The sequence below is a fragment of the Psittacula echo genome (genome assembly GCF_963264785.1).
Source record: "Psittacula echo genome assembly, chromosome: 28".
Taxonomy (NCBI): domain Eukaryota; kingdom Metazoa; phylum Chordata; class Aves; order Psittaciformes; family Psittacidae; genus Psittacula; species Psittacula echo.
Window position 1 is genome coordinate 1,771,632 of NC_137763.1, and position 123,139 is coordinate 1,894,770.

Consider the following 123,139-nt stretch of genomic DNA (forward strand, 5'->3'; position numbering starts at 1 on the left):
CCGGCCTGGGCAAGGGACAAGGGACAAGGGGGGGGTGGATGCGGAGGGGGGGGTCATTGCTGGGGGGGGGACACTTTGGGGTGTCCCTGATCTTGCCCCCCCCCCTTCTCCCCCCAGGTCGGACCGGGACAGCTCGAGGACAGTGAGGTCAGTGCTGCCCCCCCATGACCTTTGACCTCTGCTTGACCCCCCCCTTGACCTCCCTCCTTCACCTCCCCCCCCCCGGCCGCCTGGGTCCGCTCACGGGGGGGGGGGAGATATCATTGCGTGCATCGTGATTGGGCGGCTCTGTCCCGATCCTGTCGCGACAGAGCCCAAAGCACGATGATGCTGGGGCATTGCTATGGGGCTGAGTTATCACAATAGGACCCCGGCGTGTCCTGCTAGGGCCGGGGCTGATGTGTCGCAACAGGGCTGGGCTGTCGTGACAGGACCCATTGCAACGCGGTTGATCTGTCGCGATAAAGCCAATGTATCGCGTTGTGGTGTGTCGCGATAGGGCTGACGTCACAACAGAGCTTTGCGACGCGTTGAGTTGGGGGGGGGCGCGGGCACATCGCGACAAGCCCCATCCTGTCGCGCCGGGGCCCTGCTGTGTCGCGACAGCGCCGCGCGTTGCCGGGGCGGCCGTTGCCAGGCGACGGCGCGGGCGGGTGACAGCGATGACAGTGCCGGGGAGGCGTCGCCATGGCAACGGCGGCCAACCCCCGGCGCCGTGCGAGTGAGTGACCTCCCCCCCCCCCGCCCCGGGATCGGGGTCCGGGTGTGTCACGTGGGGGGTGCACGAGGGTGTCACGTGGTGCCGGGTGTGCGATGTCGGGCGCCAGCGTGGGACCCAATGTGACACCGTCCGTGGGTGCGACAACACGTTACATGCGTGTGTGCAACACCCTGCACGTGTGTGTGCAACACCCTGCACGTGTGTGTGCAACACCCTGCACGTGTGTGTGCAACACCCTGCACGTGTGTGTGCAACATCCTTCATGTGTGTGTGCAACACCCTGCACGTGTGTGTGCAACACCCTGCACGTGTGTGTGCAACACCCTACACGTGTGTGTGCAACATCCTTCATGTGTGTGTGCAACACCCTACATGTGTGTGTGCAACACCCTACGTGTGTGTGCAACACCCTGCACGTGTGTGTGCAAACCCTGCACGTGTGTGTGCAACACCCTACATGTGTGTGTGCAACACCCTACGTGTGTGTGCAACACCCTGCACGTGTGTGTGCAACATCCTTCATGTGTGTGTGCAACACCCTGCACGTGTGTGTGCAACACCCTGCACGTGTGTGTGCAACACCCTACATGTGTGTGAAACACCCTACATGCGTGTGTGCAACACCCTACACACGTGTGCATCCCCTCCACGCATGGTCCAGGCCGTGCACATGTGGACCCCGCGCATTCCCCACGTGCAGAGCCCGTTTTGTGCCCCCCCCCCCCCCCCCCCATCCCATTGTGTCCGGCCGGGGGCAGGAATTATTCAGGAATTCCGGTCGGTGGCTTCCAAATCCCGGCGGATCCGGATGGGATGGGGACAGGAAAGGGGGGGGGGGGGGATGAGATGTGATGAGTTTCCCAGGCCTCAGAGCCCTACAGACCAGCATCACCCCCCCCTTTGGACCCATCACAACGTGAGTGTGGGGCACCGGGATACCCCCCCCCCGACCATCTCCTATGGGATCCCCTTGGATCCCGATGCCCCCCCCCTTTCCACTTGTGTGTTCCCCCCCCGTGTCCCTGTGTCCATCCCGTCCCCCCCCCAGCTCTTGACTCGTGTTTTCTCTCCTCTTTCTTCTCCCTGTCCGTGTGTCCGTCCCCATCCCTCCCCATCCATCCCCATCCATCCCTATCCATCCCCATCCCTCCCCATCCATCCCCATCCATCCCCATCCCTCCCCATCCCTTCACCCCCCCATAGGCAGGGATAGGTGCCTGTCCCCCCCCCCGCCCATCGTGCCCCCCCCTTGTCCATCCATCCCCCCCCCATCCCTCTGTCCGTGTCGTCCCCCCCCCTCCAGGTACCACCCGGCTCCTCTTGGCTCCAACCTCCCCCCGCCCGCAGGTAAGAGCCCCCCCTATAGGAGCCCTATGGAACATCTCCCCCCCCCCAGGTCCCTGTGGGCAGTATTGGTGCTATATGGCCTGTATAGAGCTCCATAGGGCAATGTCAATGCTATATGGGCTGTATAGAGCCACACAGGGCAGTATTGGTGCTGTAAGGGCTCTATAGGCATAGGTAGTGGAGGGGTTGTATGGTGCTGTATGGTATATGGGTATTGTAGGGCCTGTATAGGGACTGGATGGGTGCTCTGGGTGCTGTATGGCCCCTATATATATGGACTGGATGGGTGCTTTGTGTGCTGCATGGCTGTTATATATAGGGGTCACATGCATCAAAGTGATGTATAGGAGCTCCTTGTTGCTGCCCAGGGACCTATAGAGACCATACGGATCCCTAGGGATCTATAGGGACTGTTTGCATCCTTATAGACACATAGGGGCTGTATGGATCCCTAGGGCTGTATGAGGGCTGTTTGCATCCTTACAGACACATAGGGTCTGCATGGATCCCTAGGGCTCTATAGGCGCTGCTTGCATCCTTATAGACACACAGGGACCCTATGGATCCCCAGGGCCCTATAGGCGCCATATGGGTCCTCCCCCGTCCGCTGTCGGGGGGGAGGTGATGGGCTGTTTGGGGGCGGTTGCCATGGCGACGCCTCCATCATGGCGCCTCCTCGCGCTATTTTGAGGACCAAGCGGTGACGTTGGGGGGGGGGGGGGGGGGGCGGGGCTCGCGCGGGGACCCAGGCGGCCGGGACCCCCCCTCCCCCCCCCTCCATCTCCCCCCATTCCCATCCCCCTCCCTCCCCACCTCCGGGTATCCCAATCGCATCCCCCCCCCTTCATCCCCCACCGCATCTCCATGGCAACCGACATCCCGCGGGGGGGGGGGGGGATGCTCCGCGCAGGCGCCTGGGGCCAGGAGAACCCATTTTCCCCTCCCTCCTCCATTGGGAACACCCCACTGGGGGGGACACCCCCCCCACACAGTGTCACCTCAGCCCCCCAAGTGTGTGCATGTGGGGAGCAGACCCCCCCATTGCAGGGGAACGGGGGGGGGACACACGACCCAGACATCCCCCCCCCACCATATCAATGGGGCAGCCTCCCCTCCATCAGGCATCCAGGCCCCCCCCTCTCATTTTGGGGACACCCCCCCCGTTTCCATCTCAAATGGACTCCCCCAAACCCCCCCTTCATGGGGTGAGGACCCCGCAAGCCGCTTTGGGGGGGTTAAGGGGGGGTCGCTCCTCCGACTCCTCCCCCCCCCTTTCCCCCCCTTCTTCCTCCATCGGCCGATCGGGCCCTTGGTGCTGCTGCGGAGGAGCCGGACCCCCCCCCCCAGCCCAAACCCCAGCCCCGCCGGACCCCCCCTTTGTGGGGGTGTCCCCGTGTCTGTGCCCCCCCCCATTTTGGGGGTGCCCCCCCCCCCCCCGATGTGGTGCCTGCAGTGCACGGCCGACCGGCGGCGGGGGCCGCTTCGGCAGCAGCTGCTGCATGGGTGAGTGGGGACCCCCCCATAATGCTCTTAACCCACCCCTGCATCATTTAACCCCCCCCCCCGGCCCTTGAACATCCCCTGCACCCCCCCTTGTTTTGGGGGACCCCCCCCATCCCTATGGACACTGCCCCCCCCCCCAGTTTCCACCCCCTCTGTTCCCAGGCGCCTGGGCCCCAGTGAGGGGGGGGGGCAGAGGTTGGGGTGCCCTGGTGATGGGGGGGTGCCTGTGTCCATGTGTTCCCATGTACTTGTGTCCCTGTGTTTGTGTGTCCCTGTGTCCCATGTCCAGGTATCCACGTGTCCCATGTCTGGGGTGTTCCTGCCCCCATTCCCCTGTATCCCCATGTCCATGTGTCCCAATGTCCATGTATCCCCATGTCCATGTGTCCCCATATCCATGCATCCCCATTCCCCTGTATCCCCATGTCCATGTATCCCTATGTCCATGCATCCCCATGTCCATGTGTCTCAATGTCCATGTATCCCCATGTCCATGTGTCCCAATGTCCATGTATCCCCATGTCCATGTGTCCCCATATCCATGCATCCCCATTCCCCTGTATCCCCATGTCCATGTATCCCTATGTCCATGCATCCCCATGTCCATGTGTCCCCATGTCCATGTGTCCCCATTCCCCTGTATCCCCATGTCCATGCATTCCCATTTCCCTGTATCCCCATGTCCATGTGTTCCCATGTCCATGTATCCCTATGTCCATGCATCCCCATTCTCCTGGGTCCCCATGTCTGGGTCCCCAGGTCTGCCACGTCCAAGTGTTCCCATGTTGGCCATGTCCATGTGTCCCATTTCCATGTGCTCATGGCCCTTTATCCCCATATCCCCATGTCCCCATCCCCATGTCCCGTTGTCCCCATGGTCTGAGCTTGGAGGGGATCCAAAGGGTCCTGGGGGAACCTTGAGGCCGTTTGCGGGTGTCACAGGGGTGTCAATGGGGGTGTCAATGAGGGTGTCAATGGGTTGTCAATGGGGTGTCAATGGGTTGTCAATGGAGTGTCAATGAGGGTGTCAATGGGGTGTCAATGGGTTGTCAATGGAGTGTCAATGAGGGTGTCAATGGGGTGTCAATTGAGTGTCAATGAGGGTGTCAATGAGGGTGTCAATGGGTTGTCAATGGAGTGTCAATGAGGGTGTCAATGAGGGTGTCAATGGGTTGTCAATGGGTTTCACTGGAGTGTCTCAGTTTATCAAGAGTCTCAGAGGGTGTCAATGAGTGTCTCAGGGCTGTCAGTGGGGTGTCAGTGGTTGTTGATGGGTGTCAGTGGGTGTTAGTGGGGATGTCAATGGTTGTCCATGGGTGTCAGTGGGTGTTCATGGCTGCCAATGGTTGTCAATGGGTGTCCATGGCTGTCAATGGGTGTCAGTGGGTGCCATGGCTGTCAATGGGTGTCAATGGGTGCCCATGGGCGTCAATGGATGTCAATGAGTGTCAGTGGTTGTCAACGGTTGTCATTGGGTGTCAATCAGTGTCCATGGGTGTCCATGGCTGTCAATGAGTGTCAATGGGAGCCAATGGATATCACTGGGTGCCCATGGGTGTCAATGGGTGTCAACGGGAGCCAATGGGTGTCAGTGGGTGCCCATGGCTGTCAATGGGTGCCCATGGCTGTCAATTGGTGTCACTAGGTGCCCATGGCTGTCAATGGGTGCCAACGGGTGTCAGTGGGTTCCCATGGCTGTCAAGGGGTGTCAGTGGGTGCCCATGGCTGTCAAGGGGTGCCCATGGCTGTCAGTGGGTGCCCGTGGCTGTCAATGGGTGCCCATGGCTGTCAGTGGGTGCCCATGGCTGTGAGTGGTTGCCCATGGCTGTCAGTGGGTGCCCGTGGCTGTCAATGGGTGCCCATGGCTGTGAGTGGGTGCCCGTGGCTGTCAGTGGGTGCCAATGGCTGTCAATGGGTGCCCATGGCTGTCAGTGGGTGCCCGTGGCTGTCAGTGGGTGCCCATGGCTGTGAGTGGGTGCCCGTGGCTGTCAATGGGTGCCCATGGCTGTCAGTGGGTGCCCGTGGCTGTCAATGGGTGCCCATGGCTGTCAGTGGGTGCCCGTGGCTGTCAATGGGTGCCCATGGCTGTGAGTGGGTGCCCGTGGCTGTCAATGGGTGCCAATGGCTGTCAGTGGGTGCCCACGGCTGTCAGTGGGTGCCCATGGCTGTCAGTGGGTGCCCACGGCTGTCAATGGGTGCCAATGGGTGCCCCTGTGTCCCTGCAGCGTGGACGGCGACGCTCCGGGCAGCGAAGGGGGGGGGCCGGTCCCCGACAGCCCCGGGCGCCCCCCCCCGTACCGGGGCCTCTCCCAAGCGGCTCCCCCAGGCACAGGGGGGTCCGGGGGGGGGCCCGGGGGGGGCTCCCCGGGGCTGGGCTGGGCCCGGCTCCCCCCGCAGCCGGCGAGCGTGGCCCTGCGCAAGCAGCAGGAGGAGGAGGAGAGCAAGAGGCCCAAGGCCCTGAGCGACAGCTACGAGCTCTCCACCGACCTGCAGGACAAGAAGGTACCGGGGGGGGGACATGGGGGGGTACCGGGCATGCGGTGGGACCCGGCCGTACCTGATGGTCCTCGGGTGTGTGGGGTGGTCACCAGCGCCAGGTGGGGTGGTCTCCATCCCTCTGTGATGGTCCCCAGCCCCTGTGATGGTCCCCAGCCCTATGCAATGGTCCCCAGCCCCTGTGATGGTCCCCAGCCCTGTATGGTGGCCTCACCAGATCCTTCTCCTGTCCTACTCTCTCCCTGTCTCCATGTGCCTGTTCATGTCCCCATCCCCATCCATGTCCCCATGTCCCCATCCCTGTCCTGATCTTCATCTCCCCATCCATGCCTCCACGTCCCCATGTCTGCATCCCTATCCCCATCTCCATCTCCATCTCATCCTCATCTCCATCTCCCCATGTCCCCATCCACGTCCCTATGTCTCCATCCCCATCCCCATCTCCCCAATCCGTGTGCTCATGTCCCCATCCCCATCTCCATCTCCCCATATCCCCATCCCATCTCCATCTCCCCATGTCCCCATCCCTATCTCCATCTCCCCATATCCCCATCCCCATCTCCATCTCCCCATGTCCCCATCCCCATCTTCATCTCCCCATGTCCCCATCCCCATCTCCATCTCCCCATGTCTCCCTCCCCATCTCCTCATCCACGCCTCCACGTCCCCATGTCTCCATCCATGTCCCTATGTCTCCATCCCCATCCCCATCTCCATGTCCCCATGTCTCCATCCATGTCCCTATGTCTCCATCCCCATCTCCATGTCCCCATGTCTCCATCCATGTCCCTATGTCTCCATCCCCATCCCCATCTCCATGTCCCCATGTCTCCATCCATGTCCCTATGTCTCCATCCCCATCTCCACGTCCCCATGTCTCCATCCATGTCCCTATGTCTCCATCCCCATCTCCACGTCCCCATGTCTCCATCCATGTCCCTATGTCTCCATCCCCATCTCCACGTCCCCATGTCTCCATCCATGTCCCTATGTCTCCATCCCCATCTCCACGTCCCCATGTCTCCATCCATGTCCCTATGTCTCCATCCCCATCTCCATGTCCCCATGTCTCCATCCATGTCCCTATGTCTCCATCCCCATCTCCACGTCCCCATGTCTCCATCCGTATCCCCATCTCCCCATCCCCATCCCCATGTCCCCACCTCCCCATCCATGTCCCTATGTCTCCATCCCCATCTCCATGTCCCCATGTCTCCATCCATGTCCCTATGTCTCCATCCCCATCTCCACGTCCCCATGTCTCCATCCGTATCCCCATCTCCCCATCCCCATCCCCATGTCCCCACCTCCCCATCCATGTCCCCATCCCCACGTATCCGTCCCCTCGCCCCGCCCCAGGTGGAGATGCTGGAGCGCAAGTACGGGGGTTACTTCCGCACCCGCCGCGCCGCCCGCACCATCCAGGCCGCCTTCCGCCGCTACCGCATGGCCCAGAAGTTCGAGCGGCTGCGGAGCGAGGGGGGGCGGGCCCGGCGCTTGGCCCTCCCCGGCCTCCGCCTCCAGTTCTCCTTCGAGGAGTACGACCGCGGCCCCCCCCCGCCGGCCCCGGGGCCCCCCCCGCCGCCCCCCCCCTACTTCCAAGGCAAACCCGCCTCGCTGGACGAGGGGGTGCTGGGGGGGCCCCGCAGGGCGCCCCGATATGGGGGCTCCTGTAGGGCTGGGCTGGATGGAGGAGGAGGAGGAGGGGGGAGTGGAGGAGGAGGTGGTGGTGGGGGGGGGCCAGGGGAGATGGGGGGGGGACTTGGAGGGGGGGGCCCCGGGAGCCCCCCCCGGCAGCTCTCGGCTTCGGCGGATTTCGGGCCTGGAGGGGCTGACCTGGAGGAGGCGTTTGCGCAGCAGGTGGGGGGGGTACGGGGGCTATAGGGGACTATGGGGGTATGGGGGCTATAGGGGACTATGGGGGTATGGGGGCTATAGGGGACTATGGGGGCTATAGGGGATTATGGGGGTATGGGGGATATAGGGGACTATGGGGGCCATAGGGGACTATGTGGGTATGGGGGATATAGGGGACTATGGGGGACTATGGGGGGTACAGGGGCCATAGAGGACTGTGGGGGCTATAGGGACTATAGAGGATATGGGGGCCATAGGGGACTATGGGGGATATGAGGGCCATAGGGTCCTATGGGGGTACAGGAGCCACAGGGGACTATGGGGGTATAGGGGCCAAAGGGGACTATAGGGGCCATAGGGGACTATGGGGGGTATGGGAGCTATAGGGGACTATGGGGGGTATGGGAGCTATAGGGGACTATGGGGGGTATGGGAGCTATAGGGGACTATGGGGGGTATGGGGGTCACAAGGGCTGTGGGAGGTCACAGGGGTCATGGGGCCGTGGGAGTCCTGGGCTTCACATGGGCTGGGGGGGTCACAGAGGTCATGGGAGTGATGGGGAGGTCATGGAGGGGTCAATGGGGGGGGGCTTCCCTTGGCCATGGTGGGGGGGTCCTGGTGGCCGTTGGGATGTCCCATGGGCTATTGGGGGGGGGGTCCCATGTTATGGGGGTGTCCCATAGGCCATGGGGGGGGGCTCAATGGATGCTGATGGAGGGGGGGGTCCTCCCTCTCTCTCTCTCCCCCCCCAGGTGAAATCTTTGGCCGCCTCCATTGACGAGGCCCTGGGGGGGGGCCGCGGGGTCCCCCCTGGCGCCCCGGCCCCCCCCGCGGGGGACAGCGCCGCCACCTCCACCAGTGACGTCACCCTCTACCTGGACGAGGGCCTCCCCGGCTCCCCCCACTCCCCCGAGCGCCCCGCCAGCCCCGAGCCCCCCCCTTCGGACACGGGGGGGCCCCCCCCACCCCCTGCCCCCCCCCCTCCGCTTCCCCCCCCACCGCCCCCCAATAACAGCACCAACCCCCCCCCGGGCCCTGCCGAGCGCTGGGGGGGGCCCGAGGAACCCCCCCGCCGTGGCCCCCCCTGTTTGGAATGCAGAGGCCGCGGGGGGGGGGGGCGGCAGCGGTGGTGGCGGGGGGGGGCACCCCCCTTTGCTCACGGTTGAACCCCCCAGCGACAGCTCCGCCGACCTGAGCGACCGCTCCGACCGCGGCTCCATCAACCGGGGGGGTCCCTACGAACCCGATGGCGCCGGGGGGGGGGGCACCTTGCCCCGGAGCGGGCCCCCCCATCGCTGTTTCCACCCGGAAGCCCCCCCCCAAGCGCCTCCCCCCCCGGGCCCCCCCCCTCCGCCCGCAGCCGAGGAGGGCTCCGATGGGGACAATGAGAGCTTAGGGAGCAGCTCCAACTCCAATGAGACCCTCAACTGCTCGTCGGGCTCCTCGTCCCATGACAGCTTAAGGAGGCCCCCCCCGCCGCCCCCCCCGCCTCCCGCTGCCCCCCCGCAGCCCCCCGGCCCCCCCGGGAAAGCCACGTACCAGCGGGAGCCGCGGCAGAGCTGGGACTCGCCGGCGCTCAACAACGACGTGGTGCAGCGGCGTCAGTACCGCATCGGCCTCAACCTCTTCAACAAGTGAGGGGCAAGGGGAAAGGGGGGGGGTGTGTGTCTGGGGGGGACATGGGTGCATGTGGGGTGTGGGATGGGGTCTATAGGGTCTTCCGGTGGGGGGGTTGTGGTGTTCCGGGGGGGCTGTGGGGAGATGGGAGGTATAGGAACACCAATAGGAAGGGCAGGGGTTGGGTGGTGGCACCATGGATAGGACAGAGTGATGTGATGGTGGTGGCACTGTGGTGAAGATGGGGTGATGTTCTAGGTGACCCTATAGCATGGGTATGGTGATGTTCTAGGTGACCCTATAGCATGGGTATGGTGATGCTCTAGGTGACCCTATAGCATGGGTATGGTGATGCTCTAGGTGACCCTATAGCATGGGTATGGTGATGCTCTAGGTGACCCTATAGCATGGGTATGGTGATGTTCTAGGTGACCCTATAGCGTGGGTATGGTGATGCTCTAGGTGACCCTATAGCGTGGGTATGGTGATGCTCTAGGTGACCCTATAGCATGGGTATGGTGATGCTCTAGGTGACCCTATAGCGTGGGTATGGTGATGCTCTAGGTGACCCTATAGCATGGGTATGGTGATGCTCTAGGTGACCCTATAGCATGGGTATGGTGATGCTCTAGGTGACCCTATAGCATGGGTATGGTGATGCTCTAGGTGACCCTATAGCATGGGTATGGTGATGTTCTAGGTGACCCTATAGCGTGGGTATGGTGATGCTCTAGGTGACCCTATAGCGTGGGTATGGTGATGCTCTAGGTGACCCTATAGCATGGGTATGGTGATGCTCTAGGTGACCCTATAGCGTGGGTATGGTGATGCTCTAGGTGACCCTATAGCGTGGGTATGGTGATGCTCTAGGTGACCCTATAGCGTGGGTATGGTGATGCTCTAGGTGACCCTATAGCGTGGGTATGGTGATGCTCTAGGTGACCCTATAGCGTGGGTATGGTGATGCTCTAGGTGACCCTATAGCGTGGGTATGGTGATGCTCTAGGTGACCCTATAGCGTGGGTATGGTGATGCTCTAGGTGACCCTATAGCGTGGGTATGGTGATGCTCTAGGTGACCCTATAGCGTGGGTATGGTGATGCTCTAGGTGACCCTATAGCGTGGGTATGGTGATGCTCTAGGTGACCCTATAGCGTGGGTATGGTGATGCTCTAGGTGACCCTATAGCGTGGGTATGGTGATGCTCTAGGTGACCCTATAGCGTGGGTATGGTGATGCTCTAGGTGACCCTATAGCGTGGGTATGGTGATGCTCTAGGTGACCCTATAGCGTGGGTATGGTGATGCTCTAGGTGACCCTATAGCGTGGGTATGGTGATGCTCTAGGTGACCCTATAGCGTGGGTATGGTGATGCTCTAGGTGACCCTATAGCGTGGGTATGGTGATGCTCTAGGTGACCCTATAGCGTGGGTATGGTGATGCTCTAGGTGACCCTATAGCGTGGGTATGGTGATGCTCTAGGTGACCCTATAGCGTGGGTATGGTGATGCTCTAGGTGACCCTATAGCGTGGGTATGGTGATGCTCTAGGTGACCCTATAGCATGGGTATGGTGATGCTCTAGGTGACCCTATAGCATGGGTACAATGACCCAGGGGGCAGTGACATCCATGACCAGGGTGTAGGGGACACACACACACAGAGACCCCCCCACCCCTCGTGGTGACGCTGTGGGTCCCCCCCCCTTTGACAGGAAGCCGGAGAAGGGGATCCAGTACCTGATCGAGAGGGGCTTCCTCTCGGACACGCCGGTGGGGGTGGCCCACTTCATCCTGGAGAGGAAGGGGCTGAGCCGGCAGATGATCGGCGAGTTCCTCGGCAACCGGCAGAAGCAGTTCAACCGCGACGTCCTCGAGTGAGGGGGGGTCCCCATGGCCATGGGGGGTGATGGGGACCATGGTGGGGGGCACACGGCCCCGGTCCCGAGCCCACCCCGCGGGTGTCCCCGCAGCTGCGTGGTGGACGAGATGGACTTCTCGGGCATGGAGCTGGATGAGGCCCTGCGCAAGTTCCAGTCCCACATCCGCGTGCAGGGGGAGGCGCAGAAGGTCGAGCGCTTGATCGAGGCCTTCAGGTGAGGGATGGGGACGGGGGGGGGACAGTTCCAGGTGTCCCCATGAAGGGATGCTCGAGGTGATCTGGGAGGGATGCTCTAGGTTAACCTATGGGAGGTGACCGTATGGAAGGATGCTCTAGGTGATCAATGAGGGGTGCTCTATGGGATCAATGACGGATGCTGTAGGTGATCTATGGAAGGATGCTCTGTGTGATCAATGAGGGGTGCTGTATGGGATCAATGACGGATGCTGTAGGTGATCTATGGAAGGATGCTCTGTGTGATCTATGGAGGGATGCTCTATGGGATCTATAAGGGATGCTTCATGTGATCAGTGAGGGATGCTCTATGGGTTCTATGAGGGATGCTTTAGGTCACCCTATGGGAGGTGACTATGGAGGGGTGCTCTATGGGATCTATGCGGGATGCTCCGTGTGATCTATGAGGGATGCTCCACATGATCTATGGGGGATGCTCTAGGTCACCCTATAGGAGTACTCCCAGGTGACCCTGTGGACCAGGTGGGGGACGTTTGGTTTGATGGCACACACAGGGATGGGTGACATTCCAGGTGTCCCTATGGATCATGCAGGGGGCCATTGAGCCGCACACGATGCTCTAGGTGACCCTATATATACCATTCAAGGTGGTCCCTGACACCCAAGGAGCTCTGCTCCACCCTGGCTCACCCGTGGGGTGCTGAGTCCACCCCTGCCCACATTGGGATGGCCATGGGGACACCCTGACCCTATGGACCATAGGGACACCCTATGTTCCCCCCCCCCCCGCAGCCAGCGCTACTGTGTGTGCAACGCGGCCCTGCTGCGCCAGTTCCGCAACCCGGACACCATCTTCATCCTGGCCTTCGCCATCATCCTCCTCAACACCGACATGTACAGCCCCAGCGTGAAGGCCGAGCGCAAGATGAAGCTGGAGGACTTCATCAAGAACCTCCGAGGTGATGGAGCACGGGGGGGTCCTCGTTGCGGGGGGGGCATCCCCATCCCTGCTCATGGAAAGGGGGGGGGTTCTAGAGCGGTGGCCGGTGTCGCGCAGGGGTGGACAACGGGGAGGACATCCCCCGGGACATGCTGGTGGGCATCTACCAGCGCATCCAGAGCCGGGAGCTGCGCACCAACGATGACCACGTCTCCCAGGTCCAGGCCGTCGAGCGCATGATCGTCGGCAAGAAGCCGGTGGGTTTGGATGGCACCGCTCCTTGAGAGGGGGTCTATGGAGGGGGGGGTCTATGGTGATCCTATGGAGAATGCTTTAGGTGATCCATAGGGGATGCTCTAGGTGACCTATGGGAGGTGTTCTATGTCACCCTATGGGGATGTTCTATATGACCCTATGGAGAGATGCTGTAGGTGACCCCATGGACAATGTTCTAGGTAACTCATGGGATGCTCTAGGTCACTCTATGGATGATGCTCTAGAGGGATGCTCTAGGTCACCCTATGGGTGATGCTCTAGAGGAATGCTCTAGGTCACCCTATGGGTGATGCTCTAGAGGGATGCTCTAGGTCACCCTATGGGTGATGCTCTAGAGGGATGCTCTAGGTCACCCTATGGGTGATGCTCTAGAGGGATGCTCTAGGTCACCCTATGGGTGATGCTCTAGAGGGATGCTCTAGGTCACCCTATGGGTGATGCTCTAGAGGGATGCTCTAGGTCACCCTATGGGTGATGCTCTAGAGGGATGCTCTAGGTCACCCTATGGGTGATGCTCTAGAGGGATGCTCTAGGTCACCCTATGGGTGATGCTCTAGAGGGATGCTCTAGGTCACCCTATGGATGATGCTCTAGAGGGATGCTCTAGGTCATCCTATGGGTGATGCTCTAGAGGGATGCTCTAGGTCATCCTATGGATGATGCTCTAGAGGGATGCTCTAGGTCATCCTATGGATGATGCTCTAGAGGGATGCTCTAGGTGACCCTATGGCAGAAGCCCTGGTTGACTCTATGGTGCCCATTGACCACAACCCATGGGGTACTCTCAATGTTGCCTGACAGCCGATGGTACCAGTGACCCAACAGCACCCATTGCAGTTACCAAGCACCCCCCATTGTCCCCCCCCCTTGTGCCCAGGTGCTGTCCCTGCCCCACCGGCGCCTGGTTTGCTGCTGCCAACTCTATGAGGTGCCCGACCCCAACCGGCCCCAGCGCCTGGGGCTGCACCAGCGCGAGGTCTTCCTCTTCAATGACCTTCTGGTGGTGAGCGCGGGGGGGCCATGGGGCTGGGGTCCCCCCATGGGGGGGTCCATGGGGGGCTCCCATTGACCCGGTGACCCCATGGTAGGTGACGAAGATCTTCCAGAAGAAGAAGATCCTGGTGACCTACAGCTTCCGCCAGAGCTTCCCGCTGGTGGAGATGCACATGCAGCTCTTCCAGAATGCCTGTGAGCCCCATAGCGCCGCATAGAACCCTATAGCACCCTATGGCACCCTATAGCACCCTATAGCAACCCATTGCATGCTCCCCTGCCCTGTTGCTCTGTGTGGTCCACCATGGAGGGGGTCTCCAGGTGGTTCCCATGGGATGTTCCCATGGTGTCCTCCATAGGGTATCCCATGGGAGGCTCCCTACCCCGTTGTGTTGCCCATCGGTTGTCCCATGGTGTCCCCAAACCCAGTATCCCCAGCACCCATCCCAGTGCTCCCAGTGCCCGTCCCAGTGCTCATCCCATTACCCCATTGCCTCCAACACCCATCCCAGTGCCCCCCGCGCCCCCAGCACCCCATTCCCCTGCCCCAAAGCCCCACTGCACCCACCGTATTGCCCCCCCAACCCCATTGTACCCACCTTATTACTCCCCAACCCCATTGCCCCCCCGACCCCATTGTACCCACCCCATTGCCCCCAGAACCCCAATGCACCACCCCATTGCCCCCCCTCCCAACCCCATTGCCCCCACCCCATTGTACCCACCCCATTGCCCCCCCTCCCATTGCCTCCACCCCATTGCCCCCCCTCCCAACCCCATTGCCCCCACCCCATTGTACCCAGCCCATTGCCCCCCCGACCCGTTGCCGTGCTGCCCCCCCCCCAGATTACCAGTTCGGGATCAAGCTGCTGTCGGCGGCGCCGGGGGGGGAGCGGAAGGTGCTCATCGTGTTCAACGCACCCAGCCCCCAGGACCGGCTGCGCTTCGCCAGCGACCTCCGGGAGAGCGTGGCCGAGGTGCAGGAGATGGAGAAATACAGAGTGGAGGGTGAGCGGCGGGGGGGGATGGATGGAGGTAATGGTGATAATGGGGGTGATGGGGTAATGGGGGTAATGGAGGTTATGGGGGAATGGGGGTGATGAGGGTAATGGGGATGACGGGGCAATGTGGGTGATGGAGGCTATGGGGCGACGGGGCAATGGGGGTGATGGAGGCTATGGGGCAACGGGGTAATGGGGTTAATGGGGGTGATGGGGATAATGGGGTAATGGGAGTGATGGGGGTGATGGAGGCAATGGGAATAATAGGGGCAATGGGGGTGATGGGGGAATGGGGATGATGGGGGTGATGGGGGTGATGGGGGCACTGGGATGGGCACTGGGAGCAATGGGGGCAATGGGATGAGCAATGGGGGTGATGGGCGAAGTGCTGGGGGCACTGGGCTGGGCACTGGGCTCATCTGACAGGGACTGGGGATGCTGGGGCTGCACTGGAGGCACTGGGGGTGCCCTGGGCTGACCCCTGCCTGTGTTCCCCCCCCCCGCAGCCGAGCTGGAGAAGCAGAAGGGGGTGTCGGGGGCGCGGGGCGGGGGCCCCCCCCGAGAGGCGCTGAATGGGCTGAGCCGGAGCAGCCTGGAGGAGGCCTTCGGGGGGGGAGAGGGGCTCAAGCGCAGCGCCCTCAGCAGCTCCCTGCGGGACCTCTCGGACAGCGGTGAGGGGGGGCAGCCATGGTGGGGGGGGGCATTTGGGGTGCCCTGTTGGGGGGGTTATGGGGTCCTCTGAGGGTCATTTAGGGGGGTAAATGGGTGCTGGGGGGGGCATTGAGGTCTCTGGGGGGGTCCACGATGGGGGGGTCCCCCCCTTATTTTGTGTCCCCCCCCCTCGCAGGGAAGCGGGGCCGGCGGAACAGCGTGGGGTCCCTGGACAGCACCATCGAGGTGAGGGGGGGCCCCAGGCCACGCCCACCGAAACATCGCCCAGTCAAGGCCTGGGGAGAGAGGCGGGGCTTGGCCGGGGGGGCGGGGCTCCCGCTAATGGGCGGAGCTTTCCTGAGGAGAGGGCGGGGCTTAAGCGGGGAGGGGGCGGAGCTCCCTCCGGGGCCAAGCCTCGCCCACCAATAGGAGGCCGGTCCGGTCGGAGGGGGCGTGGCCTGGCGCGGCCTGACCCCGCCCCTCTCCGCAGGGCTCCATCATCAGCAGCCCCCGGCCGCAGGCGCGGGGTCCCCCGGGGGGGTCCGGGGCAGCCCCCGAGGGGTACAAGGCCCCCCCCCGCCCCGTCTCCAACTCCTCCTCGTTCCTGGGGTCCCTCTTCGGGAGCCGGCGCGGGAAAGGCCCCCCCGGGCCCCCCCCCGGGGTTGGGGGCCCCGCTTCAGCCTCAGCCTCCTCTTCCTCGGCTTCCTCCTCCCATCACCATCACCCCCCCCCAGCCCCCCCCATGGCCGCCGAGGGCCCCTCCAAGCTGCAGGCGCTGCACGCCCAATACTGCCACGGGGCCGGCGGGGGGGGGGCGGCGGCGGCAGCGGCGGCGGCAGGGGGGGGTCCCGGCCCCCCCCCGCCTCCCCCGTACCCGCAGCAGCCCCCCCCTCCCGCTCGGCCCGCGCCCCCCCCGCCGCTCCCGGCCATCGCCGCCGGGGCCCCCCCCCGCTTCCACGGGGGTCCAACCCCCCCCTTGTCGGCCCCCCCGCAGCAGCACGGCCCCCCCGGGGGGGGATTCCCCCCCCCGCATCCCCATTACACCCTGCACCGACCCAAGAGGGGGGGGGCCCCCCCGGGCCCCCCCCGCCAGCCCCTGTCTCCGTTACCCCTGTACAGCCCCGCCGCCCCCCCCCACCATGGGCTGTCCCACGCGTATCCCCCCGGGCCCCCCCCGCACCACCACCCCCCCCCGCCCCCCACCGCCGCCGCCGCCGCCAAGCACTTTGTGTTCGGGGGGGGCGGCGGTGGGGGGGGCCCCCCCGGGGGGGCCCTTCGGGGGGGGGGCGGCGGCGCTGGGGGGGCGGCTCCCCCCCCCCATCATCACCATCATCATCATCACCACCACCATCCTGCTCCCCACTCCCCTATCCCCCCCCATCCCTCTTACCCTCCTTTGCCCCCCCCTTCACCCCACACCCCCCTCAGCCCCCATTCCCCCGCCGGCCCCACATCGCCCCTGGCCCAAGCTGGTCAGGGCCCCCCCAAACCCAAGGGGGGGAACCGCATCAGCACCGTGGTCTGATCCCATTGATCCCATTGATCCCATCGATCCCATTGATCCCATTCCCCTCCCCGGGCTGAGGACGGACACAGCTCATGGCAGCGATGGACGGCGCCGGCACGTTGGATGCCCCCCCCCCTTTTACCCTTAACACCCCCCCCCCAAAACCCTTGCACGTGGCTCGTGATTGGCTGCTCGCGCCTTGGGGTCCCCCCCCCCCTTCATCATCTTGGGGGTCCGGCGTTGAGGGTGGCCCCCCCCCCCCCAGCTCAGGCTGAATGTCACATGGCACTTTAACCTCCCTTGTCCCCCCTCCAATGTCCTCTGTCCCCCCGTCCCCCCCCCCCCCGGATGACTGGTTTCGTCCCCCCCCCTTGATGTCCATAGAGGGGCCTCCGATGTCCGGACCCTCCCATTCCGGACCCCGAGGGGGGGGACCCAGGCTCCCGGGCCCGCATGCGCCCGCGCCGGGCCCTGTATATAAGAGACTGTATATTTGATGCTTCATAAACGGACCGGCCGGCCCCTGGCGTGTGTCCCTTCTTGGGGGGGGGACAACGGTGATTACACCCCCTATAGAGGTTATAGGGCATAGGGTATAGGATGGTGGGGCCATAGAGAGGGTATGGGGGGAGCTTGTGGGTATACGGAGTCTGGGGGTATAGGGGGATTGATGGAGGCCCTGGGGGGTATATGGGTCTGGTGGCTATAGAGGCCTTAAAAGGGGTTATGGGGCTGCAGGACCTGTTGCGATATAGGGTCAGGAGGCTATAGAAGCCATATTAAGAAATATAGGGGTGTGGGGCTATAGGGGTCATAACAGGGACCCTGGGGCTGTAGGCTATAGGGGTCTGGAGGATATAGGGGCTATAATAGGGACTCTATGACCATAGGGACCTGGAGCTTTAGGGACCATAACAGGGACCATAGGAGCTCTATGGATCTAGGAGCTCTAGAGGCTGTATCAGCAACCCTGAGGCTATAAGGCCTTGGAGGCTATAGGGGTCTGGGTGCTATAGGAGCTACAATAGCAACACTGGGGCTATAGGGGTCTGGAGGCTGTAGGAGTCTGAGGCTATAGGGCCTTGGGGACTATAGAGGCTATAACAAAGCCCTTGGGCTATACGGTTCTATAGGGTTCTATACGAGCTGTAGGTGCCGCTGGGTGGGGCAGGAGCGGCAGCGAAGGGGCGGAACTTATCGTAACCACGCCCCTTTCCGGGCGTGCTCTCCGTTTGGCCCCGCCCCTCCATCCCGGCTGCAGCGCATGCGCGCTGCTCCCCTTTAAACGTGCACAAGAAGCCCCGGCTCCTGCGCTGACCCAGCCGCGGAGGCGAGCCGGAGGCGGTGATCACTCCGCCGCGGAAGGGGGCGGAGCCTAGGGACTATTTTCCGCATTCTCTTCCCGCCTCCCTCCGCCCGAGCTACGCCCTCGGGGGGGGTGCCCGTGGCCGCGTGCCCCTTTCCTTTTAGCGTCCCCTCTTAACCCATTATGGGGGCTCCGCCTCTCTCCGCATCCCCCTTTTCCCCACGGCGGAAGAACACATCGTCGTGATACGATTCCCCTCACCACCCTGCGCGGCGTGCACCCCCCCGCGCCTGCGCAGTGTGTGCGTGCTCCGGGCCGGGGGGGGGGGGGGGGGGAGGGGGGTGAGAGGAGGAGGAGGGGACCCAAGATGGCGGCGGCGGCCGGGCCGGGGGGACCGGGCAGGCCTCAGGCCTGAGGCGGCCGCATCGCGGGGCCGGGGCCGGGGCGGCGGCAGCGGCGGGGCCGAGGGCGGCGCAGGTCGGAGGAAGCACCCGGGGGGGGGTCGGGGGTGCTTTAGGGTGTGTTTGTGCCCCCCCCTTTTCCCTGCGGCTTAGGGGAGAAGGGGGGGCGGCCCGCGGCCTGGTGAGGGGGCGGCGGGGGCCTCCATGGCCCCCTGAGGGAACCCGCCCGCCCTCCATAAGGGGACGATGGAAGACGAGTGGGGGCCCGGCCCGGGGGGGTCCCCGCCTTGGGGTACCCCCTCCCCGCGGCCGGACGGGGAGGAAGAAGCCAAACGGGGCCGCGGTGGGGATTGGGGGGAGTCGGAGCCCAGCGGAGACGCCCCGAAAGCGGCCGGGGAGGAGAAGGCAGCGGCCACCCCTCGGCCTGCCCCGGTGAAAGCCGGGGGGAAAGGTGGAGGAGCCGGGAGAGGCCCCGGTGGGCGCCTCCCGGCTGAGGAGCGGAGCCCCCGGAAGCCCCCGGAGGAGCGCGGGGCCCGCAGCGGGGATCGGCCCGGGCCAGAGGACAAGGCCCGGAGGCCCTTTGGTGGTGGAGGGGGGGGTCCCCGGAGCGGAGGGGACCCCCCCCGTGGGGAATGGGGCTCGTCGTGGCTCTCGGCTGACCCGGAGCCCCCCGAGGACTTCCTGCCCCCCCCCGAGTGCCCGGTGTTCGAGCCCAGCTGGGCCGAGTTCAGCGACCCCTTGGGTTACATCGCCAAGATCCGGCCCATCGCCGAGAAGAGCGGCATCTGCAAGATCCGACCCCCGGCCGTGAGTATGGGGGGGCCCCCCCTTCACTTGTGGGTCTGCCCCTGCCCCATTGCGCTGCACCCCAAGGGGGTTAATTCCCCCCCATAGGGGTTTAGCTTCCTATTGAGGAGGAGCAATTGCCCCCATGGGGGGGGATTCCCCCATTAATTGCCCCCCAAGGGGGGGGTAATCGTGTTCCCCCCCCCCACGGGTAATGTCCCATTGAAGGGGAAATTGCCCCCCATGGGGGTATTTCGTCATTAATTACCTCCCATAGGGGGGTGTTTTCTCACTTTGGAGGGGTAATTACCCCCAATGGGTTAGGCCTGTTATGGAGGGGGGTAAATGCCCCCCCCCGGAAGGGTGTCTTCCCCTTTGGGGGGTTAATTCCCCCCCTTGAGGGGTTTTTTTTTCCTATTAATTGCCCCCCATGGGTGGCGGGCACCTAGTGTATGGGGGGTAATTGCCCCCCCCTAAGGAATAATTGCCCCTCTCCCCTTAAATGCCCCCCCCCCGGTGTGTATCTATCTAATAGGGGGTGTAAATGCCCCGGGGGGGGTAAATAATCCCTTGAGAGGGGTAAATAACCCTCTAAGGGGGCGGTAAATACCTGTTTTATAGGGTCTGGATTTATTTGCCTGGGGGCAAATACCCAATGAGCTCCTATTGGGGGGGTGGGTAAACACCTCCCTTACATGGGGCCCCCCCCCATGCAGAACTGGTGCCTATGGCCCGGGGGGGGGCCATTGGGGCTGGATTTTGGAGGTGCTGCACAGTTCAGAGTGGGGGCCGGGCACCCTCTTCTCCGCCCGCCATACACCCCCATTGTGCTGGGTATGGGGGGGGTTAATCCTAAGGGCTATGGGGGGTTATGGGGGGGGGTTCGCGTGTCTCGTGTGCCCCCCCCCCCATCGGCCTCACAACAACAACAGTGACACGGCCAATATGGCTGCCACCGCCGAGCCTTTGTCTGGCGAGCGGCGGGGGGGGCCCATCCGGAGCTGGAGGAGGGGGGGCCCGTCCCCAACCAGCACCCCATAGACAAAGAGGGGGGGCCCTTAGAGTGGGGGGGGTCCCAAATGGAAGGTTGAGCCCCCCCCCCCCAGTGGCTCCCTCTTCCCATGTTTCCTGGTTGGGGGGTGGTTTTGTGGCGTGTCCCCATAGAGGGGGGTCCCTTTGTCCCCTTGTGCCCGGTTTGTGGGGGGGGACGGGATGCACACATGGATCAATCTGATGTCCCCCCCCCCGGCAGCTTAATGAAGGCTTCCAGGGAGGACCAGAACCATGGTGCCCCCCCCACTGTGGGGTGATGCTATAGGGGTCCCCCTTCATTTGGGGTGCATGTGTCCCCTTTCCCTGGGTAGGAATGGGGGGGCATCACTGCTGACCCCCCCCCTTTCTGTATCCATCCCCAGGACTGGCAGCCCCCCTTTGCCGTGGAAGTGGACAACTTCAGGTTCACCCCCCGCATCCAGCGCCTCAATGAGCTGGAGGTAAACTTTGGGGGGGGGGTGTCCCCCCTTTTTCTCTCCATCCCCAGCTGATTTTGGGGTGCTCAGAGTGTGCCCCCCCCTCCTTTTCTCCCTCCCGCCCCCCCCCCCCCATAGGCCCAGACCCGGGTGAAGCTCAACTACTTGGACCAGATCGCCAAGTTCTGGGAGATCCAGGGCTCTTCTCTTAAGATTCCCAACGTGGAGCGGCGCATCCTGGACCTCTACAGCCTCAGCAAGGTTTGGGGGGGTCCAAAGGGGGGTTAGGGGTGACTTTTGGGGGTGCTTCATGTGTGTGTGTGTCCCCCTTTGTTTTAAGGTGGTGATGGAGGAAGGGGGATACGAGGCCATCTGCAAGGACCGGCGTTGGGCCCGCGTCGCTCAGCGCCTCTCCTACCCCTCGGGCAAGAACATTGGGTCCCTGCTGCGCGCCCACTACGAGCGCATCATTTACCCCTATGAGATGTACCAGTCTGGAGCCAACCTGGTGGTGAGTGAACAAACACAAGGCCTTGCAAAAGGGAAGGTGGGGGTGGGGGGGGACACGACACCCCTAAAAGCAACCCCCCGCCTCCAGCATCCTGAAGCTCTCATCTCTTCAGCAGTGCAACACGAGGCCCTTTGAGAGCGAGGAGAAGGACCGGGAGTACAAACCCCACAGCATCCCCTTGCGCCAATCGGTCCAGCCCTCCAAGTTCAACAGCTACGGCCGGCGGGCCAAGCGGCTGCAGCAAGAGGTGGGCACCCCAAAACCAACCAACCCCCCGCCCCCCCATTAATCCAATGGGATCCCCCCCCACTCCATGACGCTGCCATCCCATAATCCCATAGCCGGAGCCTACGGAGGAGGACATCGAGAAGAACCCGGAGCTGAAGAAGCTGCAGATCTACGGGGCCGGCCCCAAGATGTTGGGCTTGGGGCTGGTGGCCAAAGACAAGACCCTGCGCAAGAAAGGTGCCTCCTTGGGGGGGGGTTATGGGGTGGTCCTGACCCCCCCCCCAATCCCTTTGTGCCCCCCAATTCCTTTTGTGACCCCCCCCCAGTGCTTTTGTGCCCCCTAATCCTTTTGTGCCTCAAGCCTATTGTGACCTCCCCAGTCCAACTGGAATCCCCCCTGATTGTGTGCCCCAGTCCAGTCGTGACCCCCCCATAGTGACCCCCCCAGTCCTATTGTGACCCTCCCCTAATTGTAACCCCCCCAATCCAATTGTGACCCCCCCCATAGTGACCCCCGAATCCTATTGTGATCCACGTAATCGTGACCTCCCAATCCTATTGTGACCCCCCCATAGTGACCATCCAGTTGTGACCCCCCAGTGACCCCCTAATCCAGTTGTGACCCCCCCATTGTGACCTCTCCAATCCCATTGTGACCCCCCCATAGTGACCCCCAATCCAGTTGTTACCCCCACAATCCCATTGTGACCCTCCCCTAATTGTGACCTCTCCAATCCCATAGTGACCCCCAATCCCATAGTGACCCCCAATCCCATTGTGACCCCCCAATCCCATTGTGACCCCCAATCCTATTGTGACCCCCAGTCCTATTGTGACTCTCCCCTAATTGTGACCTCCCCATCCCATTGTGACCTTCCCCTAATTGTAACCCCCAATCCTATTGTGACGCCCCCCAATTGTGCCCCCAACCCTATTGATCCCCCTCCATTGTGACCCCCCCAGTCCAATTGTGACCCCCCTAATTATGACCCTGCCCTAATTCTGCCCCCCCCCAATCCCTTCATGACCCCCCCCCTTCTACTTCCCCCCCCAGACAAGGACGGCCCCGAGTGCCCCCCCACTGTGGTGGTGAAGGAGGAGCCGGTGCCCCCCGAACCCAAGGCCGAGGCGGGCTCCCCACCCCGCGCGTACCTGGAGGGGAAGGAGGAGCTGCGGCACAGCCCCGAGCCCTGCACCAAGATGACGATGCGCCTGCGCCGCAGCCACAGCAACAGCCAGTTTGTGAGTGCCCCCCCTCCACGCTATAGGGCCGGGACCTCCATTCTATGGGGCAGAACCCCCCCCATAACCCCTTGTTTCTGATCCCCCCCCCCCCAGGTTGATTCCTATATCTGCCGTATCTGCTCACGGGGGGACGAGGATGACAAGCTGCTGCTGTGTGATGGCTGCGATGACAACTACCACATCTTCTGCCTCCTGCCCCCCCTGCCCGAGATTCCCAAGGGAATCTGGCGCTGCCCCAAATGCGTCATGGCGGTGAGGATGGGGGGCACACGCTGGGGACCCCCCCCTCCCCACCAGCATCCATGTGGTGCTGGGTCCTTGCGGTGGTTGGGAGGAGGGGGGAAGCCTGCGTCTTGCAAGCGTGCTCTGGATGTGTGGGGTGAGGGACCCCCCCACCATATGTGGGGCTGGACACATGGGGCTTCATAGCTTAGCACACTTGTGAGGCTGGGGACCCCCATGTCAGCCCCCTGCATCATGTCCATTCCATCTGTGCTTTTGGGGACCCCTGTCCCATCTGTGGGGCTGGGGACCCCCAGCTGGGGGCTTAAAGGCCGCCATCTGTGGGCTTAAAGACCCCTATGTCCATTCTGTGGGGTTGGGGACCCCCCTCTGTGGGCTTAAAGACCCCCATGGCCCATTTATAGGGTTGGGGACCCCCTTATCAACTCCCTACATCATGTCCTACCCATCTATGGGGCTGGGGACCCTCATCTGTGGGCTTAAAGACCCCCATGTCCCATCTATGGGGTTGGGGACCCCCATCGCAACTCCGTGCATCGTGTCCTATCCCATCTATGGGGTTGCAGCTCCGCATCTGTGGCATTCAAGACCCCCGTATCCCTTCTACGGGGCTTGGGACCCCCATCTGTGGGTCTGGGCCCCCCCCCACCCCTTTCCCCCACCCCCAGGAGTGCAAACGACCCCCGGAGGCGTTCGGCTTCGAGCAGGCCACGCGGGAATACACACTCCAGAGCTTCGGGGAGATGGCCGATGCCTTCAAAGCCGATTACTTCAACATGCCCGTCCATGTGCGTCCCCCAGACCGCCCCCCATGTGCCCCACAGAACGCCCCCCCGCGTGCCCCATAACCATTCCCATCCCTTCAGATGGTCCCTACGGAGCTGGTGGAGAAGGAATTCTGGCGCCTGGTGAACAGCATCGAGGAGGACGTGACGGTGGAATACGGCGCCGACATCCACTCCAAGGAGTTCGGCAGCGGCTTCCCCATCAGCGACGGCAAAAGGAAGCTCTCCCCCGAGGAGGAGGTGATGGACCGGTCCGCATCCCCAGCCCCTATAGGCCTCACTGATGGGATAGGGAGGTACCATCATCGCGGCGGGGGGGGGTGTGTGTTTCCCTTTAGGAATACGCCGGGAGCGGCTGGAACCTGAACGTGATGCCGGTGCTGAAGCAGTCGGTGCTGTGCCACATCAACGCCGACATCTCCGGGATGAAGGTGCCCTGGCTCTACGTGGGCATGGTCTTCTCGGCCTTCTGCTGGCACATCGAGGACCACTGGAGCTACTCCATCAACTACCTCCACTGGTGGGGGGGGGCCAGGGGTTAACATGAGAGGGGGGTTTGCATAGGGAGGGATGGGCCTGACCTCAGCCCCGTAACCCGGGGCAGATGGGGTATGGGGGGAGAAGGGAGGTTTTTGGGGTGGGAAGAGAGGTTTTGGGGTGAGAAGAGGGGTTTTGGGGTACCACAAACCTAAGATGGGTTATGGGGTGAGAAGAGGGGTTTTGGGGTGCCATGAGCCTGAGATGGGTTATGGGGTGAGAGGATGGATTTGGGATGCCATAGGCCATTGTGTCAAGCCTGAGCTGGGTTTTGGGGTGAGAAGAGAGGTTTTTGGGTACCACAAGCCTGAGCTGGGTTATGGAGTGAGAGGATGGATTTGGGATGCCGCAGGCCATTGGCTCCATCCTGAGCTGGGTTTTGGGGTGCCACAATCTGGAGATAGATGATGGGGTAAGAAGAGAGGTGTTGGGGTACCACAAACCTGAGCTGGGTTTTGGGGTGAGAAGAGAGGGTTTTGGGGTGCTAGAACCCCCTGGCCTCCATGCTGAGCTGGGTTTTGGGGTATGAGGCAGGGTTTGGGGTGCCCCTGGAGGGTGCTGGGGTACCCCTGACCCTGCGCCCATAGGGGGGAGCCCAAGACGTGGTACGGGGTCCCCTCCTTCGCGGCCGAGCACCTCGAGGAGGTGATGAAGAAGCTGACGCCGGAGCTGTTTGAGAGCCAACCGGACCTCCTGCACCAGCTCGTCACCCTCATGAACCCCAACACCCTCATGGCCCATGGGGTGCCGGTGAGTGGGGGGGGTGGACACACGCCAAAGCTCCCTGCCCAGTGCTTGGGGGTGCTGCAGGTACTGGCCTGGGTGCTGTGGGTCTCAGTGGTCTTAAGGGGGGACCATGGGGATGGTTTTGGGGTGCTGTAGGTCTCAGTGTGCCCCTAGGGAGGACACGGGGATGGTTTGGGGATGCTCTGTGCATCCTTTGGGGACCGTAGGGGTGGTTTTGGGGTGCTGTGGGTCTCAATGTGCCCATAGGCAGGACATGGGGATGGTTTGGGGGTGCTCTGTGTATCCCTGGGGGGCCATAGGGGCGGTGTGGGGGTGCTGAGGGCACCTTGGGGTGGCCATGGGGATGGTTTTGGGGTGCTGTGGGTCTCAACGTGCCCATGGGGATGGTTTGAGGATGCTCTGTGCATCCCTAGGGGCCCATAGGGATGGTTTTGGGGTGCTGTGGGTCCCGGCCCCCCCCATTTCACCCCATTTTCACCCCCTCCTTTAGGTCGTCCGCACCAACCAATGCGCCGGCGAGTTTGTCATCACCTTCCCCCGCGCCTACCACAGCGGCTTCAACCAGGGCTACAACTTCGCCGAGGCCGTCAACTTCTGCACTGCCGACTGGGTGAGCCCCTGCACCCCCAAACTACGGGAGGGGGGGCCCCAAAACACACCCGAACCCCTTCCACCTCCCCGTTGCTAAGCAGGATCCAATGGGAGCCAAGCATCGCGATGGGATGCGGATGGCGCCTCGGTTGCGCTTCACCCGCTGGGTACCAAAAGGGGGTCCCCTTGTGTTTTGGGGGGGTCCCTCATGCTTCCCCCCCCCGTAGCTCCCTGCGGGCAGGCAATGCATCGAGCACTACCGCCGCCTGCGCCGGTACTGCGTCTTCTCCCACGAGGAGCTCATCTGTAAGATGGCCGCGTGCCCCGAGAAGCTGGACCTCAACCTCGCCGCCGCCGTGCACAAGGAGATGTTCGTCCTGGTGCAGGAGGAGAGGAAACTGCGCAAAGCCCTGCTGGAAAAGGTGGGGGAAAAACCCCCTCCAAACCTCCCCCCCCCCCAAAACCCATTGGAAAGAGGGGGGTATGGGGCTGAGGAATGCTCTTTGTGCCCCCCCCCGTTCTCCATAGGGTATCACGGAGGCGGAGAGGGAGGCGTTCGAGCTGCTGCCCGATGATGAGCGGCAGTGCGATAAGTGCAAGACCACTTGTTTCCTCTCGGCCTTGGCCTGCTACGACTGCCCCCAGTGTCTCGTCTGCCTCTACCACATGGATGATCTCTGCAAGTGCCCCCGCAGCAAGCAGTACCTCAGGTACACGGGGATGGGGGGGGGTCCCCTGTGGTTAAGGGGGGGGGCTATGGCATCGTCTTGGGGTGCAGAGGTGATGCAGGGGGGGACTGGGGGGGTTAATGGGCGCCGTGGGGGGGATAGGGGGGTGGTTTGGGGGTGCTTTAGGTCTTAGTGTGCCCATGGAGGAGGTCATGGGGGTGGTTTGGGGGTGCCGAGGGTCTCAGTGTGCCCATGGCGGGGGCCATGGGGATGGTTTGGGGGTCCTGGGTGGGGAGATGGGCACCTTTGGGGGGGATATGGGGGTGGTTTGGGGGTGCTGTGGGTCTCAGTGTACCCATAGGGGCAGCCATGGGGGTGATCTGGATGTGCTTTGGCTCTCAGTGTGCACAACCAGGCGGTCCCAGCACCCCCAAACCCCATTGCTGGCCCCCCCAAAGCCCCTTTCTGACCACCCCACCCCCCATCCTTGCCTCCCCAGGTACCGGTACACCCTGGACGAGCTCCCGGCCATGCTGCACAAGCTGAAGGTTCGGGCCGAGTCCTTCGACACTTGGGCCAACAAAGTGCGAATGGCGCTGGAGGTGGAGGACGGGCGCAAGAGGAGTGAGCTGGGGGGGGGCAGGAAGGGGGTGGGGGGGGCAGGAAGGGGGTGGGGGGGGCAGGAAGGGGTTGGGGGGGGTCAGCAAAGGGGCCTGGGAGGCTTGGAAAGGGGATTGAGGCATCAAGAAGAGGGGGGGGGGGGGGTGTATGAGGGGGTTGTGGGCATCAACAAGGGGGTTGGGGGTCAGAAAGGGAGTTTGGGGGGGGTCAGCAATGGTGTTTGGGGGGGTCAGTAAGGGGCCTTTGGGGATCAGTAGGAGAGAGTCAAGAGGAGGGAGATGGGGGTCTCGGGGGTTGGGGGTGGTGGGGTTTTGGGGGGCCCAGGGTGGGTTTGGGGGTGTTAGGGGTGGGTTCGGGGGGGTTTAGGGGGCTCAGGGGTGGGTTCAAGGGGGGTTTGGGGGTCTCTGGGTGGGTTGGGGGGTTCAAGGTGGGGCTTAGGGTGGGTTTGGGGGTGGGTTTAGGGGGGTCAGGGTGGGTTTGGGGCTCTCAGGTTGGGTTCAAGGGGGGATTGGGGCTCTTGGGCTGGGTTTGGGGCTCTCAGGTTGGGTTCAAGGGGGGATTGGGGCTCTTGGGCTGGGTTTGGGGCTCTAGTGGTGGGTTCAAGGTGAGTTTGGGGCTCTCAGGGTGGGTTTGGGGCTCTTGGGCTGGGTTTGGGGCTCTCAGGTTGGGTTCAAGGGGGGGGTTTGCGGGTTTCAGAGGGGGTTTGAGGAGCGGTTTGGGGGCTCAGGGTGGGTTTGGGGCTCTCGGGGTGCCCTGACCCCCCCCCGTGTTGGTGCCCAGCGCTGGAGGAGCTGCGGGCCCTGGAGTCGGAGGCGCGGGAGCGCAAGTTCCCCGAGAACGAGCTCCTGCACCGGCTCAAGGGGTGCCTGGGCCAGGCCGAGCGCTGCGTGGCCGAGGCGCTGGGGCTCATCAGCTCCCAGGAGACCGGGTGAGTGCCCCCATGATGCCCCCCGTGGTGTCCCTATGGTGTCCCCGTGGTGTCCCCGTGGTGTCCCCGTGGTGTCCCTATGGTGTCCCCGTGGTGTCCCCGTGGTGTCCCTATGGTGTCCCCGTGGTGTCCCTATGGTGTCCCCGTGGTGTCCCCATGGTGTCCCCGTGGTGTCCCCATGGTGTCCCTCTGGTGGCTCTGTGGTGGCCCTATGGTGTCCCCAGCATCTCCTCGATGTCACCATTCTGGTTCCTTATCCCTGTGTTGCCCCCTCCTGTTCCCCATGGAGCTCAGGCACCCCCATGTCCCCCTCCTGTCCCACCCCCCCGTGTCCCCCCCCATGGCTGACGCATCCCCCCCCCGTGCCAGGCTCCCTGCGCCCTCGCTGACGGTGGAAGAGCTGCGCAGCTTCCTGGAGCAGATGAATCACCTGCCCTGCGTCATGCACCAGATCGGGGAGGTGCAGGTGAGCATCGCCCCTTCCAGGGGCACTGAGCCCTGAGCGCTGCCCCCAGCCCAGCCCCAGGGAACCCATCCCAGGGACCTTTCCCTCTCGATCCCAGGGTCCTTCTGCACTTGATCCCAATGGCCTCCACTTGATCCCAATGGCCTCCACTTGATCCCAGTGCCCTTTTGCCCTCATCCCAGTATCCTTCTGCACTCCATCCCAATGCCCTCCATCCATCCCAATGCCCTCCATCCATCCCAATGCCCTCCATCGATCCCAGTGCCCTCCATCCGTCCCAATGCCCTCCATCCATCCCAATGCCCTCCATCCGTCCCAATGCCCTCCATCCATCCCAATGCCCTTCATCCATCCCAATGCCCTTCATCCATCCCAATGCCCTCCATCCATCCCAATGCCCTCCACTGACCCCAGTGCCCTCCATCCATCCATCCCAATGCCCTCCATGCATCCCAATGCCCTCCATGCATCCCAATGCCCTCCATGCATCCCAATGCCCTCCATTGACCCCAATGCCCTCCATTGACCCCAATGCCCTCCATCGATCCCAGTGCCCTCCATCCGTCCCAACGCCCTCCATCCATCCCAACGCCCTCCATCCATCCCAACGCCCTCCATCCATCCCAACGCCCTCCTCTCCTCACCCCTTCCCTTCTCCCCCTGCCCAGGCCCTCCTGGACCGCGTGGAGCAGTTCCAGGCCGAGGCCCGCGCCGCCCTGGATGGTTCCCCCCCCCCGGCCCCGGGGGCCCTGCGGGTGCTGCTGGAGCGCGGGGCCCGCCTCGGGGTGGAGGTGCCCGAGGGCCGGCGCCTGCAGCGGCAACTGGCCCAGGGCGCCTGGCTCGAGGAGGTGACGGCCACGCTGCGGGGGCCCCGCGCCCGCGTCCCCCTCCCCGTCATGAGGGGCCTCATCCAGGCCGGCAGGACCGTGGCGCCCAGCCCCGCCGTCGACGTGGCCATGGCCGAGCTGCAGGAGCTGCTCACCATAGCCCAGCGCTGGGAGGAGAAGGCGCAGATGTGCCTGGAGGCCAGGTCAGGAGATGGGGGGGGGGGGGGGTGGGGTGTGTGCCCCCTGTGTGTTTGTATGGGGGGGACACAAGGGGGTGCCCCCATGTGTTTCCATGGGGGGAAAAAGGGGGGTGCCTCCCATATGTTTCTATCGGGTAGAAAAGGGGGTGCCCCCCATGTATTTCTTTGGGGGGGACAAGGGAGTGCCCCCCATGTGTTTCTATGGGGGGGACAAGGGGGTACCCCCCATGTGTTTCTATGGGGGGGAAAGGGGGCTCCCCCCTGTATGTTTCTATGGGGGGAAAGGGGGTTGGACCCCATGTCTTCCCATGGGGGAAAAAAGGGGGTGCCCCCCATGTGTTTCTTTGGGAGGGGAAAGGGGGTGCCCCCTATATGTCCCCATGTAGGCATAAAGGGTCTGGGGGCTGCCCCCCCCATATGTGTAGGGGGAATAAAGGAGTTTGGGGCCAGGCCCTTAGGGGGGTCCATTCCTGTGTTCTGGGGGGGGGGAATTGAGCAGCCAGACCCATGTGTGCCCCCCCCACAGGCAGAAGCACCCCCCGGCCACATTGGCCGCCATCATCAAGGAGGCCGAGAACATCCCAGCGCTGCTTCCCAACATCCAGGCCCTGAAGGAGGCCCTGGCCAAGGCCCGCGCCTGGATCGCGGATGTGGAGGAGATCCAGGTGGGCTTCGGGACCCCCATGGGGCTGGGGGCTGCCCTCCACCTGTCTGTGGGGGGGGATAAGGGGGCTGCTTCCCCATAGATGTCGGGGGGGATAAAGGGGTTGTCCCTGTATTCATAGGTGGGATAAGGGGGCTGCCTCCTGTATGTCATGGGGGGGATAAGGGAGCTGCCCCCCATATATATGGGTGGAGGAGAAGGGGTCTGGGGGCTGTCCCCCTATATCTAGGTAGGGATAAGGGGGCTGCCCCCTCTATGTCATGGGGGGGATAAAGGGGCTGGCCCAATATGTTTAGGCAGGATATTGGGGCTGCCCCCTCTATGTGTAGGGGGGGATAAGGGAGCTGTGCCTGTATTGATGGGGGGATAAGGGGGCTGCCCCCCATATATATAGGTGAGAGAGAAGGGGTCTGGGGGGGCTGTCCCCACTATATCCAGGCAGGGATAAGGGCGCTGCCACTGTATTTATAGGGGATAAGGGGCCAGCCCCATATACCTGGGGTAGGGAGAAGCATTCCAGACACTGCCCCCCCCCATCCCTGTTCCCCCCCCCCCCCCCCCCATAGAACGGGGACCATTACCCGTGCCTGGATGACCTGGAGGGGCTGGTGGCTGTGGGCCGGGACCTGCCCGTGCGCCTGGAGGAGCTGCGGCAGCTCGAGGTGCAGGTGGGCTCCGCGCATTCCTGGCGGGACAAAGCCTCCCGCACCTTCCTCAAGAGGAATTCCTGCTACACCCTGCTCGAGGTGGGGGAGACCGGGCCGGGGGGGGCACGGGGGGGGACCTCAAACAGCCCTCAATGACCGCCCCTTTCTTTATATCCTCCTATAGGTGCTGTGCCCCTGCGCCGATGCCGGCTCCGACAGCAGCAAGAGGCTCAAGTGGCGGCAGGAGCCGGGGCTCTATAAGCTGGATGCGGAGAGCCTGGGGCTGTCGGCGCAGGATCTGCGGGATCCCGGAGCTGTGGTGAGCGCCAGATCCCAGATTGTGGAATGGGGGGGGGTCGGGAGGAGCTGAGCATCGCCAGGTCCAGGCATGGGCGCCTTGCTCCAGTGCTGCAGCCCGAACGGTCTCCATACAACCCATCCCAGTGCCCTCCACTCACTCCCAGTGTCCTTTTCCCCTCATCCCAGTGCCCTTTTCTCCTCAATTCCAATGTGTTTTTCCCCTTGATCCCAGTGCCCTTTTCCACTTGATCCCACTGTTTCCGCTCCGTTCCAACATCCTTTTCCCCTCAATCCCAGTGTCCTTCTACTCAATTCTTTCCCTTTCCATCCCTCTCCGCTCAATCTCTGCCTTCCACTCCCTCCCTTCCCTTTCCCCCTCATCCCCCTCTTTTCCCTCTCAATCCCACCCCCCTTTCCCCCCCCCCATCCCTATCCCACCCCTTAATGCTCCTCCTTCCTCCCTCCCTCAGATCGTGGCCTTCAAGGAAGGCGAGCAGAAGGAGAAGGAGGGGATGCTCCGCCTCCGCCTCACCAACTCCCAAAAGGCCGCCCCCCCTTTACCAGGCCCCGGTCCCCCCTCCTGTGTCTGCGGGCAACCCCCGGGCCCGGCCATGCTCCAGTGCCAGCTCTGCCGGGATTGGTTCCATGGCTCCTGCGTGGCTTGGCCTCGCCTGGGCTCCCAGAAGCCGTCTCCTGCCTGGTGGGAATGGGAAGCCAAGTTCCTGTGCCCGCTGTGCCAGCGCTCGCGGCGCCCGCGCCTCGAGACCATCCTGGCCCTGCTCGTGGCCCTGCAGAAGCTGCCCGTGCGCCTGCCCGAGGGCGAGGCCCTGCAGTGCTTGACCGAGAGAGCCATCACCTGGCAGGATCGGGCCCGGCAGCTCCTGGCCTCGCCGGAGGTGGCCGGGCCCTTGGAGCGCTTGGCGGGGCTGCGGCACCGGCTCCACGGCGACGGGGACGGAGCCTTGCGGGAGGCCGTGCGCAACGAGCAGACCAAGGTGTGGGGCAGGGAAAGGGGGCGGGGGTGGGTGTGGGGCAGGGCCGTGGGGTGGGTTTCGGGGCTTGGGGGAAGCTGGGTGCCCCTCACCCTAACTCTGTGTCCCCCCCACGCCAAGGTGTCGGTGGAGAACGGCGACGGGCTCAGCCCGGAGAAGAACGGAGCCTTGTCCTCAGGTGAGAGGGGATCCCCTGCGGTGCCACCCCCGTGGTGCTGTGATGTCACAGGGTCCCCATGGTGACATCATCGTGTCTCGAGGTCCCTATGGTGCTGTGATGTCACGGTGTCCGCATGACATCACGGCGTCCCCACGGTGACATCATGTCCCTGGTGTCCCCATGGTACCATGATGTCACAGACGCCCCATGATGTCACAGTCTACCCATGATGTCACGGTGTCCCCATGATGTCACAGTCTCCCCATGAAATCACTGTCTCCCCATGACGTCACGGTGTCCCCATGGTGACATCATGTCCCTGATGTCCGTATGGTGCCACGACGTCACAGTGTCCCCATTGCGTCACAGTCTCCTCATCACAGTCTCCCAATGACGTCACACTCTCCCCATGACGTCACGTTCTCCCCCTGACGTCACGGTGCCCCCCCCCGCTGTCCCGGCAGAGCTGGAGGCGCTGAGCGCGGCGCTGCCGCGGCTGCAGGGCCCGGTGCTGGAGCTGGCGGAGGCGGCGCGGCGCCCCCTGGAGGAGCTGATGATGGAGGGGGACCTCCTGGAGGTGACGCTGGACGAGGCCCAGAGCATCTGGAGGCTGCTGCAGGCGGCGCGGCCCCCGCCCGTGGCGCTCTTCCGCCTCCTCCTCGAGGTACCCAAACGGCCCAAAAACCATCCCAAACCCACCCCAGAAACAGCCCCAGAACACCCTAAAACCAGCCCCAAAACACCCTGAAACCTCCCCAAAACCAGCCCCCAAAACACCCTGAAAACACCCCAAAACCACCCAGAAACCACCCTAAAAACACTCCAAAACCAGCCCAAACCCACCCCAGAAACAGCCCCAAAACACCCTGAAAACACCCCAAAACCACCCAGAAACACCCTGAAACCAGCCCAGAAACACCCTGAAAACACCCAAACCCACCCCCAGCCCCACGCTGCTGCTCTTGCCCCTTTCCCCTTCTTCTCATGGTCAGGACCCTAAACCCCCAATTGGGGGACCCCAAAATCACCCCAGGGACCCCCAATTGCAGCCCCTGCCCCTCTCAATTCCCCCCATAACCCTTACGGGGGCACCCCTAATGCTAAGAGGGGGGTCACTGATGGGGTGTGTGACCCCCCCCCCCCCCATAGCTGGAGCAGGCGGAGCGCAGGGGGGCTCGTGCCCGAGGCCGGGACCCCGAGCGCCGTCGGAAGCGCAGGGGGGAGCGGGGGGGGGACCTCCCCCCCCTGGCCAAGGAGGAGCTGGAGCCAAAGAGGAGTCGGGGTCCCGAGGGGGGGGCCCCTGGGGAGAGCCCCACGCCAGGCCCCCACGCGCCAGGGGTGAGTATGGGGGGGGGGGGCGGGCAGCCGTAAAGGGGGGGGTAGAGGGGTTCTATGGGGTGAAGAGGGGGTGCTGGGGGTATAATGGGGGGTTATGGGGAGGGTTATAAGGTATGGGGGGGTCTTAAGAGGAGCATAGGGGGGTTATGGGGGGGCTCTTAAGCAAAGCTTGGGGGCATTATGGGGTATGGGGGGGTCTTTAAGAGAAGCATGGGGGTTACGGGGTATGGGGGGGTCTTAGTAGCATGGAGGGGTTATAGGGGGGTCTTGAGTATGGGGGGGTTATGGGGTATGGGGGGGTCTTAAGAGGGGTATTTGGGGGTCTTAAAAGGAGCATGGGGGGTTATGGGGGGGGTCTTAAGCAAAGCATGGGGGGGTTATGGGGGTCTTAGGAGCATGGGGGGGGTATGAGTGGAGCGGGGACCCCAATATCCTGCTGGGGGGGGTTATGGGTGGCTTTTGGCATGCCCCCCCCTCACACCCCCTATTTCCCCCCTCCCCCCAGGACTCGTGACAAGGAGCCCCCAGCTCGGATGGACACGCCTGATGGTGGTGGGGAGGGACTGAAGGGGGGGGGTCCTGTGTGTGCCCCCCCCAACACACACCCCCTGGGGGCCCCAACACCCCCCACTTGGAAGGGGGGGCTCTCCCCTTCCCCACCCCCCCGATGTAATTATTTGAGTTGATTTCTTTTATATCATTAAGCCCCGGGGGGGGGGCGGGTCACACAGATGGGGGGAGGGGTCCGTGTGTGCCCCCCCCCCTCCCCAACCCGGGGGGGGTCCCCCCAACCAGCACAGCAGGGCCCCCCTCCCCCCCACCCGCACCGGGTTTTTTATAGGGATGGGGGGGGGGTGGAGGAGTGAAGGGGGGGAGGGGGGGGCCGAATTTGGGGGGGCCCCCCCCCGGCCCTTCTCCCCACCCCCCTCCGCGGACACTAACAGTCACGTGCTCTTTGTAGCGGGGGGGGGGGGCGGGGGGGGCCTTATTTTATTGTATTATGATTTTTTTTATTATTATTAAACTTTGGAGGCTAAAAATGGGGATTTTGGGGGTGGGGGGCCCGGGGGGGGCATTTTGGGGGGGGGGAAGAGAGGGTTTGGGGGCGGAATTATGGGGGGTGCCCCCCGTAGAATAAAACCACGTGCAGGGCATGGGGGCGTGGCGACGGCCGCTGAGGCGCTTCCCTATTGGCTGCGGTCTCCGCCAATGGGAGGGCGGGGAGGGGCGGGCGCGCGAGTGACGGCGGCGCCGCGGGGTTAAAGCAGGAGCGCGCCCCCCCCCCCCCCCCCCCAAGCTGCTTCGGTGGGGTAAAAAACACCGGTTTTGGGGTAAAACCAACTTTTTTAAGGTAAATTTCTCTGTACGAGATGAAAAATGCTCCTTTTTGAGGTAAAACACTCCTCTGTGCGGTAAAATGTGCCTTTTTTGGGGTAAAAACTTCTCTTTTCTAAGGTAAAATGTACTGTAACGTTAAATAATCCTTTTTGAGGCAAATCCCTCTTATGTTTGAAGCATTTCCTAAGGAAAAACTTCCGGTTTTTAGGAAAAAAAACCCTCTTACATCATTTTATGCCCGTTTTTTGTGGTTTGCATCTTTTTGGTGTGTTTTAAAACCTGCATTTTTGATGAAAAGCGTCTTTATTTCGAGGAAGAACCTTCTTTTTCCCGAAGAAAACCCGGTTTTGTCCGTTTTTCACACCAAACCTTCCATCTATTTTGACTTTAAAAATCCCTTTTTTTGAGGAAAAACCCCTTTTCTCTCTCCATTTCCCACACCAAACCATTTATTTTGATTAAAAACCCCTTTTTTATCCATTTCCCACTCCCAACCTTCCATTGACTTTGAGTAAAAAATCCGATTTTTGATGAAAACCCCCTTTTTTGTCTACTTTTGACTTAGAAACTCCACCTTTTTTGAGGAAAACCCCCCTTTTTCAGGCCGTTTCCCACCCCAACCCATTTGCTCCGATTAACCCCCTTTTTTTGGGTTAAAACCCGCCGAAATCCCCTCTTTCCCCCCCATTCCCCCCCTTGGCTCACCCCGCCCCGGCACAAACCATCTCGTCCCCGAGCTCCTCCTCCGCCGCCCGCGGGGCCTCCTCATCGCTGTAGAGCGCGGGGGGCGCGGGGCGGCGCCGCGTGAGCAGATCTGCGGCTGCGCTCTCCAGCTCGTCCAGCGTCATCGCGCATGCGTCAGCGAGCTCCCGCTTGGCCACGGCCACGAACTTGGGGTCCCGGGCGAAGAGCCCCAACCCCTCCGAGATGAGGACCTGCGGGAAGGATGGTGCTGAGCGCCCCCATTGGGGACCTGCGGGAAGGACGGTGCTGAGCGTCCCCATTGGGGACCTGCGGGAAGGATGGTGCTGAGCGCCCCCATTGGGGACCTGCGGGAAGGATGGTGCTGAGCGTCCCCATTGGGGACCTGCGGGAAGGATGGTGCTGAGCGTCCCCATTGGGGACCTGCGGGAAGGATGGTGCTGAGCGCCCCCATTGGGGACCTGCGGGATGGATGATGCTGAGCATCCCCATTGGGGACCTGCGGGATGGATGGTGCTGAGCGCCCCCATTGGGGACCTGCGGGATGGATGGTGCTGCGGGAAGGATGGTGCTGAGCGCCCCCATTGGGGACCTGCGGGAAGGATGGTGCTGAGCGCCCCCATTGGGGACCTGCGGGAAGGATGGTGCTGAGCGTCCCCATTGGGGACCTGTGGGAAGGATGGTGCTGAGCGTCCCCATTGGGGACCTGCGGGAAGGATGGTGCTGAGCGCCCCCATTGGGGACCTGCGGGATGGATGGTGCTGAGCGTCCCCATTGGGGACATGCGGGATGGATGGTGCTGAGCATCCCCATTGGGGACCTGCGGGAAGGATGGTGCTGAGCGCCCCCATTGGGGACCTGCGGGATGGATGGTGCTGAGCGCCCCCATTGGGGACCTGCGGGAAGGATGGTGCTGAGCGTCCCCATTGGGGACCTGCGGGATGGATGGTGCTGAGCGCCCCCATTGGGGACCTGCGGGATGGATGGTGCTGAGCGTCCCCATTGGGGACCTGCGGGATGGATGGTGCTGAGCATCCCCATTGGGGACCTGCGGGAAGGATGGTGCTGAGCAAGGGGATGCTGCAGCCCCACATCTCCCCTTTCTGGGGAGAAAACTGCTCTTTTTACTCTTTTCAGGAACAATCGCTCCTGTTTGAGTGAAAAACCTTCATTTTCTTGAGGAAAAATCGTCTATTTTGGGGGGAAACCCTCAATTTTGGAGGTAATCCTTTTTCCTAAGGAAAATCCCTCCCTTTTTTTGAGGCAAAAATCCACCTTTTTGGCCATTTTTTTCTTCTCCATCAAACCTTTTTGAGGAGAAACTGCTCTTTTTGAGGCAAACGGAATCAGAGACTCATAGAAGGGTTTGGGTTGGGAGGAGCTGAGCCTCATCCAGGTCCAACCATGGGCACCTCGCTCCAACCTGGCCAGGACGGAGCATCCCAAACCTTCTCCATCCAACCCATCCCAGTGTCCCATGGAGCAGAACTTCCTTAGATCCAGGCTAAACGTTCCCTGTTCCCGTTTCACCTCATCATCATCTGATGGAGGGACCCCTCCAGCTCCCTTCAGACCCTTTCCTGAGGACAAAACTTCCCTTTTTCGAGGAAAACCCCATTTACGTTCTTTTTTTCCGTGTGTTTTGCTTCTTTGGGGTTTTTCTTTATACCAAACCCTTCCTTTTCCTGACAAAACCCCTTTTTTGCCCATTTTGGACAGAAACCTCCCATTTTGGGGGGGGAAAACCCCCTTTTCTTTGCCATTTTCCCTTTGGGATGGATGGTGCTGAGCGGGTGACACCGCACCCCCCCCCATGCACTCACCGCCTCCACCAGGCTGTCGGCAGAGCCGCGGGGCCGCAAGTGGAGCGCTCCGGGATCGGGATCCCCTCGGTCCCGCAGGATCCATCGGGATAACGGCGGGAGGCTCCCGCCGGTCCCCGGGTCCTCCACCAGGAGCAGCGGCGCGTACAGGACGTGGCCACGGGGCGGCGCTGTGCCCCAGGCGTGCGAGGAGCCGCGGCGCCACGTCTCGGAGCTACCGGAGCCCTGTAGGGAGAAGGCGGGGGGGGGGGGGGTGTTAATGGGGGGATCCCATTGGGAAAAGGGAAGCCGGTTCTGGGGTTCCCAATGGAAGGAGGACACGGAGCAAGGGCACGGGGAGGAGGCAGCAGCATCCGGATGGAGCCAGGCTGGGAGCAGTCACAGGGTGGGAAGGGGATACAGGGATGCTGGAGGGGTCCCTCCATCAGGGTTGGACACGGGGTGATGGGGTGAAATGGGAACAGGGAACGTTTAGCTTGGATCTAAGGAAGTTCTGCCCCATGAGGACACTGGGATGGGTTGGACGGAGAACGTTTGGGATGCTCCGTCCTGGCCAGGTTGGAGCGAGGTGCCCATGGTTGGACCTGGATGATCCTCAGCTCATTCCAACCCATTCCATGAGGACACTGGGATGGGTTGGATGGAAAAGGTTTGGGATGCCCCATCCCTGCCAGTGTCCAAGGCCAGGTTGGAGCGAGGTGCCCATGGTTGGACCTGGATGATGCTCAGCTCATCTCCATCCCATAGGAGAACCAAGCCAAGGGTTGGACCTGGATGATGCTCAGGTCATTCCCAACCCATGGGAGAACCAAGCCAAGGGTTGGACCTGGATGATGCTCGGGTCATTCCCGGCCCATGGAGACCCAAGCCAAAGGGAGCCATGGTTGGGATCCTGGCGTACCTGGGGCCGGGCAGGGTTGTAGGTGCCTGGGATGGGCTCATCCTCACAGCTCCCCTGGCGCCGCAGGCACTGGATGGTGAAGGACGGCTTCCTCCCTATGGGGTGCCATGGGTCAGGCACTGCCCCTATGGGGCTCCCCCCTTTTACCCCACTGTGTCCCCCCCACTCTTACCTGCAGGGGTCGGTGGCAGGAGCCGGCGCCTCTTAAGCTGCTGCCCCTCGCTGTGGAGGGCGAAGTGCCGGGGGGGCAATGGCAGCGACCCCCCCCGCGGCCCCTCTGCGGGCCCCCATAGCCTGGGGATGGGACAGAGCATCAGGGGCCGGTCCTGGGCCCCCCCCCGGAGCAGCGATGGGAGGTGGGGGCCCCGGTACCTGTCCCTGCCCCGGCGGCGTGGGGCTGAGCCCTCCAAGTCCTCCTCATGGCTGCCGGCCCCACGGTCCCCCCCCAGCTCCTCTGCGTCGTCTGCAGGGGGGGACGGCTCCTCCTGGACCCCCCCATCCGAGCGCCGCCTGCACAGAGGCCGTTGGGACCCCTCTGCTCCATTGGGGACCCCCACAGTGGGGGGACCCCAACATTGGGGTGTCCCCCCCCCCAGTACCTGCTGAGGAGGGGCGCAGGGTCCTCCCCATCGGGGGGGTCGCAGCTGGGGCCGGGGGGGGTTGGAGGCGGGGGGCTGGGGGCGGAGCCATAGAGAGCCTCGGGAGCCTGTGGGGAAACGGGCGGGGGCTTGTGGGAGGGGCCTGAGCCAACGGGAGTGACCAATAGGGGAAAGGGTGTGGTCAGGAGGGGCGTGGCCTACGGAAGGGGCGGGGCTTACGGCGTAGGTCCGCGTTTCCTCCTCGACGGGGTCGTTCTGGGCGTCCTCCCCCTCCAGGTCACAGCTCAGCGCCCGCCGCATCTCGGGGCCCAGCGCCTGCAGGGTCTGCAGCCCAGCCTGGGGGGGACAGGGGGGGAAATGGGACAATAAGGGGGGGATATGGGGTGGAGAAGGGTGGGAATAGGGAGGAAATGGGGAGAATATGGGGGAAATGGGGCAATAGGGGGAATAGAGGAGAATGGGGGGAATAGGGGGGGAAATGGGGTTTAAAAAGGGGGGAATGGGGGGAAATTGGGAGAATATGGGGGAAATGGGGCAATAGGGGAAATAGAGGGGAATGGGGGAAATGGGGGGAAAAAGGGGAATGGGGGGAAATTGGGAGAATATGGGAGAAATTGGGGGAGAATAGAGTGGAATGGGGGGAATGGGGGCAATTAAGGGGAAATGGGAGGAAAAAAGGGGAGAATAACGGGGAAATGGGGCAAGAGGGAATAGTGGGAGAATGGGGGGAATGGGGGAAAATAGGGAAATGGGGCAAGTAGAGGGGAATGGGGGGAAATGGGGAGAATATGGGGAAATAGAGGGAAATAGGGGGGGAATGGGGGGGGAAAGGGGGTGTCACCCACCCACTCACCCGAGGGACCTGACCCCTGGGGCACCCACCTGCAGCGCACACTCATTGCTGGGCCCAGCGTTGGGACCCAGCATCCCCCTTTCCTTCCGCCTCCGGAACTTGCGGAAGTAATCCTGGATCAGGAAGGTGGCGTAGAACTTGCCCACGGTGACCTCCTCCTCTAGGGTGGGGGGCACATGGTCAGCGGCACTTGGAGGGCAGCAATGTCGGGGGGGGACCCACATCAACGCTCACCCTCGGGTGGGGGGATAACCTCATCCAGCAACTTGGGCTTTGTCCTCTTCCAGATCTTCTTGACCACAGCGCGCAGCTCCTTGTTGGCCACATCCAGGTTCCCTTTGGGAATGGGAAACATGGAATATGGGGCTGCCCCATATCACATCCCACTGCCCCACATGGCCTCCCCCCCCCCGCCCCAACCTTCTGTCTTGATCTTGAGGGAGGTGCGGACCAGGGCGAAGAGGGTGGCATTGAAGGTCACGGTGCCATCCGAGTTCAGGGGCATGTTCATGGCCACCAGGCGCTGTGGGGAGGGGGTTATGGGGGGCTGAGCACCCCACTGAACCCTCCCTGATGTGGGGTGAGCCCCACACACTGACCTTACAGGCGACACGGTGCGGGCAGAGCTTCCCAAAGCCCAGCGGGGGCTGGATGCGGCGCAGCAGCGTCACCACGTCCAGGTGCTTGATGCGGCCTCTATAGGGCAGGGATGGGGGTCACAGAGTGGGGGGGTGAGGGGCTTGATGCTGTGCCCCCCCATCAGGGGGTCCCATTGACAGACCTGGCCGCGGGGTCGTACTCGGACCAGACGCGTTTGAACTCATCAAGGTGATGGGGGCCCAGGATGGACCAGTCGCGGGTCAGGTAATCAAAGTTGTCCATGATGACAGCCACGAAGAGGTTGATGATCTGGGGTGGGGGGGGCAGCACCGGGATGTTGGGGGGTGGGAGCCCTTCGAGGGGCTCTTGATGTGGGGCAGGGCTATGGGGCTCACCAGGAAGGCGCAGAGCATGAAGAAGCTGATGAAATAGGCGATGGCGAAGTTGCTGCCGCAGGTGAACTCCTCGCCGGGGCCCGCGTCTGACTCGGGGTCGCAGCGCTTGCCGGGCAGGCTGGCCAGCATGATCTCCTGCCAGGCCTCCCCCGTGGCACACCTGCGGCCCCACACATCAGCGCTGCCCCATGGGCACCCTCCGCCACACGGAGTGGGGCCAAGGGAGCCCCATAGGGACCTAAGGGTGACTCCTCCTGGACCTGACATGGGGCAAGGATTCCCATAGGGCCCCTGTGGCCCCACAGTGGCTCCATAGGAGCCATGGGGGAGGCATGGTGAGGACCCAAACCCCATAGAGAGCCCATGGGGATCCCATAGGAGGACCCAGAGACCGCCCCATCTCCCATAGGACCCCCACAGAAACCCCCCTGGATCCCAATAAGCTTCCCCCAGAGACCCCCCCCATCTCCCATAGGGCCCCCTGGATCCTATAGGATCCCCCCATTCCCACCTGAAGAGCAGCAGCACGGCCTGGGGGAAGGTCTGGAAGTTGTTGTTGCGGTTGATCTGGGTCCCATCCTGCAGTGCCACCTTCCCGAAGGTCTGGGGTGGGGACACAATGGGATAAGGTGGAGGGACAACAGGATAAGGGGGGGACACAACAGGATAAAGGTGGGGGGGGGCCTTACCTGCATGCCAATGACAGCGTAGATGAAGAAGATCATGGCGATGAGGAGGGCGACGTAGGGCAGGGCCTGGGGGGGGGGCAAAAAGGGGGTACATGGGGAGCAAAGGGGGGTTAAATGGGTGTAAATGGAGGGGGGGGGTGTCCCTATGTGTCTCCCCCCCCCCCGAGGTGTCACCTGGAAGGACTTGACGAAGGTCCAGAGCAGTGTGCGGATGCCTTCGCCCTTGGAGAGCAACTTCACCAAGCGCATCACTCGGAAGAGGCGGAAGAAAGTGATGGAGATGCGGGAGCTGTCCTCGGAGCTCTGCAATGGGGAGGGCATTGGGGGGTCAGGGGGACCCCAAAATCAAGGACACCCCCCCATAAAGACCCCCCCCCGTACCTCACCGACGTGCCCCCCATTCTGGTGTGCACAGGAGTGATGGTGGCGATGGATGGAGATGGATGTGAGTGAGGAGAATGGAGATGGGGGGGACACCATGGACCCAACACAACGTCCAGGCCCCCCCACCATGGCACAGGGTGACTCACGTTGACCTCGGTGACGGCGATGTCCACGACGCTGCCCACCACGATGAGGGCATCGAAGGTGTTCCAGGCGTCACAGAAGTAGTGCTGGGGAGGGGGGGGCACATCTTGGTGTGACACCCCCCGTGTGTGGCACCCATGTGTGCCCCCCCTCCTCGTCGCCCCCTTACCCGTGGTTTGAAGGCGATGATCTTGAGCACCATCTCCACGGTGAAGAGCCCCGTGAACACCATGTTCAGCAGATCCATCACGTAGTTGAAGGGCTTCGACTGCTCATAGTGCTTTGGAGGGGGTGGAACAGGTCCTTAACCCCCCCTTTAATGTCCCAAACACCCCCCTTTGGTGTGTGTGTCCCCCCCCCAAACCTGCACAGCCAAAGCGATGGTGTTGAGGAGGATGAGGACGAACATGATGTACTCGAAGGCGGTGGAGTTGACCATGGCCCACACCCGGTACTGGCTCCGGTTCTTGGGGATGTAGCGCCGCAGCGGTTGTGCCTTCAGAGCGTACTCCACGCACTGCCTCTGTCACCGGGACACTGTCACCAAGGACCACCAACAGCGGGTGACAAAGGGACATGGTGATGGTGATGACGGTGGTACCTGGTTCTTATCCAGCTCGCAGTTGCGGTACTCGCTCTCGCCCTGTGCCCGGAAGGTGATGATGACGAAGCCCACGAAGATGTTCATCATGAAGAAGGCGATGACGATGATGTAGACGATGAAGAAGATGGAGATCTCCACCCGGTAGTTGTAGATGGGGCCTTGGTCCTCAGCGTTGGCGTCGATGGCTTTGTACAGCAGCCTGAGGGGGTGGTTGGGTTGGGGATACCAAAGGGATGGGGGCACCAAAGGGATGGGGGCACCAAAGGGATGGGGGCACCAAAGGGATGGGGACACCAAAGGGATGGGGACACCAAAGGAACGGGGGCCCCAAAGGAATGGGGGCACCAAAGGGATGGAGACACCAAAGGGATGGAGACACCAAAGGGATGGGATGCCAAAGGGATGGGGACACCATAGGGATGGGGACACCAAAGGGATGGGGGCATGGAGAGGGGTGCTGGACCCGTCAAGGTGGGGGTGAGGGTGCTGAGTGGTGGGACACTCACGCAGGCCACCCCTCGAAAGTGGACACAGTGAAGAGAGCCATCATCCCCGCCAGCACGTTGTCGAAGTTGAAGTCACTGTTGTGCCACAGGCGCTCCCGCACCGACGGGTGGGACACGTCCCCGTCCTTGTACACCAGGAATGTGCCCCTGGGATGGGGACACCACAGGGATGGGGACACCACAGGGATGGGGACACCACAGGGATGGGTGCAACTCTCACGTTGGGTGATACTCACTCCAAACTCCCACTTGGGCTACACTGACACTCAGCCTGTACTCACACACAACTACAGTCACACTCACACAACTACACCCAGCCCCCACACACTCACATCCACTCTCATGGCTACACTCACACTACTACGGCCTCAAACTACACTCTCTACCTACACTCACATTGAAGCTACACCTCCACTCACGCTCAGCCTACACTCAGCCTCAAGATACACTCAGTCTCTATACTCACAATCTACAGTCAGAACTACAGCCCCACTCCGGCTGTACACACCCTACACTCAATATACATTCATGCTGCACTCAGTATACACTCATGCTGCACTCAATGCCCCCATTCCCACTGTACCTACACCCTCACTCACACCTAGGGGGTCAGTTTGGGGGGGTCAGGACCCACTTGCACTCTCCCGGGGTGTGTTTGGCCTCATCGGTGCAGCTGTAGAACTTGCCCTGAGGAGGTTTTGGGGGGTCAAGGGGGGGTTTGGGGACCCCCAACCCCTCGAGGGGGTGTTGGGGACCCCTTAAGGGGGGTTTAGGGGGGTTCCCCCCTACCTTGAAGAGCTGTACCCCGATACAGGCGAACATGAACTGTAGCAGCGTGGTGACGATCATGATGTTCCCAATGGTGCGGATGGCCACAAAGACGCATTGTACCACGTGCTGGGGGCAGGATGAGGCCGTCAGGACCCCCCCCTTCCCAGTGCCCTTCCCAGTGCTCCCAGTGCAGCACCTTGAGGCCTTTGGCACGGTTGATGGCTCTAAGGGGCCGGAGGACGCGCAGGACCCGCAGGATCTTCACCACAGAGATGGCGCTGGAGCTGCAGGGGACACCAGTGCCTCCCAGTAACATTCCCAGTGCCTTCCAGTATCCCCAGTGATGCTCCCACTATCCCCACTGGAGATCCCAATGTCCCCAGCGCTGTTCCCAGTGCCCCCATTGGTGATCCCAGCACTCCCAGTACCACTCCCAGTGCTCCCAGTGCCCCCCAGCTCACTGGATGCCAAAGGAGATGAGGGAGACGCTGACCACCAGCAGGTCCAGGAGGTTGAACCAGTTGCGGCAGAAGGAGCCTTTGTGCAGGAAGGCGCCAAACGCCGTCATCTGGGGGAGGCCCCGAACCCCAGCATCAAGAGGGGGTCCCCCCCTTCCTGAGACCCCCACCAAAACAGGAGGGGGGACCCCCAAATCCCCCCCCGGCACACCTTGAGCAGGATCTCCACAGTGAAGATGGAGGTGAAGGCATAGTCGAAGTAGCCCAAGATCTGGGAGGGGGGGGAAATGGGGTGACTCCAACCGCCCCCATGTCCCCCCAACACCCCTCATCTCCCCATGGCCCCCCTAAACCCTTCAGCCCCCCCAAACTGCTCCAAGCCCCCCCTGCACCCTATCCCAATGGGTCCCCAGTGGGTTTAGAGGTGAATTATTCCCCCCCCCCATCCCAGTTCATCCCAATGTGCCCAGTATCACACGTGGTTGCGGGGGGAGTGGGCACGGACGGGGTCCTCAGCTGCCAGGGAGACGCTGCTGAGGATGATGAAGACCAGGATGAGGTTGGTGAAGATGTGGTGGTGGATGAGGGCGTGACAGCGCACCCGCAGCCTGCAAGCAGGGCTCCCAGTCACTCCCGCTTGCCCCCCTGTGTCCATACCCCCCTCCCCAGTGCTCATAGGTTCCCCAGCCCAGCCCCAGTTGCCCTTAAGGGGACACCAGCTCCCATCCCTACATCACACAGTGCCCCCCCAGTGCTCCCAGTTTGTCCCCTCCCCATGTCCCTGGTGCCCCAGTTCCAGCCTCCAGTATTCTTAATGCCCTCAGTCCCAGTCCTCCCAGTGTTTCCACTGCCTCCATTCCCAGTGCTCCAATCCCATTGTTCCTGGTGCTCCAATCCCATTGCCCCCAGCGCTCCCAGTGTCCCCATCCCCATCCCTCCAATCCCATTGCCCCCAGTGCTCCAATCCCATTGCCCCCAGCGCTCCCAGTGTTCCCATCCCCATCCCCATCCCTCCAATCCCATTGCCCCCAGTGCTCCAATCCCATTCCCCCAGCGCTCCCAGTGTCCCCATCCCCATCCCTCCAATCCCATTGCCCCCAGTGCTCCCAGTGTCCCCATCCCCATCCCTCCAATCCCATTGCTCCCAGTGCTCGCAGCGCCTCCCAGTGCCTTCCAGTGCCCCCATTGTCCCCCATTGCTCACGGGTTGGTGCTGCTGAGCAGGAAGAAGGCGCTGCCCTCGGGGATCGGCGCCACTTTGGCTTTGGGGGGGGGCTCCTCGGGGGGCTCCACTTGGGACCCCCCCAGACTGTCCCGGTCCCCCCCAGCCTCATCCCCTGCAGGGACCCAGTGTTGGGCTCTGGCACTCCATAGGGACCCCACAGAGACCCCTGGGGGGGGGGCACTGACCTTCCTCACTGCCCCCCCCCTCCTCATCCTCCTCTTCCTCCTCTGGGGGCTCCCCTTCAACCTGGCGGGGGGACAAAACGGGAGTTGGGGGGGCGAAGGGGGTTGGAAGAGGTGTAATTGGGGGGGTGCACACTTATTGGGGGGGACCCCTCCTGTTCGCACTCACCTTCACACTCACATCCTGGCTCCCTGTGGCAGCTTCCACCTCTCCAGCCTTTTCCCTATGGATAAGCAGGGGGGGTAAGCCCCAGGAGACAGGTTTTGGGGTGACACCCCCCCCAAAGGGACCCGGATGTTGGGGTGTCCCACACATACACACAAGGGACCCACTTTTTGTCCCCCCCTGAGTTGATGTTGTCACCATCGGCCAAGTTGTCCACAGCGATGGCCAAGAAGACGTTGAGGAGAATGTCTATGGGAGGGGAGGTTAACCAGTGCTCCCAGTGCAACCCAGTGCTCCCAGTGCCCTGGCCCCTACTCCAAATCCCTCCAGTGACCCCATTCTCATTCCCAATCTCTCCCAGTTACCTCCTGCTCCATTCCCACTCCCTCCCAGTTACTCCACACTCTGTTTCCAGTCCCCTCCAGTGACCCCCTGCCCCATTCCTAGTCATTCCCATTTACCCTGCGTTCCATTCCCAGTCTCCCATTTCCCCCTGCCCCATTCCCAGTCCCTCCCAGTTACCCGGTTCTCATTCCCAGTCATCCCATTCTCATTCCCAGTCCCTCCCAGTTACTTCACGCCCCATTCCCAGTCCCTCCCAGTGCACGCACAGTTCCCGCAGATGAAGAGGATGACGAAGTAGATGCACACCAGCATCCCGGGAAAGACAGGGCCTCCATAGGCCATGATCCCATCGTACATCACCGCGTTCCAGTCCTCTCCCGTCAGGATCTGCAAGGAAGGGGGACCCCAAAACCTCAGCCTGGGCCCCCCCCCAACTGCTCCCAGTGCTCCCAGTACACTGCCCCCTCCCATCTCCTTCCATCAGCATCACCCTGCAGTGACAATGGGGCTCATGGGCTTTGGAGTGCCCCATGGGGTGGCCCCATCAGTTTGGGGTCCCCCCCATGTTTCATGGTCCCCGTGTGGACTTTGGGGCTCCCCTCCAGATATTGGGGTCCCTCGTGGCCTCGAGGTGCTGTGTGAGGTGTGTTTGAGGTCCTGGGTGCTATTAGGGGGCTATGGCTGGGCAGGAGGGTCCTGGAGGATATGGGGGGGGGTCCTGGGTGCTAGTGGGGTACCATGGCCGGGGGGTACCTGGAAGACAGTGAGCAGAGCCTGGGGGAAGGTGTCGAAGGTGCTGCGCTTGGTCTGGGTCTCATCGAAGCTGAAGCGGCCCCCGAAGAGCTGCATCCCCAGGAGGGCGAAGATGATGATGAAGAGGAAGAGCAGGAGCAGCAGGGACGCGATGGACTTCATGGAGTTCAACAAGGAGCCCACCAGGTTGCTCAGCGACGCCCAGTGCCTAACGGGTGACACCGGGGTTGGCGGTGGTGGTGGTGATGGTACCAGAGGGGTGACAACGGCCGCTTGTCCCCTCACCGCGTCACTTTGAAGACGCGCAGGAGGCGGACGCAGCGCAGGACGGAGATGCCCAAGGGCTCCATGGCTCCTCGCTCCACCAGCGCCGTCTCCAACACCCCCCCACACACCACGAAACAGTCGAAGCGGTTGAAGAAGCTGGTGAAGTAACAGGCGGGGCCCAGGGCGTAGAGCTTCAACACCATCTCGGCGGCAAACAGCGACAGCAGCGCTTTGTTGGCATAAGCTTCAATGGAGGTAGGGGGAGAGGAACAGGCGGTTGAGTGAGGGGGTTAAGGACCCTTGCGCTTCAAGACAGGTTGTGGGGTTGCACCTTGCGTCTGGGTGAGCCAAGGGGGCTGCCCGTGGTGCTCGGAGGCGATGGTGAGGGTGTTGAGGAACACCAGGAGCAGCACGGTCCAGTAGAAGGAGACGGATTTGACGGCGCTGCGGCAGCGCCGGCGCCACAGGCGGTTCAGGCGGCGCAGGCGGCGGCTGGGGGGGAGCATGGGGGGGGGGGAAGGGGGGTATAGGGGGGGTGAAGGGGCCAGGCGGATGTGGGGGTACAGGGGGGTGGAGGGTACAGGCAGACATGGGGGTATTTTGGGGGTTATAGAGATGTTTGGTTAAATGGGAGATGCTGGGGAGGGGACTTGGGGGGACCCCACTGTGTGTGTCCCCCCCCCAACTCACCAGAATTTAGTCTTCGTTATTTTGCCCCTGGGGAGGGAAAAGCACAGTTACCCCCAAAATTTGGGGGGGTCCCATGGGGGTGGCGGATTTGGTGTCCCAGGAGGGGTACTGGGGGCTATGGTTGGGCAGGAGGGTTGTGGGGAGGGTCCTGGGTGGTATTGGGCAGATGGGTCAGGATAGGGGGTCTATGGAGGTCCTAGGGGCATTGGGGGGTCCCAGAGGCTACGGAGGGGTCTCAGAGTCTATGGGAGATATGGGAGAGGGGCACGAATGGGACAGGAGGATCATGGCAGGTTATGGGGGACTGGTCCTGGAGGCTATTATGGGGTATTTGGGAGGCCATGGGTGGAATGGGAGAGTCATGGGGGTTATGGGGGGGTCCCAAGGGCTATGGGGGGACTCCGGGGGGGTTTCATGCTCACAAGCAGCGGTCACAGGCTGTCGGTTGTGCCTCCTCCTCACCCACTGTCTCGGTGTTCACCGACGTGGTCTCACTACCAGGAAGACTGGCTGGGGGCGGGGGGGGGGTCACAAAGCTCAGCACCCTGTACCCGGGGGGGGGGCACCCCAAAACACTGTGGACCCCAATGGGGCCATTACCATGGGTGTCAGTGGAGTGACTGGTGTGACGCAGCCACTTCAACCGCGGCTTCCTCTTGCCCATCAGGTCCTCAGCGGTCAGGCCTGCAGGGTTGGGGTGCTGAGGACTTTTGGGGGGGGCCCCCCTGTGATACCACCCCCCCCTCCAAACCCCCAATTTACGGTGCTTCTCGTGCTCATCCTCATCCCCTTCCAGGTCCTCGGCCTGGGTGATCCATTCCATGTAGCCCCGGAGGTCCTCTTCCAACTGCTGCTTCTCCCGCAGCTTCTGGAAGTCACCGCGGGCTTTGGCCTTCTCACGTTCCTTGGAGAACTCCCTTTAACGGGGGTCATACATGTGAACACCCTCCCCCAAACATGCTAACAACATGCTAAGGACATGCTAACGCTGCCCTCACCCGCTCAGCACCCCCAGCACCAAGTTGAGGACGAAGAAGGAGCCGAAGATGACGAGGCTGACAAAGTAAATCCAGGGCAGCTCGTGGCCCATCGCATCCTGCATCTGTTGGGGGGGGGATATGGGATGATGGAGGGTCCAAGGTTGGACCTGGATGATCTTAAGGTCCTTTCCAACCCAACCCATTCCATGATTCCATGAGGACACTGGGATGGGTTGGATGAAGAAGGTTTGGGATGCTCCATCCTGGACAGGTTGGAGCAAGGTGCCCATGATTTGAACTGGATGAGGTCGAAGTCCTTCCAGTTCAAACCATTCCACGCTTCTATGAGGACACTGGGATGGGTTGAATGGACAAGATTTGGGATGCTCCATCCTGACCAGGTTGGAGCAAGGTGCCCATGGTTGGACCTGGATGATGCTCAGCTCCTTCCAACCCAACCCATGGTACCAGTGGGGGTCTCACCCAGTAGAGGACATCGGTCCAGCCCTCCATGGTGATGCACTGGAACACGGTGAGCATGGCAAAGAAGAAGTTGTCGAAGTTGGTGATGCCACCATTGGGGCCCTCCCAGCGCCCCCGGCACTCGGTGTTGTTCTGCAGGCAGGCCCGGCCGTGCCCCGAGAACGCACATGGGGAGGGGTCGTCCTCTGATTCCAGGTCTGGAAATGAGGTGGCAGCACCCAAAAAATGGGGCTGGGGGGGCGCCTTGGGGTGTCATGGGGGGGTATTGGGGGACTGGAGGTTACCACATGGTGGGGCTAGGGGAGATAGAGGGGTTTGTACAGAGTGAGGGGGGGTCATGAGGGGGGCCTGGGGGTCTTAAGGGTGTTGGGGGGGTCAGGTGCTCTTACTGTGGTGTTACTGGGGGGTCCCAGGTGTTGGGGGGTCCCAGGGGACTTGGGGGGGCTCAAGGTGTTGGGAGAACCAAGTGCACTTAGTTACTGGGGGGTCCCGGGTGCTGGTGGGGTCTCAGGGTATTGGGTGCCCAAGTGCCCTTAGGGGGGTGCTACTGGGGGTTCTGGGTGCTGGGGGGGGCTCAGGGTGTTGGAGAGCCCAAGTGCCCTTAGTGGGGTGTCACGGGGGGGTCCTGCTGTTGGGTGCACTCAGGTGCCTTGGGGGGGGGGTCTCAGAGTGTTGCAGGGCCTCATTGGGGTGGTTTAGGGGTGCTGGGGGGGGTCTGAAGGTTCTGGGGGGCCCAAGTGCCCTCTGTGGGGTGCTGAGAGGGGATCTTAGAGCCTTAGGATTTGGGGGGTGCCCCAATTGCCCTCACTGGGGGACCCAGACCCCTTTTGGCAGGGGGGGGGATCCCAGTCACTGGTGGGGGTGCCCCCCCCACTTACCAGACCCAATGAAGAAGCAGGTCTTGTGCATGCGGCCGATGAAGAGCTCGAGGCCGATGATGGCGTAGATGATGATGACGAAGAGGACGAGGAGCGCGATGTGCAGCAGCGGCACCATGGCCTTCATGATGGAGTTGAGCACGATGTGGAGGCCTATGGGGAGAAAAAGGGGAGGGGTTTGGCAGGAGATATTGGGGGAGCACCCCCAAATTCCACACCCCCCCCCCCCATATTGATCTCACTGGGGACACCGGAGACAAGGCGGAGGGGCCGGAGGACGCGAAAGGCCCGGAGAGCTTTGACATCAAAGCCCCCCGGCTTCCCACTCATGTGATGAGCTTCTCCGGGCTTGTGGGATGCCTGCTCCAGGATCACACTGAAGAGCCTTGGTGGGGGGGAGAAGAGTTAGTTGGGGGATGAGATGTGGGGTGGGGGGCACTGAAGGGGTTTGGGGGGTCTGGAGGTGTGGGGGGGGGCACCCCCCTAATGAATTGAGGGGGGCTATAAGTAAGGGGACCCCAAAAGGCTTGGGGGGAGGCTTAGTGGGGGGGGGGGTTGGGGATCTGAGGTGGTAGATTGGGGAGGCAGATACCTAAAGAGTTTGGGGGGACCATGGGGGGTTTTGTGGGGCTGGGAGTGGAGGGGGGTAAAGGGGGGACCATGATGAGTTGGGGGGGGGGTGTCTCTATGGGACACAAGCAGTTTCGGGGGTTCACCCTAATGAATTGAGGGGGGGGTCTAAGGGGGGGCACTATGAGGGGAATCCAGTAGGTTGGGGGGGCTCAGTGGGGGGGCTTTTGGGGCTCTGAGGTGGTAGATTTGAGGAGGAGGACCCTAAAGATGGGGGCTGGGAGTAGAGGTGGGTAAAGGGGGGACCATGATGATTTTGGGGGGGGTCTCTATGGGACACAAGCAGTCTGGGCGGGGGGGGCAGACCTGAATCCCCCCCTCCCTGGGGACAAATCCTCACCCCACGATGACAATGACGAAGTCGAGCAGGTTCCAGCCGTTGCGGATGTAGGCGCTGGGGTGCAGGACCAGCCCATAGGCGATGATCTTCAGGAAGGTCTCCACTGTGAAGATGATGAGGAACACGTACTCCACCTGCTCCTAAAGGAGGGGGGACACATGGTGGAGGTCAGGGGGTGGCACAGAACCCCCTTCTCCTGGGCGACCACCACCCACCCTGGTGTCTCAACGCCCTTCCCAGGGGAGCAAGGGACAGTGGAAGTGGGGACCCCCCCTTCAGCTCAACACCCTTCCCTCCATCCCCTCTACTGGGGCGCACAAGGGACACTGGCATTGAGGACCCCCCCTTCAACCCACCAGCGCCCTATTTTATGGGGGGACAAACAGTGGAATTCGGGGCCCCCCCTCAACCCAGCACCCCCTTTTCTGGGGGGCACAAGGGACATTGGCATTGAGAACCCCCCCACAAGATGGTCCCCATCCTTCCCAGCACCCCCTTTTCGGGGGGGGGTAGAACAAGGAAGAGTGGAATTGGGACACTCCCCCCCAACCCTTCCCAGCATTCCCTTATCCCAGAGCAGCTAAGCCAGGATTAGCACCCATCCAGGCACTGGATAAGAAGCTTATGGCAATGGCATATGTGTGTGCGAGGGGAACAGGCATGGGGACACTGGGACCAGGGGAAGGCAATGGGGGGGTCTCCCTCTTTTGGGGGGATCCCCCTCTTTTTGGGGGCGGTGTCCCTCTCTTTTGGTGAGGGTCCTCACCAGGTTGTGGTTGGCAGCATTGGAGTCATCCTCAGGGAATGGGATGTAGACCCCCAGGGCCACGCAGTTGGCGAAGATGGTGGCGAGGATGAGGATGTCAAAGGGCCTGGGGTGAAGGGGCAGCAGGTTGGAGAGCTGCCCCCCAACTTGCCCCCCCCCTTCCCCATGTGTGTGTCCATCCCCCCCCCCCAGTGAACTCACTTCCACTCCACGATGCTGATGGCTGCCCGGCGGATGGGGTTGTTGAGGCGGAGGCAGAAGAGGGCCCGGGGGGAGCGATGGACCCCCCCGGTGCCCTGCCCCTTGTGCTTGGAGTGGGGGGGGCGCCGCTGGCGGTGACCCGGGGGGGTCCCTGCACCCGCTGGACCCCCATTGCCTTCAGCCATCGGCCACCCCAGGGGCTGCCCCATGGCATCGGGGAAGGGTGGCAGCCCCTTGGGGGGTCCTGGGGGGGGGAGGAACCAGTCAAAGACCCCCCCAAAACCTTCCTAAAGCCCCCCCAAACCCCATTCCCCAACCCTGGATCCCCACATACACAGAGACCTGCTCCCAACACCCGCATGCCATAGACCAGGACCCCCACATACCCTCACAGACACCCCCCCTTCATCCCAAGGACCCCAATATCCCCCCTAAACCCCCCCCCCAGACCCCAAACTCACCCTCTCCATTCTCTTCTGACTCGGACATAGTGATGGGGGGTCGGGGGGGGGGGCTGGAGCTCTGGGGGTACCTGGAGGGGATCGGGGTGGTATTTTGGGGGTGCCTTGGTAGTTATGGGGTGTTTTAAAGGTACCTATGGGGGAGGGGGTGTTCTGAGGGACTTTCAAGGGGATTTGTTGGGGTTTGGGGGCATTTAGGGGATGGAGAGGGGGGTATCTGCAGGGGGTGGGGGGTATTTGAGGGTATTTAGGGGAGGTTGGGGGTATTTGGGGGGGTTTGGGGGTATTTAGGGAGGGTTTAGGGGTATTTAGGGAGGGTTTCGGGAGGTTTGGGGGTGTTTAGGGCGGGTTGGGCTATTTAGGGGTGTTGGGGGGGGTTAGGGGTGTTTTGAGGGGGTTGGGGTGTTTAGGGAGGTTTAGGGGAGGAATGGGGTATTTGTGGGGGGTTGGGGGTATTTAGGGAGGGTTTGGGGTATTTAGGGGGGGTTTGGGGTATTTAGGGGGGGTTTGGGGGGTTTAGGGGTGTTTCGGGGGGTCCATCGGCACTGGGGTAGCTCCAGGGCTCGTCCTGCAGCGTCCAGCTCCTCACTGGCAGGGGATTAAAGGCTTAATGAGGGATGGGAGGGCGGCGCTGAGCACACACGTGTGTGAGGAGAGAGGGAACAGGCGTGTGTGAGAAGACAAGGGAGGCTCCATTGCCCCTCACAGCCTCCATTACCCCTCACGGCCTCCACTGCCCCCTCATGGTCCCCATTACCCCCTCACGGCCTCCATTACCCCTCACAGCCTCCATTTGCCCCCTCACGGCCTCCATTGCCCCTCACAGCTTCCATTTTCCCTCACTAGGCCTTATTACCCCTCACAGTCCCCATTATCCCTCAGTCTCCATTGGACCCTCACAGCCTCCATTGCCCCCTCACGGCCTCCATTACCTCTCACGGTCTCCACTGCCCCCTTACAGCCTCCATTGCTCCCTCACGACCTCCATTGCCCCTCACGGTCTCCGTTGCCCCCTCACAGCCGCCACTTTCCCGCCCTCGCACCCCCTCAGTTTCCCGCCTCTCGCCGCCTACAACTCCCATCATGCCCCCGGCTGCAGCCGCCACGGCCGCGAACTACAACTCCCGTCATGCCCCGCGCCCCCCCGCCTCGGTTCCGCCGCCGTCCCCGGCTCACGTGACTGGCGGTGGGGCGCGCGGGTAAATCGGGGTCCCCGCACTCCATACACCCCCCCCATTAGGATTTGGGGGTGTCCCCCCCCAAAATATCCTCCCAACATGGAGGAGGTGGATAAGATCCTGATCCATTCCCTACGGCAAGCGGGGACGTGAGTGGGGGCAACGGAGGGGGGGGGTGTTGGGGGCCTCTGGGGCGGGGGGGGGATTTGGCGGGCTTTGGGGGCACTGAAGCCGTTTGGGGGGGTCTGGGAGGGGATTGGAGGTGTGGGGCGGGGACCCCCATAAGGAATTGAGGGGGGACAATGGGGGGGACCCCTGGTGGGTTTGGGGGGGGGTTCAGTGGAGGGGACCCCAAAGCGTTTTGGGGGGAGTTTGGGGGGGGCCCCCTTAAGTGCTGTGAGTGAAGATTTGGGGGTCCCTGCATGGGAATAGGGGGGATCCTGATGGGGGGGGGGTGTCTCTATGGGCACCCAGGGTTTGGGGGTGCTCTGGGGGGGTCCCCATGACTGTGCCCCCCCCAGAGCGGTGCCCCCCGAGGTGCAGAGCGTGCGGGACCTCACCCCGGAGCTGGTGGTGGAAGCTGCGGTCCGGTGCCTCCGGGCCGTGAACCCCACTTTGGGGGCCCCCCTGAGCCCTCTCCTGCCCCCTGGCATCTCCGCACGCTTCCGGCTCGCTTCCGACCTGGCGGCTGCCTGCCAGGTACCCAACCCCCCCCGAAACAGCCCCAAATCCTAAGGGGGGGACCCCCCAAAATGATGGGGGGACCCGCGATTTGCCCCCCCTTAGAGCTGGGATTTGAGGGTGATGTTGGGTACCACACTTTGGTACCCCGCTAAATACGCCTATATCTTAAAAGGGGACCCCATAAATGATGGGGTGACCCCCAATTTCTCCCTCCAGAAACTAGGATTTGGGGGTGATGTTGGGTACCACACATTGGTATCCCCCCCTAAATACCCCCCTATCTTAAAGGGGGACCCCAAAGTGATTGGGGGACCCCCAATTCTCCACCTTGTCATCACCAGGAGCTGGGGTTCGGGGGTGATGTTGGGTACCAGACCTTCCTCTACAGCTCCGAGCACGACACCCGCCGCCTCCTCCTCTTCCTGGTGGAAAAGCTCCCTCGGGATGAGAGCGAGAGCGGGACCGAACCCCCCGGTAGGGATCTGGGGGGGTCCCCAAGGTGATTGGGGGGGGGGGGGTTATAATGGGGGGATCCGAGCATCCTAATGCCCTTATTCCCAAGGGAAATCTGGGGCTCTGCTCCGAGCCATTGGTGCCCGCATCCGGGAGCAATTGGGGACCCCGTGGGTGCCCCCCCTTTGTCGCACCCCCCTTCTGCAGCGCCTGCAGGTGAGTAGTGCCCCCCCCATACTATTGGGGACCCCCCAAGTTATTGGGGACCCCTTTTAATTGCGGGGGGGGCATTAATCCATTCATTAACCCTTAGGGCACAAGTCGCCTCCATCCCTTCACTACCTGCCCCTTAGTCCTGCCCCAAAGTGGGGGCCCCCCAGGTAAGTGCTATGGGGGGGGATTTGGGGGGGGTCTTTTGATGTAATGTGCTCACCCCCCCCATCCCTATAGAGGTGCAGGAGTATTATGGGGGTGCTGCCCCCCCCGTGCCGGCGCAGCCCCCCCTTCGCACCAGGACCCCCCCAGCTTTGCTGGAGACCAGCATGGCCCAGCTCAGCGCCCGCCATGACTGGGAGGCTGAATGGGGGGGGCCCGGCTTGGCCTCTCGTCTGCCCCCCCAGGTAAAGCCCCCCCTCCCCCATTTAGGGTGAGGTTTGGGGGTCCCTGTGGGGCTGACACCCCCCCCTTTTCTTTCCCCCCCCCTCCCCATAGGAATATGTGGGTCGGAAGCGGCTCCGTGCTCGGCTCCGGGCCCTGGAGCCCCTGCGCCAGGCCTGCCCCCCCCGGCCCCCAGGCCCCCCCTTGGACCCTGCATGGCTCCAAGAGGCTTTTGGGACTGGGGGGGCTGGGGGGGCCCTGCCAAAGGGGTCCCGCTTCACCCGCACCCAGCACCTGACCCATGAGCAGGTGAGGGGCTGGACTTGGGGGGTCCTGGACTTGGGGGGCCAGGGGGTGGGTTTTGGGGTGTCTCCCCCTCCGGAATCTGACCTGCTCCATCCTATAGGACCCCCAGATCCTGCTGCAGCAGATCCAGACGGCTGCAGAGACCCAGCACCCGTCAAAGAGCGCTGAGGAGGTGAGATGGGGATGGGGGTGTTCACTCTGGAGCCTACTGATGGCCACAGCCTTGTTCTGGAGCCTACCAATGGGTCCACTGGGGAGTGTTCACTCTGGACCCTACCAATGGGTCCATTTTGGGGGGGTGTTCACTCTGGAGCCTACTGATGGCCACAGCCTTGTTCTGGAGCCTACCAATGGGTCCACTGGGGGGTGTTCACTCTGGACCCTACTGATGCCCACCCATAGGACGCAGGAGCCCGTCAGGCCAGTGAGGAGGCAGCTCTGGAGCAGACCCTGGCCCAGTTGGATGCTGCCATCAAAGGCTGCTGGGGGGAGATGCGGGATGCTCAGCTCAGCCTCACCCAGGTGGGTACCACAGGAAGGTGATGGAGGGGGGGTTTTGGGGACGGGGGGTGGGTTTTGGGGTACCCTGCTGATGTTTGCCCCCCCCAAAGGCAGAAGCAGAGGTGCAGCAGGGCCGCTTGGCCCTGGGGGGGCGAGAGGATGCTCTTCGCTTGAAGCAGCAAGCAATTGAGCTGCTCCCTGATGCTCAGAGCAACATGGCCAAGCTTCAGGTGAGGCTTTTTGTGGGGGGAGGACCCCCAAAAACTGGGGGGGGGTGTGTGCATTTGATGCTATTTGAGGCCATAAATGGGGGGGGGGGTTTACTATAGAGGTGAATGGGGGGGAAGGAGCGTTTTGGGGTGCCCTGACCCTGTTCCCAGCTGGTGGTGGAGGCGAGCGGGCGCCGCATCGTCAGCCTGGCGGGGCAATGGGAACGGCACCGGGGCCCCCTCCTCGCCCAGTACCGGCACCTCCGGGCCCTGCGGGACTCAGCCCAGGTAAAGGGGGGGGCTCTGAACCCCACTTCTTGGGGGGGGGCACAGGGACCCCTTCAGGGTGGTTTGGGGGTCCTTGGGGTCCCTTTAGTGATGCTTTCGGGGTCCCCAGTTCCCTCCTTGGGAGGTTTTGGGGGCCCTGGGTCTCAATTTGGGTCCATTCCCAATGGTTTTGGTGCTCCCATTCCCAGTGATTTTTATGCTCCAGTGTCCCATTCCCAATGGTTTTGGTGCTCCATTGTCTCATTCCCAATGGATTCACGGCTCCCATGTCCATTCCCAATGGTTTCGATGCTCCCATGTCCCATTCCCAATGGTTTTGAGGCTCCAATGTCCCATTCCCAATGGTTTTGAGGCTCCAATGTCCATTCCCAATGCTTCTGAGTCCCTCTCAGGGGGTTCAGGGGTCTCTGGAACCCCTTCCCAATGCACTTTGGGATCTCTGCCCCCCGCCATGGATTTGGGCCCTCCCTGATCCCATTTCCCCTCATTCCAGCTGGAATCATCCCGGCGCCTCTCGGAGATCCGGACCCTGCACGAGCGGAGCCGCTCGGCCGCGGATGAAGCCCGGCGCAAGGAGGAGCTTTACAAGACACTGGTGAGCTCCAGCTCCGGCTGTACCTTCCCTATGGATGCGCTTCCACCTATCCCTGTAGATACACTTGCATTTATGCCCTCTCTATGGATGCAATTCTATATATGCCTTCTCTATGGATCCAATTCCATCTTTTCCCTATGGATGCAATTCATTCTATTCCTTCACTATGGATGTAGTTTTATGTATCACTTCCCTATGGATGCAATTCCATCTTTTCCCTATGGATGCAATTCCATCTATCCCTATGGATGCAATTCTGTATATCCCTTCTCTATGGATGCAATCCCATCTATCCCTATGGCTGCAATCCCATCTATCCCTACGGATGCAATCCCATCCATTCTTATGGATGCAATCCTGTCCATTCCTGTGGATACAATCCCATCCATCTCTACAGATGCAACCCCATCTATCCCTATGGATACAATCCCATCCATCCCTATGGCTGCAGTCCCATCTATCCTCTCCCTTTGGAGGCAATCCCATCCATCCCTATGGCTGCAATCCCATCCTTCCCTACGGATGCAATCCCATCCATCCCTATGGATGCAATCCCATCCATCCCTTTGGATGCAGTCCCATCTATCCTCTCCCTTTGGATGCAATCCCATCTATTCGCTCCTTATGGATGCAATCCCATCGATCCCTACAGATGCAGTCCCATCTATTCTCTCCTTATGGATTCAATCCCATTCATCCCTATGGATGCAATCCCATCCGTACATATGCAATGCCATCCATCCCTATGGATGCAATCCCATCTATCCTCTCCCTATGGATTCTATCCCATCCATCCCTATGGATGCAGGTGGCGGAGCTGGAAGCGCTGCCCCGCGACGTCTCCCGCGCCGTCTACACCCAGCGTATCCTGGAGATCGTGGGCAACATCCGGAAGCAGAAGGAGGAGATCAGCAAGGTTGCGGGGGGGGCCCATGGTCATTAATACACATTGGGGGGGGGGCAGAGGGTTTGGGGGTACCCCCAAGCCTTTTGGAGGGGTTTGGGGTCCCTAAAGCAGCTTCAAAGGGAGCATCTTTGGGTGTTGGGTACCACTGGGCCCTAAGGGGGTGTTGGGGGGGGGATTTGGGGGTGCCCCACACATGATGGGGTCCCCCCCCCCCAACAGATCCTGGTGGATACGAGGGCGCTGCAGAAGGAGATCAACTCCTTGGTGGGGAAGCTGGAGAGGACGTTCAGTGTCACCGATGAGCTGCTCTTCAAGGTGGGGTGCCCCACACTTGGGGGGCTCATATACACTTGGGGGGCTCTGTGTCCCCTCTATGGATGACCCTATTGGAAAGGGGTGAGTTTGGGGCACTGGGACCCCCCCCCCCGCCACTGTCGGTTGTGCCCCCCAAATTGTCCCCTGTGGTGCCCCCCCAAATGTCCCTTTTGCCCCTCAAGTTGTCGCTTGTGCCCCCCCCCCCAATGTCCCCTGTGCCCCCCAGGATGCCAAGAGGGACGAGGTGGTGAGGAAAGCCTACAAGTACCTGGCAGCTCTGCACGAGGTAATGGGAGGCTATGGGGAGGTTTTGGGGTGCAGATGGAATTGGGGGAGCCCTGACCCCTCCCCTTTTCTGCCCCCCCCCAGAACTGTGCCCAGCTCATCCGGACCATTGAGGACACAGGCACCATCCAGAGGGAGATCCGGGACCTGGAGGAGCAGGTGGGGGTTTGGGGGGCCCTATGGGGGTCCCCACATCTACTGGGGGGTCCCCAGTGTCTATGGGGCTTCAATTGACTTGTCCTGTGTTCCCCTATCTCTGTGTCCCCCCCCAAACCTTTGACCCCCCCAACCTTCACCTCCAAACCCTTTGTGCCCCAAACCCTTTGACCCCCAACTCTTTGCCCCCCAAACTTCAACCCCCAAACTTTTGCCCCCCAAACCCTTTGTACCTCAAATTCACCCCCAAACTCTTGCAACCCCAAACCCTTTGCCCCCCAAACTCTAAACTCTTTATTGCCCCAACTCTCTGCCCCCCCAAACCCTTTACCCCCAACCTTTTGCCCCCCCAACCCTTTGCACCCCAAATTCACCCCCTAAACCCTTCACCCCCCAACCTTTTGCCCCCAAACTCTTCACCCCAAACCCTTTGACCCCAACTCTTTGCCCCCCCAAACTTCAACCCCCAACCTTTTGCCCCCCAAACCCCCTTTGCCCCCAACCTTTTGCCCCCCAAACTCTAAACTCTTTATTACCCCAACTCTTTGCCTCCCCAACCTTTTGCCCTGCGAAACCCTTTGCACCACAAATTCACCCCCTAAACCCTTCACCCCCCAACCTTTTACCCCCCAAACTTCACCCCCAAACCCTTTGCCCCCAACCCTTCCCCCCCCATTTCCCACCCTTTTGCCCCCCATTCCCCCCTTTTCCCCCAATTTCTCCCCCATTCCCCCCCCTTTGACCCCCAACCCTTACCCCCCTCTTTTGCCCCATTCCCCCCCTTTTTTTGCCCCCCCTTTCCCCCCCCAGATCGAGGCCGAGACCAGCTCCAAGCCCCCCGCCAGCCTCGAGCGCATCCTCAGCGACTGCCGGGCGCTGCGGGAGGAGAACGCGGCGCTGGCGGCGCGGGCCCGGCGCTGACCCCGCCCCCCCAACCCCGCCCCCCTAAGCCCCGCCCCCAAACCACGCCCCTTTAAAACTCCGCCCCCCCCCCATTGCGGGGCCGTTTCTGAGCGCATCCAATAGAGCCCAATGCAGCCGTGGGGGGGCCGTGTTCATTGCAATGAGGGGGGGGTTTATGGGGACCCCCCCCCGCTCTGGTTCCCATTTACATCAATGGGGTTTGGGGGGGGCCCCCTCTTTAGCTCTGGGGGGGGACAAAGCACTTCAGGTCGAAGTCCCTGGAGGGGAAAAGGGGGGGGTTAGAGGAGGCCTTGTTTAATGGGGGGGGCAAAAGGGGGTTGTGGGTGGTTTTGGGGTGCAATGGGGCTGGTTTGGGGCAGTTTTGGGGTGATTTTAGGGCAGGTTTGGGCTGGTTTTGGGGCAGTTTAGGTCAGTATCAAGTTTAGGTCTGTTTTGGGCAATTTAGGTCAGTTTTAGATCAGTTCAGGCAGTTTAGGTCAGTTTAGGTCTGTTTTGGGCTATTTTGGGTCAGTTTAAATCTGTTTTGAGTCAGTTTAGGTTTGTTTTGGGCAATTTAGGTCTGTTTTGGATCAGTTTAGGTCCATTTTGGGTTAGTTTGGGTGTGTTTTGCGCAGTTTTGGGTCAGTTTAGGGCAGTTTTGGGTCCGTTTTGGGTCAGTTTAGATCAGTTTTGGGGAGTTTGGGGCAGTTTGGGCAGTTTTCAGTCAGTTTGGGGCAGTTTAGGTCTGGTTTGGGGTCAGTTTGGGGCAGTTTTGGGCAGGTTTGCGTCGGTTTGGGTCCATTTTGGGTCAGTTTAGGTCTATTTTGGGGTCAGTTTGGGCTGTTCTGGTTACCTGGGGCTCCGCTTGCTCCTGACCTCGCTCTCATCCAGCGTCCACACGGCCCCGCGCCCATTCTCCACCCGCACAAAGCACTTGTGCAGGCTCAGGTTGTGGCGCACGGCGTTCTGGGGGGGGGGGGGGTGTGAGAATTGGGGTGCGCCCCCCCCCATAGGGGTTCGGGGGGGGGCAAATGGAGGGGGGTGATGGAGAGAACTTGGGGTACCCCCAATATGGGGATGCTGGAGCATCATTGGGGTCCCTATGGGGTGCTTTGGGGGTGCCTCTTGCTATGGGGCAGCATTGGGGTCCCCATGGGGGGGTCCCCATGGGGGGGTCCGCACCTTCCACGTGGCCGCGTTGTGCCGGAAGTAGCCGAAGGTGCCGCTGAACCAATGGTAGATCTCCGCTAGGGTGCGCTGCCGCTGCGGGGAGGCCAGGATCGCCTGCGGGGGGGGCACGCAATTGGCTATAGGGGACGTGGGGGGGGCTATAGGGACATGGGGGGTTATAGAGGACATTGGGGGCTATAGGGACATGTGGGCTATAGAGAACACTTGGGGCTATAGGGACGTGGGGGGTTATAGAGGACATTGGGGGCTATAGGGACATGGGGGGAGTATAGAGGACGTAAGGAGGCTATAGGGGACATTGGGAGTTGTAGGGAACATGGGGGGTCTATAGAAGATAGGGGAGGGCTATGGGGGTTGGACTAGATGATCTTTTGAGGTCCCTTCCAACTCTTGGGATTCTGTGATTCTGTGACATTGAGGGGCTATAGGGGACATGGGGGGGTATAGAGGACACTGGGGGCTATAGGGACAAGGGGACTATAGATGACATTGGGGGCTGTAGGGACATGGAGGGCTATAGAGGACATAAACCATAGGGGATGTTGGGGGTGTGTAGGGGACATAGGGGGTATAGAAGATAACGGGAGAGCTATAGGGGACATTGAGGAGCTATAGGGCCGGGGTGCTGTAGAAGACATTGAGGACTATAGGGTACATGGGGGGGGCTATAGAGGACATTGGGGTCTATAGGGACATGGGGGGGCTAGAGGGTACATGGGGTCTGTAGGGCACAAGGGGGTGTCACTGACCCATCGAATGAGCGTGGCATAGGTATAGGGGGGCCGGGCAGTGCTGACCTTGTAATACTCCAGCTCTGGGGGGGGGCACGGGGGGGGTCAGTGAGGACCCAGCCCCTTGACCCCCCACCATCACTTGGGGGGGGTCCCCCCAATGCCGTCTCCCCCCAAACCCTGGCTCTCACCTGGGCAGAGCCCCCCCTGCTCCAATGGGAGCCCTGGGGGGGGGCGCTCAGGCTCCCCCTCTGCTTTGGGGCCCCAAAGTGGGGGGGGCCCAACCTGGCCCTTCCCGGGGGGGGCCTGGAGGAAAGGGGGGGGGCCAATGGACACGCATTGAGGTGATGGCAGCAGCTTGGGGGGGTCCCAGCCCCTGTTTTGGGGTGTCCCCCCCCCCCCGTCCTTACCATAATGGGGGGGCCCCTCCGGATGAGCTGCGCCTGCAGCAGGCCCAGGCGGTGGCGCTCGCGAGCAAGCTGGGGGGGGCACGGGGTTGGGGGGCACGCATAGGATATGGGGGGCAATGGGGGAGATGGTTTTGGGGAGGCAATGGGGGGAGATGGTTTGGGGGGGACAATGGAGGCAATGGGGGGAGATGGGCAATGGGAGGCAATGGGGGGAGATGGTTTGGGGGGGACAATGGAGGCAATGGGGGGAGATGGTTTGGGGGGGCAATGGGGGGAGATGGGGAGCAGTAGAAGGCAATTTGGGGAGATGGTTTGGGGGGGACAATGGAGGCAATGGGGGGAGATGGGCAATGGGAGGCAATGGGGGGAGATGGTTTGGGGGGGACAATGGAGGCAATGGGGGGAGATGGGCAATGGGAGGCAATGGGGGGAGATGGTTTGGGGGGGACAATGGAGGCAATGGGGGGAGATGGGCAATGGGAGGCAATGGGGGGAGATGGTTTGGGGGGGACAATGGAGGCAATGGGGTGAGATGGGCAATGGGAGGCAATGGGGGGAGATGGTTTGGGGGGGACAATGGAGGCAATGGGGGGAGATGGGCAATGGGAGGCAATGGGGGGAGATGGTTTGGGGGGGGGATTCTGGGGCCCCCCCTTACCTGCTGCTCCAGCTCCTGGATCCGCTCCAGCTGCCGCAGGCACTGAGCCACCCCCCCCAGGTCACAACGAGGAGCCCTTGGGGGGGGGGGGCAGAGGTATTGGGGGGGGTCAATGAGGACGCAGGATTTGGGGTTTCCCCCCCCCCCAAAGAGGGTCCCCACTCACCTGGGGGGCTGCTGGGGGGGGTCATTGCTGGGGGGGGCGGGCGAAGGGGCTCGGTCACGGCCGGGGGGGTCTTTGGGGCCCCATTCAATTGTGGGGAGACCTGGAAGAGGTTGGGGGGGGTCAGAAAAGGCGGGGACCGCAATAGAAGGGGTGCAATGGAAGGTGAGAAAGGGGGGGGGACACACAAATATAGGGGTGCAATGGGGGGGGATAAAGAGGGGAGCCCAATAGAGGGGTGCAATGGGGGGGGATAAAGGGGGGGAACTCCAATATGCGGGGTGCAATGGGGGGGGGGTGTTACCATTCGCCGGGGGGAGCCGAGTCCTCATCACCAGCACCCCGGGGTGATGGATGTGCAGGAGGGGGGGGCACGACCCCCCCTTGGGTGGCACCTATGTGTGTATATGGGGGGGGATAGAAAGAGGTGAACCCCAAATCCTGCCCCCCCTCCTCCATTGTGGACCCCAATATGGGGCTCTGCCCCCCCCAACCTGTGTGCGCTGGGGGTTCCCGTGGGTCAGCACCGTGGGGCGATCCTCGGGGCTGCGGGGGGGGCGGCGCTGCCTGGGGGGGGGGGGATATGTGAGAACCCCACCCCCGAACCCCAAATCCCCCCCCCCCCCCCCCGCTCACGAGGTCCCCGCGCCTTTGGTACATCCCAGCGGCTGCCCCCCCCCCATCACTGTGTTACCTTCCAGTTCCCCCCTTCTGAGATGGACGGGGCCCAATCCTGGTCCCCATGGGTACCCACTGGGAGCGTCCATAGGGGCTTTATGGAGCAGCCATCCCAATCCATCCCAGTGCCTCGCAATCCATCCCAGTGCCTCCTAATCCATCTCAGTCCATCCAAGTGCCCTCCCAATCCATCCCAGTGCCCCCCAGTCCATCCCAGTCCCTTCCCAATCCATTCCAGTAACCCCCAGTCCATCTCAGTGCCCTCCCAGTCAATCCCAATCCATCCCAATTCATCCCAGTCCATCTCAGTGCCCTCCCAGTCAATCCCAATCCATCCCAATTCATCCCAGTCCATCTCAGTGCCCTCCCAGTCAATCCCAATCCATCCCAATTCATCCCAATGCCCCCCCAATCCATCCCAGTCCATCTCAGTGCCCTCCCAGTCAATCCCAATCCATCCCAATTCATCCCAATGCCCCCCCAATCCATCCCAGTCCATCTCAGTGCCCTCCCAGTCAATCCCAATCCATCCCAATCCATCCCAGTCCATCTCAGTGCCCTCCCAGTCAATCCCAATCCATCCCAATTCATCCCAATGCCCCCCCAATTCATCCCAGTCCATCTCAGTGCCCTCCCAGTCAATCCCAATCCATCCCAATTCATCCCAATGCCCCCCCAATTCATCCCAGTCCATCTCAGTGCCCTCCCAGTCAATCCCAGTCCATCCCAGTGCCCCCCCCCGGCCGCCGCTTACGGGTCCCGAGCCCCGGCCATGGCTCCTGGTGCCCGCAGTGCCTCCAGCCCTGGTTCATGGACAGGAAATCACAGCCCTGAGTCACGGCGGGGGCGGGGAGGGGGCCCCCCCAGACCCGGAGAGAGCCCGAAACAGCCCCGGACCCCCCAGAATGGGCTGAAACAGCCCAAAATGGGCAAAACCAGCCCAAAACTGGGCTGAAACAGCCAAAAATGGACTGAAACACCCAAAAATGGACTGAAATACTCCATAATGGGCTGAAACAGCGAAAAATGGGCTGAAACACCCCCAAAATGGGCAGAAACACCCAAAAAATTAGCAGAAATACCCACAGAATGTGCAGAAGCAGCCTGAAATGGGCAGAAATACCTCAAAATAGGCAGAAACCGAGAACTGCACAGAAACACCCCCAAAAATGGGCAGAAAGACCCCAAAATGGGCTGAAATACCCCAAAATGGGCTGAAACACCCAAAAATGGGCTGAAACACCCCAAAAATGGGCACAAACACCCAAAAATTTGGCTGAAACACCCAAAATTGAACAGAAACACCCCGAATTGCACAGAAACAACCCAAAAATGCATAGAAATGCCCCCAGAATGGGCAAAATTAGCCCAAACTGGACAGAAATAACCCAAAAAGGCGTAGAAATAGCCCAAAATGCATGGGAATACCAAAAAATTGCACAGAAATACCCCAAAATGGGCAGAAATACCCCAAATCGCATAGAAATACCCCAAATGGACAGAAATAGCTCAAAAAGCACAGAAATACCCCAAAAGGCACCAAAATACCCCAGAATGCACAGAAATGCCCTGAAATGCACAGGAATAGCTCAAAACGCACAGAAACACCCCAAAATGAGGGAAAGACTACAAAAATGCACCAAAATAGCCCAAAATGCACTGAAATACATCAAAATAGCCTGAAATACACAGAAATACCCCGAAGTTGCGCAGAAATGCCCCGAAATGCTTAGAAATACCCCAAAATGCACCAAAATACACAGAAATGAACAGAAATACTCTCAAAAGCACAGAAATACCATAAAGTGCATGGAAATAGCCCCAAAATGCATAGAAACACCCTATAATGAAAAGAAATACCCCCAAATGCAAAGAAATACCCCAAATTGCACAGAAATATCCCGAAATGCACAGAAATACCTCCAAAATGAAGAGAAAGACCCAAAATGCACTGAAACGCCCCAAAATGGCCGCGAACGGATGCCCCAATGAGCGGCTTCCGAATGGGGCAAAACAGCCCCCCAAAAGCAGGAAGAAACACCCCAAAAAAGGCAGGAAAAGACCCCCCAAAATGAGGAGAAATGCCCCAAAAAGAGCCCTTAGAAACACCCAAGATAGGCCAAAACCATCCCAAAATGAGGGGAAACACCCCAAAAAGAGGGCACGAACACCTTAAAATGGCCGGAGAGAGACAACGTGGACCAACAAGAGGGAAACAGCCCCAAACCTGTAGAAACAGCCCCAAAAGAGTCCTGAATTGGTTAAAACCACCCCAAAACGAGCGGAAATGGCCCCAAAACAGCCGGACACAGACACCTGAAACCAGGCGTTAAAGACACCTCAAAATGGGGTGAAACAGCCCAAAATGAGCCGGTAGAAACAGCTCAAAGAGGGCAGGAAGAGACCCCCCCCAAAATGAGGAGAAATGCCCCAAAAAGGGTCCTCCGAGACACCCGAAATCGGCCCAAAATGAGCGGAAAGACCCCAAAACAAGTGGTTAAAACCACCCTAAAATGACGGATAGAAACACGCCGAAACGTAGAGAAATGCCCCAAAACACCAGGTAGAATCACCTCAAAATGAGGAGAAAGACCCCAAAATGAGGAAAATCACCCCAAAAAGAGGGGTAATGCCCCCTTGAAGCATCCGGATGGTGACACCCCAAAACAGGGCTTTCCCCCCCCCAATTCCTGTGTCCCAACACCCCAAAACTCCCTAAACCACCCCAAAAAGATGCTGTTGCCAAAAGCGCCTCAACACCAAACCCCAAAAAGCTGTGAAATGGCCCCAAAACAGCTCAGAAAGGGTAAACACCCCCCCCCCTTAATCCCCCCACCCAAGGGTTTTGAGCCCCAGGCCCCAATTCCTGCCCGTTTAGCGCACCCGAAAGTGTCTATTTTTGATGATATTCGGCTTTTTGGCCCCAAATCCACAATGTTTGAACCCAAAACTGCTCCTGGTTTCAGGGGGAGGGGGTGGTGTTTGTTCTCCCCCCCCCCCCGGGACTTCCCCAGCTCGAAGCGACGTGAAACTTGCCCTTAAACAGCAGGAAATGGGGGGGGGGGGGGGGGGCGATGACACCAACGCACCCCCCCCCCATAGGGACGTATGGACCCCCTCCATCCCTTTGTCACCCATAGTGCAAAGCCCCCCCCATCCTCATGCAAGGGGATGTTGGGGTGCCCCCCCCCCCATAACCCACTCACCAGCAGCGCCCCGCTCGCTGCCAGCCCCACCCGTGGAACCCCGCTTTTATGCCCCCTCCACAATGATGTCAATGAACCCTCCCCCTCTTTAAGGGGGGGGTCGTAAGGGGGGGGGGCCCAAATGGGGATGGGGGGGGGCAGCAGCACAGCCCCAAAGGCTCAGTTGGTGCCTATGGGGGGTATCACAAAGGGGTGATGAGGACCTATGGGGGGGGGGGCACATATGTGGGGACGCCCCCAAACCCCGTGTGCCTTTAATACCCTCTCCCCAATGCATGCACCCCATGGAGGGGCCCCGCAGTCACCAGGACCCCCCCCAAAACCCCTCGGGGGGACACAGACACCATGGGGGGGGTGTGTGTCCATGTTCCCCCCCTTTCAGAGCCACGCTGCCCCTTCCCGCCACCACCGAGGGACCCCCAATAGACCCCGCCCACCCGTCACTAAACCACGCCCCCTCGCAGGCAGGCCACGCCCTCAGAACTGACCACAACCCCGCCCAAGTGTCCAACGCCTTTAAGACCACGCCCCCTTCGTCCTAAACCCCACCCACCGCGCCCTTAGGCCACGCCCACTCACCATAAACCTCTGTCTGCACCTCCCTCAGACCACGCCTCCTCGGCCCAAGCCCCGCCTCCCCTCCGCGCAGACTCCGGCCCCGCCCCTTTCCGCGCAGGCTCCGCCCCCTCCCGCCATGGCGCGCTCACCCGCCTCCGCCGCCGCGGCGGCGGCGCCCCCCCCCCCGTGGCCGGACTCCCGGCATGCCCCGCGCGCGGGGGGGGGCTCCCCCCAGCCTGCCCCACACCCCTCGCCCCCCCCTTCCAGCCCCACAAGTGCCCCCCCCTCACCCCATAGCCCCGACGGCCTCTGCACTCCCCCCCCCATCCCCATCCCCATCCGGGACTCTTGGACCCCCCCCCCGGGACACCCCGAGGCCCCCCCCGGGGTGGGGGGGTCCCGGAGGGTCCTGTTCGCTGATGCTTTGGGGCTGCCCCTCGCTCGCCTGCGGCAATACCGGCCCTGGGACCCTCGGGGGAGGGGGGGGCAGCCGGTGGGAGGGGGGGGGATCGGAATGGGGGGGGTTTGGGGGGGGGAATGGGGCGAGGGGGGGGAGCACCCCCCCGGGAGCTGGATGAGGCCTGGGAAGGGCAGGTAAGAGCTGGGGAGGGGCCTTAAACCGCATGGGGGGGTCCCCCCAAATGGGGTCATCCCCCCCCCTCCTCCCTGCATGTGCACCTCTAAATGAGGGGGGGGGCCTGGGCATGCTTGGGACCCCCCTTTGAATGGGTGGGATCACAAATAGGGGTTGGGGGGGATGCAGATGATGCCCCCCCCCCCCCCCCACTTTATTGGGGGGCTGTTATGGTGACCCGAACCCTCCCCCCCCCCGTACCCCTCAAAAGGCCACAGGAGGCAGAGGATGCGCAGCCCCCACCCCCTGACCACCATATGGGTAAGTAGCACCCCCCCCATAGCAATTTGGGGGGTACCCCCCCAATATTAGTGGTTATTAGACCTCCATATTAGGCCTCCATCATTTTAGGGGTCCCCCCCATTATAACCTCCCATTGGGGGGGTATCCCTCATGACGATGCTCCCACCCCAACTTTAGGGGTACCCCCATATGGGGCCCCCCCACTTCACCTCTCTTCCATCCCACAGAGCCTGACCCACCCCCAACACCCCCTCCGGATGCAGAGCAGCCTCTTATGCAGGTGAGACACAACCCCCCCCTTTTAAAAGCGGGGTACCCCCCGCAAAAGAAGGGGGTACCCCACAATGCACCCCCCAATCCCATCCCATAGGGTGCTGAGGAGGAGGCAGTGGCGCGGGAGCTGGAGCTGCTTTACCTCTCCCACCTCCGACGGCAACGGGGGGAGCCCGGTGATAACGGGGACCCCCCCCCCCGAAACGGGGCCCCCCCGTTACCGGAGCGAGCCCCCAACACCTCCTTAGCCAATGAGATGGCGCTGCATTACGAAGCCGGGGGGGGGGGGGGGCGCCGTAGCCCCCCTGTCTTATTGGGGACGGGGGGGCCCGTGGAGGGGGCGCTCTTGGTACCGGCCAGGCCCCCCCCCCCCCGGGGAAGGAGGGGGGGTTTAGGGGGCGCCCTGCGGGGTTGTGGGGTGCTGTTGGCATTGGCTGTGCTGGTACCGGTGGCTTGGGGGGACGGGGGGGGCCCCACGGCAGCGCTGGCATTGGGGCTTTATTTGGCACTGGCCTGGCTCACATAAAGGGGGGGGACACCCCTTCAAATGACCCCCCCTTTATGTATTTTGAACCCCCACATTAGTTGGGGTTCAGTGGGGCCTATTGAACTGCACCCCCATATTGCCCTGCGGGGGTGTCAGTGATTATGTGGGATCCCCCCCCCCCGCTTGACTTATATGTGCCCCCCCAACATGGGTTTCTGGGGGGCCCCAATGTACATACAGCCATAGAAATGGTCTCCCAGAGTGATTGTGATGGGGGGGGGGGGTGTTAGGGTGCGGGGGGGGGCGCTGTTTCCCTCCCATCTCCCTTCTCTGTCGCAGCCGTTTCCTGCGCCTGGGGAAGGTCCCCAGTAAAGGTCAGGGGCCCTGTGAGTGCCAAACAGCCCCCCCCCCGGCCCCCATAGGGGATAGGAGGGGCCCTTTGCATCCTGCTTGGGGGGGGGATCGGCCCCAGTGTTGTGTCATGGACTCTGTCGCCATAGAGGGGGGGTTGCATCCCGTGGGGGGGGTCCTCAACCTCAACGAGGCAGTGGGGGGGGGTGTCCTGAGCATCCTGCTGGGTGCTGGAGGGCTCCAATGCCCCTAAATGGAGGCTTTGGGGGGGTCCTGAGCCCTCATAGATGCAGCCAAAGTGGGGTCCCAGCCCCTCCATGGGCTCACTTTGGGGGGGGGGGGCTTCGCGCATCGACACGTGACGCCCGCGCCTGCGGTGGACACGTGCTTCCCTCCCGCCACCATTACCCGCCAAAAGCTTGAGCGCTGCTGATTGGCTGTCCGGCTGCAGCGTTGCACCGCCCACTTGACAGGTGTTGCCAAGGTAACGGGTGGGCACGGCGACCCCTAGCGGCGCGCGAGAGACCACCATAGGGTGCAATGGGGGGGCTGGAAACCGCCATGGGGTGCAATGGGGGGGCTTGAGACACCCATGGGGTGCAATAGGGGGGCTGGAAACTGCCATGGGGTGTAATGGGGGGGCTGGAGACACCCATGGGGTGCAATGGGGGGCCTGGAGACACCCATGGGGCACAATAGGGGGGCTGGAAACCACCATGGGGTGTAATGCGGGGGCTGGAGGCCGCCATGGGGTGCAAGGTAGCAGCTGAGCCTGCTCAGCAGCGGCCGCTCCCCTCGCTACCACACGGGGGCGCCACAACTGCGCGCTTCAGCCAATCAGGGTGAGGGAGCTGCAAAGGCCATGCCCCCAACATCAAAGAAGGCGTGGATATTGCAGAGTGGGCGTGGCCAATGCGACCACACCCCCTCATTCATTCCCTCCCCATTACTGAGGGGAGCAAACCATGCCCCAAATGACTCCCCCAAATCACCCCACACCCCCCATAGAGAGCCCCAAGCACCCCCATCATGGGGGGGGGGACACAGAGAATCTGAAGAGATGGAGGGGAAGGAGGTTTATTGCCCCCCCCTCCCAGCACCAAGGGGGGGTCCCAGGGTTTGGGGTGCCCCGGGGGGGTCCCTATGAAGCAGAGTCGGAGGCCTCGGAGCTGTCTTTGATGTCGGTGCTCTCAGTGGTCTCACTGACCTCGCTGACGTCTTTGCTGTCGGGGCCCCCATCTTCAGGAGTGGGGGGCATGGGTGGTGGGGGAGCCCCCCCCCCACTACCACAACCCCCTTCCCCAGCCCGGGGGGGCTCAGTGGGAGGCGGGGGGCGGCCACGTTCCTTCTGCTCCACCTGCTTCCGCAGCTGAAAGAGGGGCACAGAGGGTTGGGGGTGGTCAAAAGAGGCTTAAAAGGGGGCGGGGGGGGGCAACACCCCCCCCCCCCCCAAAACAGAGTTTGGGGGGGTCCAGGGGCGGGTGTTAATACCTCATCTGCCATTTGGGTGAGGTCCCTCTTCATGGCATAGGCATCCTCCCCATCTGCATAGTATTTAGGCTCCACTTCACTGATCCTGGGGGGGGGGGGGTACATGGAGAGAGGGGGGTTATTTAGGGGGTAACAGATGGGGTGAGGGATGTTTTGGGGAGGGGGGCATGGTTTTGGGGTGCTCCCCCCCAGCCTCACCCCCATTTTATGTCTTAGGGTGGCCATGAACGCTTCTAAAGCCATCCCAGCTGATCCCCTCCATCTCTTTCATACCCCCCCCATCTCCTTTATAACCCCCCCATCTCCTTCATAACCCCCCAAATCCCATCTCCTCCATAACCCCACCATAGCCCCCCCAACTCCTTCATAACCCCCCCCCATCCCCTTCATAACCCTCTCAACCCCCCCCCCAACCCCCCCCATCCTCACTGGAAGTTGAGGGTGTTGGAATACAGGTGCAGAGCCGCCCGGTTGCTGCCAACCAAATCACAAACAAGAGGTGGGGGGGTTAATTTGGGGGGGCCCCCAATGGGTTTCTGATGGGGGGGAGGGGGTGGGGGGGCCTCACCTCTTCCGCACGTGGAGGGAGACGTATTTGGCGTTGAAGTTCTCGATCATGGCGCGGGAGGCCTGGTCCATCAGCTTCTGCGCCAGCCCCAGGCGCCGGTGCGAGCGCTTCACAGCCTGGGATAGGGGGGGACAGGCAATGAAGGGGGCGAACCAACACCCAGGGCACCCCCAAAGGACCCAGGCACCTAAATTCTCCCCCCAAAACAGGATTCAATCACCATGTAAAAACCTTCAAGGAGCCCCCAAAAGCTCATTTCCAAACCAAAACCCTTCTGCTGACCCCAAATCTTATCCAGGAGCATCCAGGATGCTCTGAGATCCATTAAGAACCCCCCTAAAGGGCTCAAATGGTCCCTTAAAGGGGACCCCCAAGCCTCATTTCCACCCCAAAATGCTTCCACTGACCCCAAACCTCATCCAGAAGCACCCGGGATGCTCTGATTCCATTAAGAACCCCCCCAAAGGGCTCAAATGGTCCCTAAAGGCACATCCCAAAACCCCATTTCCACGCCAAAACCCTTCCGCTGACCCCAAACCTCATCCAGGAGCACCCAGGATGCTGATTCCATTAAGACCCCCCCAAAAGGGCCCAAATGGTCCCTAAAGGAGCTCCCAAAATGCCCCCCTCATCTCCCCCACTGCCTACCAAGGATGTGATGTGCCCATGAGGGACATCATCGGGGTCCTCCTCCCTGCAAAACACAGGTGAGAGGTTGGGGGAAGCAGCACCCCCAAACCTATCAACATCCCCCCCCTTAAAAAGCAAAGGGAAGAGGGGGGGAAGAGCCCCCCCTAAACCACACTCACATCTTAGCCAGGACATAACCCACGATCTTGCCATTCTCATCCTCAGCGATGTAGGAGAGCTATGGGGGGGAAAGGGGGTCATGGAGGTGATGGGGGGGATAAAGGGGGGTTCATAGGGGGGGGATATGGGGTCCATACCTGAGGCCAGGAGAGCCCATGGTAGAAGTAGTACTTCATCTGGTAGTTCTCGGGCAGGCAGAGCAGGTTGCAGTGCTGCATGTTCATCAGGTCCTCGGGCTGCCCATGGGGTGCAAGGACTCAGAACGGCCCCAGGGCATTGGGGTGAAGGGGAAGAGGGGGACGGGGACACCCCCAGAGCTGCAGCTCCCATTGATGGGGTGGGATCCCCCCCACTTCCAGTGACCAGGATCTGCCCCAGACCCACCACTGGGGCTTGGGATTGGCCTCAGGACGGGCACAGGGCCCCTCAGAGCCGCCATGGAGGCCGGGTTCGCCTTCACTGAGGGCCCTCAGACACCCGTAGGATCCCGGTTCCCCCTTCCTGAGCCCGGGCTCGCCCTGAGGGCCCTCAGACCCCCCCATAGGACCCCGGTTCCCCCCTTCTGACAACGGGTACCCCCCCAAACCCCTCCAAGGGGCCGGTATCGCCCTCAGACCTCCCCATAGGACCCCGTTACCCCTCTCAGCCTCCCCCCGATCCCGATCCCGTCCCCGGGGCCTACCCGCGCGTTCCGGATGTTCATGGTTGCGAGCGCTCCAGATCCGCCGTTACTGTTCCCTCCCGCGCCGCTTCCGGCGGAAGTACCAACCCCGGCCAATCAGCGCCACCTGGAGGCGTACTGGCAAGCGCGGCAGCCAATCACTGATGGGAGTGTGGTGAAAGCTTGTCGCGCCCCCTCCGCCCTCAGCCAATTAGAAGCTACTTCGCGTTGACTGACGTCGACATCAACCAATCGCTACTGCTTTCGCACCCCCCCCCCCCCCCCCCCCGTCACCCAATCATGAGTGAGAGCAACAGATTGACAGAGGCGTGAGGGGGCAGCGCAGAACACGCTTTATTTGGGGGGGGGCACAACGTGAACCGGGACCGGGACTCCATGGGGGGGTCCCCATAGCACAAAAGGGGGGTCCTCCAAACGGACAGGGCCCCATTGTGGGTGCCCCCACTCCCATGGGTGCCCCTGGTCCTCATTCAGGGGAGGGGGGCCATAAATCACAGCATGGGGGTCAAAATCCACGGGGGGGGTCCCCAAATCACAGCATGGGGGTCCCAAATCCATGGGGTAATCCCACTCATAGAGGGGTGTCCCCACTTATAGGGGTGCCCCTATCCACATCACAATGGGATTCCCATCCTGCAGTGTCCCCATGGAGCACCCAACCATCACTGGGGCTACGGGGAGCATCCCAGTGTGGATACCCCCCACTCCCAGCCCCACATTTTGGGGGGGGGGAGCCCCAAAACTCATGGCTGCATACGGAGGGCTCCATCCAACCTCACCACCTCCCCATTGACCATGGGGTTCTCAGCCAAGGCTTGGACGAGGTGCGCGTATTCGGACGGGTGGCCCAAGCGGGAGGGAAAAGGCACTTGTTGGCCCAGGAAATTCCGAACCCTTTCAGGTAAACCAGCCAATAACGGCGTGGAAAAGAGCCCTGAGGAATAATGGGGGGGAACTGGGGTGAATTGGGGTGCTCAGCCCCCCCATATCCCACCCTTTGCATCCCCCACATCCTTACCTGGAGCGATGGTGACCACCCGGATGCCGAGCGGCGCCAGGTCGCGGGCGATGGGCAGCGTCATGCCCACGATGCCGCCCTTGGAGGCTGAATAAGCTGCTTGACCCACCTTGGGGGGGGGGCACACACATATGGGGATGGGTGAGCACTTTGGGGTCCCCCCATGGTACCCCCACAATGGGTGCTGGTGCTCACCTGCCCCTCGAAGGCGGCCACGCTGGCCGTGTTGACCACGAGGCCGCGGTGGCCATCGGCGTCGGGCTTGTTCTGGCTCATGAGTTGGGCGCTGAGGCGGATGACGTTGAAGGTCCCCACCAGGTTCACCTGGGGGAGGAGGTTTTGGGGGGGGCTGTGGACACCCCAAAAGCCATTGGCACCCCCCAGTGTGTCCCCCGCCACCCCCCATGCTGTGCCTGGTGGGACCCTTGAACCATAAAGATTACCCCATTGGGGAGGGTCATCCCATGGGCATGAGCCCTCTGCTGACCTGGGACAGCCCAGAACCACCCCATTGAATAGGTACACCCCACAACCACTTTGGTACACCCCATAACCACCCCATTGACTTGGGACACCCCGCAACCACTCCACTGGGACACTCCTATAACCACCTTCACTAGGAACACCCCATAACCACCATATTCCCCTTAGACACCCCATAACCACCCCATTGACCAGGAACACCTCACACCCACTTTGTGACACCCCTATAAGCACCTTGATGAAGTACACCCCATAACCAGCTTATTGACGAAGGACACCCCATAACCACTTTATTGACTTGGAGCACCCCACAACCACCCCCCCCACACACACACACTCACATTGATGACCCTCTGGAAGTCCTCCAGCTCGTGCACCTTGTCCTTCTTGCTGTTGTAGGTCTTGACGGCGATGCCCACACCAGCACAATTCACCACCAGGTCCAGGCGCCCAAACTCCTTCTGGGTCAGCTTCAGGGCAGCTCCCACCTCCTCGGCCGACGTCACCTGCACGAGAACCCCACAGCAGCGTGGGGTGGGTTGGAAGGGAGCTTTCGGGTGGTCCAAGCGCTCTCCGTTCACCCCATCCCAGAGTCCTCATGGGAAGAGCTTCCTTAGATCCCATCGCATCCTCCCCGCTGGCAGGTCAGAGCCATTCCCCTTGGCCTGTCCCTGCAGCCCATACCCAAAACCCCTCTCCAGGCTTCTTGTCCACCCATTTGGACACTGGAAGACATAGAGTGACCCCCCATAGAATGACCACCCCATAGAGTGACCACCCCATAGAGCGACCCCTCCACAGAGCGACCACCCCATAGAGTGACCCCTCCATAGAGTGACCACGCCATAGAGTGACCCCCATAGAGAAACCACCCCACAGAGCAACCCCCCATAGAGAGACCATAGGGCAATCTCCCATAGACCAACCACCCCATAGTGACCACCTCGATAGTGACCCCCCATAGAGCACCCACTCCTTAGAGTGACCCCCCCCCCGAGTGACTACCCCATAGACTGACCCCCCCATAAAGCAACCCCCCATACAGCAACACCCCCATAGAATGATGCCCTCACAGAATGACCCCTGCATAGAATGACCCCTCCATGGAGTGACCCCCCAACAGTGAACCCCCCATAGAGTGACCCCCATAGAGCAATCACTCCATAGAGCCACCACCCCATAGACTGACCCCCACTACAGTGACTACCCCATAGACTGACCCCCTATAATGACCCCCGCATAAAGCAGCCCCCCATAAAGCAACCCCCCATAGAACGACACCCCCATAGAACGGCCCTCCCATAGAGCACTTCCCCATTATATAGAGTCACTCCCCTATAGAGTGACCCCCCATAGAGCAACCCCTCCATAGAATGACACCCCTATAGAACGACCCCCTTATGGAGTGGCCCTCCAATAGTGACCCCCTATAGATTGACCCCCCATAGAGCACCCCCCCATAGAACGACACCCCTATAGAGCAACCCCCCCACAGAGCAACCACCCCATGGAGTGACCCTCTAATAGTGACCCCCTATAGAGTGACCTCCTATAGAGTGACTCCCCCATAGAGCAACCCCTCTATAGAGTGACACCCCCATAGAACGACCCCCCCCCGTAAAGCACCCCCCCCATACAGTGCCCCCCCCCCCCCCCCTTTACTCACATCCGCGGCCGCGAACGCGCAGCGCTCCCCCAGCTCCTTGGCGAGCTGCGCCCCGGGGGACGAGCCCAGGTCCAGCAGCACCACCCGGGCCCCCTCCGCCACGAACCGCTCCGCCGTGGCCCGGCCCAGCCCCGAGGCTCCGCCGGTCACCAGCGCCACCAGTCCCTGCCATGGGGGGGGGTTAATGGGGAAGAGGGGGGACCCCCCCCCCCCCCATAGATACCGGTATCCCCCCCCCGCCACCCCGGACCTTGGTACCTTCACGCTGCGGATCGCCGCCATTGCCCGCCCGGTGCCCGGCCAATGGGAGCGGGGGGAGGCACCGGGAGGGCGGGGATAGGGAGGAAGAGGGGGAGGAAGAGGAGGAGGAAGAGGAGGAAATAGGGGGAGGGAGGAGTGGGGAGTCCCAAGGGGTGGATGAGGGCCCCCAAAGGGATGGGATCGGGGTTCCCAAAGGGATAGGACCGGGATCACCCATCCCAAAGGGGTGAAGGCAGGATGAGGAGGGATGGGATTGGGGTACCCTGGATGGGGTGGGACCAAAGGGACAGGACTGGGACACCCAAAGAGATGGGATCAGCACCCCCAGGAATAGGATCAGGACCCTCAAGGGGACAGGATTGAGATCATTGAGATGACAGGATCACGATCCCCATAGGGACAAGATTGAAACCCCAAGGTGATGGGATCAGGACCTTCAAGGTGACAGGATTGGGACACCCAAAGTGATGGGATCAGGACCCTCAATGGAACAGGATCTGGTTCCTTGGGGAATGGAATCAGGACCCTCAAAAGAGGCAGAATCAGGACCCCCAAGGGGACACAGCTGAGACCCCCAAAGTGATGGGATCAGGACCCCAAAGGGACAGAATTGAGACCCCCAAAATGATGGGATCAGGACCCCCAATGGAGCAGGATCTGATCCCTTGGGGAATGGAATCAGGACCCCCAAAGGGGGCAGGATTGAGACCCCCAAGGAAATAACCCCATGACCCTCAGCACAAGCAGCTCCTGATCCTTAAAGGGCCAGAGCAAGGATCCTATGGGGTGCCCCATTGCATGTGTGCCCCCCCCGCTTTTTACCCTCCCCTCCCTCCCACCCCGGCTTGCAGCCAGGGTATATATAGCATTACCCCTGACCTTTATCGGGGGGGGCACCACCAGCACCCGCCTGCCCCCCCCCTATAAAAATGGAGGAGAAATCACCCCAAATCCCAGGTATAAGAAGAGGGGGGGGGTTTGAATTGGTGCCGGGGGGGGTGGAGGTGGGGGGGTGACCGTGGGGCCATTGACCTGCATTAGGGGCAGAGGGCAGAGGAATGGCGACAGCACCGGGGCAGCTCACGCAGACCCCACTGCAGAAAGTGTGGGTCCCCCTTCGGTCCCATCGCTTGAGACGGGGATGTAAGTGGGGGGGCTTTAATATGGGGGGGCGGATGCCCTGAGGGGGGCAAATCCCCCCCCGCAACGCACCCTATGGGTGCGTTGCGGGGGGGGGGATTTGCCCCCCTCAGGGCATGTTGAGCTGCTCCAGATTGGATTTGGGGGTGCAAAAGCCATTAAGGGGGGGGGTAAGCACTAATAGAGCCCCCCTTCTTCTAGCTTCTGTACCCCAGTTTACCAACTGCCCCACTATGGTGATCATGGTGGGGTTGCCAGCCCGTGGCAAGACTTATATATCCCGTAAGCTCACCCGGTATCTGAACTGGATCGGGACACCAACACGGGGTGAGTAGAGGGTTTTGGGGTGTAAAATGGGGGGCGGGGGCACAGTGAAGAGTTTGGGGGGGGCCCTTAACCCCTTTACTCACCTCATTGCAGTGTTTAATGTGGGGCAGTACCGGAGGGAAGCAGTGCAGAGCTATAAGAGTTATGAGTTCTTCCGCCATGATAACCAAGAAGCCATGAAGATACGGAGGTTAAAGGGGGGGGGGGAGTTAAGGGGGGGGTATAATTAAGAGAGGGGCACATTAATAGCCCCTTATTAATAATACACCCCCCCCCCTCCCAGGCACTGCGCATTGGCTGCCCTTAAGGATGTCCACACTTACCTGAGCTCTGAAGATGGGCAAGTAGCAGTAAGGACCTCCCCCACTTTACATAAACGACCCCCCAGGGGGTAAAATACCCCCCTATGTTATGGGGGGGGTGTCCAAATTGCCCCCCCATAACCCTTCAGGTGTTTGATGCCACCAATACAACACGGGAACGCCGGGCCCTGATCCTGCAGTTTGCAAAGGAGAATGGGTACAAGGTACGGGGGAGGGGGAGGGCCTAAAGTATTTGGTTATAGAATGGGGGGGGATCTACAGCGCATTGGTGACACTGCTTTGGGGGTGTTCACAGCATGGGGGGGGTCATGGCACTGCTTTGAGGGTGTCCATAGCACATTGGGGGGCCCTAGCACTGCTTTGGGGGTGTTCACAGCATGGGGGGGGTCCATAGCACTGCTTTGGGGGTGTTCACAGCATGGGGGGGGCCCGTATCACTGCGTTGGGGGTGCCCATAGCACATTGGGGGGCCCTGGCACTGTTTTGGTGGTGCTCAGAGCATGAGGCGGGGTTGGAACGGCTTTGGGGTGCTCACAGCACTGGGGTGCTATATAGCATCATTTTGGGGGTGCTCACAGCATGCGGTGGGGGAGGTTCACATTGATGACCCTCACTTTCCTCCACCCCCCCCCCCCCGCCGAGGTTCTATTTGTGGAGTCCATTTGCGACGACCCTGACATCATTGAGGAGAACATCAAGGTGAGAGCCTGGGGGGGTGACAATGACCAAAGTGGGGGGGGACCATGTGTGCCCCCCCTTAAACCTCATGTGTCCCCCCCCCCCCAGCAAGTGAAGCTGAGCAGCCCCGACTACAAAGGCTGTGCCCAGGACGAGGTAGTGACCGACTTCCTCAAGCGCATCGAGTGCTATAAGGCCACCTATGAACCCCTGGATGAGCAGCTGGACAGGTACCCCCCCAACCCCTCTATGTGCCCCCCCCATATGTGAGGACCCCCCCAAACTGATGCAGGACATGTGTGTGTGTGTGTCCCCACCCCAAAGTGCCTTGTCCTACATCAAGATCTTCGACGTGGGGGTGCGGTACCTGGTGAACCGGGTGCAGGGCCACATCCAGAGCCGCACCGTGTATTACCTGATGAACATCCACGTCACCCCGCGGGCCATCTACCTCAGCCGCCATGGAGAGAGCCAGCTCAACCTGAGGGGACGCATTGGGGGGGACTCGGGGCTGTCCCCACGGGGGCAGGAGGTCTGGAGGGGGGGGTCCCTGTGTTTGTAGCAGGGGCACGGCCATGGAAGGGATGGGGACAAGAGGAGGGAAGAGGAGGGAAGAGGAGGGCACGGCCATGGAAGGGATGGGGACAAGAGGAGGGAAGAGGAGGGAACAGGAGGGCACGGCCATGGAAGGGATGGGGACAAGAGGAGGGAAGAGGAGGGAACAGGAGGGCACGGCCATGGAAGGGATGGGGACAAGAGGAGGGAAGAGGAGGGAAGAGGAGGGCACGGCCATGGAAGGGATGGGGACAAGAGGAGGGAATAGGAGGGCAAGGTTGTGAAAGCGATGGGAACAAGAGGAGGGAATAGGAGGGCACGGCCATGGAAGGGATGGGGAAGGGAGAAGGCCTGGGGGGGGTCCCTGTTTCCATGGAGGGGGGCACAACCATAGAGTGTGTTGTAGGGTGCAGAAGAAGGGGCGGAGCTACGGGCAGGGGGTGGAGCTAAATGAGACCACACCCACCGGTGTCTCCAAATAAGGGCAGGGGAGGTGCTACACCAGAGACCACGCCCACACACTCTCCCGAGCTTTTGAGCAATGGGGTGTGAAACGGGGAGGGGGCGTGGCCACATTTTGACCCCGCCCATATGGGCGTGCCCAGACGTAGCCCCGCCCCTCTCCCCAGTACGCCCGGGCCCTGGCCGAGTTCATCCGCAGCCAGAGCATCCGGGAGCTGAAGGTGTGGACCAGCCACATGAAACGCACCATCGAGACGGCCGAGGCGCTGGGGGTGCCCTACGAGCAGTGGAAAGCCCTCAACGAGATCGATGCGGTGAGGGCCCCCCCTTCTTTGGGGGGAGAAACACCCCAAAATGCTCCTTTTCCAACCCCACAGCATCCCCATTCCCGCAGGGGGTCTGCGAGGAGATGTCCTATGAGGAGATCCAGGAGCGCTTCCCACAGGAGTTTGCACTCCGGGATCAGGACAAGTATCGCTATCGCTACCCCAAAGGAGAGGTAACCTCCATCCTGTCCCACCTGAACGGGTGCACAGGGGTTTGGGGTCAATTTGGGGGCCCCCCACTTCAATTTGGGGTCCCCCCCCAAGTCGTACGAGGACCTGGTGCAGCGGTTGGAGCCGGTCATCATGGAGCTGGAGCGGCAGGAGAACGTGTTGGTCATCTGCCACCAAGCCGTGATGCGCTGCCTGCTGGCCTACTTCCTGGATAAGAGCGCGGGTGAGATGGGGGGGGACACACTGGGGACACCCCCAAATCCATCACCCCTCTCTTACCTGCTTCACCCCGTCCCCAAGATGAGCTGCCCTATCTCAAGTGCCCCCTGCACACGGTGCTCAAGCTGACCCCAGTGGCTTATGGTGAGTGGGGTGGTGGCATCCCTAAATGGGGGAGGGGTGTCACCCCAGAATGGGGACTGTGTCCGTCCCCCCCCAAATGGGGACAGTCACCCCCTTATCTGGGTTCCTTCTCCCTCCCCATGGAAACAGGGTGTGAAGTGGAGTCCATCTTCCTCAACGTAGCAGCAGTGAACACCCATCGGGAGCGACCCCAGGTAAAAAAGGGGGGGGGTTCCCCAAATAAACCCATTGAGGCACCCCAAAAATAGGGCATAGATTTAAAGACCCCCCCGCAGACATTGGGGGGGTTAGATTTTGGGGAGTCCCCCCCCACACCTTCATCTTCACCCCACAGAATGTTGACATCAGCCGCCCCCCTGCTGAAGCACTGGTCACAGTTCCTGAGCATTACTGAGGGGTTCCCCCCCCCCCAAACAGGAGGGGGCCCCCAAATTAAACCTGGCCTTAATGAAGAACTGAGCATGGAGGGTGTCAGGCTACACCTTTATTGTCGGGGGGCCATCAAGTTTTGGGGGGTCAACGGGTGGTCTTAGCCTCGTTGTACTGGCTTACCCAGTACGCGGGATCCTTGCCTTGCATCTGAGGAGGGAAAATAAAGGGGGGGTGTGTGTTAAATTGAGCCCCAGGACCCCCCAAAACCCAGGACCCCCCCCCCCAACATGGCCTCACCTTTGCCACAAAGCGCAGCACATCCATCTTGGAGGTCTCCTTGGCTGCCCGTGGCCCCCACTGGTACTTGAACTCGGGGGGGTCCGTCAAGGGGATGGGGGTGATCTCCAGGTACCTGCAATGGGGTGGTGGGGTGAACCCCCCCCACTATGGTTTTGGGGGGGGTGGGGGGGGTGTCCAGCACCCCTCAGTCCTGTGACAGACCCTCAAGTCACTGGGTTGGGGGGGGTGCAGGGGGGGTTTCTCTGCGGTGTGGTATAAACAGCCCAGCCAAGACTGGTGCTGTGGCTGCTCTGAGCACACCGGGGGGGGGTCCAAAAAGGGGGGGCCCCCCACCCCAAGACTCACTTCTGCCGCACAAACTCCTCTGTCACCAGCTTCTTGACGTCCCCAAAGACCTCGTGGCGCTCCCTGGGTCGGGGGGGGGGTGTCAATGAGCTTTGGTAGCAATGAGACCCCCACTCCATTACATGCGTGTCCCCCCCGCCATATCCTACCCTGGCTGTATGCGGAGCCTGCGGAGAAATTCCCACACGGCACCTGGAAAAAGAAGGGGGGTCAATGGGGGGCACAAAGGGGAATTGGGGTATGGGGGGGGAGCTGTTGGGGGTGCTCACCATCTTTGACCGAGTTGCCCTTCATGAAGATGAAGCTGAGGATGACCATGAGGAGCCCCAGCTTTGCTGTCTGGTTGTCACTATGGGAGACAGGGATGAGCAAAGAGATGGGGGCGCGGGGATACCCCAATAGGGTCCCCTCTGCCCCCCGCTCCCCTCACCGGCGCAGGTTCTCCCCCTCAGTGCGGGCTATGGTGCTGGTGAGGATGTAAATGTGCTGCCTGGTGTCGATCTCCACCAACTGCAGCCCAAACACCTGCAAGGAGGAGAAAAGTTTATAACAGGGGGTGCCCCCTATAAAACTCCCCCCCCCCAATCCCTCCATGTCCCCCCAACCCCAACCTGCTGCAGGGTCCTGCCTGCCTGGTTGACAATCTCTGAGTAGACGTCTCTGTATTCCCGGATGACTTTCTTCAGGATATCTATAGGGAAAGGGAAAGGAGTCACCTGGATGCCTGAGCTCCCCCTAAGTAAGGGTTTGGGGGGGGGGGGGGGAAGCCCTAAACTGACCTGCTCTCTTAATGGGGATCTTCTTCTGGTCTTTGACAAGCAAGAACTGAACCAGCTCACTGACCTGGTGGGGGGGAAAGGCTGAGAGCTGGGTGATGATAGAGGGGTCAAGGCAGGAGGACATCGTTTGGGGTCGCCTGCACTCACCTTCTGGTTCACTTGGTCCTGGGAGCGCCTCTCCAGGTTCCGCAGCACTTGGCTGCGCGGCAGCGTGGGGCTGAGGCTGAAATCCTCATCCCCATCGTCTGCCTGTGGGAAGAGAGGAGGGAGATGGGGAAAAAGGGAGAAAAAGGGGAAATAAAGGGGAAAGAGAAAGGGAATAAAGGGGGAAAGGAGGGAGAAAGGGGAAATAGAAAGGAAGTAAAGGGGGAAAGAAAGGAGAAGGGAGGAAAGGGGAAAGAGAAAAGGAATAAAGCAGAAAAGGAGGGGGAAAAGGGGAAAGAGAAAGGAAATAAAGGGAAAAGGAGGGAGAAAGGGGGGAAAAAGGGAAAGAGAAAGGGAATAAAGGGGGAAAGGAGGACACGGGAAGAAGAAGCCTCTTACCTGGGAGGGACCTGACCCTCTGCTGCGCTTCCTCTGGGACATTTCTCTCACAGCCCTGAGGGCAAAACAAGTGCCGGACGGGCTAAAACCGCTCCGAGGCCGCTCCTATCGCCGCGTCCCGCTCCATGGCGGCCGCAACCGGCTCCCGCAGGGCCCGTTAAACCGACCCGGAGCCGCCTCCGCCGCTGCTTCCCTCAGCCCGCGCTTCCGCGCACTGCTCCCTCTGCGCATGCACCCACAGTGAGCCCCGCCCACCCCGCCTCCTATTGGCTCAAGCTCCGCCTTCATCCCGCCCACTCCCCCTTCCTCGCATCGCGATTGGGCGAGCGGCCGCACTCGCTCCGCCCCCTCGCACGTGCCGTGACAGCGGCCTCGAGGCTCTTGTCCCGACCTTCTCTGAAGGGCGGGGGGGAAAGGCGGGAAACTACCCCCCCCCCCCCCGGTCCCTCAGGGCGACAAAATGGCGCCGCCGTTAAGAACAAGATTAAAACAAGATTAAAACACCCCCAAACCACCCAAAATTTCCCATTTAACCCCTGTCTTCACCTGAGTAATGGCGATTAAAGCACTTGTGTTGCCCCATGTCTCATAAGGAGACTCTGAAGCACCTCCCTTGGGTAGAAGAAGAAACCACAAAATGGCGGCCGTGGCTGAGGGGAGCTGCACCAGGTTGGCAAGGGGATAAAGGGGGGGGGACCCTGTTCCCTTTTGGGGTGTCGGGGACCCCAATGTGTGCTCCAAGGTGGCTTTTGGTGTGAATGGGGCAACACAGGCTGCTATAGGGGGTGTGGAAGGGTTCTACCTCCCCATTCTGCTCTACGGGGCCAGCCCCTAAAACCAGGAGCATTTGGGCCTCCTTCTTCCTCCCTAAATTCTGCTTAAACCCCCCCAAAACTGCACCTTTCAAACTCCAACCATGTTGTGCCTGTGCTTTTATTGCAAAAAAGGCTGGTTTTAACCATTTCTTGCTTAAAAAACACCGTTTCTGTTGGAAAGGCCTCGTCCTCAGAACTGCATCGCGGCCTCCAGCGTCTCCGACAGCTTCGTGGCGATCTTCTCTATGGGATAAATGGATAAAGGAGGAATTGGGGGGAATTTGGGTTGGAAAAGAGGATTTAGGGGGTTAAGGAAGGGTTTTTAGGTTGGAAAGGAGCATTTGGGTGGTTTAAGGATGGTTTTTGGGCTGGAAATGGGGATTTGGGGGGTGAGGGAAGGGTTTTTTGGGTTGAAAAAGGGCTTTTTCTTCACTGACCTGCTCTTTTTTGCAGCTTCTTCCTCCTTTTGCTGGCTGCCCGCAGCCCCTGGCCCTGCAGCAAGGGGTCCAGAGCAGCCACCTCCTCCAAGCGGGGGGCACGGGGCACGGGACCCTCCCCATTGCCCCCTGTCTTCACCCGGGGGGGCTTCAGCTCCACTGTCACTGACCCAAGCTGGGGTTGGGGGGGGGTCAATAATGCACCTATGACCCCCCCAAACCCATTCCTATACCTGATAGACCCCCCCATTCCCTCCATACCTCCAGGTCGCCAGCATCCTCCTCCATGGCTGCTTCTTCATCCCCGTTGGACTTCACCTCCTCTTCCTCCTCAGGCACACATGGAGCCAGCTCAATGCCTGCCACAGACACTGGTACCGCTATGGGAGGGGTGTAAATGAGCACTGGGGGGGGTCACCCCATGGTGGGAGAAGGGCTGGGGGGGGATGCTCCAGTTCTCACCCGCCAGTGCCTCAGCATCGCCCTTCTCCAGCGCCTCCAGGTCCAACGCTGGCCCCAGCGCCGTCAGGATTTGGGCTTCCAAATGCACCCCTTCTTTTTGGGGGGGGTGGGTGTAGTACGAGATCTTGCCACTGTGTGGGAAAGGAGGGGGGGCAGGATTTGGGGAGACCCCCCCCCAAAATGGGTCAGGCTATGGGGAGACCCCCCCCCGTATCCCCCAAATGTGGGGCAGGGTGTGGGGCCCCCCCCCCCCCCCCCCAACCTGGTCCAGTCTCGCAGCAGGGCCACAGCAGCAGCGTGGGGGTCCGGGATCCCCCCCGGCCGGAGCCGGCCCTGCCTCCGGGCCAGGTGGGACAGGAACTGCCGGGGGTCATCGCAGGGGGGGACCCCATAGAGGTCACTCAGCTGTTGGGGGGGGACACAGATGGGGTCTTGTCACCCCCTGGCCACCATTTTGGGGACAAAATGGGATGGAAATGGCAACGCTCCATGTTGCCATGGGGATGGGGGGGTGACCATAGCAACAGGGCTGAGGAATCCTAGGGGTTGCCCAGTGTGCCTCGTTGCCGTGGCAACCCCCAAGAGGGTCCCCAGGCATTCCCAGTTACCATGGTGAGAGATCTGCGCCTTCAAAAGGGGCAGCCCCAACACCTCTAGTTGCCATAGCAACAGGTCTGGGTCCCCAACAGCCCTAGTTGCCATGGTGACCCATCTGAACCTTTGAAAGGAGTATCCCCCAACACCTCTACTTGTCATGGCAACAGGCTTGGGCCCTCCCAGACAGCCCTAGCTGCCATGGCAACAGGTGCCAACACCCTTACTTGCCATGACAACCAGCCTGAGCCTCTAACGGGTCACCCCCAAGGCAACACATCTAAGCCCCCCTAACAACCCCAGTTGCCATGGCAACAGACCTTTGCCCCCAAAGGGGGATCCCCAACACCCATCATCACCATGGCAACAGTCCCAAGCCCCCCCCCCCCCCCCCATTACCTGCTGTGGGGGGCAGCGGCGCAGGATGGCAGCGGCGGGGGTCAGGGGGTCCCGCAGGCGCTGTGGGGCCAGAGCCCCCCGCAGTGGGGCAGCGGCGGGGGGGGCCCCCGTCTCCATGACAACGCCGGGGCAGTCCAGGAGCTGGATGTGCCGGTCCAGCTGCACCGCCTGCAGGCATCTGGGGGCGTGGTCAAGGGGGGGGGGCCTCACAAGCCACGCCCCCTCCCACCGAAGGGGCGTGGTCAATGCAGGCTCCGCCCCCCCCCCCCAAGCGGCGGGGCTTACCTGGTGACCCCCGGGGTTGCCCCCACCCCACAAGCCCGGCTCCGCTTTAGGCTGTTGATGAGGCTGCTCTTACCCACATTGGGGTACCCTGGAGGGGGGAAACCGTCAGTGGGGTACTCCCAAGCACAGCACCCCCTCTGCAGACCACTCCCACTGTTGCCATCCCATTCCCATTATCCCCATCCCATTCCCATTGTCCCGATCACACTCCCATTGCCCCTATTCCACTCCCATTATCCCCATTCCATTGACCCCATCCCACTCCCATTATCCCCATCCCACTCCCATTGTCCTCACCCCACTCTTATATCCCCATCCCACTCCCATCGTCCTCATCCCATTCCCATTATCCCCATCGCACTTCCATTGACCCCATCCCACTCCCATTATCCCCATCCCACCCCCATCACCCCACTCACCCACTACCCCCACAGTGATGGTTGTTTTCACCTCCCCGCACCGGCTGTAGTTGGCCAGGACCCGGAGCAAACACTCGGCCCCCACACAGGCCCCCCCGGCCAGCACCTCCTCGGGGGCCGTCGCCACCGGTACCCGGCTCTGCTTCTGCATAGGGGGGTAACAGCAGCATAAAGGGGGGGTCCCCATTGTCCCTATGCCTCCCCCCAACCCCTTTAACCCCCCCCCCCGTTTCCCTTCCAGCCCCGCACCAGGTTACGGCTCTGCTGCTGCGTGCACGCCTTGAAGGCCACGGTGGGGAGCTCGGCGCGGAGGTGCCTCAGCCACGCGGCCACCACGTCCCTCGGCACCAGGTCTGCTCAGGACAGACACAAAGGGGGGGGTCCCCATCATCACCCCCAGCAGGGAAAGGGGACCCCCGGACCCCCCCCCATCATCATCCAGTGCCCCCCCCGCCTCGCACCGATCTTGTTGAGCACCAGCACCAGGCGCTGGCGGGGCCCCGAGTTCCGGACGGCGGCTTCGAGCCGGGGGCTGCGGCAGCCCTGGGGGTCACGGGCGTCCAGCACCTCCAGCACCACGTCGGATGCTGCCAGCACCTGAGGGGGGGGGGTCAGGGTCAGTGCCACCTCCTGTGTGTGTGTTCCCTTGTCCATGCATCCCCCCAGTGCCACTGCCCTACATCCCCATCGCACTCCCATCAACCCCATCACCATGCCCATTGTCCCCATCCCATTCCCATTATCTCCATCCCACTCCCATGTCCCCATCCCATTCCCATGTCCCAATCCCACTCCCATGTCCCCATCCCATTCCTATTATCCCCATCTCACTCCCATGTCCCCATCCCATTCCCATTATGCCCATCCCATTCCCATGTCCCAATCCCACTCCCATGTCCCCATCCCATTCCTATTATCCCCATCTCACTCCCATGTCCCCATCCCATTCCCATTATGCCCATCCCATTCCCATGTCCCACTCCCACTCCCATGTCCCCATCCCATTCCCATAATGCCCATCCCACTCCCATGTCCCCATCCCACTCCCACTGACCCCATCCCATTCCCGTTATCCCCATCCCATTCCGCTTATTCCCATCCCGTTCCCGTTACCCCCACCCCGTTCCCATCTCCCCTCACCTCCCGCAGCTCCCTCCCGTGCTGCCGCAGCGACGCCTCCTCCTCCTCATCCTTCTGCTCGCTCCGCACCTCCTGCACAACCCCCACGTTACCGGACGGGGCGGGGGCACCCCCCGAGTCCCGTCCCCCTCCCCAGCACCGGGGTCCTCCCCCCCCGCACCCTGCGCTCGAACTCCCGCTGCCGCCGCAGCGCCTCCGCCCGCAGCCCCTCCAGGCTCCGCCGCCGGCTCCGTTCCGCCTCCCGCGCCTCCTCCCGCCGCTCCCGCGCCTCCGCTGCCTGCAGGGGGGGGGGAGGTCGGAACCATTGTGGAGGGGGGGGGGGGACACAACACCCCCAGACCCCCCCCCCCCTTCCCTTCCCCTCCATTGGTTTTACCCGTTCCCGCTTGGCCTCGTTCTGCCGCTGGACGTGGGCAGCGAAGCTCCGCAGCTGCGGCACCCCCGGGTCCTTCCTCCCTCCTCCCTTGGCGCCTTTTCCCTATGGGAATGGGGGGGGCGGCGGGGGTGACACCTCCGAACCGAGATGGTGTCACCCACCCCCCCCAACCCCCCCCCCCCCCGCCAGGGCTCACCTGGACCCGCTTCTTCCGGCCGGCCTCCATTTGTCGCCCTGTGGAGGGGGGGGCAGAGTGAGGGGGGGTCCCAACCCCCCCTGAACCCCCCAATTCTCCCCCCCCCCCCCAGCGCTCACTGGAGCGGGTCATGGCCGAGACACCCGCACGTTGGGGCTCCCTTCCGCGTCGCTGTGATGTCACTTCCGGCGCGACAAGGACCCACCCACCCCTCATGGGAGCGACTTCAGGCTGTCCGGCTTTGCCACGCTCAATATGGCGGCCTCAGGGTGACGTCGCCACACTCAAGATGGCCGCTGCGCTGTGGGGACCCCCAGTCCGCACGCAATATGGCCTCCACACGCCATCGACTCAAGGTGCGGCTTGACACACTCAAGATGGCGCACACGGGGCATAGAACGTCCGTTCTATTGCCCGACTCAAGATGGCCGCTGCACCGTCAGTGCCACACTCAATATGGCGGACGAAGCCCTGTCCCTTTATTACCACACTCAAGATGGCGCCCACAGGTGCCACTCTCAAGATGGCGCCCAGAGGGCATAGCACATCCGTTACCCTACTCAAAATGGCCGCTGCGCTGTCAGTGCCACACTCAATATGGCGAGCGAAACAGCGCGCTTTTACCTCGCTCAGGACAGCCGACACCCTGCCACACTCAAGATGGCGGCCACATCACCGCGCTGTACTTGCATTGCCACACTCAAGATGGCGGCCACACCGTCCCACAGGCCCCCCCCCCTGGCGGCCGCCCCTTTCCTCCCCCCCCCCCCCCCCCCCCAAGAACGACCGGAACTGCCCTTACCAAGAGTGCACTTTTTTTATTCCTTTTTTTCACTTTTTCTGTCAATTTTTTCCTGGGGGTGGGGGGGGGGTGGGGCCGAACCTTTCCTCTATAATTTAGGGGCCATTTCCCCTTTGAATTCACCATTCCGACCCCTCAAAAACAACATGGCGGGGGGGGAGGGGAGGAGGGGGGGGGGGGGGGCGGGAATCCCCTCCCCCACTTCCCAACAGAGCCAAAAAAAAAACCAAACCAAAAACCAAAACCCCCCCACCCCCCCACCCCCCCCCAACAACAACAACAAAAAAAACCCCCAAAAAACCGAAAAAAAAAAAAGCCAACGAAACCAAAAAATATATATATATATTTATAGAGCTGCTGGGGGGGGGCAGGGCCCGGGGCCCCCCTAGGCCAGGCCGAAGCCCTCGGAGCACTCCTGGATGGCCAGCAGCAGCATGTGCCGCAGCTTCTCGTAGCTCTCGTAGGCGGGCAGGTCCAATTGGTTGAAGCTGGGGGGGGACACACACACACATAAAGTGTGGGGGGGGCACCCCGGAAGTGGCACAAGGATACAGGCACCCCCCCCCCCGGCCACTACCACCCATGGAGTCCCACCCAGTGGTTGCCTGTGTGTGGCGTGGCTGAGGTCATGTGATTTGTGTCTCATGGAACCATGTGTTCAAAATGGCGATACCCTATGTCCCGTCTCCTATATTGCGTCCCATATCCGATATCCCATGTGTCCCATGTCCCATATCCGTATCCTGTCTCCCCCTATCCTATATCCCACATCCCATGTTTATATCCCATTTCCCCATCTCCAATATCCCCTGTGCATCCCATATCCCCTGTGCATCCCATCCCCCGTGCATCCCATATCCCCTGTGCATCCCATCCCCTGTGTATCCCATATCCCCTGTGCATCCCATCCCCTGTGTATCCCATATCCCCTGTGCATCCCATCCCCTGTGTATCCCATATCCCCTGTGCATCCCATCCCCTGTGCATCCCATATCCCCTGTGCATCCCATCCCCTGTGTATCCCATATCCCCTGTGCATCTCATATCCCCTGTGCATCCCATCCCCTGTGTATCCCATATCCCCTGTGCATCCCATCCCCTGTGCATCCCATATCCCCTGTGCATCCCATCCCCTGTGTATCCCATATCCCCTGTGCATCCCATATCCCCTGTGCATCCCATATCCCCTGTGCATCCCATCCCCTGTGCATCCCATATCCCCTGTGCATCCCATCCCCCGTGCATCCCATATCCCCTGTGCATCCCATCCCCCGTGCATCCCATATCCCCTGTGCATCCCATCCCCCGTGCATCCCATATCCCCTGTGCATCCCATCCCCCGTGCATCCCATATCCCCTGTGCATCCCATCCCCCGTGCATCCCATATCCCCCGTGCATCCCATATCCCCTGTGCATCCCATCCCCTGTGCATCCCATCCCCTGTGCATCCCATATCCCCTGTGCATCCCATCCCCATGTGTATTCCCCATATCCCCTGTGCGTCCCATATCCCATTGCCCATGCATCCCCCGTCCCCGTGCCGGTACCAGGTGTGTGCCGAGGGCAGCCGGTCGGTGGAGCGGTCGTCCCGGTGGATCTGGAACTTCTGGATCCCGTTCATCCCTTCCAGGGCAGCGAATCCCTGGAGCGGGACCTTGGAGGTGCCGGTCACAAACTGCAGGAACTTGGCTCTGTCGGCCTGGTCGAAGGAGCGCAGCGCCCGCCAGAACCACTGGATCTGAGGGGGGGGAGAGAGCGCGGCCTCAGACAACCCCCCCGCCTCGGAGGGGGATTGGGATGGTCCGCGGAGGGGGGTTTAAAGGCGTTTTGGGGTGGTTTGGGGTGGTTTTGAGGGGTGTTTCGGGGTATTTCTGGGTGTTCTGGGGTGGTTTTGGGGTATTTGGGGGCTGGTTTTGGCGCTGATTTTGTGGCGTTTTGGGGTATTTCTGGATGTTTTGGGGGGATTTTTGGAGCGTTTGGGGCTGGTTTTGAGGTGTTTTGGGCTGATTTGGGGCTGTTTTCGAGGTGCCTGGGGCTGTTTCGGGGCGGCGCAGCCCCACCTGGATGGAGTTGCCCTGGTACTTGTGGTACTCGGTGTTGGCCTTGAGGTCGTCGATGTCGATGGTCGGCAGCCCCGAGATGAGCAGCTCCAGCTCCTGCTCCGTGAAGATGGAGATGAGGCGCTTGGGGATGATCTCATAGAAACCCTCCAGGAAGGCCGCCAGCTGCTTCCGAATGGCTCCTAGGGGATAATATGGGATAAGGGGGGGTGTGTGTGTGTCCATGGGAATGGTGTTGTCGGGAATGCCCCGCGGCTCACCGGTCATGCGCATCTGGCACACGAGGTGCACGTATTCCTTCTTGTTCTCCTCCGTCACCAGGACGTTGGCTCCGTTGGGCTTCAGGTCCCGGACCTCGCACACCCCGAACTCCTGCACCTGGATGGGAAAGGGAAAGGGAGGGGTTCAAGGGACCCCCCCCAAAGGAGGGGGGGAACCCCAGGAACAAAGGGGGTACCACTGGGACAGAGGAGACACCCCCAAAGGAGAAGGACAGCCCAGGACAAAGGGGGTACCAATGGGACACCATTGGGACAGTGGGGACACCCCAAAAGCAAAGGGACCCCCCAGGATAAAGGGGGCACCCCAAGAACAGGGGAGACACCTTTGGGACCTAGGGACACCCCTGGAATAGTGGGGGACACCCCAGGACAAAGGGGAAACCATTGGGACCTGGGGCCACCCCCAAAGCAGAGGACCCCCCCAGGAGCAAAGGGGGCACCCCTGGCACTTGGGGGGGGGGGCACCCCGAGGCCGCGTTTTGGGGTGTCCCTGGTGGGGGGGGGGTGCTGGGTACCTCGGTGCTGAAGGTGAGGTCGTAGCCCAGGGTGGAGACGTCGTTCTCCAGCAGATAGACCAGGCCCTGGTAGAAGTGGTAATCCTCGCTCTCCATGTCCGTGTACCTGCGCCACAGCGGGGTCAGCACCCGGAAAGGGGGGTCTGCACCCCGAAAACGGGGTTCTACACCTTAAAAATGGGGCTCTACGCACCCAAAACGGGGTTCTACACCCAAAAAACAGGGTTCTACACCCCCAAAATGGGGTTCTACACCTTAAAAATGGGGTTCTACACCTTAAAAATGGGGTTCTACACCCCCAAAACAGGGTTCTACACCCCAAAAATGGGGTTCAACACCCCCAAAATGGGGTTCTACACCTTAAAAATGGGGTTCTACACCTTAAAAATGGGGCTCTATGCTCCGAAATAGGGTTCTACACCCAAAAAATGGGGTTCAGCATGCAAAAAATGGGGTTCAACACATCAAAAAGGGGTTCTGCACCCCAAAAAGGGGTATCTACACCTAAAAAATGGGGTTCTACACCTTAAGAATGCGGTTCTACGCCCAAAAAATGGGGTTCTACATCTTAAAATGGGGTTCTGCACCCCAAAAATGGGGTTCTACATCCCCAAAATGGGGTTCTACACCTCAAAAAGGTGGTTCATCACCCCCAGCTGGGTGTCCATCACCATGTAAGGCTGTTCTACACCCCATGAAGGTGGTTCCACACCCCAAGCTGGGTGTCCATCACCCCATAAGGATGCTTTAACACCCCAAGCTGGGTGTCCATTACTGTATAAGACTCTTCTACACCCCATGAAAGCAATTCTACACTCGGAGACAGGTGTCCATCACCCCACGAAGGTGGTTCCACACCCCCAGCTGGGTGTCCATCACCGTGTAAGGCTGTTCTACACCCCCAGCTGGGTGTCCATCACCATGTAAGGCTGTTCTACACCCCCAGCTGGGTGTCCATCACCATGTAAGGCTGTTCTACACCCCATGAAGGTGGTTCCACACCCCCAGCTGGGTGTCCATCACCCCACAAAGGTGGTTCCACACCCCAAGCCGGGTGTCCCCCTTCTCCCCTCTCACCTGACAGACTTGCCCAGGATGTGCTTGTAGAAGGAGCGGGTGAAGTAACACTCGAGCAGGCGGTTGTCGTACACGGCCTTGGCCACGATGCGCCCCACGAACTTGAAGTAGCTGAGGTGGTTGGGGTTGCAGTGCGACGAGGGGTTGATGGTGTAGGTGACCCTGTCCCCCGGCGACGTGCGGAACAGCGCGTACATGGGGTTGAACATCTCCCGCGAGATGATCATGTACCACTCCCGCAGCAGGCCCCCCGCGTCCTGCCCCTCCTCGCCCTCAAACACGATGTACCTGGGGGGGACACATGCACAGAAAGGGGGGGTTTTGGGGGGGGTCTGGGTGGTTTAGGGGGGGTTTGGGTGTCTCTGGATGGATTTGGGGTGGTTTTGGGTGGGTTTTGGGTGTCTTTGGGTGGGTTTTGGGTGTCTTTGGGTGGGATTTGGGTGTCTCTGGGTGGGTTTTGGGTGTCTCTGGGGTGGGATTTGGGTGTCTCTGGGTGGGTGTTGGGTGTCTCTGGGGTGTCTCCGCTTAGATTTTGGGGTATCTATGTGGATTTGGGCATCTTTGGGTGGACTTGGGGTGTTTCTGTGTGGATTTTTGGTGTTTCTGGCTGGATTTGGGTTGTCTCCGCTTAGATTTTGAGGTGTCTATGTAGATTTGGGTGATTCTGAGTGGATTTCGGGTGTTTCTGGGTGGATTTTGGGTGTCTCTGGGTGGATTTGGGGTCTTTCTGGGTGGATTTGGGGTGTTGCTGGGGGTATTTTGGGTGTCTCAGGGTGTTGGGGTGTCTCTGGGTGGATCCTGGGTGTCTCTGGGTGGATTTGGGGTGTCTCTGGCTGTATTTTGGGTGTCTCTGGGTGGATTTGGGGTGTCTCTGGCTGTATTTCGGGTGTCTCTGGGTGGATTTGGGGTGTCTCTGGGTGGATCCTGGGTGTCTCTGGGCACTCACAGCCTGTTCTTCATCTCCTCGGGGGACTTCCGATGCAGCTCCCTATAGGAGTCCTCGAAGACGTGGTCGCGCCGCACGTGCACGGCCATGTCCTCCTTGCGCAGGCCCTCATCCAACCGCTCCAGCTCCTGACGGAAGTACCTGCGGAGGGGGGGGGGTACCCCAAAACCAGGCTTTAGGGGACCCCCCCCTCTATAGTGCAGCCTCTTTCGCCCCCCCCAATTCAAGGCCCCGGCCTCCTACTTGCGCTTGACATCGAAGTCCAGGACTCGGATGTAGTCGACCAGGACGGCGAAGGGGCCATCGGCCAAGTGGGTCGTGGACTGCCGCAGGATCTGGTTCAGCACCGTCCGGTGGGTCTCTGGTGGGGGGGAGAACATGGAGGGGTTATGGGGGGGGACCCCGGAATGGGGGGACACCCCAAAAGGGGGCTTCTTGCATAGAGAATGAGGGGGGAGGGGGGGATGTGGCCTTGGGCGCCCCAAAGGAGGCAAAAGACCTTGAAGAGGGGCCCAAAGGCGCTTCCCAAAGCTCCAGGTACCCCCAAATCCCTTCCCAACCCCATTCCCAACATCCCCGCCTGCTCCTACACCACCTCCCGACCCCCAAAATCCTCCCCAAGCCTCTTCTGAGCCCGAGGTCCCCCCCCGTTATCTTCCCTAAGCCCCATCCCATGCCTTCAAACACCCCCAAAGCCCCTCCTAATGCCCAAACACCCCCATTGCTCCCAATCCCCATCCCATCACCCCAAATCCCTGCTAAAGCCCTTCCCATCACTTCAAAGACCCCCCAAATCCCCATCCCATCATCCCAGACCCTTCCAAACCCCCTCCCATGACCCCCAATCCCCTCCCATCACCCCCAATCCCTCTCCCATCACCCCCAATCCCTCTCCCATCACCCCCAATCCCCATCACCCCCAATCCCTCTCCCATCACCCCCAATCCCCCTCCCATCACCCCCAATCCCTCTCCCATCACCCCCAATCCCCTCCCATCACCCCCAATCCCCATCACCCCCAATCCCTCTCCCATCACCCCCAATCCCCTCCCATCACCCCCAATCCCTCTCCCATCACCCCCAATCCCCATCACCCCCAATCCCTCTCCCATCACCCCCAATCCCCCTCCCATCACCCCCAATCCCTCTCCCATCACCCCCAATCCCCTCCCATCACCCCCAATCCCCATCACCCCCAATCCCCTCCCATCACCCCCAATCCCCTCCCATCACCCCCAATCCCTCTCCCATCACCCCCAATCCCCATCACCCCCAATCCCTCTCCCATCACCCCCAATCCCCCTCCCATCACCCCCAATCCCTCTCCCATCACCCCCAATCCCTCTCCCATCACCCCCAATCCCCATCACCCCCAATCCCTCTCCCATCACCCCCAATCCCTCTCCCATCACCCCCAATCCCCTCCCATCACCCCCAATCCCTCTCCCATCACCCCCAAACCCCCTCCCATCACCCCCAATCCCCCTCCCATCACCCCCAATCCCATCACCCCCAATCCCTCTCCCATCACCCCTAATCCCCTCCCATCACCCCCAATCCCATCACCCCCAATCCCCTCCCATCACCCCCAATCCCTCTCCCATCACCCCCAATCCCCTCCCATCACCCCCAATCCCATCACCCCCAATCCCTCTCCCATCACCCCCAATCCCTCTCCCATCACCCCCAATCCCCTCCCATCACCCCCAATCCCCTCCCATCACCCCCAATCCCTCTCCCATCACCCCCAATCCCTCTCCCATCACCCCCAATCCCCTCCCATCACCCCCAATCCCTCTCCCATCACCCCTAATCCCCTCCCATCACCCCCAATCCCTCTCCCATCACCCCCAATCCCTCTCCCATCACCCCCAATCCCTCTCCCATCACCCCCAATCCCCCTCCCATCACCCCCAATCCCATCACCCCCAATCCCTCTCCCATCACCCCCAATCCCCTCCCATCACCCCCAATCCCTCTCCCATCACCCCCAATCCCATCACCCCCAATCCCTCTCCCATCACCCCCAATCCCCTCCCATCACCCCCAATCCCCTCCCATCACCCCCAATCCCCCTCCCATCACCCCCAATCCCCTCCCATCACCCCCAATCCCTCTCCCATCACCCCCAATCCCCTCCCATCACCCCCAATCCCTCTCCCATCACCCCAATCCCTCTCCCATCACCCCCAATCCCTCTCCCATCACCCCCAATCCCTCTCCCATCACCCCCAATCCCCTCCCATCACCCCCAATCCCTCTCCCATCACCCCAGCCACCCCCAAATCCCCTTCCCGAAGCCCCAACCCCCCCATCCCCGCTCACCAGCGAAGCGCAGGAACTTCTGGGTGTCGGGGGGCAAACTGGCCGAGATGTGCATGGACGAGGGCTCGCGGGAGAAGAAGGGGTCCAGGGAGGAGGGGGTGGCGGGGGTGAGGGGGGCCGGGGACAGCGGGGGGGGCTCGTCCTTGATGTGGGCCAATTGGCTCTCCCGGGTATCCCGCACCGGGGGCTTGCTCTCCCGCTCCGTGGCGTGCACCAGGAAGAAGGCTTCCACGGCCGGCTGCAGCACTGGGGGGGGGCATGGAGAGAGGGGGGTAATGGGGACCATGGGAATGGGGGGGGATAGAGAGACAGGGGGGTAATGGGGTGATGGGGATCATGGGAATGGGGGGGACAGAGAAACAGGGGGGTAATGGGGTGATGGGGATCATGGGAATAGGGGGGGACAGAGAGACAGGGGGGTAATGGGGTGATGGGGATCATGGGAATGGGGGGGGACAGAGAGACAGGGGGGTAATGGGGTAATGGGGACCATGGGAATGGGGGGGACAGAGAGACAGGGGGGTAATGGGGTGATGGGGACCATGGGAATGGGGGGGGACAGAGAGACAGGGGGGTAATGGGGTGATGGGGATCATGGGAATAGGGGGGGACAGAGAGACAGGGGGGTAATGGGGTGATGGGGATCATGGGAATGGGGGGGGGACAGAGAGACAGGGGGGTAATGGGGTAATGGGGACCATGGAATGGGGGGGACAGAGAGACAGGGGGGTAATGGGGTGATGGGGATCATGGGAATGGGGGGGGACAGAGAGACAGGGGGGTAATGGGGGTGATGGGGACCATGGGAATGGGGGGGGACAGAGAGACAGGGGGGTAATGGGGGTGATGGGGATCATGGGAATAGGGGGGGACAGAGAGACAGGGGGGTAATGGGGTGATGGGGATCATGGGAATGGGGGGGGGACAGAGAGACAGGGGGGTAATGGGGTAATGGGGACCATGGGAATGGGGGGGACAGAGAGACAGGGGGGTAATGGGGGTGATGGGGACCATGGGAATGGGGGGGACAGAGAGACAGGGGGGTAATGGGGTGATGGGGATCATGGGAATGGGGGGGGACAGAGAGACAGGGGGGTAATGGGGTAATGGGGACCATGGGAATGGGGGGGACAGAGAGACAGGGGGGTAATGGGGTGATGGGGATCATGGGAATGGGGGGGGACAGAGAGACAGGGGGGTAATGGGGTAATGGGGACCATGGGAATGGGGGGGACAGAGAGACAGGGGGGGTAATGGGGTGATGGGGATCATGGGAATGGGGGGGGACAGAGAGACAGGGGGGTAATGGGGTAATGGGGACCATGGGAATGGGGGGGACAGAGAGACAGGGGGGTAATGGGGTGATGGGGATCATGGGAATGGGGGGGGACAGAGAGACAGGGGGGTAATGGGGTGATGGGGATCATGGGAATGGGGGGGACAGAGAGACAGGGGGGTAATGGGGTAATGGGGACCATGGGAATGGGGGGGACAGAGAGACAGGGGGGTAATGGGGTGATGGGGATCATGGGAATGGGGGGGGACAGAGAGACAGGGGGGTAATGGGGTGATGGGGATCATGGGAATGGGGGGGGACAGAGAGACAGGGGGGTAATGGGGTGATGGGGATCATGGGAATGGGGGGGGACAGAGAGACAGGGGGGTAATGGGGTAATGGGGACCATGGGAATGGGGGGGACAGAGAGACAGGGGGGTAATGGGGGTGATGGGGACCATGGGAATGGGGGGGGACAGAGAGACAGGGGGGTAATGGGGTGATGGGGACCACGGGAATGGGGGGGGACAGAGAGACAGGGGGGTAATGGGGTGATGGGGACCACGGGAATGGGGGGGGACAGAGAGACAGGGGGGGTAAGGTGATGGGGACCATGGGAATGGGGGGGACAGAGAGACAGGGGGGTAATGGGGGTGATGGGGACCATGGGAATGGGGGGGGACAGAGAGACAGGGGGGTAATGGGGGTGATGGGGACCATGGGAATGGGGGGGACAGAGAGACAGGGGGGTAATGGGGGTGATGGGGACCATGGGAATGGGGGGGGACAGAGAGACAGGGGGGTAATGGGGGTGATGGGGATCATGGGAATGGGGGGGGACAGAGAGACAGGGGGGTAATGGGGTGATGGGGACCATGGGAATGGGGGGGGACAGAGAGACAGGGGGGTAATGGGGAGGGTACAGAGATGTAGAGGTAATGGGGGTAAGGGGGACCATGGGAATTGGGGGGGGCACACAGAGATGGGGGTAATTGGGACCCCAAGAACAGGGGGGCCATCCTGCTTGGGACAGGCTGTTGGATGAGGCTGAGCCCCTGGGCGAGGGGGGACGGCTGCATTTCAATGGCCCCAACCCCCCCAAAACCCCCTCCCATCCCCCCAAACCCCTTCCCTTGGGGACCCCTTGAAGAACCAGGGGGTCTCCATCCCTCAGGGGGGATGCAGGGTGTGTAAGGGGCACCCCAACCCCACGGGGGACGCACTGATGCTGCAGGGATGGGGTGCAGGGGGCACCCCCAGGGCCCTGTCCCCCCCAACCCCCCATAGCCCCCCCCGGGCGCACCGAGCACCGCGTGCTGGTCGTGGGACTCCTCGAGCTCCTTGAGGCACTCTCCCAACATATCCCAGAGCTCATCCAGGCAGAGCTGCTCACTCAGCAGCGGCAGCTCCGGAGCGCGCTCGTCCCGCTCCAGCCCCTCGGAGCCTGCGGGAATTGGGGGGGGGGGGACACAGGGACATGGTCAGGACCCTTCCTCCCCCCTCCCCCCCCCCCGCCAACCATGGTCCAGGTTCAGCCACTTCCCAATGGAGAGCCAATGGGAGGAGCGCCGGGATTGAGACAGGCACGGAGTGGGGCTAAAAGGGATGGGGGCAAGTTTGGGGCATTGGGATGCACTGGGTTGCACAGCAGGCGGCAATGGGATGCACTGGGGGGGCACTGGGTTGCGATGGGGGGCACTGGGATGCATTGTGGGGGGCAATGGGATGCACTGGATGGCACTAGAATGCACTGGAGGGGCATTGGGTTACATTCGGGGGGGCACTGGGAGGCACTGGGATGCACTGGGGGGGCACTGGGATGCACTGGGAGGCACTGGGGGGGCTCTCACCCACGGAGGGGTTGTCCTGGGGGGCTGGTGACGGCTGATCCACATCCATGGGGGATTCCTCCCGACGGGGAGCGGCATCCGCAGGCCCGGCCTCCGACTGCGGGGGGACAGGGGCAGGTTTAGGGGGACGCGACCCCCCCATGGAGCCCAAATACCGCTCCCCCCGCCCCGAGGGCTTGGAGGGGAAGAGAAGCAGGAATGGGATGGGAGGAGGAGGGTAACGGGGGGAGGAAGAGGGAGGAAGGGGGGGGGAAGAGGAGGCAGAGCAGGAGGGAACAGAGGGAAGCGGAGAGGAGGAGGAGGAAGAGGAGAGGGAAGGAAAAGGATAAGAAGGAAGAGAAAGAGGAGGAAGGAAAGGAAGAAGAGGAGGAGGAGGTGGAGGAGGAGGAAGATGAGGGTGAAGGAAGAGAAGGAGGAGGAAAAGGCGGAAAAGGAGGAGGAGGGAAAGGGGGGAAGGAGGAGGAAGAGAAGGAGGAAGAAAAGAAAGAAGAGGGAAAAGGACAGAGAATGAGGAGGAGAAGAAAGAGAAGAAGCTGAAAGAGAAGCAGGAAGAAGAGGAGAAAGAAAAGGAATGGGAGGAAGGAGAAGGAGGAAGAGAATGAGGAGGAAGAGAAGGAAAAGGAGGAAAAGGAGAAGGAAAAAAAGGAAGAAAAAGAGGAAAAGGAGAGAGAATGAGGAGGAAGAAAAGGAAGAGGAGGAAGAGGAGAATGAAGAGGGGAAAGAGCAGGAAGAGGCAAGTGAAGGAAGAGGAGGAGAAGGAAGAGATGGAGAAGGCAGAGGAGGAGGAAAAGGAGGAGGAAGAGAGGGAATGAGGAGGCAGGAGGAGGAGGCCGAGGAAGAGGAAAAGAAGGGAGAGGAGGAGGAAGAGGAGAGTGAAGGAAGAGGGTGAGAAAGAAAAGAGGGAGGAGGCAGAGGAGGGAAAGGAGGAAGAGGAGGAACAAGAGGGAGAAGGAAGAAGGTGAAGAGGAAGAGAACAGTAAGAAGGCAGAGAAAGAGGAAGAAGAGGAAGCAGAGAAGGAGAAGAGGGAATGAGAAGGAGGAGGCAGAGAAAAAGGAGGAGAAGGAGGAGCAAGAGGAGGGTGTAGGAAGAGAACAAGGCGGCGGCAGAGCAAGAGGGGGCAGAGGAGGAGCAGGGTGAGGAAGGGCGGCCGTGCTAACCGTGTGTGCCTGCTGCCGCCTCCGGGCCCTCTGCCCCTCACGTACCATTTGTATGATGGCGTCGGCCTCGGCCTCCAGCTGCCGGACGGCTGCTTGGATGCTGCCAGCCGCCCCGAGGCCCCCGGCGCCTGCTTGGGGGGGGGGGACACAGACACAGGCACACAGAGAGAGGGGTGCGTTAGGGACACACAACGTGGGGTGCGAAGGCATCAATGGCGGCGGGGGGGGGTGGGGGGTGGTCCCCTCCATGTCCTTACCCAGGCGCCCGGCCTGCTTGGCCTTCTTGTGCGCCCGGCGCGTGTCGTCGCGCAGCTGGATGATGACCTGCAGCACGCGGAGGAAGAAGCGCTGCGTGGAGGTCTTGGAGGTGAGCACGGACATGGAGGGGAGCTGCAGCTCCCGCCCGCCCAGCGCCCGCTTCTGCGACGCCACGATCACCACGCTCTCGGCTGTGTCGAACCTGAGCCGGGGGGGGAATGGGGTTAGAGATGGGGGGGGGGGGTTGTCAGTAGGGGCAAGGGTTAACGGGAGGAACAAGGGTTGGCATCAGTAGGGGCAAGGGTTAACAATAGGGACAAAGGTTAACAAGAGGAATAAAGGTTGTCCTCAGTAGGGACATGGGTTAACAGCAGAAACAAGGTTTGTCCGTAAGGACAATGGCTAACAGGAGCAATGAGGGCTGTCCTCAGTAGGGACATGGGTTAACAGTATGGCCAAAAGCTGTCCTCAGTAGGAACATGAGTGAACAACAGAAACAAGGTTTGTCAGCAAGGACAACAGCAAACAGCAGCAATGAGGGCTGTCCTCAGTAGGGACACGGGTTAACAGCAGCAATGAGGGCTGTCCTCAGCAGGGACACGGGTTAACAGCAGCAATGAGGGCTGTCCTCAGTAGGGACACGGGTTAACAGCAGCAATGAGGGCTGTCCTCAGTAGGGACACGGGTTAACAGCAGCAATGAGGGCTGTCCTCAGCAGGGACACGGGTTAACAGCAGCAATGAGGGCTGTCCTCAGCAGGGACACGGGTTAACAGCAGCAATGAGGGCTGTCCTCAGCAGGGACACGGGTTAACAGCAGCAATGAGGGCTGTCCTCAGCAGGGACACGGGTTAACAGCAGCAATGAGGGCTGTCCTCAGTAGGGACACGGGTTAACAGCAGCAATGAGGGCTGTCCTCAGTAGGGACACGGGTTAACAGCAGCAATGAGGGCTGTCCTCAGCAGGGACACGGGTTAACAGCAGCAATGAGGGCTGTCCTCAGTAGGGACACGGGTTAACAGCAGCAATGAGGGCTGTCCTCAGCAGGGACACGGGTTAACAGCAGCAATGAGGGCTGTCCCCAGCAGGGACACGGGTTAACAGCAGCAATGAGGGCTGTCCTCAGCAGGGACACGGGTTAACAGCAGCAATGAGGGCTGTCCTCAGTAGGGACACGGGTTAACAGCAGCAATGAGGGCTGTCCTCAGCAGGGACACGGGTTAACAGCAGCAATGAGGGCTGTCCTCAGCAGGGACACGGGTTAACAGCAGCAATGAGGGCTGTCCTCAGTAGGGACACGGGTTAACAGCAGCAATGAGGGCTGTCCTCAGTAGGGACACGGGTTAACAGCAGCAATGAGGGCTGTCCTCAGCAGGGACACGGGTTAACAGCACCAACTACAGCTATCAGTAGGGCCCAGAATGAACAGTGTGTGTGGGGGGTGCCCCCATCTCACCGGCTCTGCATCTTGCCCTTGAGCTTGGCGCTGGGCGGCTGCTCCTCGGGGAGCCCCTCGGGGGACGGGGCCTCGCTCTGCGCCCTCCTCTGCTGCTCCAGGTTGTATTCCCTCAGCTCGGCCAGCAGCGTCCCTGCGCCGGGCACGGCACCACGGTGTCACCGGGGTGTGTTCAGCTGGGGGGGACACCCAATGCTAACCCCCGCCCCCCGCCGTGGGCAAGGCCTCACCGATCTGGCGGCACAGGGTGGCCCCGAGGTGCCGGGCGCCGGTGAGGAGCAGGCGCAGAACCGTGTCCCTGGTGCCGGCGTCGCCGCGCGAGAGCTGGAGCAGGACGTTGGCTGCGTCCTCCAGGCCTTCCTCGGAGCACGAGTGGGACGTCAGGACCTGCGGGGGACAGGGGGTAAGGGGGGGGGACACGGGGGGGGCGTGGGGAGGAAGGGGGGCAGACATGGGGAGGGGACATGGTTGGACATGGAGGGACACATGGGGGGGGGGACGAGGCCTCTTTGCGGTGTCCCCGAGGGGTGCTCACCTCCACTGAGAGCTGGAGCTGGCTCTCGGTCAGCCCCGTGGCCGCCATCCGTGGGTCAGGGCTGCTCTCGGGGCCCTTCGCTGGGGACTTGGAGGCCTTGGCAGAGGCTGGGGAAGAGGGGGGGGACGTGTGGGGATGGTGGCAGTGAAGGGATGGTGCCGCCTCTGTCTGCATCCCCATGTCCCCATCCGTATCCATGTCCTTGTCCCCAACCCCATCCCAATGCCCCATTCACATCACAATCCATGTCTCCATCCCCATGTTCCCAACTCCTCGGTCCCTATCCCCATCCTCACCCATGTCCCCATCCCTGTTCTCATGTCCCTTTATCCCCTTCCATGTCCCCATCACCACATCTCCACCCATATCCGTGTCCTTATCCCCATATCCCCATCTACGTCCCTCCATCCCCACCCATATCCCCATTCCCATCCATGTTCCTCCATCCCCATTCTCATCCGTGTCCCTCCATCCCCATCCATATCCCCATTCCTACCCATGTTCCTCCATCCCCCCCCCCCAATATCCCCATTCCCATCCATACCCCCACCCCCATCCACGTCCCTCCATCCCCAGCCATATCCCCATTCCCGTATCCCTTCTATCCCCATTCCCATCTGTGTCCCTCCATCCCCATCCCCTCACCCCCAGCCGCAGCTCCCCCTCCGGCCGCAGCATTCCCGGCGTTCCCGCTCGGCGCTGACGGACTCCCCGGAGCCGCCCCGGCTCCCGTTGCCACGGGGACACTTTGGGGCGGCGCTGCCGGTGCCACCGGTGACGCTCCCCCCTCAGCCCCTTTCCCACCTTCGGGAAGAGCGATGGAGATGAGGGACAGGAGCCGGAGCAGCTTCTCGGTGAGGAGGGCGCTGCGGCGGATGACGCCATGGGATAACATGTTCATCAGCTGGCCCAGGGGAGACGCTTCCAAGCCCATCCCCGTGGCCTCGGGCTCCGGGCCCCCCGCCCCGGCTCCCGTTTTGGCCGAGCTCTTCCCTTTCCGGCTCACGTTCATGTTATCCAATTTCACCAAAAGGTCCCAAAAATCAGTGGAAAGGCTGCCGGAAGGGGGGGGGGGCAGGGCGGAGGAGGGGGCTCCGGAAGAGGGGGGAGGGGGTGGGGGGGCAGAAGGGGTTTGGGGAGGGAGGGGGGGAGGAGGAGGAGGAGGAGGAGGAGGGGGCGGGGGGCAGGGGCTGCCCCCGGCTTTGGGGGGGCCACGTTCCCGCTCCGGCTCCGTGCTGGGATCCCGGCCCCGCTGCTGGGTGAAGTGGCTGGGAAAGACCTGGAAAAGAGGGAGGAAAAGGGGGGGGAGGTCAGGGGGGTGGTGACCCCCCCCCCAAATACAACCACAAACCCCCCCCCCAGTGTGCCCCAGGCACCCAGGGTGGGTTTTGGGGGGCCCCACTTATGCTTTGGTGGCTGCCCCCCCCCCAAAGGGAACCCAAGTTCGGGAGGGCCCTCCCCCCCCCCCCCACCCCATAATATGTCCCAGTGCCCCCCAAAACCCATCCTGAACCCCCCAGACACCCCATAACATGCCCCAGCATCCCCCAATACACCCCAGACCCCCCCAACCCCATCAAGGACCCTTCATGCACCCCAAAACAAACCCCGGACCCCCCCCCCTTTACCTTGGCCAGCTGGATGAGGGTATCCAGGACGTGCCGGCACACGACGGGCGCTGCCTGCGGGTGGATGTGGACGGCGGAGCCGGCGGCGGCGCCGTGTTTTTCCGTGTGCTTCCTGCCGGGCATCCTTTGGATCTGGAAGATGTTGGTCCTGCATCCCAAGGCCGCATCCATGGAGACGGAGAGCCAGGAAAGCTGCCCGGAGCTGCGCGCTTCCACGCGGTGCATGAGGTCGAGAGCGCGGGGTTCGGTGCCGGTGGTGCCGGGGGGGGCTCGGGCCCGGCGCGGGCGCTCCTCCGGGGTCGGGGGGGCCCGGGGGGCCTCGAGGCAGAGCTCGCTCTCGCTGCTGCGTTGCAGGATGGAGAGGAGGCTGCGGACGACCCAGCCCCGCGTGGCCGCGTGGTAGCAGAGGTTGCGCAGGACCCGGTGCAGGCGGCTGGTGTTGAGCTTGGGCTCGTCCACGAAGAGCAGCACCAGGAGGCAGGAGAGGGCTTCGTGGTCCAGGAGCAGGCGGCCGCGCAGGCGCAGGAGGTTGTCGACGTTGCCGGCTGAGGGTCTGGGGGGGGGGGGGTATGGGGAGAGAAGCGGGATTGAAGCGGGATGAAACCTGGCTCGAAGCAGGATCAAACCCAGCTCAAATCAGGCTAAAAACCAGCTCAAAACAGGTTTAAATCAGGATCAAACCCGGCTCAAATCAGACTCAAATCAGGATCAAACCCAGATGAAATCAGGTTCGTATCAGGCTCAAATCCTGATCAAATCAAAATCAAACCCGTACCAAATCAGGATCAAACCCAGCTCAAAACCAGCTTCAATGAGAAAGAAATCCAGATCAAATCAGGATCGAAGCTGGTTCAAATCAGGCTCAAACCCAGATCAAATCCGGATCAAATCAGGCTCAAACCCAGCTCAAACCCAGCCCAAATCAGATTCAAACCCAGCTCAAATCCGGATCAAATCAGGTTCAAACCCACCTCAAACCCAGCCCAAATCAGGTTCAAACCCAGCTCAAATCCGGATCAAATCAGGTTCAAACCCAGCTCAAACCCAGCCCAAATCAGGTTCAAACCCAGCTCAAATCCGGATCAAATCAGGTTCAAACCCAGCTCAAACCCAGCCCAAATCAGGTTCAAACCCAGCTCAAATCCGGATCAAATCAGGTTCAAACCCACCTCAAACCCAGCCCAAATCAGGTTCAAACCCAGCTCCAGTTTGATGTCCCCCCCCCGGTACCTGCTGTGCCCGGCGGTGCCGCCCATGTGGAAGGTGCCCCCGCGCTGCACTGCCAGGCGCGTGTACTGCACCCCCCGGCTCCCGCTCAGGCGGCTCGTGAACGCTGCGGGGACACGGCAGTCAGTGGGAATGCCATGGGAATGCCATGGGAATGGGGGGATTGGGAATGGGGGGATTGGGAATGGGAGGGGGAATGGGGGGGAATGGGGGGCAATGGGAGGGGGAACGGGACGGGGAATGGGAGGGGGAATGGGAGGGGAATGGGAGGGGAACGGGAGGGGGAATGGGAGGGGAATGTGGATATTAAGAATGGGGGAATAGAAGGGGAAATGAGGGGATTAGAATGTTGGGAATGGGGTGGGGAATGCGGGGATTGGGGTCTTGGGGATGGGGGTGGTGGAGGAATCTGAGGGTTCTGGAGTGATCTGGGGGGCCTGGAAGAGGAATAACAGAGCTGGAATAGGGGTGCTGGAGCTGGATAGATCGGGGGGGCCTGGAATAGGGATAACAGAGCTGGAATAGATCAGCGGGGGCCTGGAATAGGGATAACAGAGCTGGAATAGATCAGCGGGGGCCTGGAATAGGGATAACAGAGCTGGAATAGGGGTGCTGGCCTGGGAGGTGCTAAATGGATCCGGGGGGGGCAGGAATGGGGTGGGGGGACACAAGCACATCGGTGCCTCCTCACCGGGGCTGCGCAGGATGGCAGAGAGCGCGGAGGTGCTGGAGTGGCCGAAGAGCCTCTCGTGCATGAGCTGCCGCTGCCGGGCCTCCTGCTCGCGGCGCAGGGCCTGGGCCTCGGCGGCGATGTCGGGGGGCATGACGGCCAGGACGCTGTCCTCCATGTCCTCCAGCACCGAGCGCCGCAGCTCCGACGGCAGCGTCTGGATGAACGTCACCGGGTCCATGGGCGCGTCCGAGCTCGTGGCCTGCGCCAGCTCCCGGCGCTGCTGCTCCGCGCGCTGCTGCGCCAGCACCTGCGGGGAGAGCGGTCAGGATGGGGCCCTCCAAAGGCCACGCCCCCGATAGGCCACGCCTACAGGGGGAAGGCTCTGGACATGAAGGGGTTAAGCACCACCCCTTCGAATAAGCTCCGCCCCTTTAAGCTTTATCCTTTAACACAAGCCCCACCCCTTCGCATAAACACCACCTCCTTTGAGCCCCACACCCTTGATTTAAGCCCCGCCCCTTTGACTAAGCGCCACCCCTTTAAGCCCCACCCTTTCACACAAGCCCCGCCCCTTATATAAGCTCCACCCCAAGACAGACCACACCCCCTTACCCACACCCTCATTTAGGCTCCACCCCCTTGTGACCACACCCCCTGCACCCACCAATCCCCTTTCATGCTCCCACGTAACCCCACCTCTTCCCCTTAACCACGCCCCCTCCCTCAGGCCACGCCCCCTGCATCCACCAATCCCCTTTCATGCTCCCCCCCGGGGCCCCGCCCACCTCCTCCTGTATGGCCGGGGGCAGCGCCGCCAGGAACTCGGGGCTGACCTCGGTCAGGCCGGGATTGGCCACGACCGGGGGGGCGGGGCTTGAGGTGAGCGGGACCCGGGCGGGGGGGCGGATCCCCAGCTGGTTCTGCAGCACTTCCCGGCGGATGTCATCCGGCAGCGCCGCCAGGAACGATGGATCCACCCCTTCCGGCAGGCTGATCCCTATGGGGTACACATGGGATGTGCCATGGGATGGGGGGACACAGGATCCACCCCTTCCGGCAGGCTGATCCCTATGGGGTACACATGGGATGTGCCGTGGGATGGGGGGACACAGGATCCACCCCTTCCGGCAGGCTGATCCCTATGGGATACACATGGGATGTGCCGTGGGATGGGGGGACACAGGATCCACCCCTTCCGGCAGGCTGATCCCTATGGGATACACATGGGATGTGCCGTGGGATGGGGGGACACAGGATCCACCCCTTCCGGCAGGCTGATCCCTATGGGGTACACATGGGATGTGCCGTGGGATGGGGGGACACAGGATCCACCCCTTCCGGCAGGCTGATCCCTATGGGGTACACATGGGATGTGCCATGGGATGGGGGGACACTGACCGGCCAGGGGGTCCTCCTCCTCGCTGCTGGTGGACGGCAGCGGCTCCTCCAGGATCCCTCGGGAATCAGCTCCCGAAATGGCTACAGCGGAATCCCGGGTGGAGGAACTCTCTGAGGACGAGGCCGGGGGCGAGCTTGGGGATGAGAAGGGGGTTGACACAACATCAGCTATGGGGCACCCCAACCCTATAACCCCCCCCTTACTTGCCATAGGAGGGCTCTTTACCTGTCATCAGGGGGCTGAGCAGCATCAGGGGGAGCTGGGGGGGGACCTTGGGGGGTGCCAGGGGGGTTTTGGGGGGCTGTTGGAGGAGCGGGGGCCCCCCCTGACTCTTCCAAGGTACAAGAAGCCAAATTCGAGGTGTCCATGGGGGATCCTTCCAGTTGGCTGCTGACGGCGGTCAGAGCATCCGAGTCCTCCGCTCGCTCTGGGGACAGTGATGCTAAAGAGGAAAAGGTGGGGGTACCTTAATAGAGACCCCCCCCAATGTAAGGAGACCCCCCCAAATCGAGGGCACCCTCAAAACCCAGGGATCTCCCCTTAAACCCAAGGACTTACTGATGGTGGGAGCGGGTGAGAGCTCCATTTGAGTGGCTTCAGCATCTTGGGGGGTTCGCCCGGGTCCCCCCTCTTCATGGTCAGGGGGTTGGGGGGGGCGAGTGGGAATCTGGGGGGCTCCTCCCGAAGGAGGATCTGGGGGGTTCGGCGTCGATTCCAACATCACCAATGTCCGGTGGGGACCGGGAGGGGTGGTCTCTCCCATTGTCCCACTGTGTTCTGGGATGGGGGACACACACACACGTACAGGGATCAACATCAGGGATACTCATAGAGCTCTATGGGACGCCCCCCCCCCAATAACACACCCAAATTGGTCCATACAGACCCAAAACAAGGGGGGGGGGGGGGATTTGAGGCGAATCCCCCAGAGCCACATTATGCCTCCCCCGCCCAAAACACACCCCTCTCCATTTACAATCCCCCCTCCCATCATCAGCCTCTGGGGATACTGGGATAGGGATGCTCCAGAGCCCCCCCCCATCATCAGCCTCTGGGGATACTGGGATAGGGATGCTCCAGAGCCCCCCCCCATCATCAGCCTCTGGGGATACTGGGATAGGGATGCTCCAGAGCCCCCCCCCCATCATCAGCCTCTGGGGATACTGGGATAGGGATGCTCCGGACCCCCCCCTATCATCAGCCTCTGGGGATACTAGGATAGAGGAAAGAATGCTCCAGAGCCCCCCCCCATCCAAACCACCCCCATTCTCAACATCCAACTGGATCCTAGGGATACTGGGGTAGGGGAAAGGATGCTCCAGAGTCCCCCCCATCAGCGTGTGACCCCCCCAGACCCAAGGGGGGACCCCGTGCTCCAGCGGCGGGCGCGCGCCCCGCGAGGAAGACAGTAGACTGTATAGTTATCTCCGAGACGGGGGTGTGACCCTCCAACTATACAATCTACTACCTCAACCCGCGGGGTGCCAGGTCAAGGGGAATATGGGGGGGGGGGAATAGGGATTTGGGATGGGGGGGGTCATCTGGATACACTGGGAACGCTGAAGTGAATGGGAATGAATGGAAGGAGTTACCTGGAGGGGTGATGTCGGTGGCGGCAGCGGCGGCTTTGGATGCCACATCCTGTGGGTGATGGAGATAGGAAGTGGGGGGGGATGTAAAAAGGACCCCCCCCAAATGGGTATAAGGGGGTGTGGAACGGTTGGGGAGCCCCTCACCTGGGTGTCAGCCCCTTCCTTGTCCTCAGGGCCCCCCCGCTCGCTGCCTTTGGCTTCCTCCTCAGCTGCCTGGCGCCGGCGCTTCTCGCGCCGCTCGTCCAGCTCCTCGTCACGCAGCGCTTCCAGGCGGGCCAGGATGGGCACCTTCACCACTGCGGGGGGGCAAAGAGGGGGGGTTTGGGGGTGCTGGGACACCCAGAGGGGTGTGGGGACACCGAGAGCACCAAGTGATGGAGGCGGAGGGGTCCCTGGGTGAGTGGGGGGGGTGTTTGGGGGTGTTGGGGACACTCAGAGTGCCAGGTGATGGAGCTGGATGAGTTGTGGTGGTGGTGGTTACAGCTGATGGGACAGTGGGGGTGTTGGGATGCTGATGGGGATGGTGGTTTGGGGGACCCATGGGGACAATGGGGGGTACTGGGGACCCCGCTAATGGTACTGGAGGGATCCCCAGCTGGATGGTGGTGGTGGTGGGAATAGAGGAGTGATGGTGATTTGGGAGATACATGGAGGTCAATGGCGGGGGGCATTGGGGACCCCCACAGTGGTGGGGACATCATGGGGACCCTGCTAATGGTACTGGAGGGATCCCCAGCTGAGTGTTGGTGGTGCTGGGAATAGAGGGGTGATGGTGATGGTGATTTGGGGGATCCATAAGGGATGCTGTGGGAATAGAGGGGTGATGGTGATTTGGGGGATCCATAAGGGATGCTGTGGGAATAGAGGGGTGATGGTGGTCTGGGGGATCCATGGGGGATAACAGGGGGAGTACTGGGGACCCTGCTAATGGCACTGGAGGGATCCCCAGCTGGGTGGGGGTGGCAGTGGGAATAGAGACGATGGTGATGGTGGTTTGGGGGACCCATGGGAGACGCTGTGGGGGCAGTGGGGGTACTGGGGCCACACTGGGGCCGGGGAGGCTCACCCGAGACACAGTCGTGCATGCTCTCAGCATCCAGCACCTTGCACTCCTCGGTCCAGCGCGTCAGGGCCGTGGGGATGCTGGAGAGGGTCCCTGCAGTGGGGGGGGGGGGGGAGCTGGGTGAGCCCCTCTGACAGGCCACGCCCCCTTCCCCAGGTCCATCCTCCCCTCTCTATCCCTGCACCCTATTGGTTAGAAGAGGGTGTGTGGCTCCACCCCCCACCCCATTAGACCACGCCCCCTTCCCCAGTTCCATTCAATCCCTGCATCCTATTGGTTTGAGCTGTGTGTGACCATGCCCCTTTCAGGCCACACCCCTTTTCCTCCAAGTCCATCCTGTTTCCATGCATCCCATTGGTTCAGGGGTGTGCCTGACCACACCCCTTTAGGCTCCACCCCTCCCTTCCACATCCACCCTCTTTCCCTGCATCCCATTGGTTTGAGGAGCATTCGAAAACGCCCCCTTCCGACCACACCCCCTTCAGGCTCCACCCCTTCCTTCTAAGCCCCGCCCCCTTTCCTCCAAGCCCATCCTCTTTCCCTGCATCCCATTGGTTCAGGGGTGCGCCTGACCACACCCCTTTAGGCTCCACCCCTTTCCTCCCCATCCATCCTTTCCCTGCATCCCATTGGTTCAGGGATGTGCTTGACCACGCCCCCTTTCAGACCACGCCCCCCCCCCCTTTAGGCTCCACCCCTACTCGCCTGCCTGGCTGCCGGTGCTGCCCTGCTCATGGAAGAAGTCGTCGAGGAGCTCGTCGTCGGAGCGGGCGATGATGTGCACGTCCTCATTGCCCACCAGCAGCCGGGCCCGGCCCCGGCTCTGCAGCGGGAGGCTGCTGCTCAGCTGCAGGATGTCGGCCGCCGCCGATGGGCCCAGCAGCCTGCGGGAGGACATGGGGGATACTGAGGGGGATGTGGGGACCAGGGCAGGAGGAGGGGGACAATGGGGGGATATGGGGAGGAAGGGGACATTGAGGGGGATACGGGGCTAGGGAAGAAGGGAACATCGTGGGGGACACAAGGAAGGGGACACAGAGGTTCCTGGGGGGAACTAAGGGGTTGGGAGGGGGGGGGAAGGGGGTTCCCAGGGGGGTTCACTTGTAACTAAGGGGTGGTTGGGGAGCCATCGCTCACTGCTATACGATGGGGGGTGTTTGGGGTCCCCATCACTCCCCGCTGCAGGATGAGAGGTGGGTTTGGGGTCCCTTATGGGGGTCCCTATGGGGGTGCTGGCTCCACCCCTCACCGCTGCAGGATGAGGGGTGGGTCAGGGGTCCCTATGAGGGTCCCTAATGGGAGTCCCTCTGGGGGTCCCTCTGGGGGTCCCTAATGGGAGTCCCTCTGGGGGTCCCTATGGAGGTCCTGGCTCCATCACTCACCGCTGCAGGATGAGGGGTGGGTTTAGGGTCCCTTATGGGGGCCCCTATGGGGGTGCTGGCTCCACCCCTCACTGCTGCAGGATGAGGGGTGGGTCAGGGGTCCCTCTGGGGGTCCCTATGGGGGTGCTGGCTCCATCACTCACCGCTGCAGGATGAGGGGTGGGTTGGGGGTCCCTCTGAGGGTCCCTATGGGGGTCCCGGCTCCATCACTCACCGCTGCAGGATGGGGGGGGTTGGGGGTCCCTATGGGGGTCCCGGCTCCCTGACTCACCGCTGCAGGATGAGGGGTGGGTTTGGGGTCCCTACGGGGGTCCCTATGGGTGTCCCTATGGGGGTCCCTCTGGGGGTCCCGGCTCCCTGACTCACCGCTGCAGGATGAGGGGCGGGTTGGGCTGCCGGGCTCCGGGGTAGTGCACGTGGATGGTGTGGCCGGCGTTGGCCGTGAGTTGCCGCAGCGTGCGTTGGCTGCGGCCCAGGCCCTGCGCCAGGCGCGTGGTGGCGGCGCCGGTGCCGAGGGCCAGGGCCCCGTGCTCCGCGTGGCGAACCAGGAGCGGGTGGCTGGCAGGGATGTTCCCGGGGGACGGCGGGATGTCGGCTGCGGGAGAGCAGGCGGGGGTCAGGGAGTGGGGGGGGGGGGAGTGGGGGGGGTATGGGGGGATATGAGGGCATAGGGGGGGTGTATGGGGGGATATGGGGAGGGTATGGGGGGATATGAGGGCATACAGGCGGTGTATGGGGAGGGTATGGGGGGGATACGGGGGGATATGGGGGGATATGAGGGGTGTATGGGGGGATATGCGGGGGTAATTGGGGGGATATGGGGGCGTACGAGGGGTGTATTGGGGGTATGGGGAGGGTATGGGGGGATATGGGGGGATATGGGGGGGATATGGGGGGGGATATGGGGGGGATATGGAGGCGTATGAGGGGATACAGGGGGGTACGGGGGGTATGGGGGGATATGAGGGGTGTATGGGGGGATATGCGGGGGTAATTGGGGGATATGGGGGCATACGGGGGGTGTATTGGGGGTATGGGGAGGCTATGGGGGGATATGGGGGGGGATATGGAGGCGTATGAGGGGATACAGGGGGGTACGGGGGGGTATGGGGAAGATATGGGGCGGTATGGGGGGAGGTTATGGGGGGATAGAGAAGGTGATACAGGAGGATATCGGGTGTCAGGGATGGAGCATATGGGCTGTGAGGGAACGGGATATGGAGGGATGTGGTGTGTTAGGGATGGAGGGGATATGGAATGTCGGTGAATGGGAGGACATAGGGGAATATGGGTATCAGGGAATGGGATATAGGGTGTGAGGGAATGGGGTGGCTATTGGGGGATATGGGGTGTCAGGGACGGAGATATGGAAGGGCGATGATGAGGATATGGGGGGTGAGGGATGGGGGGATATGGGAGGATATGGGATGTTAATGATGGCGATATGAGGGGATATGGAATGTCAATGATGGGGATACGGGGTGTGAAGGATGGGGATATGGGATGCCAATGATAGCGATATGGGGTGTGAGGGATGGGGGGATATGGGATGGCAATGACGGGAATACAGAGCATCAGGACTGATGAGGGGCAGAAGCATCCTGACCCCCCTACGCCGCTGGGACACGAAGGTGAAGAAGTGGGGTGCAGTGTGTGTGTGTGTGAGGGGGGAATGAACCCCTTTTTACCACCACACCCCCCCCCCCGAAAAGACCCCAATGGAGGTGCCCATGGCCCCCCCCGGCCGTACTGGGGCTGGAGAACATGTTATCGAACTCGATGATGAGGTCGTCGTCGCGGTCCAGGCGCTCGAAGCGCACCAGGGGCGAGGCGTTCACCTCCGGGTAATCCTCGTCCAGCTCCATCTCGGAGCCGTCATCGTCGTCCTCCTCCTCCTCCCCTTCCTCCCCTTCCTCGTCGTCCTGCAGGGAACAGCCCCCCCCCGGGGTGGGGGGGGGGAAAGCAGGAGTCAAACTGGGGGGATCCTGACCCAAAAGGAGGGTTTCTGGACCCAAAAATAGGGGCATCCAGACCTGAAATGGGGGGACCTGAGCCAAAATGGGGGGATCTTGACCCAAAACGTGGCATCCGGATGCCAAATAGCACCCTTGGACCTGAAATGGGGGAACCTGGCCCAAAATGCGGATATCTTGACCCAAAATAGGGGTACCCAGACCCAAAATAGGGGGACCTGAGCCAAAATGAAGGTATCTTGACCCAAAATTCAGGTACCCAGGCCCTAAATCACAGCCCTGAACATGAAATGGGGGGAATGTGAGCCAAAATGGGGGCATCTTGCCCCAAAATCGGGGTACCCGGACCCTAAATAGCAGCCTCGGACCTGAAATGGGGGTGAGCTGACCCCAAATGAGGGTATCTTGCCCCAAAATAGGGGTAACCCCGACCCAAACCCCGTGTCCCACCTGATCGTCCTCATCTTCCTCCTCTTCCTCCTCCTCCTCATCCTGGCTGTCATCCTCATCCTCATTGCTGCCGCTGCTGTCCTCCTCCTGCGTGTGCTCCTCCTCATCCTCGGGATCCAGGATGTTCATGGAATCTATGGGGTGGGGGACAGGAATACAAGGGGGGGGGGTGTCAAGAGGACCCCAATAACCCCCCCCCCCCCCAAAAAAAAACCCCCTCGGGGGTCCCCTATGGGGCACCCACCTTCCCTATTGGCCTGGAGCGTGGATGCTTGGCTGAGATTGGAGGGGGCCTCATCCATCAGCACATCCTCCTGCGACTCATCCTCCCCGGAGCGGCTCACTTGGAAACGGGGGGGGGGGGGGAAACCACCATGAGGGGGCACCCCAGAACTGGGGGGGGTCCCCAATATGTGGGGGGGTCCCTGTTCTAGGGGGGACCAAATTGGGGGGGGTCTCACCGATGATGGCGCTGTTCCCAGCAGCTCCATCCCGCTCCAGCAGCTCATCAATGAGATCTTCCAGTTCATTTTCCACCTTATTGGGGGGGGGGGGGAATATGGAGAGGTTTGGGGGGGCTGGGGGGGGGGTTTGGGGGTGCGGGGGGGGTTGGGGGGGCTCTCACCTGCATCTCCTGGGTGCTGAGCCCCTCGGGCTGCCCCGCGGGGTCACCTTCGGCCTCGCCATCCATGTCCCCATCGGCCGCCTCTGCCTGCGCCACCTCCGCGTCCTCCTCGGGGGGCTCGGGGTCCCCAGGGTCGCCTTTAATGGGGGGGGGGGGGTTAAAGGGGGGGGTCAGGGCGATGGGGAGGTGCCCCCCGCCCCCCCCGGGTGGGTTATGGGGGGATATGGGGGGGTTAAGGGAGATGGGGAGGAGGGAAAGGGGAAGTTGGGGGATACCGGGGGGGGGGGGGGGGGGGCGTGAGAGATGGGGGGGGCACAGGGGAGATGTGGGGGGGACACGCACAGAGGGGGAGATGATGGGGGGGTGCCATGAGGTGCTATGTGGCACCACTGGGTGCTGTTGAGGCACTATAGGGCGGTGCAGGTTGCAGTGTGGGTACCATAGGGTGCTATGGGGTGAAGTGGAAGTGCCATAGGGTGCCATGGGGCGCTGTGGGGCCGCTATGGGGTGGTGTGGGGTGCTCTACAGGTGCCATGGGGTGCAGTGGAGGCTCTATGGGGGGCTCCATGGGCACTATGGGAGCATCACGGGTGCTATGGGGGCACCATGCGGGCCATGGGGCTCCACGGGCGCTATGAGGGCTCCATGGGGGCTCCATGGGCGCTATGGGGGCTCCATGGGCGCTATGAGGGCTCCATGGGGCTCCATGGGCGCTATGGGGGCTCCATGGGCTCTATGGGGGCTCCATGGGCGCTATGGGGGCTCCATGGGCGCTATGAGGGCTCCATGGGGGCTCCATGGGCGCTATGGGGGCTCCATGGGCGCTATGGGGGCTCCACGGGCGCTATGAGGGCTCCATGGGCGCTATGGGGGCTCCATGAGGGCTCCACGGGCACTATGGGGGCTCCACGGGCACTATGGGGGCTCCACGGGCACTATGGGGGCTCCACGGGCACTATGGGGGCTCCATGGGCTCTATGGGGGCTCCATGGGCGCTATGAGGGCTCCACGGGCGCTATGGGGGCTCCATGGGCGCTATGGGGGCTCCACGGGCGCTATGAGGGCTCCATGGGCGCTATGAGGGCTCCATGGGCGCTATGGGGGCTCCATGGGGGCTCCACGGGCGCTATGGGGGCTCCACGGGCGCTATGAGGGCTCCATGGGCGCTATGGGGGCTCCATGGGGGCTCCACGGGCACTATGGGGGCTCCATGGGGGCTCCATGGGCGCTATGGGGGCTCCACGGGCTCTATGGGGGCTCCATGGGCGCTATGGGGGCTCCATGGGCTCTATGGGGGCTCCACGGGCTCTATGGGGGCTCCATGGGCTCTATGGGGGCTCCATGGGCTCTATGGGGGCTCCATGGGCGCTATGGGGGCTCCATGGGCGCTATGGGGGCTCCATGGGCTCTATGGGGGCTCCATGGGCGCTATGGGGGCTCCACGGGCGCTATGAGGGCTCCATGGGCGCTATGGGGGCTCCATGGGCTCTATGGGGGCTCCATGGGCGCTATGGGGGCTCCACGGGCGCTATGGGGGCTCCATGGGCTCTATGGGGGCTCCATGGGCGCTATGGGGGCTCCATGGGCGCTATGGGGGTACCTCCATCGGGGGGGGGCAGCGCCGCTGTCCCGTGCCCCCCCGGCGCCCTCGGCCTTGCTCTTGCTGGAGGAGCCCTTGGTGCCGAAGAGGCTCCCGCTGGGCTGGTTCACGATGCGCGAGAGCGTCTCCAGCGGCTTCAGCGCCGCGTTCACCGTGTTCGCCATGTTCGGGCTGGGGGGGGGCAGAGGGGGGGTCACCAGGGAGCCCCCAGACCCCGCGGGAGCCCCCCAAAGCCACCTCAGCCCCTTCAGAGCAAGCAAAGCCCCTTGAGACCCATTAGAACCCTGCAAGTCCCCATCATAACCCCTTGAGGTCCCACCATAACCCATCAATACCCCCCCAAACCCCATTACAACCCCTGAAGACCCCCTCAAGACCCATCACAACCCATCAAGACCCCATCATAACCCCTTGAGACCCCATCACAACCCATTAATGCCCCCTCAAGACCCACCACAACCCATCAGGACCCCCCATAACCCCCCAGAGACCCAGCACAAGCCCTCCAGACCCATCAGAACCCACCAAAACCTCCCCAAAACCCCTTGAGACCCCCCCAACCCATTAAGACCCCCCCATAACCCGTCACAACCCCATCGAGACTCCCCCCAAGCCACTGAGACCCCCCCAAAGACCCACCACAAGCCCTTGAGACCCCACCATAACCCATCAATACCCCCAAACCCATCACAGCCCTTGAGACCCCCCAAGACCCATCACAACCCATCAATATTCCCCATAACCCCCCAAGACCCAGCACAAACCCAAAATAGGGGTACTCAGACCCTAAATAGCAGGTTTGGACCTGAAATGGGGGGCCCTGACCCAAAATGAGGGTATTTTGACCCAAAATAGGGGTACCCAGACCCTAAATCACAGCCCTGGACCCAAAATGCGGGTACCTGACCCAAAATGGGCCTATCTTGCCCCAAAATAAGGGTACCCAGAGCCAAAATGGGGGTACCTGACCCAAAATAGGGGTACCCAGACCCTAAATCACAGCCCTGGACTTGAAATGGGGGGCCCTGACCCAAAATAGGGGTACCCAGAGCCAAAATGGGGGGTACCTGACCCCAAAATGAGGGCATCTTAACCCAAAAGAGGGGTACTCAGACCCTAAATCACAGCCCTGGACCCAAAATGGGGGGCCGTGACCCAAAATGAGGGTATCTTGCCCCAACACAGGGGTAGCCAGAGCCAAACCGGGGGGCTCTTGACCCAGCCGAGGGGGGTACCTGGAGAGGTCCAGGCTGTGGGGGACCCTGGCCAGGTCGTTGACCAGGCCCTTCTTGAGGAAGAGGCGGATGATGTTGTTCATGCCGCTGTGCTGCGTCTTGGTGGCGCTGCTGTAGAAGCTGGAGGTGGTGGGGCAGGACTCCATGATGGTGCTGATGATGCACATGACGGCCTGGAGCCTGCCGGGGGGGGGACGGGGGGGCACACGGGGTGGGGGGGTCAAGTCAGCCCCATGGAGGAGACGTCAGCCCCATGGGGGAGATGAGGTCAACCCCATGGAGGCCAAGCCAACCCCATGAGGAACATTAACCCCATGAGGAACATTAACCCCATGGAGCTACACCAACCTCATGGAGGCCACGTCAACCCCATAGAGCCCATCTCAGCCCCATGGAAACCATCTCAACCCCATGAGGAACACTGACCCCCATGGAGACCACATCAACCCCATGGAGGCCACAACCCCATGGACGCCATATCCGCCCTATAGAGCCCATCTCAACCCCATGAGGAACATCTCAGCCTCATGGAGCCCATCTGAACCCCACGAAGAACATTAACCCCATGAAAGCCACGTCAACCCCATGGAGGCCACGTCAACCCTAGAGAGCCCATCTCAACCCCCCAAGGAACATCAACCCCATGGAGGCCACGTCAACCCCATAGAGCCCATCAGCCCCATGGAAACCATCTCAACCCCATGAGGAACACTGACCCCCATGGAGACCACATCAACCCCATGGAGGCCACAACCCCATGGACACCATGTCCGCCCTGTAGAGCCCATCTCAACCCCATGAGGAACATCTCAGCCCCATGGAGCCCATCTGAACCCCACGAAGAACATTAACCCCATGGAGGCCACGTCAACCCCATGGAGGCCACATCAACCCCATAGAGCCCATCTCAACCCCATGGAGACCATCTCAACCCCATGGGGAACACTGACCCCATGGAGGCCACGTCAACCCCATGGAGGCCACATCAACCCCATCTCAATGCCGCCATGAGCTCTCTGGTGTCCCCATAGCATCCCTATGGCACCCCCATGGCACCCCCACCCCCCGCCCCGTACCGGGCGTGCTTCTCGGTGCTCTCGGCCATGGCGAGGGCCCGGCCCAGCGCCGCCTTCACCTCATTGACCAGCGCCACCTGCGCGTCGGTGCCGGTGCCGGCGGCTGCCAGGCTGGCCAGGAAGAGCCGCGCCAGCGCCGGGGTGTCCTTGTCCTCCATGTTGGGCGTGTGCGGCAGGAGGTGGTCCAGGACGAAGGCCAAGACACTGCAGTCCTGCGGGGGGAACAGGGGAACCTCTATAGGGGCACTTGGAGCTTGTATAGGGGGGACAGGGGAACCTCTATAGGGGCACTTGGAGCTTGTATAGGGGGGACAGGGGAACCTCTATAGGGGCACTTGGAGCTTGTATAGGGGACACAGGGGAACCTCTATAGGGGCACTTGGAGCTTCTATAGGGACACAGGGGAACCTCTATAGGGGCACTTGGAGCTTGTATAGGGGACACAGGGGAACCTCTATAGGGGCACTTGGAGCTTGTATAGGGGACACAGGGGAACCTCTATAGGGGCACTTGGAGCTTGTATAGGGGGGACAGGGGAACCTCTATAGGGGCACTTGGAGCTTGTATAGGGGACACAGGGGAACCTCTATAGGGGGCACTTGGAGCTTCTATAGGGGGGACAGGGGAACCTCTATAGGGGCACTTGGAGCTTCTATAGGGACGACAAGGGAACCTCTATAGGGGCACCTAGAACTTGTATAGGAGGGACAGGGTTAGGGAACCCCAGCACATAGGGTGACAGGGACCCCATAGCATAGGGTGACAAAGGAACCTCCTATACGGGGTGACAGACACCTCAATGCACATGGCGAGAAGGGGGACCTCAACCCATGGGGTGCCAGAGCAGGACACAGAGGGTGCCCCAGGCAAGCCCTCTGGCCCCATGGCCTGTCCCTATGGGGGGCTCTTGCTGTCACCTCCTTGATGAGCTCGCTCTGCCCCACGGTGTAGCTGTAGTTGGCGATGAGGGTGGCGATGCCCACGTAGGAGCGGACGAGCTCGGCCAGCAGCCGCAGGATGGTGGATGTGGGCATCAGGGGCTTGGAGGCCTTCACCCGCTGCCGCTCCTCGCCCCGCTCCCCATCCTTGTCCTTCCGCCCTTCCCGGCCTTCCTCGGGGCTGGCTGCTGGGGGGGGGGACGGGGGGGAACAGCGTTAGGGGGGTGCTGGGGATGGAGGGGGGTGGTGAGGAGGTGATGGGGAAGGTCAGGAAGAGGTTGGAGGGCTCAGGGCTATGGGACATGGAGGGGGGTTAGAGACATGGAGGGCATTGGGGGGCTCAGGGATGTGGAGGGGGCATTGGGGGGCTTTGGGATATGGAGTGGATGTGGGGGGCTTTGAGGATGTAGGGGGGACCTTAGAGGGGATGGGGACATGGAGGGGACATGGGGATGGGGGGAGGACATGAAGGGGACTTCAAGGGGAAGGGCCACTGAGGGGCTCAGGGATGTGGAGGGGACATTGAGGGGCTTGGGATACAAAGGGGACATGGGAAGATGCGAAGGGGGAGCCTGGGGACACAGAGGGGATGCTGGCGGCTTAAGGATGTGAAGGGGATGGGGATGCGGAAGGGACATGGGGGGCCTCAGGGGTGTCAAGGGACGTGGGGAAGATGCGAGGGGGCTCTGGGACATGGGGGGGGGTGGTGTTTGAGGACATGGGGGTGACACTGAGGGGGTGACATGGCGGGGGGGGGGGTACCAGAGGGACACCGATACCTTCCCCCTGCGGCGTCCCCGATGGCGGCGTCTCTGTGGCCGCTCCATCAGCACCAAAGACCTGGGCCTGGGGGAGCCAGGATGGGGGGGGGGGGGGGGGAGAGATCACATCAGACTTTGGGGAGCCCCAAACCCCCCCAACCCCCCCCCCGTGACCCCACTGACGTTGATGGCGAAGCTGGAGGGGGAGTCGAAGTCGCCGGCCTGGCGCGTGAGGCTCCGGTACTGCTGGTAGACGTCGTCGCCGATGTCCGACAGCAGCTGGCTCACCTCCGAGGGCGCCGCGCTCTTGGGGTCCCCCTTGTCACCTATGGGGGTGCAGGGGTCGCGGGTGAGAGGAGCCCCCCCCCCCCCGTTAAGGAAAGCCTTGGGGATACCCAATTGCCTGCATCCACTGGGGGCATCCTGATTCTCACCCTGTTCTCTACAGACACCCCCAATCCCAACACACGCACTGGGGGCACCCCAATTCCCCCCATATGTGCACCCCAGCCCTACAGACACCCCAATATCCCCTCCACGTGCACCCCAATCCCTAGGAGCACCCCAGTTCTCCTCCCAATATGGGCTCCTTATTCCTTGCCGACACCCCAATTCCCCCCATGTGCACCCCAATCCCTAGGGATACCCCAACTTCCCCCCCATATGGGCACCCCAATTCCTATACAGCCACCCTACTCCTTATAGATACCCCAATTCCCCCTCCATGTGCACCCCAATCCCTAGGGATACCCCAATTCCCCCCCATATATGCACCCCAATTCCTATATGGGCACCCTACTCTTTGCAGACACCCCAATTCCCCCCTATGTGCACCCCAATACCTAGGGACACCCCAGTTCCCAGGGACACCCCAATTCCCTTCCCCTATGTGCACCCCAATCCCTAAGGACACCCCAGTTCCCAGGGACACCCCAATTCCCTTCCCCCTATGTGCACCCCAATCCCTAGGAGCACCCCAGTTCTCCCCCCCAATATGGGCACCCTACTCCTTGTAACCACCCCAATCCCCCCCATGTGCACCCCACTCCATGGGGAAACCCCAGTTCACCCCCACAGGTGCACCCCAGCCCCATAGACACCCCCCCATCACATCCATCGCCCTCCATCCTCCTCCCCTCTACTCCTGGCTCCCCCAGGGGGGTGGTGAACCCACAGCAGGGGTGCAGCCAGCACCCATGGGTGCCCCCCTACCCTCCTCGGGTGCATGGTAGGCAGCCAGGGCATTGAGCATGTCGTAGATGACGTCCTTGATGGGCTCGGGGATCGCCGGCAGCGCCGAGGGCTTCACCGGTGTCGTCTTCACCAACTGCACCGCGTTGGGGCCTTTGATGCGCAGGTTCTCGAACTCATCATCGGAGGCTGGGGGGGGAAACAGGGGGTGAAGGGGGGAAAGGGGGGGAAAGGGGGGGAAAGGGGAGGAAGGGGGGGGAAGGGGGGGAAGGGGGGGGGAAGGGGGGGAAGGGGGGGGAAGGGGGGGGAAGGGGGAGAAGGGGGGAGAAAGGGGGGGAAAGGGGGAGCCCGATGGGGCCGCACTGTGTGGGGCGCGTGGGGGTCGGAGGCAGGGAAGGGCTGGGGGATGCTGGGGATGGAGGGAAAGGGATGCTTGGGAGGATGGTTTGGGGTGAAGGGACCCTGGGAACCTCATTTGGCAGCCATGGAACCCCATTCGGGAGCCCCAGGAAACCACAGCACCCCATTTAGGACCCCCAGGACCCCATTTGGGACCCCCAGGACCCCATTTAGGAGCCACAGACCCCATTTGGGACCCCCAGGACCCCATTTGGGACCCCAGGACCCCATTTGGAAGCCACAGGACCCCATTTAGGAGCCACAGACCCCATTTGGGACCCCCAGGACCCCATTTAGGAGCCACAGACCCCATTTGGGACCCCCAGGACCCCATTTAGGAGCCACAGACCCCATTTGGGACCCCCAGGCCCCCTTGGGCCGCGGCGTTCCCGAGGCCGGGCCTCACCGGTGCCGGTGCCGCGGGGCGCGGGCAGGGCGATGCGGATGCAGCCGGTGGCCACCTCGGTGAAGACGCTGGGGTTGCGGCAGGCGGCGGGGCCCAGCACCCGCAGGATGTAATTCACCTCCCGCGACCCCAGGCTGCCCGACACCACTCCCGACGTGGTGCTGCCGGCGCCGCTCGTGGCTGCGGAGCGAACCACCTGCGGCGGGGGGGGGGGGGGGGAGCAGTGTTGAGGACCCCCCCGTCTCCATCACCCCCATCCCCAGCGTCCCCCAGGAGCCCGCTGGAATTGCTATGGGGAACAGGACCTCAATTCCCCAGTGCCTTTGTCTCCAGGACCCCAATTCCTCAATGCTCTTGTCCCCAGCATCCCCTGCACCCCCATCTCTGCGCTTCCATTGTCCCAGGCGCCCCAATTCCTCAACCCCAGATCCCTTACACCATCAATTCCCAATTCCCTT

At 61.8% G+C, this 123,139-nt stretch overlaps 11 protein-coding genes across 19 annotated transcripts in view; 4 read left to right on the forward strand and 7 right to left on the reverse strand.

Annotated features, from left to right (window-relative positions):
* LOC308230838 (IQ motif and SEC7 domain-containing protein 2-like) overlaps positions 1-17,003 on the forward strand; it is a gene marked incomplete at both ends in the record, with an annotated part of 19,703 nt that extends 2,700 nt beyond the window's left edge. The window contains 15 exon segments of the mRNA XM_080635798.1: positions 118-147; positions 5,797-6,073; positions 7,427-7,927; positions 8,678-9,031; positions 9,033-9,559; positions 11,256-11,417; positions 11,514-11,636; positions 12,410-12,576; positions 12,675-12,814; positions 13,711-13,836; positions 13,922-14,021; positions 14,673-14,834; positions 15,334-15,498; positions 15,675-15,724; positions 15,969-17,003. Coding sequence (XP_080491924.1) covers positions 118-147; positions 5,797-6,073; positions 7,427-7,927; positions 8,678-9,031; positions 9,033-9,559; positions 11,256-11,417; positions 11,514-11,636; positions 12,410-12,576; positions 12,675-12,814; positions 13,711-13,836; positions 13,922-14,021; positions 14,673-14,834; positions 15,334-15,498; positions 15,675-15,724; positions 15,969-17,003 — 3,919 coding nt within the window.
* Positions 17,004-18,633: 1,630 nt separating this feature from the next.
* KDM5C (lysine demethylase 5C) lies at positions 18,634-34,389 on the forward strand. 2 transcript variants are annotated; one of them, XM_080635718.1, is made up of 27 exons: positions 18,634-19,499; positions 20,894-20,971; positions 21,086-21,208; positions 21,288-21,458; positions 21,574-21,705; positions 21,800-21,923; positions 22,741-22,928; positions 23,025-23,183; positions 23,843-23,962; positions 24,041-24,199; positions 24,298-24,479; positions 25,084-25,246; positions 25,734-25,853; positions 26,062-26,256; positions 26,363-26,544; positions 27,002-27,126; positions 27,904-28,051; positions 28,421-28,517; positions 29,186-29,547; positions 30,071-30,209; positions 30,775-30,954; positions 31,040-31,174; positions 31,626-32,150; positions 32,268-32,325; positions 32,772-32,971; positions 33,457-33,645; positions 34,151-34,389. In XM_080635718.1, the coding sequence occupies exons 1-27, from the start codon at positions 18,939-18,941 to the stop codon at positions 34,157-34,159; spliced, it is 4,824 nt and encodes a 1,607-aa protein (XP_080491844.1). In that variant the 5' UTR covers positions 18,634-18,938; the 3' UTR covers positions 34,160-34,389. The 2 variants fall into 2 exon arrangements, with proteins under 2 accessions (XP_080491844.1, XP_080491843.1); XM_080635717.1 differs by having other exon boundaries at positions 18,635-19,499; positions 21,571-21,705; positions 34,151-34,388.
* Positions 34,390-35,684: 1,295 nt separating this feature from the next.
* Positions 35,685-52,806, reverse strand: CACNA1F (calcium voltage-gated channel subunit alpha1 F; the record flags this gene model as incomplete). The annotated part of the gene is given in 47 exon segments (XM_080635799.1): positions 35,685-35,918; positions 37,509-37,733; positions 38,410-38,504; positions 38,582-38,703; positions 38,782-38,919; positions 39,009-39,115; positions 39,228-39,344; positions 39,891-40,021; positions 40,096-40,197; positions 40,282-40,384; positions 40,461-40,557; positions 40,643-40,770; positions 40,857-41,016; positions 41,368-41,459; positions 41,546-41,611; positions 41,720-41,848; positions 42,076-42,200; positions 42,203-42,353; positions 42,438-42,596; positions 42,675-42,876; positions 43,184-43,330; positions 43,818-43,870; positions 43,973-44,080; positions 44,151-44,238; positions 44,416-44,522; positions 44,624-44,683; positions 44,891-45,020; positions 45,616-45,748; positions 45,822-45,882; positions 45,988-46,042; positions 46,152-46,233; positions 46,596-46,716; positions 47,083-47,290; positions 47,368-47,593; positions 47,681-47,841; positions 48,040-48,066; positions 48,462-48,549; positions 48,640-48,723; positions 48,802-48,956; positions 49,038-49,141; positions 49,503-49,699; positions 50,381-50,533; positions 50,623-50,765; positions 51,351-51,490; positions 52,117-52,222; positions 52,318-52,561; positions 52,779-52,806. Coding segments are annotated over 47 exon segments (5,892 nt in total).
* Positions 52,807-53,976: 1,170 nt separating this feature from the next.
* Positions 53,977-60,173, forward strand: CCDC22 (CCC complex scaffolding subunit CCDC22; the record flags this gene model as incomplete). Its single annotated transcript, XM_080635800.1, has 17 exons — positions 53,977-54,105; positions 54,478-54,655; positions 54,982-55,114; positions 55,203-55,309; positions 55,407-55,473; positions 55,544-55,713; positions 55,805-55,999; positions 56,097-56,168; positions 56,399-56,518; positions 56,608-56,727; positions 56,878-56,994; positions 57,488-57,589; positions 58,398-58,505; positions 58,716-58,811; positions 59,038-59,097; positions 59,181-59,255; positions 60,063-60,173. Exons 1-17 carry the CDS (start codon positions 54,056-54,058, stop codon positions 60,171-60,173), a joined length of 1,881 nt encoding a protein of 626 aa, XP_080491926.1. The 5' UTR covers positions 53,977-54,055.
* A 220-nt stretch (positions 60,174-60,393) lies between these two features.
* FOXP3 (forkhead box P3) lies at positions 60,394-64,760 on the reverse strand (the record flags this gene model as incomplete). Its single annotated transcript, XM_080635801.1, has 10 exons — positions 60,394-60,433; positions 61,009-61,121; positions 61,338-61,439; positions 62,096-62,160; positions 62,269-62,383; positions 62,488-62,556; positions 63,146-63,306; positions 63,613-63,703; positions 63,803-63,875; positions 64,741-64,760. 10 exons carry the CDS (start codon positions 64,758-64,760, stop codon positions 60,394-60,396), a joined length of 849 nt encoding a protein of 282 aa, XP_080491927.1.
* Positions 64,761-70,811: 6,051 nt separating this feature from the next.
* On the reverse strand, positions 70,812-73,351 carry NAA10 (N-alpha-acetyltransferase 10, NatA catalytic subunit). Of its 3 annotated transcripts, XM_080635739.1 has the most exons (8): positions 73,290-73,351; positions 72,745-72,843; positions 72,607-72,665; positions 72,446-72,491; positions 71,798-71,913; positions 71,659-71,703; positions 71,230-71,314; positions 70,812-71,107 (listed from the first exon to the last, which is right to left on the reverse strand). In XM_080635739.1, exons 1-8 carry the CDS (start codon positions 73,308-73,310, stop codon positions 70,880-70,882), a joined length of 699 nt encoding a protein of 232 aa, XP_080491865.1. In that variant the 5' UTR covers positions 73,311-73,351; the 3' UTR covers positions 70,812-70,879. The 3 variants fall into 3 exon arrangements, with proteins under 3 accessions (XP_080491865.1, XP_080491866.1, XP_080491867.1); XM_080635740.1 differs by lacking the exon at positions 71,659-71,703; XM_080635741.1 differs by lacking the exons at positions 72,446-72,491; positions 72,607-72,665.
* Positions 73,352-74,032: 681 nt separating this feature from the next.
* On the reverse strand, positions 74,033-76,738 carry HSD17B10 (hydroxysteroid 17-beta dehydrogenase 10; the record flags this gene model as incomplete). The annotated part of the gene is made up of 6 exons (XM_080635751.1): positions 74,033-74,223; positions 74,308-74,416; positions 74,503-74,631; positions 75,132-75,296; positions 76,457-76,621; positions 76,715-76,738. 6 exons carry the CDS (start codon positions 76,736-76,738, stop codon positions 74,033-74,035), a joined length of 783 nt encoding a protein of 260 aa, XP_080491877.1.
* A 908-nt stretch (positions 76,739-77,646) lies between these two features.
* On the forward strand, positions 77,647-81,456 carry PFKFB1 (6-phosphofructo-2-kinase/fructose-2,6-biphosphatase 1; the record flags this gene model as incomplete). 2 transcript variants are annotated; one of them, XM_080635767.1, is made up of 14 exons in its annotated part: positions 77,647-77,674; positions 78,059-78,184; positions 78,278-78,374; positions 78,468-78,534; positions 78,636-78,710; positions 79,150-79,206; positions 79,294-79,415; positions 79,510-79,717; positions 80,370-80,516; positions 80,597-80,701; positions 80,793-80,922; positions 81,000-81,062; positions 81,192-81,256; positions 81,397-81,456. In XM_080635767.1, the coding sequence occupies 14 exons, from the start codon at positions 77,647-77,649 to the stop codon at positions 81,454-81,456; spliced, it is 1,350 nt and encodes a 449-aa protein (XP_080491893.1). The 2 variants fall into 2 exon arrangements, with proteins under 2 accessions (XP_080491893.1, XP_080491892.1); XM_080635766.1 differs by lacking the exon at positions 77,647-77,674 and adding an exon at positions 77,776-77,860.
* A 70-nt stretch (positions 81,457-81,526) lies between these two features.
* On the reverse strand, positions 81,527-83,569 carry LOC308230863 (non-structural maintenance of chromosomes element 3 homolog). Of its 2 annotated transcripts, none has more exons than XM_080635825.1 (10): positions 83,402-83,569; positions 83,006-83,107; positions 82,859-82,922; positions 82,691-82,770; positions 82,510-82,604; positions 82,349-82,428; positions 82,229-82,271; positions 82,080-82,142; positions 81,732-81,846; positions 81,527-81,641 (listed from the first exon to the last, which is right to left on the reverse strand). In XM_080635825.1, exons 1-10 carry the CDS (start codon positions 83,441-83,443, stop codon positions 81,579-81,581), a joined length of 747 nt encoding a protein of 248 aa, XP_080491951.1. In that variant the 5' UTR covers positions 83,444-83,569; the 3' UTR covers positions 81,527-81,578. The 2 variants fall into 2 exon arrangements, 1 of the variants encoding a protein (XP_080491951.1); XR_013958579.1 differs by having other exon boundaries at positions 81,622-81,641; positions 81,732-81,878.
* Positions 83,570-84,280: 711 nt separating this feature from the next.
* GNL3L (G protein nucleolar 3 like) lies at positions 84,281-88,818 on the reverse strand. 4 transcript variants are annotated; one of them, XM_080635822.1, is made up of 15 exons: positions 88,644-88,814; positions 88,525-88,562; positions 88,329-88,430; positions 88,113-88,229; positions 87,953-88,024; positions 87,274-87,409; positions 87,062-87,165; positions 86,813-86,957; positions 86,394-86,481; positions 86,109-86,286; positions 85,378-85,520; positions 85,116-85,246; positions 84,915-85,033; positions 84,654-84,828; positions 84,281-84,459 (listed from the first exon to the last, which is right to left on the reverse strand). In XM_080635822.1, exons 1-15 carry the CDS (start codon positions 88,738-88,740, stop codon positions 84,407-84,409), a joined length of 1,698 nt encoding a protein of 565 aa, XP_080491948.1. In that variant the 5' UTR covers positions 88,741-88,814; the 3' UTR covers positions 84,281-84,406. The 4 variants fall into 4 exon arrangements, with proteins under 4 accessions (XP_080491948.1, XP_080491947.1, XP_080491946.1 ...); XM_080635821.1 differs by having other exon boundaries at positions 84,915-85,012; positions 88,525-88,818; XM_080635820.1 differs by having other exon boundaries at positions 88,525-88,815.
* An 832-nt stretch (positions 88,819-89,650) lies between these two features.
* On the reverse strand, positions 89,651-115,221 carry LOC308230768 (E3 ubiquitin-protein ligase HUWE1-like). The gene is made up of 34 exons (XM_080635699.1): positions 115,076-115,221; positions 114,912-114,987; positions 114,695-114,793; positions 114,451-114,584; positions 113,778-113,949; positions 112,394-112,622; positions 111,351-111,529; positions 110,649-110,738; positions 109,727-109,878; positions 109,583-109,631; positions 108,549-108,767; positions 108,216-108,432; positions 107,990-108,123; positions 107,377-107,588; positions 106,610-106,898; positions 105,922-106,024; positions 104,692-105,244; positions 103,709-104,342; positions 103,064-103,170; positions 102,759-102,915; positions 102,529-102,661; positions 101,073-101,275; positions 100,861-100,943; positions 99,658-99,754; positions 99,111-99,251; positions 96,532-96,777; positions 94,450-94,567; positions 94,207-94,347; positions 93,261-93,548; positions 92,184-92,289; positions 91,648-91,765; positions 91,388-91,569; positions 90,875-91,065; positions 89,651-89,814 (listed from the first exon to the last, which is right to left on the reverse strand). Exons 1-34 carry the CDS (start codon positions 115,139-115,141, stop codon positions 89,712-89,714), a joined length of 6,021 nt encoding a protein of 2,006 aa, XP_080491825.1. The 5' UTR covers positions 115,142-115,221; the 3' UTR covers positions 89,651-89,711.
* Positions 115,222-123,139: the final 7,918 nt, after the last annotated feature.

What these genes read in the sequence shown, in the direction of transcription:
- KDM5C (XM_080635717.1), top strand. Translation starts at nt 18,939, where the DNA reads ATGGAAGACGAGTGGGGGCCCGGCCCGGGGGGGTCCCCGCCTTGGGGT. An exon ending in ACCTCTACAGCCTCAGCAAG is followed by an intron (nt 21,209 to 21,287) that starts GTTTGGGGGGGT and finishes CTTTGTTTTAAG; the next exon opens with GTGGTGATGGAGGAAGGGGG. An exon ending in TCTTCCGCCTCCTCCTCGAG is followed by an intron (nt 32,972 to 33,456) that starts GTACCCAAACGG and finishes CCCCCCCCATAG; the next exon opens with CTGGAGCAGGCGGAGCGCAG.
- NAA10 (XM_080635739.1), bottom strand. Translation starts at nt 73,310, where the DNA reads ATGAACATCCGGAACGCGCGG. An exon ending in GGTTATGTCCTGGCTAAGAT is followed by an intron (nt 72,492 to 72,606) that starts GTGAGTGTGGTT and finishes TGTGTTTTGCAG; the next exon opens with GGAGGAGGACCCCGATGATG. An exon ending in TCCAACACCCTCAACTTCCA is followed by an intron (nt 71,315 to 71,658) that starts GTGAGGATGGGG and finishes CCCCCCCCCCAG; the next exon opens with GATCAGTGAAGTGGAGCCTA.
- LOC308230863 (XM_080635825.1), bottom strand. Translation starts at nt 83,443, where the DNA reads ATGTCCCAGAGGAAGCGCAGCAGAGGGTCAGGTCCCTCCCAG. An exon ending in GAGGGTCAGGTCCCTCCCAG is followed by an intron (nt 83,108 to 83,401) that starts GTAAGAGGCTTC and finishes CTCTTCCCACAG; the next exon opens with GCAGACGATGGGGATGAGGA. An exon ending in CAGGCAGGACCCTGCAGCAG is followed by an intron (nt 82,605 to 82,690) that starts GTTGGGGTTGGG and finishes TCCTCCTTGCAG; the next exon opens with GTGTTTGGGCTGCAGTTGGT.
- GNL3L (XM_080635820.1), bottom strand. Translation starts at nt 88,740, where the DNA reads ATGAGGGGTGGGTGGGTCCTTGTCGCGCCGGAAGTGACATCACAGCGA. An exon ending in CGATGCTGAGGCACTGGCGG is followed by an intron (nt 85,034 to 85,115) that starts GTGAGAACTGGA and finishes CCCCTCCCATAG; the next exon opens with CGGTACCAGTGTCTGTGGCA. An exon ending in GAAGCTGCAAAAAAGAGCAG is followed by an intron (nt 84,460 to 84,653) that starts GTCAGTGAAGAA and finishes TTTATCCCATAG; the next exon opens with AGAAGATCGCCACGAAGCTG.
- LOC308230768 (XM_080635699.1), bottom strand. Translation starts at nt 115,141, where the DNA reads ATGGATGGCGAGGCCGAAGGTGACCCCGCGGGGCAGCCCGAGGGGCTC. An exon ending in TGCCATCCTGCGCAGCCCCG is followed by an intron (nt 106,025 to 106,609) that starts GTGAGGAGGCAC and finishes GTGTCCCCGCAG; the next exon opens with CGTTCACGAGCCGCCTGAGC. An exon ending in GGCACCGCCGGGCACAGCAG is followed by an intron (nt 105,245 to 105,921) that starts GTACCGGGGGGG and finishes CCCCCCCCCCAG; the next exon opens with ACCCTCAGCCGGCAACGTCG.